The sequence below is a fragment of the Meleagris gallopavo genome, chromosome 4 (genome assembly GCF_905368555.1).
Source record: "Meleagris gallopavo chromosome 4, MGAL_WU_HG_1.1, whole genome shotgun sequence".
Classification (NCBI taxonomy): domain Eukaryota; kingdom Metazoa; phylum Chordata; class Aves; order Galliformes; family Phasianidae; genus Meleagris; species Meleagris gallopavo.
The window spans coordinates 61,707,746-61,851,924 of NC_139407.1; the positions used below are offsets into that span (position 1 = coordinate 61,707,746).

Below are 144,179 nucleotides of genomic sequence, written 5' to 3' on the forward strand. Positions count from 1 at the left end.
GTGCCACAGTGCACCAAAGGTGGAGAGGTACACAGATGCCCTTCAGCAAGGGCTCTTGCTACATACAAAAGCCCCACTACTCACAAACTTCTCTTCTGCTGTAAGACCTCCCTCTGTCACCACGTGTCCATAGCTTCATCCTTTCACACACTGCTGCAGTGCACACTCATTGCCAGAATGGTGAAGGCCAAAAGTGCTCAAACCCAACTGCTTTGGTGGTAGAAAACCCAGCTGTGTTCCACCAGGCATAGGCAGAATGTCAGCAGAAGCAGAAGGTGCCCCTAGGCTTTATGGTACAGAAAGCATGTTCTGAGGGTACAGTAACTTTCTGTGTTTTCATGTTTCTACCCTCAGCATCTCTTGCAATAGAGATTCTGTTCCTGACAAAGCCTAACCAGCCCAAACATAAAGCAGGGAGATGTATGAAATGACAAAACTGGGGTCACTGCCAGTAAGCAGCCCCTTCTGCATAAATCCCAACTTCAGAAAAAATGTGTATACTGCTCACTGCTAGCCCCAAGAATAGGTCTGGGCTAGAGATTGTACAATATGGTTAATGTCTCTGCTGTGTTTCCTCTCTTTTTTTCCCTCATTTCCCTGTAACTTTGTGCCACTCCTTGTAATTGCTGCAGAAGTGTAATTGCTGCTCTGTGTAATTTCTGCAGAAACAATCTGAGCTGTCATTGACTTACATTGTTCACACATCAGGAGAAACTGGCAGATCATACTCACCCCACCATCAGAGACATGCTGCATATGTATCTACATCTGAGGCAGGCACTGAGAATCCCATTACAAGCAGTGGAGATCTAGAAAATACAGAAGAATGAAATTTAAGGTACAAGCCACCCATCCAAATGTATGCATTAATTCTAGGGTAAAACAAATAATGTATTATGTCCAGGGACATGAGCTCCATCAGATCAGCTCTGTCAGGATTACTCTGAATTTAACTGGACTCTTGTTCACACATGGCCCAGTGCTATTAGTCATGCAGGTACCTAGTGAGAAGCATCATGTCTTATGGCAACAAGTGAGACCTGAAGCACTGTGGAGTTTTGAGCACCACAATATAAGGAGGACATAAAACTATTAGAGAGCATCCAAAGGAGGTCTACAAAGATGGAGAAGGGTCTGGAGGGCAAGGTGGAGTGGCTGAGGGCCCACGGTTTGTCAGGCACAGAGTGGGAGGGGAGGCCTCATGGTGGCTGCAGCTCCTTACAGGGAGCGGAGGGCAACGCTGAGCTCTGCTCTGTGTGACAGTGACAGGGCCTGAGGGAATGGCATGGAGCTGTGTCGAGGAGGGGCAGCTGGGGGTTAGGGAAAGGGTCTGCACCAGAGGGTGGTGGGCATGGAATGAGCTGCCCTGGGCAGTGGGCACAGCCCTGAGCTGCTGGAGCTCAAGGAGTGTTTGGACACCGCTCTCAGACATAGGGTTTGGGTTTGGGTGATGTTGTGTGGAGCCAGGAGCTGGACTCAGTGGATGGTTTTTGTGGGTTTCTTCCAGCTTGGGGTATTCTATGACTCTACAGGCTATGACAGATGTTAGTTATGTGTCTGTGTGGCAAATGGCTGCAAAACTTCATATTTTTCTATCTGTGTCTTTATAACAGGAATATAAACAGACAACATGCAGTGGAAGAATCAGCATTCTGTAGGAGGCTGCCATGGTGTCAGTTTTGTGGTAGCCACTTTGGCCATCGAGCACCTCCCAAAGGGAGGATTGGCACAAGCATGCCTGTGCCTTCACCTCCTTCCCAAGAGAGTGCAGCTGTGCCATGTGTTGTGCTGGGTTTTCTAATAAATGCACAGATTTTACTCCGTGCTCAAATCAGCAAGGACAAGATCAAAGATATGCGCCCACTGTCACCAATTATCTCCTGGTTGCAAATAAGTTCCAGCTAACTGCTTTGCATACAGAGGAATTGCTTCATCATAGTCATAGGACTGGTTCTGGAAATTCTAAAGTTGTAGAAGAGGTGGAAGTTATGTGGATATTATTGATATTTGAGTTCATGTCATTCATAAAATAGTATAGCTACTGAAAGGTGTGCTTGTGCAAGTCTATGAATAGAGAATAGTAATTAAAGGGTCGTTTCTCTTATAAAGTATTTTCATCTTTCCAGGAAATGCTCATATCATTAAGAGATACCCTGGTTCTCTCTCAGAGGAATGGGGATAGACATTAGCTTCATTTCTGTGCCCTGATTTAAGATTACTCCATTCCAAGGCATTATCTTAAATTACATGAATTTATAGCTGGCCTTTCATTGCTTTTCAACCTACTTGAGGTTTGAGGCTTGAAGTTGTATAATAACTAAGCCATATACTGTTTTGAGACCATGAGTAGAGAGGAGGGAAATCAAATAAAATCCAGGTTAGTGTGTCCTGGAAAAGCAGACACCAAGTACTTAAGAATACCTGATGTGAACTATAGGCACTTGAAGATGCTCTTGTGTCAACTCTGTGTATATACAGGGGTAGAATTTATCTTCATCACTGAAAACTGGTATGAGATTGTCATGGGGATAATGCAGTGTTGACACAGACTTGGAAGAATTATGTTTCATCCCCATCAGTCATTATTTTCTATTACTGGTACCCACATTTCTGTGCCGCCCCTTGCTCTGGCAGTGTTCAAAGTACAAATGACAAGGGTGACAAATGAGATGGGAACCATTTAAGAATCATTACATCACTGATTCAAGTTAGTGTGCACAGACACTGACAGTTCCACTCTTGCTGCCTGGTAGATAGAGCATTCATTTATTTCATCATTGCCTGCTGCAGGTTCAGAACAATTTAGTGTATCATTCCGTGCAGAAACTGCAGAGCTGGGCAACCCTGGTTCTTGCAAAAGGGCAGCCAGAGAGGGATTAGTCTGTATCTGGAAAACATGCAGCTGCTCCTTTGCCTCAGGATTGCAATCCCTTTGTGTTGTTACAAGAGAGCAAAAGGAATTAATTAAAGGCTAAAAATCTAACCCACTATTATTAAATTCCTAAAGATGAGCTATTTTGAAGGTATATAAATATTTGGCAAAAATTCTTAACAATTCTCTTTAAAGAAATTCTTTTATGTAAGCCAGGTTTAAGTAGACTTTTTTGCAAACTCTAATAAGATGCAGGCTGCTTTCAGGTTGTCTCATACTTTCATTAAAGCTCTGATATGAGTAACTGCTAGGTCCAAATGTCAGGAGGTCCCAGCAGCTGAGCTCAGAGGACAAGAGCTTACTCTACAGCCCTTCATCCTCTGTGCCACTACCTGGTCGAGCCATACTCCACCACAACCACTGATGGGGACAAAATGCAACTACTCTAAAATGCATCAGTGTAAGTTCATATATAGAAATGGTTATAAAGTAGATATTTTTCCCTGTGAGCAACCGGGGAAAAAAATCTCATTTTTCATCTTCACATTGAAATTAGAAGTCAACAAAGCATTATCAGGTTCAGAGATATAAATTATTTATTTACTAATATACAGTAAACATTTTAAATGAGTTTGACACACTTAAGACTCTACAAGCATCATTGTGCGGTCAGAATTTCTCAATACTTTGGAAATACACTGCATGAGAAATTAGTCCAATGTGCATTTTCATATTAGAAAATCATTGTATAGAAGTTTAAAGTCACAAACACAAGTAAAACAAGAATACAAATCAAATTCACATTGATTGTAAATCAAATCACATTGATTTGATCACAAGCTCATTTTTAGTCTGTATGACAGAATCATCACTTAAGATGAGAAAATACGAACAATTTTCTTATCATCCATTGAAGAAATTCAGAAAGCATGTTAGTTCACGTGTAACACATTGGATTTGTTAACATTTTGAGTAATGCAAACAGGCAAGATCTGCTTACACAAAGTCATCCAGTACTTCCCAGCAGGTGATAGAACCATAGAATCATTAAGTTGGAAAAGACCATTAAGGTCATCTAGTCCAACCATCAGCCCATCACCACCAGCCCACTAACACATGCCCCTCAGTGCCACAGATAACAGTCTTCTGAAAAAAGTCCAGAGGAACCTGGCTAAAAATAATGGTGGGTCTTTAGAAAGGAAGTATTTTAGTAAGATTGATGAAAGTTTTTCCTGTGTTTTAATTGGCATTGGCTCAGGGCTCACAAACCCACTGGTTGTTCAGTACCCTGATGCCACACTGCTAATTTTGGGATGCTGCTCCAACAATGACGGAAGTATTTGGATGTGACACTCGTTTTTGCTGCAGGGCAAACACCCACACCATCCACAGAGCAGCCCTGTTGTCACACGGGCTTTCTACATTCCCACAGAGCTTGGAAATCTGCCCAGTGATGCAGAAAATAGAGTGATTTCTAAACCCGGCACAATGAGCTGCAGTGGGGATTGAGGAGTGTCTTGGGCTTGCAACGGTTTTGGCTCCTTGCACCTATTGAAATGGACCTGCCGTTGGGCTGGGGCTTTCTCAAGCTGAGCCTTTGGAAACCTTCCAAAATCTCTGAGAACTTTGGGTGTTTGCACTCCAGATGCTGCAGCCCACTACCACACACGCATCTGGGCTCTCAGTCACAGAGTACCTTAGGAGAGATGATTTCAAAAGGCAATATTCACTTCCAATGCTCTGTTGGAGTTGATATAAGCAGTAGCACCACAGCTGAGAAACAACTACAGCAAGGATTTCAGTTTTGTGGTGAAAATCAAGCTACTTCTAAAAAATAAAATCATAGAATCATAGAATGGTTTGGGTTGGAAGGGACCTCAAAGGTCGTGTAGCTCCAGATCCCTTGGCCAAGGGCAGGGTTGCCAACCACTGAATCAAGCATGAGATGAGGCTGCCCAGGGCCCTATACAACCTGGCCTTGAACACATTTAGGGCTGTGGCAGCCACAGTTTCTCTGGGCAGCCTGTGCCAGAACCTCACCACCCTCACAGCAAAAATCTTCCCCCAACATCTAATGTAAATCTCCCCTCTTTTAACTTAAAACCATTCCTCCTTGTTCTGTCACTGTCTACCAGTGATAAAATAGGTTCACAAATATGTCTGTGCCAAAGAGACAAGGAAGCTACTGGCTGAGCCACTCCTTTTGGCTGCTTTCTGCTAAGAAATTAAATTCTGGCATAAGAAGAGGAGGAATAAAACAATGCACATGGTAGCAAATGCAAGAAACGAGACCAAATCTTTCAGGCAGAGAATTAGTGCAAGAAGAACCTGGCATCCCTGAAGGATGTGAAATAGCCCCCAAAAGACTTTCAGGGCCATGAGAAAGTGCACAGTGCAGTCAGGTACTGGCTCCTTCCCATGGAGCAGTAAATCTTTTGCAAAGTCCCTTTGCAAAGCCTGTTTATGTGCCTTCATAAAACAGCAGTTATTTGTCACGCAGTCCCCAAGAGAGAAATTGCACAGAGGTTTAGTTTGCATGTCTGTTATATCACAAATCACTTGTCAAGGAGCACTGCTATTGTACTGTAGTAATCCTGAGAGGGAAGTCCCTTTTCAAGTTTGCCTATATGTATATTTTCTATTCTTCACAGAGCCTTTAAAACAATAAACAAGATAACTGTCGCTGTTGTGGAGCCTGTGAGGCTGAAACCACTTCAATTTGAAGCCCAGATGCCATGACAACAAGTGAAATATGAGAGAACTGGGATACTCAATAAAATTTAGAATGCTGCAGGATTTTCTAAGTGTATTTTGATATTGCTGGAGCTGGCCTTTTTTATAGTTTCAAGAACTGTTCAAGAACTGATATAGGCCAGTGGATCTCCCAAATCCACATGAAAGAATGGGAACATCAACTTTTTCATGTACGTATCATTGTGGGCTTAAGAGTAACTCTTTAAGTGTGTTTCAACAGGGAAAAACTGGGTGAAAAAAAAAGGGAAATAAAGCCACATAAAAGTTGATTATCTTTAGGAAATAACTGGCAAGAGAACAGATTACACTATCAAGGAGCGCTTCAATTGGCCTACTTCTTTGATTGCGAGTAGATGTCATTAGTAGTGGAAATCACAGGATAACGAGGCAATATAAAATTATATTATTAGATTTGGGTCACTCAGTAATTAATCCTGGCCAACATCCTTAGCAAAATCAAGGACAATATTAGCCAGAGACAGGCCACGCACATCCATTATTGTTATCTCCACAACCTGAAGCAGCTGATTCCTCAGTTTTGCTTTTCTGACAGATATTGAAAAGGAGAGCTAATAAGTCCAAGCAATGAATTTCCATGACCTAGCTGAGAAGTCATTGTTTTAAATAATAGGTCAATAGCTGGCATAGCAGTGCAGTGCAGGGATGAAGGCTTTTCCCATGTTCCCTCATTTATAGGATTTCCAGGCATTGTGCCAATGTTTTTCCGTATGTTAAAGAAAACTCCATTCTTCCACATCCTTCACTTTTCTGCAAGCAGCATTATTATTCCTTGCTGTCAAATTCCCTTTGAATCCTCAATACAGTCAGACCGTTTGCTGCACTCAATATAAAAACAGCCTTTTTGTTTTCCTGCTTTTTCCTCAGCTCAGCAGCTTTCAGAAAGAAAATAGTGACCAATTTTAAAGATCTGCCCTCAAAAGTCTGTGAAACGTATGAAATAAATGTACGCTTTCCTATGGGCAAACATACACTGTCCCCATGCTGTAATTTTGTACCTTTATCTTAACTAGTTCTAGCTGTTAAGTCTGCTCAAAGGTTGGATAACCAAGTGCCCTTAAGCTGTGCCCACTTGAGCTCTGGGTATGCAGCTGCCCACCTCAAGCAGAAGGGATTCACGCTCAAGAGGTCTCTTGGATCCCACATGCTTTGTCTGTTTGGTAGCCCCAGTAGATCTCTTTCAACTACTTGCCCTTGTAAAATTCCTACCTCCCCAGTGCACCTTGGCAAGGTGTTTCACCAGTCTCATATTCAGGGGTGAAGAACCACCTCTTGGAGCTAAACCTCGTTTCTACCAGCAGAAGGCCTCTAGCTCTTGTCTTAGAAGAAAGCAAACAGTCTGTCCCTGTCCATTCTCCTCATGGCACTCAAGTGTTCTGGGACTCCCTTAGATAACCCTTCAGCAGTCTGTTTTTACAGTTGAATTCAGCACTGATCACCAATTGTCACTGAAGTAGGTGCACAGATCGTTTCATCTAAAATACTGATTGGAGATTAACGAAGTGTTGAATTAAAAGAGATTAATTAGTGTGTCTGAGTTTCAAGTTTTTATCTGTATGAGATCAGGATTCGATTTTCCAAAACACACAAAAAGTGCAAAATGTGCCACCTGTCACCAAGCCCTCTCTTGGCTTTCACTGGTTTCACGTTGGTCCTGATTAGAGCAAAGCTCCTGATTTGCTGGGAGATACCTGTCTATGCAAACAAGTGGCCTATATCAATTATTATATTGATATAAGCAATATTAGCAATTATTAGCAACACACTACCAAAAGAGTAAGAAGAAACAAACATGGGAAAAACATTTTTAAAATGCATCATTATTTTAAGCATTTTCTCATAGTCACTGTGCTACCGCTGCTGTGCTACAATATGTCCTGTAAGGATGATAAACAGTACGATAGGATGCAACCTCCCCCACCGACCAACAGGAGCAATCAGTTCAGTAGAGCAGCATTTCTCCTTTACCCTTTTATTCTCAGGTCTCACAAAGCCAACCTGCACTTTCTGCACTGTGGCTCTGCTGGCAGCTCAGCCCATCACACCATGGGATGGCTGCATCAGCTCCCGAGCCTGTTCACCACTCCCACTCCAACTTTGGCTGCTGCCAGCTGTGTTTCCCTGGCACGGATACTTGACCGCAGTGGGAGCTGGGCTCGGGTAACCAGCTCATTTCGTTCACTGCTATGGGAAAGAACATTCAGATACCATCGAGCACTGACAGCCTCACAATGCTATTGCGAATTCCCCAAGTATCCAACATTGTTACACCACCACGATTTTAGCATGGCTCTCAAGCTGGTTTTAATCTTGCAGGTTTTTAAAATAGCAGCTATTCTCACAGCTCACATCATCCTTCAGTCGGCCACACGCTGCACTGAGCCTAACGTTAACGAGGATTTCCCTCAACAATAAGCACAAAATTGCTTTTTAGGGAAAAAAGAATTGAAGTTTGAAAGCTAATGGGTGCTATGTCCATTTATATCACTGGAGTGTTTAGTTTATTTAAAGCTTTAAGAATCATATTTACTGCTGTAAAATTCTACGTAGCTCTTCCTCATATTACAAACAGATTTGAGTTTAAGGATCTGAGTAACAGCCTCCAGTATTCTCTGCTATTCTGAAACTTCACAATCCTTGGTAGATCTTAGCAGGAAGGGGTAAAGAAAAATAATTTAATGAATTGTCACAGTAATGCCTCCTTGTGTGGCTCTGCAGCCCAGGAGCTATGGAATATGACTTTCTGAGTCCCAAAATAATTTCAAAGCAGTGTACCACCAGAAGATCTCAGTATATGCACTCAATATTCTATCAGAGATGAACAGAGATCCAGCACTTTCCATGTACCCTCTTGCTTGTCCAGACTCATAACCTCTTCTCAAGAAACAGGAAAAGAGGAAAAGAAGAATGTGAGAAAGTAACACGCTCAGTAATATCTTTTCTTTCTCAGAACTGCCTAAGGCTAGAAGATGAACTGAAAGTATTACAGACAAGAAGAACGAGTGGCAATTAATTGCCTACTGAAAGAGCAGAAGAGAATCCACCTTTTCCCAAAGCCAAGTCACCAAGAGCATTGCTCAGTAGGGACCTAGATGGCCCTCTCACCGCTGTGTGATCAGTACATACATTCTTGCTATGGGAACACTCCCAGTGTTGGCTACAGGAGCACATGTTATTTATTCCTCAGCACAGGAAATTCAGGCTTCTTTTTTATTTTTTGTGTAACAAATGTCTTAGAGCATATATCCAGTCAGATAATCTACTAGACAAAATCATAGTCTCTTTACACCATTAGCTGATTTTACTTCTACTTCAAAAGTCTCCGAGCACACAAGGAATCCTGTAGACCAGGAAAACGTTAGAACATTAAAGTAAAATCATCTTAAATAAAAAGTTTGGGTAGGGGAATTTATAGTGAGTTTGTCTTTACTAAAGACAAGAAGGGTAGGGGCGGGAAATCATTATTTTAATTGCACTGTGCAACAGAATCATGACAGGGAAAATGATATATAAACAGTATGAGAACAAAAACAAATTGTTCAATACTTTCATTTAAACACCTTTTTCTCATTCTACAGGTTCTAACTCATATCAGAACAGACTGTCTGGTAGGCTCGTTGAAGGCAACGGGTACTGAAAACAGCTTAAAACTTGCAGAAACATGTCCCTAAGGCATATCCCCACTGCTGCTGGTGCCAGGCAAAAATACCAGAGCTCATAATTAAAAGCAGACATTTTAAACAAAAGTAGCTTTATACTGATTCTCAGTGCCCTTACTCTTCTCACTCTTGACAGCAATCAGAGATGGAAGGTCTGATGTCCTATAAACTCCAGTCCTCATCCTCCCTTGGCAGGATCTCAGTTCAGAGATGTAACCTTCAAAGCTGAGGTTCCCTTCAGAGTCATCACAGGAGCGTGTTCCGGTGTCTTCCAGTTTGACCCCATCCACATCAATAATCCTGTTCACAGGCAGTTCTTTACCGAGGCTCTCCCTCACACCTGCAGGATTAACGCTTCTGTTGGCCTTTGGTTTGAGAGACGTCTGCTCACCAGGGTTCCCTGAAGTCCCCTGTGAATCTTTTCTCTTTTTGTGGTTTGCACCTGATAGAAGAATTAGAAACAAATGAAACAAAAACCACAAAACAAAAGAGTTACATATCTTCTGGGTTCGAACAATTTCCATACTGCAACCTCCTCTGAGGTCCTGAAGGTAGATCAGCAGCTGAGATGTTCCTCTGCCCCATCACAAGTTGTGGGTGCCCCATCCCTAGAGGTGTCAAGGCCAGGTTGGGTGAGGCCCTGGTCAAACTGATCCAGTGCCTGACGCATAGGCTGTCAACTTTGTCCATGGCTGGGAGGTTGGAACTGGATCATCTCTGAGGTCCTGTGCAACCCAAGCTGTTCTGTAACTCTGTCTATGAACATGGAGACCTCCCGAAGTACCAAGCAAGAAACTGAACAGATCTCAAAGGCATATGTAATGCCAATATAGATCTGACTTAATTTAGCATTATTTAGCACAACTCCATTAAAAAAAATCTACTCGGTGTAAATTTGTACGCACCTAGAACAAAACTCTCACATAAGCAAAACCAAACGTGAAGGACGAGGATACAGAAATTCCACTGGGGCAGAAAGGGAAATGCTCCTTGTTTGGATTGTCCTTTAACACCAGATTCCTGCTGAGATACCATTTTATTTGGCTAGATGCTAATCTTTCCCTAATAGATTTAGGATGATTTGAAGTTTCAGTTTGCTGTGCTGAACTGCAGAGTATCAACTAGGAGGCTAAATGACAAAGCTAGCTTTAAAATCTTCTGTGCTTGATCTGTATGCAGTTTTTGTTAGAAAAATAATTAACTAACAATTATGAATATAATCATCTTTATTGAGGACTTTTTGATGTGGAGAAAGAGGAAGATGAAAAGGACAAAAAGCAATTTCATACTGTTTAATCAAATCACTGCAGGGCCTTCTCAAGGATTAAGACTTTTTATGTAATGAAAATAAGTTAAAATTCTAAGTAATACAATATTATGATAGTGCTTTAGCTAGTGCAACCCCTTCCACCAGTAATTCATATGTTCCACATCAGTAGTGCTTGCTTTTTTTCCACATCTAGAGGAATTATATCAAATTCCAAACAAATCAGCCAAGAAGCAAATCAGCAGAGAGAAGGCAAAAAGCTTTCTCAGCCCTGTTAGCCCAGCAATTACAGCTAAACTGTAATGGGACTGTATTAACATTTCATGTTTACTTTTCCATACAGCAAATTGAACATCAGGTTAACTCTAACTGCTGTTTGCATGGCTGTGGTGTAAAATGCTATTCTTGTACTCTTGAATGTTTGTCTTACAGAGCTATAATGAATGGTGATCTGGATCTTTTTAATCTACTGCTCCATGCCCTTTGAGGAAATCTCTGACTCTCCTTTCATGTTGTTTAAGAAGGGATATTCATTTCTAAAAAGCTGTACTAATGACAAATCACAACAAACAGTTTGCACTGAGAGAGCATGAGTCATCTCAATCTTATTATTAAGAATACATCCTACAAAATGCAGTGCAGAGCAAGAACTGTGATGGTGTGGTAAGGTACCAAAGCTCTGTAGAACTTCAAGTTCAGTACCAAACTGAAGGTTTCTGCAACGGCCTGTTGGCATTCACAGGGCTCAGCAAACATCTCTGGAAACTCATGCTAAGGAACACTACGGAAGGTGTAAGTGTTCCTGTATTTCTTTGGCTGCTAGGCCTTTCTACATCTGCAGATAAGAAACGCCAACAGAAGGCTTAGAACTGCAGTGTCAGTGGAGCAACCAGGCTTTCAAGCTGCCTATTGGGAACAAAGCAAAAATGAGGCCGCTGTTAGCTCTCGGGTTTCACAAGGCATAAGCTCATCTGATGAGGAACAAGCTTGTATTAGGAGCAGTTTTTTCTACTAATGGCTTTATTAGGAGCAATCCTTTTGAAGAATCTAATAAATCACTACCAGAGATGGGAGGAAAACACAGAGGGCCTTGTCTGAAATACTGGTTCAGAAGAATGCAGAACTACTGAGGGATAATATTGTGAAGATGATTTCTCTTTTCCTGGCAGGGCAGAAAAGACCTTGGCTCATCTATGCCAAGGAGGAAGGTGATTTCAGGAGTAGTGCTACACTGGAAAAGTACTACCTTGCTTTTTTCCCCAGTTTCTCAAAACAAAACATTTACAAAGGAAGCGAGGCCACTTAGCACAAGTAATAAAAGCTCGTCAGGATTTGCATGGCATCTTCCTGAATATAATTTGTCAGACACTCACCTAACTTCAGAACGGATAAAACCCAGCTCTTACAGCTTTAGTTGCACAGACCAGTTTCCAATATGACTGCAATAGCAAAATCCCATCAGTCGGTAATCTTTGGCTCCACTGCTAAGTACTTGTGCATTTGATCCTGGTAATATGTTCCACCTGGTTTAAAGCTGCTAAACTGGAGACCTGCACACAGGCCTGCATTTTTCAAAAGGTAAATGATCAGGCAGCATCTTGGCTGATCTTCCAATGTCCATTACCAATATTTCTCCTTTCCTGACATTTAATTTAAAGCTATCTGATTTTAACATTATGATTATGGAAAACCCGCCTCTGCCTCTATGGATGTAGACAAAGGGAGTTTTTGTTCTTCTGCATAAAATAATCCTCATGATCTAAGTAAAATCTAAGCAAGATACTGGAAGACATTGCCTTCCAAGTAGTTTAACACCAGTAGAGCATCTGGCCAAGTTCCAGGCAAAGATGAGATCACAAGAAAACTGGATATTTCAGCAACAACATTAACCATCAAATGTAGATAATAGGATCAAATAACCATAACTCCAATGGAGGTGTTAGGATTTATAGATTCATCCACAGTTTCCAATGGATGTGATGCAAATGCTGATATTTCTGTGCTGCAGTTATTAGGTCCATTTATATTCAAGGTGCCACCCTAATTATGATGACTCCTTACAGGACGATTTAGATCAGATCTGAAATTCAGCACCTCTAAGTGATCAGTATTAGAACCAGTTCCACTCACATCATTTTTTTAAATAAATATAAGCAGTTGTTTCACATGAGCTCTGTGTACTTCATATTTCAGTCCATACTTAGTGAATTTCATATATGATGGAATGTTAAATACTGTTCCAATCCCATTTCTATATAGACACCTATTCCATATAGATGCATCATTTTACTTCAAATTCCGGCTTTGCTAAAATCCTGTTTTTCTTGTCAAAATCTTTTACTGTATCGATGGCTCTTGGTTTTACTGGAAGATAAAAAGGATATTCTGCTCATTACTATTACCAGACATTCAACTTCTAACAGAGAGAGAGGATTGGATTTTCAGCTAAATATAATGAGCTCATTTAATGATTCTGCAATGACTTAGAACAGATAAGAATCTGTTTGAAGTATTCCATAACACATATAGCTCTTGTGAAAAGAAATCACCAGTGTTTTCAGGAGCTACTATTGAAAGCATACCAACAGGCATACCGCCAACAAATATAATTAGTCATTTTCAAATGACAGATCCAAATGCATAGACTGGTGTGTTCTGTAATTTGGGAGTCTGTGCAGATACTGCTCTCATCCCTCATTCAGTACAATTGTCCTGAGGCCATCAAGTGCTAGCTCAGAGAGATTTTTTTTTCCATAAGACTCATAAGGAGCTTTGTGGTGCTCATTTCAGGAGTGTTCCCCTGGATGAAATATCTCAGTATGAGCATCCCTTTTCCTTGAGCTACGTGCACTCGGGCAGTTTTGTTCTGGGAAACGGCACTCTCTCTTCTTCTTCTGAACCATTGTGAAGTGGTACTTCAAAATGCTAGGCTTCCCAGATGTGGATGGATGAGGAGCTACGAGATATGGTGTAGTGGCTTGTGGTAGCAATGGTAATGGGAGGACGGTTGGACTAGATGATCTTGTAGGTCCTTTCCAACCTTGTGATTCTATGATTCTATGGATTCTTTTAAGTGGTGGAAAAATGACTTCCATGCTGGTTGATGTACTGTTATCACTGTAAGCATGTTTCTTTCAAAGTCTGTCAAGTGATTTGTGATTCTGAGGGGAAGAGAATACTTTACATTTAGAGTTCCGCAGGTTAAATTCCCCTTCAAAAATTTCCTTCCTTTCATCTCTTAACTGCCATATCCCTGCGGAGAAACAGGATCTAATATAAATGTTCCTAACTACAGCTTTTGCTTAATGTTTCCTAAGGAAATTTGACTTAATAAGCTGTATTTCATGATAAAACAACTGCATCATGTGGTTGGTGCCTTGAAACCTGATTCTCAAACAACGATGGTATCAAGCTAGGAAATTGATTATCCTACAAAGTAAGTGCATTCTGCATATTAGTCTTCCATTTGCTTATGCACTGGAAAGTTCTGGAATACATTTGCAGCATTAAGCCTAGAATCATAGGTTGGACAAAAATTCTTTCACTGCTCTCATCTCAAAAGAATTCGCAAGACAAAAGCACAGGGCATTATTTGGAAAGGAAAAACAGAACACAACACAGAAGGAGGAGCTGGTGTGACTGCCACCATGCATAACAATGCATAGAATGAAGAGAACAAACAAGGCAGGCACACGGTGATCTCACATGGCTACAACAGCAGTGGTAGGCACCTCCACACATCACTCCAAGGCCAGGGGCAGTCTGAGATGAAATAAATTGAAAAGCTCTGAATTCTGAACCAGACTGCCCTACAAGCCCTCAGTAACTCTGGGCAATTTGAACTTCCTGCTTCTTCGCTGCTAAAACTGAAATAATTCTCAACTGAATGTTTTCCAAGCGTGACATGGCAAAACATCTCTGCAGCAGTCTACCAATATTCATCCCTCTTTGAGATCTTCCAGTATTTTGCTTTTCCATCAGTTCTTTTTACAAGTCAGTTTAATTGACTGCTGAGAGTAAAATATTGGGAAATAGTGGACTGAATAACACGAATCAGTCAATTTAATCTGCCATTTGCTGTATTATTTTTCAATTAAGAGAGTCTAAGATGTGGTTCAGCAGGGCTACCAGTTAACTTCAAGCAATAACTAAGTTCATTTCACTGTCCAAATGTAAGTCATGCTTTTGAATAGATCTGGTTTTAGCCTGTGTGCCTTTGGTTCAAAGTGAGGTTGCAATTTTTTATCCAATCAGCAAGATAATTTGCTAATTCCTTCTACAATGTGTATTGTGCTGCTTGGCTGAAATCAGCTTGCATTTCAAATAATTATCCCTCAAGGCCTTCCTCACTTCCCAGTTGTCTACTCCTAGCATAATTCTCCTTCTCCTTTGCTTATTATTGATCTCTGTCATGTACTACATGTAATTCTCTCATTTAATCATGCTCTGATTAAAAGGAGATTAACAGATTCTGCCCCTAGTATTGCTGGATCCCTCTGAATACTTCTTTATATTGATCTAAAAATCCAATTACCTTCTATAAAATTACACATAGCTAGTAAGGATATAACTGCTGGACAAGAACCTTTGTTAGAAATTATTAGTTACAATAATTGTACGGTTTTAAATTATAATCCCCTTCTTTTCTTCTTATTTTCTCCTTGCATGCTTTCACTTCTATGCTTATCTTGATTTGCAGAGGAAACATTGCTGGATTTTCTCTAAAAATGCCACATCAATTAAGGAGCTATGTAAAATATCAGTTGCATACACCATTACAGAATTTATTACAAAAATAAGCTTACTTAGCATTCTTCTGGAAGATGTATGTGTGAGTTTTTAATCTCCTTAACTTTCACAAAGTTGATTGCACTTAGGATTTATTACCCTTAAAGCCGAAAAGTTTAGCAGACAAAAAAAGTCCTAGAAATCCAGCTTCTATTATCTGATTCCTTCATTACAATGTCCTGCATCCTTTCTGTGAATAATGAAAAAGAGCAGTGGGGATTTTTTTTTGACACTGGGAACAATAGCCAGCCCCAGGCTGAGTCCACCCAGCATTCTATTTCTGCATCCGCTTTCAAAGAGAAAAATCCCAGCACTGGTAATAACCATCCTGCTTCTCAGAGCTCTTCCCAATAAGAAAGGAAGTGAGTTAATTTTGAAGATGATACTGCTCACCTATTTCAGAAACAAGCAGATTCTTCAGAATAAATTAAATACCTGTTTCCAAGTATATGGCCTAAATTCACACAGAATCACAGAATCACAGAATTGTAGGGGTTGGAAGGGACCTCTAGAGATCATCGAGACCAACCCCCCTGCCAAAGCAGGTTCCCTACACCAGGTCGCACAGGTAGGCGTCCAGGCGAGACTTGAATATCTCCAGAGAAGGAGACTCCACAACCTCCCTGGGCAGCCTGTTCCAGTGCTCCGTCACCCTCACCGTGAAGAAGTTCTTACGCACATTCGTGCGAAACTTCCTGTGCTGCAGCTTATGTCCGTTTCCCCTCGTCCTGTCTCCACGTACCACTGAAAAGAGACTGGCCTCACCACTATGGCCGCCACACCTCAGATATTTATAAACTTGGATCAGGTCCCCTCTCAGTCTTCTTTTCTCAAGGCTGAACAGACCCACTTCACTTAGCCTTTCTTCAGAGGGGAGATGCTCCAGGCCCTTCACCATCTTTGTGGCCCTCCGCTGGACTCTTTCCAAGAGATCCCTGTCTTTTTTGTACTGGGGAGCCCAGAACTGGACACAGTACTCCAGATGAGGCCTTACCAGGGCAGAGTAGAGGGGGAGGATCACCTCCCTCGACCTGCTGGACACGCTCTTCTTAATGCACCCCAGAATGCCATTGGCCTTTTTGGCCATGAGGGCACACTGCTGGCTCATGGCCAACCTGTCGGCCACCAGGATGCCCAGGTCCCTCTCTGCAGAGCTCCTCTCCAGCAGCTCATCCCCCAGCCTGTATTGGTGCATGCAATTATTCCTCCCTAGGTGTAAGACCCTACACTTGCTTTTGTTGAACCTCATCCGGTTTCTTACTGCCCAGCTCTCCAACCTGTCCAGGTCTCGCTGAATGGCAGCACAGCCTTCAGGCGTGTCAGCCAATCCTCGCAACTTCGTATCATCAGCAAACTTGCTGAGGGTGGCCACTATCTCCTCATCAAGGTCATTGATGAAGATGTTGAACAAGACTGGACCCAGCACACAGACCCCTGGGGGACACCGCTGTTTACAGGTCTCACCATTCATCCCTTATCTTACAGATCCATGCTGTGTAAGCATTACTGCAGAAAGCTCATCCTGTTTTTGCTCACCCTGGCTGGCTCTTTATCTTCATATAGTCATGAATTGGAAGAGACCCACTAGGATCACTGAGTCCAACTTCTGGCTCCACACGGGACCACCACCCAAAAATCTGACTGTATGTCTGAGAGCATTGTCCAGATGCTTCTAAATGACGTTACCCCAAAGATGATACCCAACAATCCATTTTGTATCTACACAGAGATTTTTAAATACATTTTTATTTGCTTGAATTGCTCCATTAAGCCCATCACCCACCCAAATAAATACCTTCCTACTCAGAAGGCAATTCTAACTGTAACTTCATCTTAAGCATTTTTCTCACCTGGACAGGGAACGTGCTTAACCATCTGGGAAAAACTGATGGATATGGAGGACTACATTTAAAGTACCTGGACTACACCATGCAATTTAAAAAATTATACCCAGAGAGATTAAATCAGTAGTTTAACACTTTTGGAAACAAATGCATTACTCCAAGCCAATTACACCCAACAATAATTATTTCTTCTGCAGCTAGATATCAGCAACATTATATGTAGAAGCATTAAGTGTATTTCAGAAGTAATCTTCCTATCCAGAAAGCTCCAATTTTTGATGTGGGAAATGTCCCAGAACTATTAGGCTCATTCAAAAGTAAAGAAACACATCTGAGTAACACAACTAGAATTAGGAACAATTCTTGTGCTGCAAACTGATCTGATAATATGTACTTCATAGCTAAATCATACTACAGTAATACTTGTTCTACTTATTTAGCATTAAGATGTGCTTGAAAAATTATTCTCAAAAGCTCTGAGCACTGCAACCCTAAATTGTCTGTTTTTTGTCATTTACTTTGCCTTCTCGATCTTCAAATGAAGATTACTCAAGAGTTCCTCCTTACAGGGAATCGTTCACAGCAACTGGCCTGGCTTTGCACCACCAGTCTGGGGTCAGACAGTTGTCCCCAGCCCAACACTTATGCACAAGGGGCTGCTTTGCACACCCCAGCCCCTTCCCTGCAGATATAAACCCGACATGCGTACTTATAGTACAAGCATCCATGCCATATCAATTTGAAATGAAGCCACTTCAAATTACGTGGTCACCGTTTTTCATTTCCTCCTACCATTTTAATGTAACAAACCAATCAAAAACACATTTTCCATTGAGAGGAGATTATGAATGGATAACCATTAAGGCACTTAAAAAAGCATCCATTATTAAAGATTTTGTCCTTTTAGAAACTGATTATTGACTGGAGATAGCTTCCAGCATTCTTTATTGGGATTACTATACATCATTCAATAGTCTTTCCATGCAAACTCCATGAAATCACAAAAATAGAAAACTTTTCATAAATTCAGGGTTTTTTTGTAGATTACAGTTCCTGTAAAACAGTGAGAATAGTGTAAAACAGAGTTAGTGTATGCACCAAGATTGTAAGAGAGAAGAAAGATGTTTTCCATTATTTAGGTTTTTTTATTCCTCAAAAAAAAAGAAGAAAAAAAAAAAAGTTTGTCACAATACAGAGAAACTGAGATTTTAGTTTTGCAAAACTACTTCATTTGATTACTTAAAAGTCTCAGGTGACTATGACAGAAAAAATAAAACACAATCACCAGAGAAAGTAGAGTATATTGGGTGGAACACATGAAAATTCAAATCTGTAAAGGAAAGCCTAAAATAATTCAGTATGTAGGATATATGTAATTTTCTGTGGAAAAGCCTGCATGATTTTTAAAGGCAAAATGTAAAAGGACATAAACTACTCCATTATATTTCACAGAAGCCCACAGCTATGTGGGAATACAGTGACTTTTAGGAATAGGTTAATCTGTGCCCAGAACACAAGGAGGCCTAGGTAACAGCACTATAAGCTTCTCAGCAGTACATATATATACACAGTTATTTTTTTATTTTAATTAGGCTTCACAGTACTGTTATGTAGGACTCACCTCTCAGAATGAGAAGAACCATTAAATCTCCAGTACCCATTCAACCCTTCATTTTTTACCCACAATTACCAAGTAAAGAGGTTGCTATATTGGTCGTTCCACAACAAATGAACTGAAATCACCAGTTCATTTCTTAAGGACAAGGAAAGAAATGCTTGAGTTTAAAATAAGAAAAGTAATGAATATAAAGTTTAGCCCAAGAACCCAAAGACAGAAGAGACTCTCCTTTCAGGAGTTCTTTCAAGACTCATTTAAAAGAAATCTCCTCTCTTAGCTGCCTTGTGATGCACGTGTAAATGTTCAGGATTTAACGTGACCTCTGTCAGCACCTCAAGACAGTACTTGCCTTTGATATTTAAATTATTAACAAATATTACGTTTGTCTACTTTGTCTCATGGCAATTGCTAGTTCATATAAATTAATCTGTTTTTTGTTATTTTTTTTTATTAGAAGAAAATTTCAATCATAATTCTTAATCCAGAACTAAGAGAACCGTTTTTAAATAATGAAGAAAATCAAAGCTTAAAACCAGTTTGCATAACTAGGTCTATAATTTATTACTCCTGAGAGAACAAAGATACAAAATACATGTGAAAGCTACACAAAGATTTCTACAAAGTAAAAAGTAGAAAGTGGGAAAAGAGAAGGCTACAGTTCAGTGGTTACACAGAAATGTAGGGCATGCATTAAAATACTGTAAATTCATGAAGTTTTTTTTAAGTGCAAATGGGGTTTGTTTTAAACAGTTCTCACTGAAAAATAATGCAAATTGATACCTATGTTGTACACTCATCACATTACCAGAAAGACACCAACACAAATCTATGCATATACACATCAATATGTCTGAAGTACATTTTCTGGTTTTGTATTTGTAGGCACTGTTTACAAGTCTGTTCAATACTCAGTTTCAGAAATTAATTGGTAGCGCTTATAGAACATTTCTCAAATACTACTAACAAAGGAATTTGTTGTTTCAAATATCAAGAGGATGAAATAATTTGCATTGCCATTTATAAGCATCCAACAATCAAAGAAGTATTTACAAATCATCAACCATACAGATAAAGAACAGTATCAAATACTCTGTGTAAAAAGATAAATAATTAAAATGTATATTCCCACATCACAAAGAAATGTGATCATACAAATTATGGCACCATATGTTTGTGAAACATCAAAAATAAATGTAGCACAGATATCTCTTCTTATATTTTACATTAAAATGTACAGTACAATGACTGTAAAATGTCAATGGCAAAACACCCACAGTCTTCAAACTCTTGTTTCTGGTAATGGCAGATATAATTGGAGTCCAAGTTTATAAAGAAATTTCTTTTTCAGCCTTGGGCTAATATTGCTCTGTGATATTGCTAGACCATGAAACTTGCATCCTAAAAAAAGTTACATAATTTCTTTAAAATAATCTAATAGAAAGAGCTATTTCATTGTGACTGTTCTGGGGGAAAGTGTGATAGACATAACCTACTTCCCTGGGTAGCAAAATATGAGTTTAAAAAAAAAAAGTGAAAGTTTTATTTCTGACTAAAAATATCTAATTCTATTAGAGTTGATTTACCATTTATCTATTTCAGATTTTAATCATATACAATCCTGCAATTTCCAAAACATAACCAGGGATCTTTCGGAAGCACATAAAATTCCAAACCCTAATCGTGTATCTCATAATGACAAATGGATCAGAAAATCTGGAATGCAATAGCATAACAGTGTTACACAGCTCAAAATCCTGATAATCTGTTCTGCATCCCTTGGGTAAAGAATAATATAATTATAGCATACGGAGGTATTTTAAAGGTTTGTCTGCACGTGTCAATTTGTGGCCACATGCCAATTCCAAACAAACGCACATTTTTAAAGGCAACAGGAAATACCACAGTTAGGACAGATTAAGGCAAAGAAAATCTTTTTTGGAAAAAAAAAAAAAAAAAAATTAAGGTGCAGAGAGATTTTCTTCCTTGTTTTAATGGGTTCAAATACTGATCAGCAGTGCCAAGGAAAAGTAGTTTTACATAAAACGAAAAAGAAAAACTATTAAAATCTAGAAATACCTGAATTGGATCTTTGATATCCAGATTTTTCCTGATTACCTGCAAAAGGAGTTGGGGGTGGATAGTTGGCTTCTGTGAGCTTACTGACTTCTGACGGCTGTGGTGGTGGCGGCGGTGGTAGCAAAGTGCTGTTTGGGCTACTAATATCTCCTTCAGCAACAAGAGTCAAGTCTGCCACATTTTCATCGTCTATCATCTGTATGCCTTCAGCCTGTAATTCTCTTGACTGCCTTTTCCATATTGCTGCACTGTTCTCATGTGCATGTGGAATCGGAGACAATGTAGTATTAAAAGGAACACTGAAACTCTTCTGACTGTGGAGTGCTGTTAAAGCAGCTTTATGTTTATTTTCTGAATGAGCCATTTTCTTAACTGAATTTTCATTGTAGTTTTGTATGGGCTCCTGTTTTCCACTTGGTGATGTACATCCATCCTTTTCATCATTTTTTGAAACTTGCCTGCTGAGGCCTTTAGGGCCTATTGGAGTAGATGCAGATGGTTCTGGTCCAGTGGGTGGTAAACGAAGAAAGTCAGGAAGAATAAGGTCTTCTTTCCTTAGCAGTCCACGTTGGTCATCTGCTCTGTTACTTTGAGCTTTGGATATGAGTTCAAAAAATTCTATTGGGGAAAAACCCAAAATTGACAAGTTTTTGTCAGAAAGTGCAATGCCATTAAAACGTAAATTTTCAGAACATTTATTTTCCATGAAGATCTTCAATTCTTTCAATGCTGCCTTGAAATAAGATCCCGTGTTAATTAGGAACTTTTTCAATTGCAGCAATGTTCACTAGCATCTCTATAATTAAGACCATCAGGATTGCTATTGTAAGAGTTTCGCAGTTTAGAACAGCTGCAATTCACTGAGCCTTGAACACATCTTCTATTTTTATTTCCTATTTTACGTGTTTAATAAATCTGTACACATACAGGGTTGTTTTTTTTTGTTTTTTTGGGGGTTTTTTTTGTTTTGTTTTGTTTTGTTTTTCCTACTTCTTTATACAAAACAAGGCTCTGTTCATACTAACAATGGGTTCACGTTTTATGTTCTGGATGGTACTTTACCCATCTTAACTCAAAAATAGTCATGCCATTTGAAAGCTCAGATTCAAAATGTTGTAAACTTCTTTGTTATATTGATTTTTTTCTCACTTTAATAATATTTTATCACAGTTCAAATTCAGTTCATGGTGTAGTTTTAATCCAGGATGTTATCATCACAGAGCATGATCAGATGATGATTTAATTAACCCCATTTTACTCTGCAGTGCAATGAATTGGTAGCATTTAGGTAGTCAATAACCATCAAAAGAGCTATTAATAAGAATGATGGGGCAAGGATTTTTATAGAGTTTTTAACACAACTACAAGTGATTTACTGATCATGTCTTTAATGATGCCCAATGCTTTAATGTTTCTATATATAAATAACATCCATTGTAAAACATCATTTTTCTAGAAAGCCTCAAAACTTGGCAACAAGAAACTTATATGTCATAAGCCGAGAATCATAACACTCCTCAAAAAAGAAGCATTGCAACAATAGACAAACTCTTTGGTACCAATTATATAAAAATATGTAACTCTTAATATATAGGGTCTCTGCATATCCTATTTTTTTTTTCCAAGAAAAAAAGCAGTAAGACTATAGAGTATTAAAGATACTTAGAAATGCCATCTCCAACAGATGAATTAAAATCAACAGTTTCAACACAGCTTAGAAGCACTGTTCAAAGCAAGAGCCATTACAAAAAAACAGCACAGACTATTAGTGTTAATCTAGCATAGTACAAAGTCACGCATTTGCATCTGTATGACCTTATTTATAATCTAATCCTATTTGGCAGGCTTTGAAATGTATGTATAAAAATGTTGTTTTTTTTTAAAACATGCTTTGTCAAATGCCATATAATCTGAATGTAGCCAAGATGGAAGCTTCAAAATGCTTCTTATTGCCAAAGTTTTGCAAAATGGCAGTATGCATATTAAAACATGCAACATTTCTGAAAAGTGTCGTACAAAAACATTCCTTTCTTAAAGTTCAAACTTCATAAGACAGGGTTTGGGTTTGTTTGTTTGTTTTTCCATTAAAAAAAACAGTCTACAACATTGTGCAATATTTTCCAAACTTGGACAAATTTCACAACATTCAAAATAAAATGTGAAAGCCTCGAATTCTGAAGTTTTCAAATTATGTTAATGTTTTACTCAGCCCTAGGAAGAAAAATGAAGATATTAAAATACTGAAAACAAATTAACAAAATAGTAAGCAACAGAAAATAATTTAAAATGCACTAATATTTTGTAATAACACTTATGCTAACAAACATCTATTTTACAGTGAAAGTATCAGTCGCAGCATTTTTTTCCATTCCAGTCAGTGGATATTTATTCACAGGTGAACATTCATTTGCTTTATAACTATGCATAACCAGGCTTTGGATATGCATATTAGTTAACATTAGCGTAAATATTAACATATAGGTTAAGTATATCCTCTGATATATATATTTTTTTACTATCCTAGGGCAGAGGGTGGTATGTCAACATTTCTACTGCTATATCATTTCTATTCCTGTCACTCCCATCAACATTTTTCTCTTACAAGTTCATTTCCAATGCCTTCATCAATAACCCCTTTACTTATTTCTGCTTGTAACTATCTTTTCAGAGCAGTTATTGAATGTCAGCTAAGCTTCTGCTCTTACTCCACAGTCATCATCAGATTGTACTGCCCTTACTATAACAGACCTAAGCAAAACATTTCAAAACTGCTACCTGAGTAAGTTAGGGTCCTCACAATTGTGCAGAACACCTTTCACTTCTACAGAATCTTATGTGAAGATGCACAGAAAGACAAGTTTCTACATACCTTGCAAAGTTGCAAGGGGCGTCAAATGGGATATTCAGCTGCAACTGGGTAACCAATTTCTTTTCATTTTATTTGGAATTAGACATCTTTCACTTTTGAAAATCCCACTTGGCATTTATGCCTATCTTCAGGTACTTCATAAACTGGTTTTTACCTTCAGCTTCAAAAACTTTTATAATTCAAACAGTATCAAACAAAAATACAAAGCTCATGACAGGTTTTCAAAATGCAGTATTAAACACACAGTACTTTTTCCTACACAGACATAAAATTCTAATTTTTCCAAGATTATTTATGTCATTACATAAGCTATATAAAATTCACATACCCTCTGCTTCATCCAAATTTATTTTCTGACATTTTTTTTTCCCAATCTTTGCAATAGATTCTTCTCTCTTTGACAGCCGGACTTCCCTAGCATTTTTTCCATTTTCGCCTTTCATTTTGATAGAATTAGACTTTCCTAGAGTTCTTCCCTCTCCCTGCATTAGAAGGAAAGTTAAGGTATACTACTTACATTTAGGCTATATCATTATGTTCATAATACAGTCTAAGCAAACAAAAAGTTATTTTGAAAACACCACCAAAATCAATGTCTTAGTTTAACCTTGATTACTTCAAAAACACATTTGCCTTAACACTGGCCAAAAACATATAAATCATATAACATTGTTTACTTGGAAAAAATCACATTACAAAAAGGACCTTTGAATTTCAGAGCAACTCAATAATTTTTAAATACAGATAAACTTATGATGCCAAAATAAATAAATAATACAAATAGAGAAAGCTATTGGATTCATCATGAAGACAGAAGTTCTCAGAGATAAATGCTATTGACAGTGGAAATATCCCAGATGAATTACAGCTATGCTCTATCTTGTTACACAATTTGGCTGATTCAAAATCATGGATAAATGCAACTTTCAGTATACAGTTCCAGAAGGAAACGAAAGATGAACTGAAGGAGAAAAATCATTGCAGAAGACTTACAGTAGATACTTGATTTCTTGAAGTAGTTACAGTTGCACTCTGTTTTACTGATGCACCTTTTTGTTTATCTGTAAACACTAAACATAAACATTGCTTCTATAACTACAAATTAATAATTTCCCAAAGTAACATTTAAGTGACAATGATGCACAAAACAGACTTCTTGCTTTAAAATTTCACAAAAGTATACTCAGAAAATAGCTATCAGAGCTGATATCCCTTACACTTCCACTCTCAAAGTCTACAAGAACCTCCCTCTCATCTTCAATTTTTCCTTAAACTAGCAGTACTTTCAAAGTATAAGACTCTGAAGTTTCATTTACATTCTCCTAAATTTACTGTTAATTTATATGAAATAGGTTTCAAATCTCCATTTCAAATTCAGTCTCTAATTCTCAAATTTAGAAAATTCAATTGCAACAAGTTTTTAAAAAATCAGAAAAGACCACTGACAGGTCACGTTTCACGTTCTCCAATCACAGCCCTTTGTCACTGTTAAGTGCCACAAAATGAGCCAACTACTAGAATGATCCTATTAAAGCCTATGATTTCAGCTTTAATAATAGCTGACAGCACACAGGATTACAATTTTATTTATAATTCCTAAATTAATTATCCTTGAGAGTATTCAGATATTTTTTTTTTCAAAATGGCAATTGATTTTATATCCTAGAAAAATGACAAACCTGCTGTTCCTCAAAAATACCTTCAAATTTTCTCTCATAAGTCTTCTTCAAAGAGGATCTCTGTGCTAAGTCAATTTAATTTAGCCACATGTAATTTCATTTCTAAAACTACATGTTCTACATCTGTGGAAATGTGTTCTAATGAAACTGAATCTTTATTCTCAAGGCCACTTACATTAAGCTAGCATATTAATTGTGCCAAAAAATTGTCAGCTGCTCTGAAGTTGATTAACATACATTTTTCAAATGCTTCTGTCCACAGAAATAACAAATCATGTAATTATCACCAAATCTAAAAGCTTTAGAACTGAGATGTAGGCTCTGCTACTTCCTTATGCTGAGGAGGGGGCTTATCATAGCAGTACATACAGCTGATGAACAAACTGCATCCGTCTCACTCATACAAAATGATTATTTTTACTTAACTGGCAAATTCACAGAAGTTATTTGGCATTTTATTCTCATTAGTAAGACTATGAACTATAGCCTTAAATGTGTATGTGGAACTACTCAAGTATTACTTGTGCAAAATTTCTTATAGCAATGGTAAAGAATCTGATACAAACAGATTTACTTATACTCCGATGTTTTAAAATGGTGTTCCTTTTTTTCTTAAAAAAGAACACATGCTACATGTTACATGTGTAAATCTAACCACATTTACCTTATCTTTGTGTCAACAGAAGAAACTAAGCAGGTACAGCTTATTGAATGACTTGACATCATAAATAAAAGCTTTATAGCACCTTACCTCTACCCTTTGTTGGCTCTTTTTCATCTAGAATAACCCGCTGACCATCCAGATTAGATATAGGGACACCAAGATCAAGTGGTTCCTGCTCACCATTCTAAAGTCAGATCACAGTTTGTATATAAAAGAGAAAAAGCTGTTTTCAGAGCAAATTTACACAGTTTGACTTTTTTTTTTAAAGAAAATGAGAAGTTTCTGTGTCACTGTAACCTCTGTAAGTCCTCCTCCCATTTTCTAGAAATGTTTATTTCATTTCTGTTCAGTTACTTTGATTACAATCACTCATTTATGGTATTTGGGGAAAAGAAGACACAAAGAGACAAAATAATCCAATTTATGAGCACACACAAAGAATCCAGGACCATTACTGTATATGTTTAGCCAATCATTTTGTAGAGGAACTATGAGATCATTTTCTATTCTAAATTAAACATATTTTTGTAATTTCATAATTTCATTGAATGAAATTATCTTTATACCAAAGTGTTCTACAGATATTTGGAAAACATGGAGTGGTTCAGCCACTCCAGAAATGCCACAAAATGTAATTTCATTTCCTGATATTTCATTGTAACAAAATGCTAGGAAATGCTAGGTCAGTATTTAGAAGTAGACAAGTGAAGTTAGTCTGCTTTTGCAGAAATCTTCTCCATGTGGATTTGAATCCATGATTGCCAGGACAATTGGAATTCACAGAATAATAGCTTCAACCAATCTCAATCAAATTCCACTGGCTAGCAAACGGAAGAGTTGGGCTCTGGAAGAAAAACTATGTTCAAGCTCTGCTATTTCAGATGCTAGATTTACTTGGAAGAAGAATACGAAACAGACTAAAGCTTTGAGGTAGCTGGTATTAAGCATAATGGTTATGACTATCCTTCATTTTCCATATCAATACATAGTTCTAAGTACAGATTGTAATGATGTCTAATTATTAGGGCAGAAAAAAAATTCAGGAACTATCACATACTCTTCTCCAGACAGAAAATATTATAGCTTGAATTACATCAAAAGATACTTACTAGTCTTGCCACAAGCTCATTAAGATTTAAACCATATTTTGCAACCACAGGCCTTAGGACCTCTGTTACCGGTTTGGTGGGTTTAGCCTTCAAACCAACTGATCGATTGATTGGAACCAGATCCAGCCTGAAACACACCAATTGCCACAGTAGGTATGAATTATTCTAATAAAGTGTTAAAAATATATAAAATCCAATAGACAGCAAAGTTGCACTAGTTTACAACTACTAACTGCATATGATGAAACTTCACTAGCACAAAAGCAATACAAATAAAATTTCCACTGTTTCAGTTGCCAAAGCTGAGTGACAGCATGAAGTAACCTAATGGCATGGTGATCCCCAGTCCAACTAAATACACGCCATGGCCCTTCCCTCTGACGTTGCTCCAGCCATTATAGTCCAGTAGTGCTACAGAGTAACTCCATGCCCATGCTGCAGCTTTGGATGGAAGAAAAACATCTCTTCCCACTGTCAGAGTAACTGACAACATACTGTTCCAAGTACCTCAAGTAGTCCATTACTTGAGATGGGCCTGGACAAATTTTGTTCTTGTTGCTGTTCACATCAGCTCCAGCTTGATCAGTTAAGACACCGAGGTCACAAAGTATTTAGATGTCTCTAAACGAGACACAGGCATCTAACTTCTGCTTCCATCTAAGAGAGCACAGCAGACAATTTCCTTTTTCAGCATTTAAAACTCATCTGGTACTGCTCTAGTCAGCTTGAAGTGGTCCTGTACTCATATTTCTCCTCACTGATCCTTACTCTGATTGCCCTTGCCTGAATTACCTCTTAGAGGTATCCTAATCTCACTTGTAGAGAAAGCAGTTAAGTAGCTCAAAAATTATGGAATATCAGGGCTCTCTCCTGCTTAAGTTTCATTACAATTCAAAGTAAAAATGGACTTACACTTTTATTTAAACAGAAACTCATAGTACAAATTAAGACTAAATATTTTTACAAGATTCAGAACAATTCTTTTAGGCATTAACTGCTGTTGCATTGCAAAAGTAGCCAGCAATATACTTTAGTGCACTTACAACAAGTTGGGGTGGAAAATACCAGAAAAGGTATTTTTGACTCTTACCGAAATAAAGTGCGTTTTTCTAAGCGTAGGTCCCGAGACTCCAGGATGCTACTGTCTTGGTGCAATACAAGTGGCTACAGGGCACGGGTCAGGAAAAGAAGAAAGAACAAATTGATTTTTAAATATGCAATATAAAACAGCTATTTCGAAAAAAGTTTAAAAAAAGTTTTCCAGGAAACTCAGAAAATTATCAGTATAGGTTGCATGCATTCTAGTGGATATTAATTTAAAATAAGTTAAAAGATTAATGTATATTGTGAGACCATGATCAAACTTCAGCTTCCACTGCCATCAGCAGGTGCTTGGGAATGCAGTGTTTTAAAACAAGCTAAGATCCTTCAACTTAAACTACTATAAGGGATGATATATTAGAAAATATGGGAAGTTAGCAGTCATTAGAAGATTTAAAAGAATAGGCACCTAACTATGTATATATATCACTCTTCTTCACTGTTATCATCTAGATTGATCATAATCATAAACTTAAAATAATAAGCATTTCAGATCCACAGCTTCTCCTCCTGAATTGCAGACCCTTCTGTTGGAATAAGAGACATCACCCCCATCAAGGTGAACCGCTTCCTTGGAAATTTTCCTCAGTATTAAAATTTGTACCTTAATTCCAGCATGAATTCATCTTCATAAAGCTTTTTTTCTTTCTTTTTTTTTTTTTTTTTTTTTTGGCCTTAATGGAGCTCAATCTATATCACACATCTGTTTTACTATGTGAATACTTCTACACTCCAACCCTTCCCCCTGGACAAACTACATGAACTAGATATCTAAATTAATCTATTACTATGAGGAAATTATTATAAACTCTTTTGCTTTCTCTAGTGTGGATACCACAACCAAAGTTACTCCAACTGCAGTTTCACTAAAATTCTCCTTCTACTAACTAGAATTGTCAATGTAAAGCTCCAGGGAGAATCAGGAAATATATATTACTATTGAGAGAACAGAGCTTCTTATGAATAACTGTGAAAAAAGCAAGCACAAAAATATGCTGTACCTTATCACCTCCAACTAAAAAAAGGTCCACTGCAGCTATGTTAATGCCATGCTTCTCACAGAGCCCAGACAGCACCTCTTTGATAGAGAACCCAGATTTAACAGCCATTTTGCTGGATGAACCATCTGGAAGGTTTACGCAGCAGTACTTGGGGGATTTCTCTTTATCTGGTACAAATGCAGGCAGTCTGGAGGCTTCGGACTTAACAAGAAAAAAAGAAAAGTCAATGACCAATGGAAAAACTGGGAATATGTATAAGCTTTCAGAGTCTCTATAAATCAAACCAACTCAAGTCCATACTTTCAAAAATGTTTTGAAATCCTCCAGAATATCGTAATATCAAATGAATGTACATCGTGAAAGAAAAAAACATCAGATGACAATATCACAGCACAAATCTTAATTTGAGAACAGATGATGCTGTAGACTGTTGAGTGTGTAAAACAGATTACAGGATTCTAGTGGTACAGAGAACAACTACCAATCAAAGAAGTGTAATAACTAAACCAAACCTTATTTAGATTCCTAATAGTTAAGTGTCTATACCCAAGAATCATCCACTGAGGTAATAATTATCACTGGCACATTATGAATCAACACTTAAGTGACAAGAATACCTACAGACATCAGGTTCCTCAAAAAAAAAAAAAAAAAAAAAATCTCCTTTTCCTTCACAATCATCTAAATGCTATATATACAAATGCAGCATATTTAAATATTTTTTTAAAAATCACTTAATGGTCTTTTTTTTTTTTTAATTAAAAAGGGAAGGAAGCACAATGTTACAGGTGAAGGGAAAAGGATACAGCATTAACCATTATTCTACAGCAACAGGAGAACAATAACAGTATCACATAATATCAGAAGTATATCTGAAAATTTAACAAAAAGCTCACTTATATACTTAAAAACACCGAATCACAGAATGGCCAAGGTTGGAAGGGACCTCAAGGATCATGAATCTCCAACCCCTCTGCCACATGCAAGGCCATCAACCTCCACATTCAATACCAGACCAGGCTGCCCAGGGCCCCATCCACCCTGGCCTTGAATACCTAGAGGGATGAGGCATCCACAACCTCTCTGGGCAGCCTGTTCCAGTACCTCACCACTCTCACAGTAAAGAACTTTAAAAAAAACACTACAGAAATACCATTTTCAGTGTTCTCTTAGGCTACTCATTGTGCTTTTTCTGTTTTTTTTCTTGCCTTTTCCCATCCAAATCCCAATAACTTTGTAACTTAATCAGCTGGAGTAGGAAAGAAAAAAAAGGGGGTGTTGTTCCACAGCAGATGGGGCTTTCTGTTTTTTAAACTAGGACTTCTCTGCAATAGAAATAAACATAACTTCGCCATGCATACGCAAAATTACAGTTGCTATAATCCACTCCATATAGCAATTTAGAGTCTATTTATCATGGTTATAAAAAATCTCTCCAAAATCCTTTTTTTTTTTTTTTTAATATTATTTCTCCATCTCAACCTAGCTGGAATAAAATTAAAATTATAAAATAATGTTCTATTGTTAAATGCTGCATTTCATTCCTTTCACATTGTGAACGTAGAATTTAATGGTTAGAAAGCAGTGTCTTCATTGATTATTTCCATACATACTAACACAAAATTGCAAGGTTTAAAATCAAATTCCCTACCTCTTTTCTCACATTAAAGGAGCAGAGTTAAGTCACGATGACAAGAAGAGAAACACACAACTTTAAGAATAAAAATAAAAGAGGAACAACAGACACACTGGTATCACAGAAATCAGCCTAACACAACTTGAACACAGGTTAAGTGAGGAAAATTCTGCATCATTCAAGGATGCTTTCCCTAAGTATTACTTCAAGCAAATTACTTCACACATCTTAGAAAATTAACAGTTCACTGTTTTCCCTGTTTCCCACATTATCGTTAAGAGCCAGCCATTACCAAGTCAAGACTAGCTGTTGAAGACATGGAGCCTTGGGATTCCCGCCTGTATGATAATCCATTGGACTGAATAGAATCTGTTCGTGGGAAGAATAAACAATCGGTAAAAATGTTACAGTACTGAAAAATTGTTGCAGAACATTAGCTTCTTGTATCAGAGAAATCACTTTTTCACTACATGAAAAAAAGTATTCATACTATAAATGAAACAATATTTGGTTGAGTTATGTAATCCCTGAACAATCTGATTTGTTTTTATATTTATTTATTTTTTATTCCTGAGATATTTTCTAAAAGTCTATTATTTTTAAAACTTTAAAATTAGTTTACCTTTTCACATATTTTGAGGAGCTATAAATGAGTTTTTAAACTGTAGGCTTGGTGTCAGAAAACTAAGGTCTTAAGACAGTCGCTTTCAGAAGTCTATAAACTTAGGAAATACCTCTCATAAATTTTTGTATGTGAGTACAATAAGAAAACAACTACTCAAAATTATCTCATGGGACCAGAGCTTTACTAGAAAATAGACAAAAAGAATCCACAAACACCATGTTGTCTAAATCTGGTATTCAATGAAATTTTGAGTTAATCCAGCACATTCAACTCTTCCTCTAGAGGCCATGTACTGGTGCATTCAGAGTAGAAGTCTTCCCTAAACTCTTGAAAACAGTTTAGTAACAACACAACAGATTACAATGGTTTTCACAGCTCTGACTCTTCTTCCTTCATTTTCATCAGGAAAGCACTAAACATGGAAAGTCATTTCCTAATAGGAAACATAAGTAGGGTATTCAAAAGCACACGTGCTTCTGTGGTAATGAAAGAATGAATGCTAGGTCAATGTTGGAGGAATTTTTAAATATCTAGCTATAGCACTTCTTGTATGTACAGCTCCTGAACTTCTCTGCAAAGAGCTGAAATTATCTTACTAAAAAAAATAGTAGCTCTCTGCTTGAAAAAGCAATCAGCAGCACAAAGAAGAGCGGAGTGTACTGCAAAGCAGACAACTGTCTCTTAGAACTAAATAAGATAAGATTAAATATTTTCATACTTTTATCTATTTATTTTTGCACCTGCTTTTTTATAAAGTTCACAGTAGTATTAGCCACCCTTTGGCCTTCTGATTAAACAGTGTCTTTTCCCTCTGTCACACCTACAGATGTGCTAAGTGAACTCACTAAGAGAATTACATCTCCTACTGAAACAACTATGCAAGAATGTAAAACGTGAACACTCACCATTTTGATAATCACCATTTTCCTTCCTCTTTTGTGATTTTCCCAAACTCTTACTTCTTGACCATGAGAAAAATGTCCCCCTTTTTTTCTTCTCAGTATCCTCCTCTCCTGACTCTTCATTTAAGGATCTTCCTGACTTTGATTTACCACTTAGCTATCACCAAAAGACAATTAAATTATTGGCTGGAACACAACTATAAGCATGTCATCTAAAACAACCCTTCCTACATTTCTTCCTAGATGAAAGCATGATGGTCAGGTTAACTATCACCTCTACTGCCTTAATAATTATGAAATAGAAAGAAACACATGATGGGTATGAGCTACTATGCAAGAACTATTATTGACAGTAAGCCATTTAGAGCTCCTGTAAATATGAAAGAATTCTCCACAGCTTACTGTTAGCTGTGGAAACTCCTTTAGCCCTATTTTTATAAGAAAGAATTTCCCTTTAAATATTTCAGAGATTTTTCCTGGATTAAGCTCAAACATGAACTGCACTTAAAAATAACGACAATTTGCTGTTTTATATTTACATGTACAATCAAACTATTTATTAATGTTGAAGAATACAAGAATAATTGCTATTAAGCTAAAACTGTTTTTAGCAAGCTACTACTCTTGTTAGATTATTAGACTACTCCTTAAAGCACTACTTTTAAAGGTTCCTCATAGAACTACATAAAAGCAGATGGGCTAACGTAGTGATTGACATGAAAAATGCTAAGTTATAATTAACCCATACAGTTATGTTATACTATGGTGGTATTATCTTGATGAAGAAGATAAACTCTAATGTTAGGAGATCAGTAAGAGAATGGGTCCAATTTTTAAGCAAATGCATCTGCTCTACACAGAATAATCTTTTGGTATAAGAAATTCAACGACCATCTTCCACAAAAATGAGCTAAATTAGGTTAAGATTTCTCAATTTCTGACAAAATGCCTGATCTCAGCAAAAGCTAAAATATCTTTAATTCCAATAATCTATCAAAATAAGTCTCTCAATTGATGTATGACAATAATCCTAAGTTTTTATTTTTAAGTAGATTTATATAAAGATACAGATTTCAAATTCTAATCAAGAATTCAACAGCTAAAAATCTGAATCAATGTTAAGCATTAAAACAAAGTGTTTTCCTGAGTATGTAAAGATTCTGTAAATTTAATATTTGCCAGCATCATTAGGCAAACATTCTACTTGGTTTTCATGTATTGTCATTCAACTTTTTAAAGAACTTGAAAAACAGTATTTAAGAGCATTTAGTTTTCAGATAACAACAAAATCAAAAGTAACCTTTTTCGGTGTTGAGATATTGGACTTCTCTGAACTAATACTGTGTTTAGAAGTGGGGCTGCTGGGAACACGCTGCGGATCAGGAAGAGTCCGACCTTCAACTTCGGCTAGGATGCATTCTTGGTAAAGGGGGGATTTGAGAAAGCGAGTATAGCTATCAAACTTCATCAAGTTAAAAATCTGAAATTGAAATGCAGTAGATAACAGTTAGGCAAGCTTAAATGGCACATGAAGAAAAGATGCTGTTTCAGCCAACTTCCACAAAGTTCAGTACACGAACAAAGCAGTAGGCATGATTTTGCTTATACGTGGTTAAGTACATTGTCCCAAATTAAAAAAAAGTACAGGTTCAGACAGATGCCTATTTCCTGACAACACCAACCTCATTTCTTATCTGACACTGTATTTATGTCTGCACATTCTGTGCAAAGAACACAAGTAGCAACTTGAAATATTTTCAAGAGATATTACATCAGTTCTATAAATTACTTAGTATTTGTTAAATTATACAAGTGCATTTTAAGGCAGCTATGAATGAGAAAAGTATTTATGGTCTAAGACTCAGAAAAATTATATACTGCAGTATAAAATAGTAACCAATTACAAAATTTACATGTTCACTATTGATACATGAAGGAGCAAAGAACTCTCTATAGGATCCTTAACATAATGTTCATAGGCCAATCATAAGAAACAAAGTATCAGAGATTCTGGAGGATCGAAAAGTCAATGCAGCATAAATAAGACTTCGTAAAAGAACAGGTTACCTAAGATGGCTGTTCTGAGTACAATTAACACACACCTCTATACCAGGAGGAAACATCTGAGGCTAATTTAGCCAAAGCTAAATTTACGCAAGGAAAGGAAAAAAAATTTTTATCAACTGCTAAGCTATTTGGATTTTTTACTCTATTTCTGCAAACCTATAGTTTTAAGTCAATTCATATTCTACCTCTGCATCTTCTCTCATGATTAAACTAAATAACTACACATGATCTGAAAATCCAGTATGAATATCTCCTCTTTGGACATGACTGTTTTCCTACAAGAGAAGAATGGTATGCTGGCTATGGCATTCCCAATAGTCTACTGAGAAGTCCACCATTAAGCCACAATGGGCCTCACTGTAGGCAGAAAGCATTTTTCAGACTGAGAGACAACCTTCTCAACAAGCCTCAGCTCAAAGCTTTACTGGGAAACAGCAAGATAGAGCAGAAAGAATTTGATGCTGCAGTGTCACAGAAACCTAACGCAATCTGTATGCTGGCTTCCAACTTCTGTTCTCACCTTCCCTCACACATTTCCATTCTGCCTTAGGTGTTACCTGTTGTCTCTATTGGACCCTCTAACCAATTGCTTTCACATGGAAAAAATACCCCTGTAGGGTTAGTTTTAACAGTTTAATGTGCTGAAACAGCTCGACACAAAGCCTAATGAGCCCTCAATGCAGTGTCAAAGAGACAACTCAGTGTCAGTAACCCTTCCCAACTGACAAACTGCTCACAGAGGGGAAATCTCTCTATGAAAACACAATCCATAGTTGCACTGGTAAAATGCAAAGAGGCAGCATGTCATCTTCAAGACAAGGCTCAACCAATGGCATGGTACACACAATACACACAGCTGCAGAAACAGTGAGTTCTGTTGAACTCGAAGAATATTACTGCTGTATATTACACAAAATAAAGATAAGTAATTATAAGAATTAAAATGCTTCAATCTCATGGACTCCAGATACACTGCTGATACAAGGTTATCAGGGAAAAATGGAAACAGTCTGCATACTCCATATAAGCAAATAAACATGGGATATTATTTTGCAATGCAGCTAAAATCTTGAACTTTAATAGTCTCAGTAATGACTGTATTAATTCATTTAGAGCTGATCATCATCTGTCCTGTGCTATGTTGCTATACCACATTACGTACCCAATTTCCCACACTTAGCGTTATCACTGTATTGATTTACATACGTTAATGATTTTTGCTTATTTGGAAATGGTAGTAGATATTTTTTCTTCTTGCAAAACTATAAAGAGAATTTTCGGAACTCCACTAGAATCCTACCAGTAACACTCTACTCCACAGCATCACGTAATGCTTGTCAGATCACCACAAATCAACACCTTTACACTTTATGCTCAGGACTGGAATAGGGAGTGGCTGTACATTTCCTTATATGATAGAAGCTGCCAAAGAAGCAGTTAAGACCTACCCTTCTATCTCCACTTTGCAGATGGAGGAACTTAAGACACCTATCTGCTCTTAAATCCAAAAGCATGAAATCCAACGTTGCACTCAGAACAAGATTGTGATTTGCTCAATTTATCCAGTTAAAGCAACCTCCTTGATTCCTACATACCACAATCTCATGATTATTTCTCATGCTAAATTGTTAGGGTAAGGAGTTTGAATTACTTGGAGAAAAGAAAGGGAGAAACTCAAATTCTACAGAAAATGTAAAATATATCCTGTTGTTACGTAACTGTTCTGAACATCAAGAATTATTTAAAATGCATCCACTTCAGAGGTCTTCAGTTTGAACATCAACATTTTAACAAGCTCTTTGACAGTTCTATTAAAGCAAAAGGGAATGACTCCTTCAGTAACACACAGCATATTTTACAAACCGCCTTAAGCAAAATTAGATTCTGTTTCTGTACACAACTGTCCGCTACAGAATAGAATAAGCAACCAGTTGCAAATACAATATGCAATGGTACTTCATCACGTGGCGCTATTTCCTTGTGCTAAATCTTCATTTCAATTTTTCAGACCTAAATAATGGCAATTTCCTATATAATTGCATATGCACAAAGAAGTCAAGAAATGTTCCTTTATGCAGCCTTTTACTATACTGCTAACAGAATGTCTATCATCTTGATCCCTCTGCCTTTTTATAGGTATTAATATTCAGCATGAGAAAATAGTTTTAGACATTTCATAGCATTTCACATGAAAAGATAACAGACATAAGTGTACAGAAGTTATGCTTTCTGTGGTTACCTGAAGTTGCTGTTCCTTGAACATATCTGGATGTGGAGAATTGAGAATATCATCTGCCAGCTGTGCCTGGCTATCAATATTAACAGGGGTTGTAGCTTTGCTACACAAAAATTTACTGAAGATCTCCCGAGCTCTGTAAGAAAGCTGCAGAAAACAAATATTTTCCATATGAATTTACATACAATTTTGCAAATGCTTCTTTATACAGTTGGTTTTTACACTGATATATTCTGCCTTAAAGTACAGAGCCATTCCACTTTCATAAAGTATGTAAACATTTTTCATTTAGCAGCTTTTGTTAGCTTTATTCATATAATCTTTTTTCCTTTAAAATTACAAGTGCTCATCAAGTATTTCTTAAGCAATAAAAGCTGCCAACAAAATAAAATTTAGACTATGAAAATAACAAGAGTGCTATATTAAGAAGAATATGCTATTTTAAGAAGAATATTAAATGTTATTTTAAGAACACGTTATCTGTTCTGAATGTTTCTAGAATTTCTAGAAGTCAGAAAAATGTATATATACATTTAAATATTCACTGCTAAAAAATGTTAATGCTCTATTTTTATCCTATTTACTTTGAAACACATTCTGGAAGTAATGAAAAAAACACATTAATCTGAGCTTAGGAAAAAAATGTTCTAAGACAGAAGAAAGTGGGGGAAAAAAAATTGACAGTGCCCAAACGAAAGCAAAGAGGCACTAGGAAACTGAATCTATTTCCACAGTGTAAACACATTTTAAACACATTCTCTTGGCAAGTAAAGACAGTCCAGCTGAAGGAGCACAACAGAGGCTAAATTTCATTTGTCATCACGTTAACTTAACTTTTTCTGCTCTCCTTTGTACTGGGTTAGCCAGTTTTCAACATCCAAAATATCTCAGCCCATTTTTAGAGCCATCTCTGAACTCTACTGAAGCCTAAATACACCCAACATCTCAAACTTGGGACAGTACTCTTAGGAGACTGAGGCTCCAACACCATTTTAGTGAAATCACAGTGCAAAGACCAAGCATAATTCTAATAATTTTAATAATATTGAAGAAGTATCAGTTTCTAGCAAGTAACACCACATACTGAAACACAGTATTGACTTACCTCTTTTTTATCATGTGCGGGCACATGATTAAAATATTCACAAGCCTGCCAAAATAAAATATTTTCTTCACTAAATTCCTTCCGCAGAAATTCCTAGGGGGAAAAATAAACAAATAATTAAGAGCATCATTAAAAAAAAGAAGTTACTTGCAGTTTTAGACAATGCTAACAATTCAGTATAACAGTCCAGTTATCTTTCAAAGCAAAAAATCACTGCATGTCCTACATATGACTAGCACTTTTCCTCTCTCATTCCTTTCTAAATGTACACAATTGAGAATAACACATCAAGTTACAATCAAGTCATTTCCACGTACAAAGATGAAGTTTGAAATTTCATGTTAAGTAGCATCTACACTAGTGAATAAACTGAATAAACTTCTGAGAACAATTTTAATATTTTAAAACAACTTCTTTAAAATACATTGTAAATCCAGTGCCTGTAACTGTAGTTCTGATAATATAATAGGACAGATAATTATCAAACTGTGTACATAATCAACTCTGTATTCATTACAGCAACTTCATGTATCACATGGTCGCTATAAAAATCTTTCATCACTTATGTGGCCAGATGGGTTCTCCTTAGAAAAGACAGTCTTAGACAGAAAAAAAAAGTCTCCCACTACAAACCCTAATCAGTACATTCATGTTACAGCATCCAAAGGTCCAAATAAGGACTGGGATCCCATTCAATTCAAAAAATGTACAAACACGAGCTGTCCCTGATTCAAACCTGTATAGCTCAATTCTGTGTCAGCATATGTTTCTTGAGACTATTTTACTTGTTAGGAAAAAAAAAAAAGGGTAAAAAAGCTTAAAAAATTAACTTGGCTGTCTGAAAATTACCCAGTTTGTTTATGCATCAAAGATTTAGGCATCAGTGCTGAAATGAAATTTTTAAGTTAGTCCTTTTAAGATTCAGGGAGTCCAACTGTGGGAAAACAACTGAGGCAGACCATAATACAAGGAATCTAAGTCCACTAGCAGCTTATCAGTTTAAACCAGAAGGTCCTGTAATAGCTGATCTGAGACAAAGAAAAAAAAAAAATCCAGAGAGTGTAGTCAGGAGACTTTGCTGCATTTTACATGTAATTACAGATTGGACAAGAAACAAATGAGTGAGCAGGAACTACAACCCAAATGCCTACTTCCCCACTCACTGCCTTCACTACAGATCTTGCAGTGAATCTCCTGCTTGCTTGCTTTTTGGCTACGTAACATTGGCACAGCTGGCTACAAAACAATTAGGAAGACTGAATGGTGCCACACTTGGAACAGTGTGTAGCTGTCAAATGGCTGGGAAGCTGGAGACTTTGGTTTGAACCACTTGAGGAGGGAACTGCAATCAATTCTCTCACTTCCTCGAGGACTGCTCCCATCAACGGACTATTATGCAAAATGTGAGTATTTGCAAAACATGCAAAATCTCTCCTTAGCAGGTAATTCCTGCTCTGTGACAAAGCTGTCCTCAGGAAAGGCATCTAAATGGACCAAGATTCTTACTATGCAATCATAAATTAAATGAGTTTGAGGTTCTTGAGCACAGACATCTTTATCTTTTGGCTAGATATAGGTGATTCCCTTCTCGTCCTGTGGTTTTTCTGAACTTGTGAACTTCCCCTTGAAGGAATGTTAATTTCTTTCAGCCACCATGACACGCCTTCACTTCAGACTTCATGACATCCAGGTTCACAATATCCAGGTTGCACAATATCACTTCACAGTATCCAGGTTGCAGGTAAACAAACCTAAGTAATGGCCCTGGATCTCTCCTGAGGCTCAACAAAATCATGGTGTGCAGAGTAAATATCAGAATTCCCTAATTGTTCTTTAAATTGAGCACTTCTCTGACACATACACTTTTTTAAAGTTAAAAAAAACCCAAAACATATTTTTTATAATTTTTTTATGTTTGAGATTGCCTTTTGCTGAAATGAAATGCAATTTTAACATTTTAATCTGAAAATTTAATAACGCAGCTACATTCAAACTTTTATCTAAAGTTTTCAACATTCACAACACTGAAAAATACTTCAACAATTTCTTATTTTTACATAAGTTTATCTACTGATAAAGCAATGAGAAACAATTACTAAGTTTTCACTACAACCGCACCACTGTTCAGGCAGAACTGTAATATTTCTTTCCATATAAAGAGAATCTCAGTATCTAAGCAGAAATGCTGACAACACTTTGGCTACTTCGCTGAGAAAAATGGAAAGATAGGGATCTTAATGTCTAGGATGTATCATTTTGTTTTTATTTTCTGTTTCCTCAAATGGGTGTTTGCTGTTAATTTGTTTTCCAGCTTCCTTCACCATTTAAGATTCCTTCACTATTACCATATTCAGTAAAGGAGCTATTGCAGATTCCAATAATGTAAATCTCTTATATCAAAGTTTCTTTACACTTTTTTGTTGTTGTTGTTGTTGTTAAAAATGATTTGGACAGCACAAGAATTCCTTCTATAACATACCCAGAATTAACAACAGATCTCCAGTGCAATGATGCAAAACCTTATAGAGCTTGATTACCTCACAGTTAAAATAAAGATGATACAATTCACAACGTTGTAAATGCCCTGTGTAGATACTTATGCTTTGCAAATACTCAACAGTACTCTCCTGCAAGCTGCAACTTTAACCACTGCTCTTAAGCTACCTAATTACTTCCTAAAATACTTCTAAAGAATTTTAGCAGGAAGCTAAGCCTCTGTATCACAAAAAAAAACCCTTCTACATGGCTTCCACTGCTTCAGCAAGGCTTTCAATATTTCAGGCAAATGTGAAAATGTCATTAACTCTTTCATAAGTACTAAAACTTGCCTTTTTCTTATAAAAAGGCTACAGACATAAAAATAAACAAATATCAATGTTATACACAACAGGAAATCTTACTAAAAAATCATATACAATGCAGAATATATCCTTTTACCTGAAGCTTTGCTACTCAGAAATGCAAGGAAATACATCTATTTTCAATGACAAATCAGTTTGAACTTTAAAAATGTTCAGATGATAACGATGTAAGTCTCCTATTGCATGTCCAATGTAAGGACAGCATCATGAAAGTAAAAAGAACACGGAAAAATTACTGATATCAGGACGTTTGAAAAGCCTCACACTATCTTTCAAAGCTTACCGAAAAATACTTAACACCAACAGGATCCTGAAGAAGTCGCTCAAATGAAACTGCCCAGCTTGCAACTCTTCTTTCTCGAAGTCGTCGACAGCTCTGTACGCTGGGAAGACTCGCATTGCTACTGAGACTATTTTCACTGATGCAGTCTTTTAAATCAGCGCTATTCAGCTCTGTTACAAAACAAACAAAAACAAATTTGTCAGATTGGTATTCACTTCTACACTCCTCTACAGCATGGTTTTCTTGATTTAATACACCTCCTTCGAGTTTATAGTTAGACAGTCTTCAAAATACTTCTCCCTGTTTCCGTGTTCCTAAGGATCTAACATTCCTAAGTTCATGGACAGCAATTCTTCCTAATATTATCCAAGGAAGGCAGATATCTAAGAACCCACCATTTACCAGAAAGTGGACAAAAGCCTATCTGATAATAGGACATAGCAACCCTTTCAATGTTTCTCAATCGGTGGCCAAGGTCTCCGTGTTTCATGAAATTAAGAGACTTCTGTTAAAGGCTGAAAATTTAAGAAACAAGTCAGTTGAGGAAATTAATACCAGAGGAGACATCAAACCACAGATCCTACGTAGACTTGTAATAACTTTATGTATTGAACCAAAACAATCTTTGACTCAGTAAACAGAGTACACACAAAAAAACTCTTAGACAAGTGACCACTTGCTCACACAGTAGAAAAGTGAGAGACAGCTCTTCTAAGAAAGAGAGAAAACTGGATACGACAGGATTTTATTCACAGGCTTGCCATTTATATATTGAAGGTCCTTTTGCAAAACACTGCAGCTTCCATCTTTCAGTTTACACGACTGTAAAATCAGTATAGAAGTACTCAGAGTTGCTAACTTCAAAGACGTGGTGTGAGTTTTGATTAATTCTGGAAACACAACTGAACAAAGTCCTGAACAATCCTGTCTGATAGAAAATGGACCCTGCTCTGAGCAGAACATCGTACTAGAGACATGTCAAACAAGCTAATCTGTGATGAAGGGATAGAAAAAAAAGTAGCATTTAATTCTTGAAAAATAAGTAGTAATAGATATGGGAAAATAATATCCCCAAATAAAATAGATAATGTCCTCAATAATTCTATACCAAATGGAAAACAAATCTAAAGCTCACTATAAATTCAAGGGAACTGAATTTGCAAGTGGTGAGAAATGGCCTATTCCTTACAGAGACGTTTTTACTGTAGTTTATTTTCCACAGTTAGTCATTCAGATAAAAGAAAAGGAGTGATTTCACTCAAATTTCTATTTTATAAGATCACTCAGGAGCTCCTTTTCTGCTGTATATTCAAAATGACTTCATATTTCCAAACTCTATGTTAAGAAACACAGTCATTCATAAACACATTTATAAAGACAGAATAAGTTCTGAAACTTCATTTTTGAATGTATTCTGTAGCTAACAAATATGTATTAAGATGTAAAATCTAACTACTACAATTTTCTGCAAGCAAAGTTTTTGTTTAAGAAAAATACAACAAAACGAATTAGATTAGGGGAAATGAAATGGATATATTCAACAAGGGAAATGTTTAAAAACAATAGTAATAATATAAGATCCAGCAAATAATGCTAAGTTTCCTTATAACAAATATTTATTCACTTTTTCCTGTAAGACACATCAAAGAGCATAATAGAGTCAACTGTTGGCCTCATTAGAGAATACCTGTCACCACAGTGAAACTATTGTGAAAGAAGCTAATGTGAATCTGAAGAGAATTACAACTAAATGTATTACCTGGGGTATTTTGCTTTAACTCTGCAGGTGGATGTGTTTTATTTTACAGACCGGGATATAAATAGACACCCACTGCTGGAACAGTTTCAGATGTTACTAAGCCCAGATACCGCCCCACTGCGAGAGGGTTCAATGCCCAGAGATCTCTAGTGATGAATGAGGAACATTTCCTAGGCACTCTCAGGTGAACTCAGAAAGGTAAACTCATCCCACATACCAAAGCGCTTAAATCTGCATGTCTGACTTAGGGAAATTAGGGTGTAGCCACAAGAAGTGCTCAATGGCAAGTCACAGGGCCTCAGGACTAGGAGGGACTGCAAAATGGTAGGCCTGGCAGTCACCAGAAGGTCAGCTTCTCCCTCTTGCAAGGGCAGCTGTTCCACAACCCTACGGCAGGGAAGAAGACCAAATTGCAATTACTGTCTGGGTGTTTACACCCATCCCTGACTGCTAACTACCTCTAACTGCTAGCAGCTGCTCACTCCGATGGGTCAGAGTTATACTTGCTATAAACTCCACTGGCTTCTCACTCCTCTGATATGCTGCCGACTATGGAGATTCCATGAAAACAAACAAATCAAAGAAAGATGGCATTTTCAATAGCTTTGTGAGCTACTAGCACAGGCCCTCCAAAGTGTTAAAGCAGTGTTAAGGGCTTACTCATTCTCAGTAAGCTGTTTCTGTTCGTTGGACTTGATTTAGGTAACTTGGGTTTTTCAAGAAGCACTATTAACCCTGACACTTAAAAAGAAAATGCAGTCAGCTTGCTCTAAACATGCATACAGATTTCTGCTGGAGTACCTGTTAACACCAAAGCTATACAGAACAAGAAAATTTCCCATAAAAAAGGGTGGTTATCCTTGTTTCCTTAACTACATGTATCAATGGCTGGAATATAAACCATCACAGCACAGTGCAAGCATACTGGTGTATAATTTAGAATCAGAAGAAGAAAAAAAAAAAAGGGCTGTTGAGGAAAACATCACCAACTATAACATTGATACGAAATCTATCCAGGAGTGTATAAACTGTACTCCAGTTTCTCTTCCCTTGCAGAGGAATGTTTCCTATGTAAGCCTTCAGCATCAGGTTTCCTGACTCCCAGCTCCTCCATACCTAACTACACAGCCCACCTCGGAACAGAGGAATAGTGACACTTTCTAACTGAGCCCTTTATTTCCCTTAGTGATCCAAAAGCCCCAATTCCTCAAGCTCAAGCACTCTAACCACACAGCTGTGCAAAGCAGCCTGCTCCTCCTTCTAAGGTATCTTAAAAAGGAGGATTAGCTATCGGGAATATCAGGATGACAAAGGAGGGTACTGTGAAAAACTTTATTGAGGAGCATGGAAGGTAGGAGAGAGTTGATAAAACTTCCCAAACACCTGCTTACCACCTTTAAAAGAAGGCTCCTTATTTAGTCATCCTGAACCCAGGGAGCCTAACTTTCTTCCTGTCCTATCTAAGAATGTCTGAATCAAGCACGGAATAACCACTCTCTTTGCAAACTCAGTTTCATTTATTGTCTTCATCAAACACAATATAATCGAGACAGGCTGCTTTCTAAAATCCACACAAAGACTATCTCTAATACCTTTTGTGTTTACACATGCTGTTGTGGTTTTATTTAAGTTAAAAAAAAAAAAGGATTATGTAAGAAAATGCACATATTTCACCAAGAAGATCTTCAAAGTATTCAGGATAAGATGGCTCTGAAAGTTCTGATCTAAGTAATACAAGCACTAAGAAAGAAAGCAGCTGAAGATGTTTTTGTAAGCATTTGTTCATAAGATCCATGTATATTTTAACCTACATGTTTTTTAAATATATAGCTTGTATTGTGAGCAGCTCCACGTACTCCTTGTAATGATCTGAACATATACAGTCACGCAATGAAAATACTCTAGATAACCACTAAGTACATTACCTGGATAAAGCTGATAGGAACCACAGTGGTGCCACTTAATCAAATACTTCAAGGCATTCAGTGCAAGCCATCTTTCTGAATCCATACCAAGTTCAACTGTAATGTCCTGGAACCCATTGGGTGAAAGTTGCTCTCAGTGTCCAGCACATTGTTCCTCTGCAGCTTTGGGATAAGGAAAGCTAACACATTCTCCCCAACAATTCCTGGTAGCTTTTTACACCATTCGAAACAAATCGATTCTTTACCCTCATGGCTCCAAGCAGAGGAAACCAATAGTATACTTAACACTAAGCACTATAAAATGCTGCATAAATAATTAAAAGAAAGGACCTTTTGCCACTGCTGCTAAAGGAACTTGAATTATTTATGCTACTGTGGAACACAGCTACAGCGTGCACTGCCACTGTGACTGAAAAATAAGTCATATACCTATTGGAGGAAATAACACTTCTGTTTACAGTGCAAGCTGTAGTGGTTTATTTTGGATTTTATGGTGGATTTTTTTGTGCTGCCTCCTTTAGTTACTCTTTAAAATACGGTTTTGCATTATTTATTATTCTACTCATCAGGAAACTTTCAAAAAATGCTTCAGAAACACGTCCATGCTAAGATTCTTTCTAGATGATGAATACTGAAAACAAAATTCTGCTGATAATAGAGCAAGTGGTATCTTAGTAAAAAGACATGCCTGTAGTATCTGATATGCTTAGGCATGAGGAAATAATAGACTTCAGCATCATGGAACTGATCTCTGTAGGTAACAGCAGGTAGAAGAACTGACTTAGAGATTCCTAATAGAGCTATTAAGATACCACTTGTCTGTCTGGGAGATGAATGATGAAGTACTTTTATTATAAGTCCTTTGACCTTAAGGTTTGCCTTTGTAAAGTGCTGTGTAGGTATCAATAGAAAACCAGAAATTAGCTGCAGACTAACAACCATCTCTGAGATGACACAATTCTCAAAACATCAGCCGCAGCCTTCATCCTGCGTCACTAGGCTCCTTTCCTACAGCAGCAGCAATGGACAGTTTCCAAGTAGGGAAGTAGGAGAAATGTGCTAATTACATGTGATAATATAAAATAGTTTCTGCTCTTCCTAAAGCATAGACGCTGTAATTGATCTACAGTGGTGATACGGGTGCTGAATTGTCTGTAATTCATTAAGCAAGTCACTTACAATTAAGAGCTGTGGCTTGTCAGCATCTCAGGAAGCACCACAAATTCAAGGAACTGGACCTTTTAAACATTACGTATTTTCACAGCCCAAGTGCTCCGTTTTGGCTAACGACAACATCCCAGCCTTGTACGAGCTGAGTTACCATATAAAATAAATTTTCCAAAAGGTAGATGGTTTCCAGTGTCTGTCTCTAATGTAATAAAATCCATGAGGCTTAACTGCCTTTGGAAAGAAGGCAAAATAAAGAGAGGTGTCATGCCTCCTATTACACCAAAAGGGTGCATATAAACAATGATTAGTATTTTTTAAACATAACTTTTCCTTCCCAGCCTAAAGCTTGACAACAGTATTTATACTATATGGATGTACCAACACTGTTAGTCTAAGAAGGGAAGCATGTGCTGCTATACTCATGGTATGCAAGGTTACACAAGTGAAAAATCCTCCAATCTACATGTGCTCCAAAATGTGTAAATCTGTGCACCTATTAATGAATTTGTAACATTGGAGAAGATGGAAGAACTTTTCAGTGACATTCTCAACAGAAGTGAAGGTCTGAAAATGTAATTCAGATATGAATCAGAGCATTGTAGTCAACAAAATGGATTTGGATTTTATTTCATTTCAGTTTTTTCTGAATAAATTTACTTTGGTTCTTATTTTTCCAACCTGTTTCCTTGGTATTTAAGCATTTACTCAGTATTATTTAGCATAGTTCAACTACTGCATTCTACATAAATTGTCCCCCAGCCCCTTCTTGAGTATCATTTAAGAATGAAGAGCAAGTCCAAGTTAAAACTTCAGACCTAGCTGAAAAAATAGAAAGCACCACAACTTAGTAGAAGAGTGTGTATTACTATCTGTTCTTTCTGCTCTGCAGCCTACAGGGCCCTTCAATTCCACGGCTTCACAAAATTGGACAGAATTAACTGGGAAAACATAGGTACCTATGGAATCAGAATGAAATACGACTGAAAGAATTGAAAATCTTTAGAACAAGTTTTCACCTGGAAACATAAAAGGGTTGAAACAACTATCAGATGAGTACTATTACAGCAATTTCCAAGCTTGGGTAGGTTAAAAAAAGATCAATCAACTTCTTTGTCCCTTAGCACCTAAAATTTCATCCAGATGCATGCAGAAACAAAAATGATGTGCTTTGTAATCCTTGATAACAAGAGGTAACATCTGGGGACAAAAAAACATTTGTCCCACAGAATCAAAGGTTATGTTTCACAAACACCAGAATAGAGAGTTACTATCTGTTTCATTCTGTTGCCACTTTGCAGATAAGACACATTACTGAGTCTATGTTCTCGTCTGGACAGTACATCAGCAGACTTTGTCAATACCAGAGGAGGAAAATACCTGACAAAGTCAGCCAGCCATTGAAAAACAGCTCTACCAAAAAGACAAAACAGTAATATTTCTTAATTGGAATTTTAGTTTTGCAAGAAATCAGAAACTAAGACGCAATGGAATTTTGTGAATATTACTGCTTCTTTTAAAATTAATTTGCATTTAATATAAAAAAATATCCCTACCATTCACAAAATCTCTTCATTTTTACAGAACTAATTAGAGTAATAGTTTGTCCCTTTTATATTTATGAAAATTGTCCTTTTAGCGATGTCAAAGAATTCCAAACATAATCAAACATATGTGAGTTTCCTTGCACAGTCAACTGAACCAACTCCTGCCAAGCAAAAAGCTTCTTGTGCACTCTAAACTACGCATCTTGATTCCATGAAGAAGCATACTTAGACTGTTTCAATTCACTTCAAAGATTCAGAAAGATCATCTACTGTTTAACAAAGAGTGGCCATTCCTTTAAAGCGTTAAAGTCATTTTAAAATCAAAACAAACAAGGTAAGGTGACGCAAAGAGGAGTTTACTTAGAAGTGCTCTAGAACTTCATGCTCTGATCTTAGAAATACCATATTACTTACCCTCTTCTCATAATACATCATACTGCAAAGAAATTTCAGCCTTAATGCATGCACCAGCACAGCTTACAATTTAGTAGCTAGAGCATCTCTCCAACACGCTATGTAAGGGGACAATAAAATATAAAGATTTTATCTAGCGTCCAATTACATGAAAGAATGCTAGCTCTGTCTCTTCATCATTATGAATTAAGAGTCCTAATTATAATAAAAGTGTGCATATATACAGATATGTGCCACAAAGAAAAACTATTCAAATAAATCAGTGAAAGTATGCAACCATAACCTTGCAACATTTTCACTGGCACAGTTCCCAAAGCAGTCACAGAGCTCTGCACCACCTTGGAATCACATCTTGTAATTTATTGCCTTATTTACCACATGCTTTGTAGCTTAATATGGAAAACTTGTTTCATTTTCATTATAAAAGTAAAAACAAGCTTCAGCTTACCTCCATCAGAGACAGTTGCTGACTGTAATAAGAAAGAGAAAAATAAGCGTTACTTAAGTTTCATGATATGTATTAGAAATCTCTGAGTTTCACATATTACGTGAAGTGTTATCATTCTATTAACAGTAGACAATGTGAGAGGATGGAAACCTAAACATACCAGCTGTTACCTTCACACAGACATTTCCTCCTCATCTTGAAAATCACCCAGGCCTTTAAACCACTGTCCTGGAACTTGATCCCACAAATATGTACTTAATAATGTGAATTTCAACCTCCTTTTCAGATGAATCAAGTCCATCAGTCAGTATACAGGAGAAAACAGATACCTTCCAAGTGACCGCAAAGATATCAAATGAAAACTTGACTGTGATATATGGAGATATGTGGGATGAAATTAAAATTTCAGATATTTTGGCAATCAAAAAAGATTGAAAGCTTCCCCTTCTGATAACTTTTGACTTCCAGAGAGCCAAAAGGATGTAAGAATGGTTCCAGTAGGTTCAGACTTAGGTGTTTGTCTACCATAAACTTTCCAGCTTTGATCACAAATTATATCAAGGCAGCAAACATCTGAAAAAACAGATAGGTGAAGGCTTCCCAAACACATAGTCCAGAGCTGCACTTCAGTACTCAGCCAAGTAACAGACAGGAAGGACAGCTGATGTTTACACTGAAGTTTGTATTGATTTTCAATGGTTATTACAACTTATTACTTTAAATTAGAGAATCTTTCCTTGGTTATTGAGAGTGTCCTTGAGCCTTTAAATAACTTCCTAAATGATTATAAATCAACTCTGCTATTTCGTACTGCTGTTTAAAGAGCTAGGAAAGAATGCCCTACATACCTGCAACATTTCCAAGACAGAAAACACACAGAAGAAAAAGGCATATAAACACAGCTGAGGAGAAATGCCATCTATCCATAATCTGTCTGAATTTGCCAATCTCGGAACAAACATTCCCTCTCCCCCTCAGAATACACAGAAACCCTCGGTAATCTTTAGAATAATAGTTTCTTCTTTATCTTTTCTTCTGTATTTCACCTCGGAATTTCATACTGCTGCTGACAGCATCTGAAGAGCACTGCTGTAGCTCCATCATTCCCATAATCAGCAGAGGATCTGATTTAGTTTTTAATACATGTATTCTGGAATTTTCAATGTCCAAACTGATCTGTAACTGGCATCACTGCCAGAGTGTCAGTTCAGATGAAAACAAATGCATTTTAAAAAGACAGTTCTTGTTAAATTACACAGAAATGCTTCTGAATCTGCGAAGCATAATAACATTATAAAGGTATATCCAGATATCAAAAAAGCAGTCATGTTTTGGGTACAGCCTTGCAAACATGTTATACATTCAGAAGCTGTAACTTATTTCATGTAGAAAATTTAACTTACATTACTGAATTCTACTATAAATATGACTGCCTCTATCCACATACTGTACAGAATAGCTGATGAACAAAAAATTCCAGTGTTTTTTCTTGAGTAATGCAGAAAAGGATGACTTAAGGTAAAGCAGTACTATCGCTTTGCAGAAAAGACAGGGAAAAAACCTTTCAAAATACGTATGTTTTAGAAATGGTTATTTACTTTGGCAGCTTCCATGAATGTAGATAAAAACATCAAGTATGATTCTCCCTCGTGTTTGTGAAAGGTAAGAAGTAAAATGTATAGGGTTCTCATTATAGTAAAGAGAATATTTACACTGCTTTTGGAAAAAAATGAGTGATTTAGCACAGAAACTCAAAAATTACTGGAATGGTACCACTTAATTAAGTTCTGTGGACAGTGAGATGACAGAATTTTACCTCAATTCATTTGGCCTAATTTAAGACCCTTAGCCTTCTGCACGCCATGGATTGGCTTTAGTGTTTTGAAATGTTTATTTTAAATGTCATGAATCAATATCTTAAAATCTCTCTCAATAGGGACTTATTAATACTTCAAAAAATTGCTCCTATAGGAATAACAGAATTTCTTCCCTAAACATCAACTACCTTTTTCTGTGCTAATAAGACAGTTTGTATTCCCTTTGGCTTCAATATATTACCAAAAGCATAGCAGTTTTCTTAAGTAATATGCCCTAAGATTATTCAGCATTTCTTAATCATTATCACTTTACATTTTTAGATCACAGAACAAGAATTATTATAAGAACATTTCTTTATATTCATCTATGTTTATGAAATTAATTCAGCTAATTTAATAAAAACAGGTTGAAAACTTCAGACTTACTTTGGAAACTTAGAAATCTTAATTTAAAACTGTCAGTGCATACTGTTCACATTGGACAAAGCAGTTTCTCTTCTAAACTGCTCAGCTGGAACTTGTCTAGATTTGTCCACAGGTGTAAGTTGCAAGACCAGATTTTTTTTTAAATACTATGATGATCTCATTTTAAAAATTCAGTATCTGTTGGGGGTTGGTTTTCATTCTTCAGTGCTCGTGCTTAGCAGGCTCTTCAGGGCAAAATTTCACCTATTATAGATATGAAAGCTAATTTTTGGATGAAACCTAACACTTACCTACTAAGAACTACCTGATAGAAAACACAGCTTTTAAGAAGCTACAAAACTGTATGGTTCATGTACATGACCATTTCTGAAAGATGAGGAAAGACAAGGTGTGTAAAGGGACGTTAGGAAGGTTATAAAAAAAAAAAGTCTTTTGTTTCAAATGACAGGACATTGTATACATTTTGTCAGTGTACTTATGAACTATCACTCAGAGATAAAATCTGAATTGTAATCAACCTTCAAATCTCTCACAACCACATAAGAACTGAAATTAGTTCTTCAAAGTGTCAGACTGGTTCAGGAAAAAGCCCGTGATATATCCTGATGGTATGTGCCAGGAGTATAAATACCAAAATTTTAGAACTAAGTTTAGGAGAAATAAAATATCTTTCAGTATCTCTCCTGCCAGAATCCGTGCTTGCTCCTCCAGCTGGATGAGCTGCTCAGGTGCACAGACACCAAAGGAGGAGGATGTGAACTCTCCCCTCGACTTCAGGGCAAGGTCTTGATCCCTGTGATGCAGCTCTGTGCCAGGGCAACAAGCTGAGCAACAGCTTCCCAAGCAGTTATCATACACCATAAAAGATGCTTTAGGTCTCCGAAACTGGCAAACGTTTCAGCATATGCTAGATAGTATAAACTTCTGATTAAGAAAAAAGCATGTAAAATTTCTCTTTGTATCACCTCTCTTTGGTAGGTGGAAAAACCAGAAGGGCCCATGAGGTTTTTAATGTCATGTTCAGGATCTGCTTGCAATACATCTGAAGGAGGATTAGCTTATAATAATTAGCAGGGAGAAGACTACATGCTATCTGGCACCCACAACAAGGAAGAAATGCAGAGAGGCCGTAAAGAAGCAATTTTAAAGGCTGATGCAGTCTGTAGCTTTCGTGGTCTACAGCCTGCCAGAGGAGTGCATAATTCCAGTTTGATGGCATCTGTCCCTTGGCACAAACTCTCATACAGGAAATCCACAGGGATCCAAGGAACATCCCCTTTTACATGGACTAGGTAATTAACTAATTACCATCGAAGTCTACCGTAAAACCATGGCGCAGAAAAGCAAAACGTTCTTTCCATATCTCAGACGCTACTTAGAACAAATAAACCTGTGTGCAAATATTCTGCAGGTAACTCAACGCCAAATGTCCTTTTTCACCTTCTCAAGATTTGTCACTCAAGTCGACAGTCATGCTCAAGTGCTCCAGGAGAACAAAGGGAACGATGAGGGTACTGGGAGGGTGACACATCCTAGGAAATGCCAGGCCTTAACAATAAAATGGAGCAATATGAAATCATCTCCTTTAATAGAATGTGAGTGTCTTCCTTGTGTATTTCAAACTATTCCTGAGACACATAGAGATGAAATCTACAAACAGAGCAAAAAAATACTGCTCTCTTCTACTACAGCAATGACAAAATCACAAACTGAACAGAAATATCTATTTCTTTCCTGAGTATCCAGAAAAATTCAAAGAAAAGAGGATTAGAAGTGACCTCTTTCTGCCCTTCCTACAGCACTCCTACTTCCAATACAAGCAGTGGCATCTTGCAGCATTTAGAGTTCCCTGCCTGCTGCATTTGGAGTCTGTGAGAGTTGCTGATTACAGTATTACACTCACAATCTTTTCCGAAGCCCCCTCTAATTTAGCCTTTCAGCTCAGAATAGCTTACCTAGCTCTACCAACCTTCTAAACTGATTTTCTCATACGAGTTCAAAACACAAAATAAGTTTGAGAAACTCACTGTGCTCTTTAGGAGATGAAGCACTGAAGGTTTACAGACTCCGTAGGAGCAGCCAACTTTCAAACACTTTGTCACTTAGTTCTGGAGAGCCTATCACTCAGCCAGCTGCCTGCTTGCATCCAGCTTCGTTCAAACCCCTCATTAAATCACCCAAGGCAACTTCTCTTTCTGCCAAGTAAGGAATTACGAGCTGGTTCCTAGATCTCAAGGCATACTACTCCAGGACTTGCACTGCATATATGTATTTTTATCCTTTTAAATGCACTATAGCATTAACATTGTGCAAATGTAATGACCTCTGATGATCTCTGGGAGGGGAATCATGCCTCAAAATATAGTTAATATTGTCCTAATGTTTGAAATCAAAAACAAAGCCATGTTACTTATAGATTGCTCATACATTTTCCATCCAATAAATATCTCACGTTTATATCTTACCTAAACACTGTGTAATATCATTTTTATCCTCAGATGAAAATGTTACTGCAATTAATGTGATGATATAGAATTTTATGAAAATTAAGCCCCTTCACAATGTCTCTCGAAGGAGAACTCTTACATAATTTGTCTTTTCAACTGTCTTTCATGAAAGAAAGGCATTTATAATATCTAATACAAAAGTATTACAGATGTAAGAATTCTCAAGGAAAAAAAACACTATTGCACATTTGGATCTATAGAAATGACATCTGAACAGTAAATGATGTGACATTTGGAATTCCTTTAGGAAAAAGATGTTCAACTTTTCTATCCCAAACAAAGCCAATGTTACTACATATAAACACAGTGGCTTAAATGCCAAGCCATCCTTAAAATTATTTTGATAGAGATATAAACATATATACAGTTTTACCTACACATATAACATTGTGATACTAGCACAGAAAGCATGCACAAAATACACTGCACAGAATTGGAAAGAATAGGCACAGATAATCAACTTATTGTTTTTTAGCTTTATACGTCCTGGGCACGTTCAGAAATACACCTCCAAATGCGACTGTTAGCTGCTACAGTTTTCCCTTTACTCTTCTATGACAATAAAATCAAACGTCTGCATTTAGGAAGGAATTTTAACTCCAATACTTTAAAGTAACGAAGCTGTAAGGCAAAACAAAAAGCATGCTGGAGTTGATAACATTCTTCTCAGTTTTCTTGCCAATAACAATAGCTTCTAATTTCTCACTGCAACGATGCCTTGCCTTAGCTAAATATAATTCATATCACTTACCCGCTCTTCATAAGAAACAGCAGTTATTTTTCCTAACAGTACTCTTCCTAAATTCATCTTCACTTAATATGGAAAAAGCATTTCCTTAGCAAATCGGCTTTGCAAAGATTAAGCTAAAAAATTCAGCCCTATTCCATGCCTGTACACGCCAGTAAAGTTTAAAGGCATTTCATATGAAGTTCTATTTTACTCCCTTTATGTTACCCATAGCAACAGGCCAATGCAGGAAGCTGTGGTTCGTCAGGGATTCAGATTAGATCTCAATTATCTCTCCTGAGAAACACTAGATCGTTTTATATAAATCAGGACAATTGTATTTTAAAGCTCTTCCTCTAAGTTGAACGTGCGATGGTCCTGTGCTCAGTAAAACAGATTTCCAAAGCAGATTCCAGCAAAACATTAGTTAATCGCCATAACATTAGTTATAGAAACATTTACATCGTAAACCCCTATTTTCAGAGGTTTACATCATACGAGCCAGATTAAAGTAAGACCTTGAACGGTCTCTTCTTCTCTTCTGCTCAATTTTTCAGCAGTTAACACTGTAAATCGCAGGTAAAAATCCACAGCACAAGGAAACTTGGCATACTCAGCTAAAGCTAGGTGCAGCCTCCTGTCCCTAAAGACAAAATCCTCCTTGCAGAAACCAACTGATATTCTTCCTTCCCTCTTTGCTACCCCAGCCTGTGCTTCCTGATGTCAAGGCAGCTCTGTGCACAGCGCCCTAGGAACAGAGAGCAAAATCAGCTGCTTGTCATGCAAGAGGGAAGTGCTCTTCACTTGCCTGTGGTAGTAGTGGCTTCAAGAGACTGTATATGGAAAGAGCAGAATGTCATGAAGTTTGTTGCTGTTCTCAAGTAAATAGTGGTAGTACCTGGAGCACTGCGTTTTGTTGCTTTTGAAGCAACCAGAATAGAAGTTTTGCTAAAAACAAAAACCAGAATTACAAATTGAAAATGGTTAGTGAGCATTTTTACTATTTTTACGTTTTGAGGATGTCCTGACAAGATGGACTTACAAGCAGTACTTCAGGAAAGACTGATCTCCTCTCTTTTCAACGCAGCACGTGGAATCCCCCACATCCATCCAGTTACAGTTCCCCTAATCTGTAGCTCGCTCTGAAAGTATTGCCTCCTATTTATTTCCCTGAAAATGGCAGAAGCTATAAAGAGCACAATAACACAATTGGATACAGCAAATTCTCAGCTACAAGAAACACTTTTTCTCAGCACAGTCACCACCATTAGCTAGGAATTTTCACTGGTGATGATAAAGAGCCTGCGTGCTGCACTCATAAAAGTCTGTTTCAGTGGAGCTGACCACTGCAGTCACTGCTGAAGTGCATCACCCACCACCTCACATCCACTGTTTGGTCTCCATAAATGCCCAGCAAGTGCCTATGAGTATCAATGGGTGTCATTTTTCTGCATGGAACAATTCAGTTCCACACCTTTCTCACACTTTCTTACCGCACTTCCACATCAGACATTATTTTGTCAGAGTGCCCCTCTGCTGCTATCTGTCACACAGCAACAACACATCGCTGTGAATATTGGTGGGAAAGTTCAACCTCTACTGCCATCCCATCAACACCCACCTCTGACGTCATGGGCCAATATCATAAAATAGGAGGCATCACTTCTGGAGCAGCCTTAGTATAAATTAAATACGAAGATGGGAAATTTTAGCCTGAACTGATAGAGAGAGAGGCAAAAAGATGTTTCAACAATTCAGCATGGGCACTCTTAGCTAACAGACCAACTCAACCTTACAGACTTAATTCAGAGTGAGCAGGGAAGAAATTCAAGCTAATTATAGATGAAAATGGAGGAATCGTGATTTAACAGGCATTCTTGAGACACAACAGTTTGCTGCCACGGACAAAGTTCATTTTATGAGTGATTATGAGTCTCAATAGGCACACTGCTGCATTTCAAAATGCTGTCTTCCACAAGTGTTTAATACCATGAAGAAATGCAACAGAAACAAATGGAGAGGTTGATAGGAAGGAATACATTTTATAAAATATAACATTATTTTTGGACTTACGAAGCAAATTCCCTAGGAGATTTTCGGTGTAGAACAGTTTTACTGCTTAAATAAGTGTTAAAAATTATAATTTTATAATGAAAACAGGCCAAATTCAGCTGTTTAAATGCTGCATGTTGCTTGACACTAAAGCAAGTAGGCTGAATAGTGTATTTTCATTGTCAATACCTTCAACAACCAGATTGTACTGACATTACACATAGGCAGTGAGCACCTGCTCAGTAATCCTCACCTGAGACAAGTAAAAAGCACAAAGGGATCAGAAAGGCCTGGAGAGCTGTCCTGCGAACATCCCTTTGGGGCATCACAGAACAGGATTTTAATTGACAGTGTTTAGTTAACAATCTACCTAAATCCTATAGGAATCTCCTACAAAAGTAGTTCTTACCCACAAGAACATTAGAATGATGGGGGGGAAAGGAAGACCACATGTGAGCAATTAAATGCAGTATCAAGGTCAGCATGCACCAGGGTCAGCACTGCACCAGAGCCCCATGGTGGCACAGGGCTGGGAGCACCATGTGTGGGCAATGCTCTGTACACCCTACGCTCCTGCACTTGGTGTTACAAAGCCAATAATCCCCCCATTTACAGACCTCTACAGCTGTTGATTTTATTACCCTGAACTGAGTCCTGCATGTCCACATTTTTCCATGCAGCGACTCTACTAACGCTGAAGATAAACTCTGCCAATTAGATGACATCAGTTAATGATAATGGGAATGAAATGCTCGGTGAATCTGAAAGCCCTTGAAAAAAAAAAAAATTCTTTTCCCTCTGTATTTTCATAGATTATTTTTGTAGCTGCCAGATTGAAAACCAGGCAGACAACTCCAAGTTCAAAGGTCCAAAGCAAAAGGAATTCTAATTTGCAAAGCTATTAATGGAAAGTGTTAAATGATGGCACAAGAGCTTTAAAAAACCTATTCAGATATACCAAAGGCGACATTTGTAAACCCACATCCATCTGTTTAGAAACTAAACTGTGGGAAGGGGTAGCAGCCCCAGATATGGCTGATCCGTTCTTCTCTTCCACCCTCCCTCCACTTTCTGCTCTTATTTTCTTTTGTGCTCTTGTTTTCAGAGAAGAAAAGGCTCAAGAGAAAGATAGAATGGCAGGAAGCTGGATAAGTTTTAACTTGTCAAAAGATGAATAGGATTTAATATATCCATTACTTCTAAAAGAAAAAACACACACACAAAAAAAAAATACAAGGCAACTAGAGAGAGGTAATCCTCCGGATGAACTCTTGGTAACACAAATTCCTGAAGTATATCTAACATTGGCAGAATGATCCTCAAAATTCTCAAATCTCATCAAGTATTTCTTTTTTTTTTTTTTTTTTTGTCCAACATTAAATCAACTAGCAACTACCTGTATGAAAAACCAGGCAAAAGAAATGTTAAGAACACAATTTAGCTCACCGAAGTGAGTTTCTGAAAGCAGGAGAATCGCAACCTATCTACAAACTGAGCAAACTGTTCTGTAGAACAGATGTTTTTCTAATTTTCCAAAATTTCTATAATTTGTCCAGATGTATTTTTGCAGAGGATCTGTCAGCTACTCAGCAGTAAACAGACCATATAAGTGCTAATAATTAAAAGCGGGAAGATTCTCATGTTTACAAGAATGTGGTTTCCTTCTATCAGTTTTAAAGATGAAAGTCTTTCGTATTCCAGGATTATATTAAGAAAAAACATTTTCAAACTACTTGGAATGCATTCGTTTATAAATAACTGAAATAGAAGCAAGGCTTCTAATAATACAATAAATTCAGCACAGACTGGATGCAAACGGCTGTCCCGAGTGCCCCCTGCTGTCCAATGCCATTCCGAGCCCAATGTACACATCTCAAGCTGCTAGGGAAGATTTGCCATCCCAAAGATTTGGGATACTCTTTATCCATAAAAATAAAGAGTTGGTTCTGCGAGTTGTATTTTACACTTTGAAATACAATTCTGCAGAGCCTGACTGGAAACAGATAATAAAACATACACTTTTTCACACTCCTTTTTGAAACAAACATCACCATTTCTTTCCTTCCCTTCAACAGCAGTTTAAGACATCTGTATCTCCTCCATTAAAGCAAACATGCAGTAACCGCATGCGTAACTTGTGCATCTAGATGGAAGATGAATTTGCAGCCTAACAGTAAGTTAAAGCTAAATCACATAATTAAGAGGATACGATTAAGTGACAGATCACTAAGACACAAAGTTGCTTCTCAATTTCCTACTACTGCAGATGGAGCCTTGAAGACTCAATACATTTGGGGAAAATCAATGCAAAACCAAACGGGAAAACAACTTATTTTTAATTAAACAGTGCATACGCATCTTTGATATTATATCTAGGGCTGTAACTCACAAAATATGGTTTCTAAGCAATAAAAAGATGAAAACTGAGCTGGAGGGTCAACAACTCAAAAAATCTCTATTCGATATATACTTTTCATTTAGTTTAATAACTCATACCATCTGGATTCTGTTTTATTGGATAAAAATCCAGCTGGAAGAGAAATCAGTTTAGCTGCACACCTTAAAAACCCACCGTAACAATGAGAAGGTAACAAAGCTCTCACACGACATTCTTACTTTCAGGAAACACATGTACAAGCATAGTGAAAATTAAACGACAGATTTATTAAAAACTTAATTAAAGAAATATCTGAATACACAGTATATTCTCTCCACATTGTAAAAGCAACATAATGTCACTCAAAATATAGCTATAAAAATGGTATATTCTTAATTTCATAATAGAGGTTATATAGGAAGTTAACTTAAATACTTATACTTACAAACTTTGTCTCTTTAAAAACTCATTGACTCCTTAGAAGCATAATTTATCGTATTTCACTGCAAGATTTCTTAGCTCAGGCTACTCATTAAACCATATTCCTGTTTTCTGTTCCCTTTAGATAAACAAAACTTCATACTTACAGACACTTGACTATCAGTAAAAGTTTTCTCCATGTATAAATAGTTTAATAGCTCATCGTTAAGAAACAGTCCCTTCAACTTTATTATTTAGCTCTTTCTGAAAACATATTTACTTCTTCCAGAGTCCAGTCATAAAATGAGGCTTCTCTGTGTGTTGCCCTATCAACACCTCTCCCATTCTCCTCCTCCCCAGCACATTCTCCGCCCTCAGCACGAGTTCTGTATCTTCTCATCCAGAGGCACAGGCAGCTTTTAGCTTGTTGTTTAGGCAGGTCCTATGGAACAAGAAAGCTTCTCAAAAGGCAACAGCGTGCTGCTGAGGAGACTGCTAATGCAAAATGCATTCGGAAAAGGCCTAGAGGATTCAGTCCCTAACATTTGCCCAAACTTGTTTAAGCATTGAGTAAACCTCATTTTCGTCTCCAAATTATCTTCGGTTTTAATACACTCCCCTTTGATGAGTAAATTTTCCAAATGAACTGAATGAATCAATCCCTATTAAAAACACTCAAAATATCATCTAAAATTATTTTTTCTCTTAAAGAAGAACAGTTAAACTTGTAAGACGTGCAGCAATTTTCTTCCAGTTGCCGGCATGTAAGTGCATGTCTCTGTATGATTACAATCACATGTATGCACGTTTCGCAATCTATCTCATCCTACCCAAATGCTCCATGTTCCTCTGAGTAAGCAGGGCACTGCCAGTTACACAGCTCTCCTTCTGAACAAAACCCAGTTCTCATCCTCTTCAATACCACACCTACTCTCCAGAAACACCAGCAATAACTGTGTGCCTTCAAAAAGAACTGCACAAACTTTCTGGCCAACAAATCGTGCTTAGTACCATGCTTTTAGAATACTCTGAACTAAACAGAAGTAGAAACTGGGATTTTTGTTTCTTTTCTCTTTTTTTTTCTTTTTTGAATTTCAAAAGAACAGATTAAATGTTTTGATGAACTAATATTAAGTAAAGATCAGCAGCTCATCTGGAAGGAGCTCCACAGGTGATTCCTCTCCTTTAAACTTCACTGGACTGATGAATCCATGAGGACAGTGAAAATTAGCCAAAATCCCAGCAGTTTAAGCAGTAAATGCAGTCAGAATCAATTCACAGAAGGGTACAGTACTCTCATTGGCACCGTATCTATTCTGTGACTATATTCTGGAAATGCCAATTCAGTTCATTCCATAAGACTTTAACTCATTCAATAACACTAACCAAACGTCACTGACAAAAATCCTTCCTCATCCCCATTAGCACATGACATGACATGACACAGCAGGTGACAAAGTGCAGCAGAGGAAGGGCAGTAACACGAATCAAAGCAGTCACCTGGCTCCTCATTCTCTCCAGAAATTACATGAGCAATCCATTCTGCAGCAGGAAAGCTGTTAGAGCTCTCTCCCTCAGAAAGCAGATGCTGCAAAGAGTTGTAATACAGCAGTGTGTGCTCCCAGAGCCCACTGCAGTTATGCTGCACTGACAAACAGCGCTCCAGCAGTGAGTCCTTCCCTTCAACCTCTCAGGGTTGCATCACCTGAAAGGGGACACAGCTTTCTGTACCTCAAGAACAGTCCACAATCCCAGACATAAAGAAGCGATGTCCATTCCTGAACCTGGCAATCTAGAAATGGCCCCCTCAGTTCCAAGCATGTGTTTACCAAACCCAATACTCAGTTTCCAAGAACAGCCACAGATGGATGCACAGTGACAAGCAGCACAGGCCAAGAGATTTCTTGACTACATTCTCCCAGACTTCAGGTATTTTTAGTTCATATTTCCTGAATCCGGTGTGGCTTGTCTCCTTCATAATCCCCAGCAGATCTCTCTTCCAAATATTTGTCCATTTTCCCCAAAGACATGCAAATTTCTTGCATCCACAGCACTCAGTGGATGCCTGCTGCATGAACAGTTCCTTGTTTTGCTCCTGGCTTTAGCTACCCTCAATTAATGGTGCTGAAGGAGGCTGCAAGCAGTCAATCCCAGTTGTTTTTTGTATGCCACCCACAATTCCGTACTCATTACACCTTCCTGAAACTTTTCCACTTCTAATTCATTATAACATTTTGAAATAAGGAAACCAGAACACAATTTTTAAATTGGCAAAAAAGTGTGAGCAAATCACAGTATTTACACCGTAGAGAGTATGATTTGTGTGTATGGAACATGTGGTTCATTCTCCTCTGATACTTCCCCAATAATTCACAACACTGGATTTTCTGGTTTATTGACTGTGTACAGAGCCGATATTTTCATACAACTGTCCCTTATAATGCAAAGACCACACTTCTGAAGCAGCTCAGAGACATAGATGCCATTTGATATATGAAGCTAGGGTGATTTTACCTCATTTGCATTGTTTTACATTTATCTACATACATTTTCATCTGCCATTTTGTTGTTCAGGCATGCAGTCTTATAAATGCAGTCTGCTCACATCTTCAGAGACTGTTCTTGTCCTTATTAATTTGATTAACTTCACCTCACTGCTGACCTTCTTAGGAGGAGTCTTAGAAGATGTTCTTGAATCAACAAATGTAACATTAGAAACTGAAGCAAAGGTTATCCTTAAGCAATAAATCATTCTAGATTTCAATAACAGACCTCAGTGCTGAAAGCTGTTTTTCTGCCTTAATATCATAAATTAGAGCCAGGAGAGTAAACATATTCACAGAATCATACCATCACCAAGGTTGGAAAAGACCTCCAAGATCATCCAGTTCTACTATCCAGTTACCATCAACATTTCTCCACTAAACCACTTAAAAGAAGGCCAGGTACCAGAGGTGATGGCAAAAGACACCCCCAAGAGCCTGCCCATCTGCTGCTGATTGCTATGTTGCTACTCAGAGAAACTGGAACCAAGCAGATGGAGCCAAAATAAATTCTGATACCTTATGTGGTTGAGCTAAGGCAGTTACCTTAAATTGTTTATCCATGCTGAACCTCACAGTGAGTGCATTAGAGATATTGACAGCTTATGAATTCACCAGCATCCACTCAATAAAAAATCTTAAGAATGGTGGTACTGGCTACTGGCAAGAAGTGAGGCCTGACATCAGAGGATGCAAGCAGAATACAAACTCTACTCTAGTCCCTGAAAGCACATACTGCCTATGGTTCTGTGACAGAAATGGGCTGGGGAGCCAAGCCCAGAGGTAATATGGCTCAGCATTGCTTGAGTGGTAGGGTCAGACAATTGAATCCTGCAGGAGAAATTTCTGCGTGCAGTGCCAACTCTCTATCCACATTCTCTATGGAATCCATCCCAGACAACTCTGTTCATTTCTTGTCAGGCAGCAGAGTGCAGGATGAGCACTGCTGCATGCACATCACAGTGCAAACACAGATGAGATTCAGCTCTCATCACACTCTCTGACTACTCATTTTCTTATGTGCAATTCAAGACAAATTTCTCCAAGATCTGAAATAAAGAAATTAACTCAAAACTGTAGAAAAGAGAAAAACGTAGAATTACCAAAGTATGGTCACTTTATCAACAGAAAACAAGTCTCAATATTCTCAGTGTCTGCAAAATCAGTTTCACATTCTGGAATGTATTTAGAAATAAGCACCTTCAATTCACAAGAAACAAGAGGATACACACAGCTTTACTCATCTGTTGACAAAGCCACCTCAGTCAGATATTTCACAAACATGTATAAAGTGTGAAGAACATAAGAATTTTCCATGATAAATTTTATACATGTAAGAAAAACTTACAGCAAATGTTCCAAAATTATTATATACTATAAAACGTCCTGAAAGGTTTAACATAAATGCCAGTGCACAATCTGTGAGGGGAAAAAAGTGTACTGCTATTATTATTTTGTCCTCCTTTGGGGACTAGTAATGAATGTAACTAACATACCTTATAAGAAATTGTAAAGTCTGAAGCAGACGCTCCAGAGTATGCTGAAAAGAGTCTGAAGTACTTAACAGAGAAGCCCAGAGAAATAAACGTTAAAATTCATATTCTTGGAAATCTTTAACAAGATGAGAATGATGTTAAAACAAATTCTAAAGGATAATACGTGCACCAGAATGAGATGATGGTAACCTAGAGCCATGCTGGCTATATCTGTAGCAGTCAAATAAATAGTGCCGTGAGCTCTTCTGTAGTTCCAAAGATAGCTGGTGCTTTCTACCACACCACCAAGCTCTCCCAGCCTCCTATCAATCAGGTTGGTTACATCCAAACTGTATATTAGGAAAAGTGATGCTAACCATGGGGGCAACATCTAAACCGTATCCAGAAATCATTTGAAAAAACACACTAACTGGCTCAGGACAAAGCGGCATAAATGACAACTTCGATGGCACAATAGGACAAGCATTACACTCCATTGCCTATCTCTATGTCCTGGTCCTGTTTCATTTTACAGCACAGCTGTACAGCCATTGAGCAGCACAGTTAGTAAGAAACTTCAGCCAACAAGCTTGGAATTCCTGTCTGAAATGCTAAATGCTTTAAAAGCCTTAAAGAGCATCTCCATGACCACATATACTACAGTAATTCAAGGTAAAGAAATGAATTTATAATTTCATCACAACATGACACTATTTAAAGATATATATGTTACAGTTCAGCCAGAGGGTTTGGACTTCTATAGCAAGTGACTGTAAAATCACCAAGCAGACAGCTTCCGCTTAGCACTGTTTGAAAAGCTGACACCTAGTGGCACATTCCAAGAAACAGGCTCAAAGGGATGTTAAAAGTCCTCTTGAACCACCTGCCTCGCTCTGTTGACCACACTGCTTTTGATGGAGCCCAGGATACAGTTTGCTCTCTGGAGACTTTTTTCTTGCAGGCAGTTTTGTTCCACAACTGGCTTGTTTTCTGTCTTCATGAAGGCAGACTGAGGACAAGAATGTCCATCAGTCAGCTACATCTTAGGTAAGAATTAGGAAAAAATCCATGCAAAATGCAATACTTCAAGTAATAGAGGGTGGAAGCCGAGTATACCAGCAGCACACAGTAAGTTATCACAGCTTAACGTAATTGGTAAAACTTAAGACAAAGATATACATTATTTTCAAATTTTAAGTGCACATATCTAAGCTGGGAATGAAGAGGCCTCGGTTTAAACCACATTATTATAGTAGACATAGTGGTGGTATTGAGGCCACAGCTATGATCTAAGATTGTTGGTGGGGAAAGCTTTGAAGAGAGTATTACTGCTTTTTATTAGATGGACTTACAGGGTGGGAAAAGTTTGGGGCATGTTTAACTCTTCTTGTCTGATTTTCCCAGTACACTGGCTAGTCTAACACAAGCTATTATCTCCCTGTGTAAGCTTTGTCTGATTATTTAAATCAGTTAAACAAAGACAGGTACCCACTTAAAAACTCATTATTAAGTCAAATGAGCGTTTAGGGTTTTTTGCCACCCACAGATGCCAAAGCTAATATCCAGCAGAGGCATGTCATTCATTAGTATAAAAACCTCATACTGAGGAGATGTGTTGCTTTCAATTAGCAGATGAAATGCAAAAGAAGTTGCTTCACTGGAATTAACAAAACAGAAAAAGAATCGAGCATTATTATCTATAATAACAGCTAATAATACTAGATTATTAACGGTTATAATTAAGATAGAACATTCTAACAAAAATTCCTAACACTAACTATTAAAAGGAATGTATGATACATTCCAACTTTAAAAACATCACTGGAATCTAGAAATTTGATACAATAAATGTTCTCTTTCACATAGGATTTAGCTTTAAGGATGCCAAAATGAGATGAAGTCAAGAAGAAAAGAAGAAACAGCTATCTTTTTTGTTCTAATATTTAGTTAAAAGAATTAATATTCTTTAATTTTAAAGCAACCTCTAAATTAAAAGATTGTTTAACAATATCCAAAAAGTAATAATATTCTTATTCATTTGCATAAGACATGATGTCTATATTATTCTGCCCTATTTTTAACCACAGAGGAATACCAAAGGAAAATGTTTCAGAAGTTTTCAGGAAACTCACCAGCTTTGAGTTGTTCTCCTTGGCTACATAGAAACCCAAATTTGTTGACTTTGAGGGAAAGCCATTTTAACAGATTTCAAGACAAGTTAAAATACGAATGTAACAGGTTACAGTTGAAGATGTTATGGAATCTGGTGCTAATATTGATGCTGGAAAAAAAAAGATCATTCTGTTTGATGCAACTTTTTTAAAAGACAGTGCTCTACTTTCTGCAGTTTCACAGAATCATCTTTGATGTACTTGTAAGTCTACAAGCAGTGACACTGCCAGGACAGTATCCTGCAAGACAGAAAATGAAACCAATGGTACTTGCCTACAGGGAAGAAATAGGAAGATAGAATCATGTCCACTCATTAAATAGCTTTAACATATTCACTTAAGCTTATACCTATGAACCAGCAGTACTTGCTGAAGTATGATTGGTGGAAATCACAGACTAGCATAGTTGTGAACAGGTACTATTTCATAACAACAAATTATTCACATGGAAAAATTAAAAATTACATACATAGTAGTAGGTATTTTCTTAATGGAAAAAGGTTTCTTGTAATTTAGTAAAGAAAAAGCTCTGAATACAACTATGTGGTTGACACACTAATTTTCTGAATTCAGTTCTAACAGAAGATAATATTCAGCTTTGGTGTAAACAAGCACAATTTCCACAATTCTGAACTAAAAGTGCATTCTTTTGTGTTTCACAAGCCATTTTCCTTACCATACTCCTAGCATTATCACGGAATCATAGAATCACTCAGGTTGGAAAAGACCTTAAAGATCACAGAGTCACAACCTAACCATACTACCCTAACTAACAACCCTCTGCTAAATCACGTCCCTGAGCACCACATCCAAACGGTTTTTAAACACATCCAGGGATGGTGACTCAACCATCTCCCTGGGGAGCCTATTCCAGTTCTTAACCACCCTTTCTGTAAAGAAATTTTTCCTGATATCCAACCTAAATTTACCCTGGCACAACTTGAGGCCATTTCCCCACATCCTGCCCCCTGTCACCAGTGAGAAGAGACCAGCCCTGCTCTCACTGCAATCACCTTTCAGGTATTTGAAGAGAGCAAATAATGTTATTCATTAAATTTGTACTATTCATTATTTTAATAAATTCATTAAATTTATTCTATTTTGATCTCCACAGATTTAGAATGATCTTGTATACAGATCCTAACAGTAAAAACAATATCTACAGGTTAATCCTACATATCTGTATATTTTTTTAATGTGCGTACAGCTTCTACAGGTAAGGGGAAACGCTCAAGCAGGGCAGTGTATCATTACAGTTAGTTCCACTTTCATATGAATATTGTCTGTGTGCATACAGCCAGTCATAATATAACTATTAGAAAGAAAAAGTGAAATACTCTCTTGCCATCACTGGTTCGTTTTAAGCTTGGATAGTTGGCAAAAAAATAAATAAAAGAAAAACAACTGTAAGGAAACCACGCCACCTTATGGCAGAAGACAGCAAAACTGACAGCTGGTATTCCACGCAGCTCCAAAGCCAAGAGGAGTTAAGTTCATCCTTTCAAATTAAGTACAAATCCAACGTTCTTCAGACACATAAGAAATGCACCATGTTCAGTGTATGCCCATAAAAGAAACAGCATGGAACCAATTGGAAAAGTAACCTGGACCTCAGCAGGAATCAAACCCACAAAATTAGAAAAGCAAATTCATTTACAAATGTCACGTTTGGGTCAGTACCTTATCCATTCTGCTGAAACAGCCGGAAAGAATACAACTGAGTAATCTATGTAGTATGTTCTAAACATTACTCCAAAGGTGGAGTCTCTAAGAATTTCCGGCTATTGTTATTTCCTCTTCCAGTGACTCTAAATAGATGGTCTGAAATAATCTAAATGTGTACCAAGAGCATTGTTTTCTACTACACTTAGCACTACCATGGTCAGGAATAATGCTGCAGCAGCAACTTTAAAGCAAGATCCAAAAATCAAAGCATTTTGATGCTATTTTACTTTGACTTGTGAACTGCTATTATTCTCGAGGTTGGTATTTCTCCCAGTGGCAAAATTCTCCTGTGGCAAGCAGAGACAAAATGAAGTTTCAAAGTAAAACGAAGGAATTGACAACAGTCCAGACCCAAGCAGCTACATGTAATAAGGACATTAACCTAAATGTAGTTTTTAATACAGATTGTTTCTAGTTTTCCAATTCATACCTTAGCCTAAGACGCTCAGCTGAAGTAACAGCTTTAGTTATTAGGACTCTGCATAGCACAGAGAGTCTTCTCAGTCCCTCCAGTTGGTGCTGTTCCATTAATTTATACACACTGGTGAATCCCAACTGGGACACAAAGAGAGAAAAATAAGCTTTTCAGGCAAGTGATATCTTTCTGAAATTAACAGGCAGTAAGCACCAAGTCCCTACTTTAATGAATATTTACACAATATAAAACTGCTCCTACCACAGAAATTAAATTACATCCTGAGTCTTTAAAATCCTTTCAGAATATGAAATATGCACATAAATCTCAAAGAAATCTGAATATGGAAGAATGTGGTGTGAACCCTGCTTTTCCTATCTATCATATGCGAGTTACTAGAGCTCTCAGATATTCTGAGAAGGTTCTCTCTTACTGCAACCAGAAATTCTGTCAAAACTAGCAGCAAGGTTTTTAATTTAGAAAAGTCACTATTTTCTAATGAAGAAAGATATACCTAGACAGTTACCAAATGGCTGTATCCACAGGATCTTGCTCTGCTTATTAAAAAAAGCTTTGCAATAACCACATTAAAAGCTAGGAGCGTAAAGAAATGAAAAAGTATTTTCTGTAATTGGTTTTAAAAATAAATAAATAAATAAAAAGCAAGGCACTTAAAAGCTCTGGACAAGATAGAAATAGACCGCAATGGAAAAAGGATACGTTCTTTTCCTTTACAATATCTGAAGAATAAGGAATGACAGATCTTACCTGCATTCCCTAAGCACACCAGAAGCTCCTTCCATATACTGTTCCCTAAAAGTCCAGTGCACCAAGCTCTCCACTCCTTTAGTTCACAGTTAGCGAAATGCCTTTCTTCCTACATTTTGCCACAACGGGAAGCCCAAAATATCTCCTTCTTTCCTCCTCCCATCTCAAATGCTTTTTATACACCTCCTTCCCATTTAGAAGAATCTGCGTGCCATATTCCCTCCCATGCCAAAGAACAGTATAATCTGTATTTCATGGCTCCTATGCCAATAGTTCTGCACACATTCGTGTTTCTGTCCAACAACAAGCCTTCCACAGAAGCATGATAAAGGAACAAGGGAACCCAAAGCATGAATCGGGTTTTCAGGAAGAAGCACTCCAGAAGAGAAGATATCACGAAGACATATTCTCTCAGCTTGAGGGAGACATACAGCAGAGCAGGAGCAGCTGTTCAAATTCAGGCTTCCACCAAAATCAGTAAAGTTAGGCCACTGAGTCCCATGCATCAGCTGATGCTATATACCAGATGTGAAATAGTGTTACTATGTCACACTCAGAAAGACCGAAAATCACCACATCAATCACAAGCACCAAGGTGATTAGGTATTCCTTTTTCTTACTGCTGACACAAAAGGAGGAAAAGTATATTTTTGTCTTTTTCAAACAGGAATTTTTCCATACTCTTAAAGCTGCATTCCATAGGGAGCTACGTAAAGAGCCTGTTCTTCATACACAACCCTCACAACAAATTTAATCCCCCAAAATGTTCTCAATGCAATGACTATCAGCTAAATGAAACAAAAAGAATGCAATGAACGTGAGGGTTTTTTTCCTCATTGTTAACCCTAATGAATTAAAACCACTGTTTTGCTCAGTATGACCAGCTGTGATGGATAAAATGAAGTCAAAATTTCCCATAGAAGGAACAGCTATTGCTAGCATCAATGCAAGCTATTACAGAAAACTCAGAAATTCAGGTTAATACCTGAAATCTACATTTCCCTCACAAAAACGTCATATTGTCATTAATAACTTTATTACACTACAGGTATTGCTACTTTTCTTCATTTACCATCAAAATTAATCACTGTATACTCCCCTCCAGGACTCATTTCGAAGTTTTAAGTGGAAGTCAATTACCTCCAGGTCATCCAGTGAACGAGTAATGCTGAATCGCTTCGATCTCCCAAATGATCTCCGAACAGAAGAACGCTGTGGAGGAGCCTGATTTAATCCCATTGGACGTCCAAATTTTGCACCCTAAACAAAATAGAAAACATACATGATCTTTCTTTCATTTTAGTACTTTACTGATCACAGCAGCAGCATCTGAAATTTAAACAATCCAACTTTTGTCCAGCTTAATGGGTACAGAATTCCAAGAAGACAAATTTGCAAACCACTAACAGGTTAACTAAAATCATTAAAATTATGGAAGTACTTTTCCAGACTCAGGTCAGATATGAATATTCAGCATTACATTACTGCAACAAAATGAGTCAGGTTGCTACAGTGTACTCATGCTACCTGTAAGTATTAGTAAGTAGGCTACATGTAATTATTAGTAGATTGAGCTTAATTAAGGGCCAGATAGGCATAGCTCCTCACTGCTTAACCAGAAGGTTCTTACAATGACAAAGCATTTGTCTTCTCCATTAGAAATTAAAATCCTAGAAGCCATCTCACACAGTTTCTGTTGGAATCTTTCTCCACAATAAATACATGTTTTTTATTTTACTCCATTTTAAATAGTTTCACTACTTTACCATTTTGATAAAATCCAGCTTTTTTAAAATCACATAATGCAAAGCAGGAAGTACATTAATCTTTTGTTCCAAGGAAAGAGATTACCTCACTGTGATGACTAGAACTGTGGCTGCAATAGTTAAATCTAACAGTTAGCAGTTTCCCCCCCAGTCATTCTCTTTCTCCTTAAAAAGTCACCAAAAGTCAGTTAAATTGCAATAACTCAGCTGGTACATATCTAGTTTATGCCAAATGGAAAATTTAAGCCTCAACTTAACAGTCGGCACACAGTCAATGACTGGTGCTAAGCAGATGTACATAAACTCACTACATTATAGAAACTTGTGATTTTGTGCATGAAATTTTGGATTTTTTTCACAGTAACATTCAGTGCGGGAAAAAGTCCTTCTCTTCTGATGTTCTCTTTGTAGAAAATAATGGAGTTTAATTCCGAGTAAATTTTCTTCAGTTTCATTTCAGCATCTTTCTTCATCACAGTTAGCTTAAAAATATTTGTTAGCACTTTTAGAGCTGCTTATTGGAAACTCTGCAGTATTAAAGTATATTTTTCTATTTGTTTCTTCCCTTGGGCTACTTTCTGTGCCTTCAGTCCTGAAATACATTGGTATCCCTTCAATTCTATGACTCAGTATCTCTATGTCACTGAAAGAACAATCACAAATTTCACACTTCCAGTCTCACACCAACCACCGCTCCATGAAGTAATGAAGAACACTGAGAAATGTTACACCACCTCCTTAGTGCAAAAAACTCTGCAATCCAACAGTAGATGTCTATTTAATTCTTCCTACAGAGTCAATACTATCCTTTAGCAACAGATCTCCAAGAGTCACCAATAGTCACAACAGGCAGCTTAAAAGCCCATAGAAATGTCAAGACATAACACAGTATACACAAATCTGAAGCATGCAGCAGGATTCATCTCCAGCTTCTTCATTCAGTATGAGGAGCAATCTATTTTTATGTGAAACCTCTTTCCCTCCTTATTTCTGATTTTGTAAGGTATTTTATTGGCTGAGAAGAAATGGGGCAGCTTCTGCCAATGAAAACTGGAAAGCTGGCAACTAGAGATTAGCTCCTAAGGATTCTAAGAGAACATTTAGAAGTGCAATATGAAGAGCTTTTGCTAACACAATTGACCGAATGTGAATTGTGAAGACAAGAAAGTCGCTAGCTGTAATTTGTCACAGAAGCACTCGCTGGCATGAGGACAGCTCCTGCCTTTCTGAACTCATCTTCAGCACTCATCTGCTCACCCAGGCAGGTACCACTGCAGTGGCCATGCCTGGCTCACATCAGTCGCAGTCCTTCCTGCTTAAAGTGAAAGCTTACACCTAATGCAAGAATTTGTGTCAAACAGCGAACTCCACTCCATTCTGCAGTATCCACAGCGCAGCAAAACACTAACATGGCTGCTCCAGTGTGAGGATGTTCCTGTTGAAGCAGCACAGATAGATGTGCACAGCTCTCAGGTCTCCCCACTAGCCAAGTATGACCATTCCGCTCTGGGAATTTTTTACTTTTTAATCTGTAAATTACTGATAAAACAATCAGGCTATGAACACCTCAGTAAATTTTAGGGCTAACGAGACTAATGTCATCAATAACATGAGTGCAACTGGTATTTTGAAACTAGGAAATTTTTTAAACAATATGGATTCTACTTAATGGACTCTCAAGTATTTCCCAATATGAGATGCATCTCCTGGAGGACTTCATCTTTCAGGAAAGAAAACTGGTGAAAAGCAGCAAAGAAAAAAAAGGAAAAAAAAAACTATTAATAGCAATCATACTTATTTTGAATAAAAAAATGCATATTCACTTTTCTTTCTGCTTCAAACTAAAAAAAAAAGCATATGATTAAATAGCAGAGATCACCACGTGTAGTGCTGGGACATTAAGGTATACAATCTGAAAACACAGAAAAATAATCAGCAAGAGTGATGATACAAACTGGAGGAAGAGGAACAAACTGCCTGAAGACAAAGCTAATACTATTCCACTGAGAAGCAGATTCTAGATAACATTAATTCTCAGCAGATGACCCATTTTAGAAGGAAATGCAGCTTCCCCAGCTATGCTCAGAAAAATAACAGAGAAAAAGGGACAGTGGACAAAAACACTTGAATACTGTGCAGTAGTAGAAGACAGAAAATCAACGCTGCATCAAAATTCTTCTTTACATTTCTTTACTCTTTTATACAAAACTCACTGAGCACTGACGGAACACTAAGGATAAGAGCAGGGAAAAAAAAAAAAGAGCTTGAGAATAACACAGTGCTTAATCATTAGAAAATAGACAAATTCACTGAGTTAATGACTTCCTCAACTCATTTGGATGGTAATTGCAATTAGAAAAATGTTTTCAACTGACAAAAATCTCTCCCTTACTCTGAAGAATCAAATTAATAATCTAGGAAATTAAGGAAGACGTTGCTAAAAAAAATAAAGACTACCGTTCACAGAATATTTAATTTCCTGGCAATGCATTTCAGACATCTCCCTTTTCATGCTTTCTCAATTCCTTTCTAGATATTCAGACTATGAAAATATAACTCCTTCTGCAGATAATTTATTTTAAATTACCTTCCATACATATCTGCATTATAAAAAATCATGTAGCTTATGTGCACAGCAGCAACATCTTGGCAAATATGTTCAATGGCACTCTGAAAAGCTGGAAATAAAAATATCAATGACTTGAAAAGAGAACAGACTTTGCAACTAGAATGTATTAGCCAATTCAGCTGAAGAAATTCGCAGTATTTACTCAAAGAGAGACTGCTAGTGCAATGACTAATTAATGGAAATTTTGCAGGCTATTATCCATAAAGAAATTATCATCATTCTAAAAATCTTTACTACAATCCTACAGCGAATATTTAGAAAGATTAAATGAATCTTCAAAAAATCAAAACAGTGTCTGTAGCTCTGACTCCTCTGTAGCTTATGAAATGAAATGAAATGAAATGAAATGAAATGAAATGAAATGAAATGAATGAAGCTCTGTAACATATGAAAGGATGTAAACCTGTTTGCTAGGCAGGTCCACAGCCAGCTGTGTCAGTGCAACTGATGCTGCACCCTGCCAACTCTGGATTGTGAAGGAGAGGAGCTGTCAGAGTTGGAAGCACTGAAGAGATGCAACATGAAACCTTGGTTTTCAATGTAACACCATGATCTGAAAGGGAGCACACAGAAGCAAGCTGATGAAACCTTATCAATAATTCAGAATGCAATGAAACCAAACACTTCAGAAAACAGTTTCAATTAGCTTCAAGAAAATCCCAGCTACAGAATGACCTGTATCTCACTCTTATTGTACCAAATGCAATTAGAAAATATTCTAACTTTTTAACAAATTCCCATACAAACAACTTGAAATTTCCATTTTGTACTACATGGCCTTTGTGTCTCTCAACATATATTGCCTTCTCATCCAAATACCTGTATGTAAGTAAGAGAATCCTGTCCCGCAATACTTCAGTTTTAAAGCTAGGAGGAGCAGGAGGGAAGCAGCAGGAATAAACAGCAGCTCCTGGGTAGGAGCTGAAATAGGAGATTTGTGCTAGGAAATCACAATTCAGTGCAACAGCACATAAAGAGCTCAGAGCAGGAATCCAGAAAGTGGAAAAAAGGAGAAAGGAAAACTGTGCAGGCTAATGCCAGCTTTACGAGATCTTGCCAATTTAATCATTTAAAGCACAACACACTGTAATTTGTGACCTGGAGGAGAAACTAAAGGGATGAATTTTACGGGACAGAGATTTTGGATGTCATACGGAAGAGCAGGAAGAGAGGGAGAGGCATGCTATAAGAGGAGCCAACTTAAAACGTTACAAGAACAGCTACTCTAGAAAGTCTGATCATCAACCTATTGATGCTTTCAAATGCATTCAATGCATGTTTCACAGTGGAAGTTTATCTCACAAGACTCACATGTACGAGAGTAAAATCATTTTCAAAAATGTGTAAGTAAAAAAAAAATCATAACGTAATTGCATGTAATGAAAAAGTTTACAAGCTATAAAGCAGAAACGCAGTCATTGCTAAGCAATCATTTAGATAGAAACAGTTTTCTCCTTCTGTTCAGGTGGAACAGGTAGGCTACCCACTGTCCTGACTGCTTAAGACAAGTGCCAGGAAATGATTGTGCACATGCCCAAACAGCTTCATTAAATACCTCTGAAAAGCACATAACAAAGGGAGGATGCAGATACTCATTGATTGTACTGTGAAAGGAAAAGGGACACCACCACTACAAAGGCTTCAATTTAAGAAGCTCAGCTAATACAGCATTTACTACATTCTGTGTGTCACAAAGCATAATTATAGTCCCTATTAAATCATCTCATTTGGATCTGCCCAACTCCTATTTCCAGCTATTGAAGCTTTTTAAAACTCTCTCTGCTTTTAGATTTGACTCTTTGACTTTGTATGGTAAAGTGCATAATAAGCATTTTAGTGCAAAACCCAGATGCACACAGATCACATAATTTGAAACTTCTGCGGATATTCAAAACATGCCAAGTTTACTCTCAGATATTAAGCAGCAGAAGGGTCAGGCTGAAGCAGGAGTTCATCTTTACAAAAACATGCAGTTTTAAGACTTCAGGAGGAGAGATCCTAATTTAGACCCTTCTAAAAAGTGACAGGAAACACAGATGCCAAAGTAATTCCTTACAGTCGGTGCAAAGCTATCAAATAAAACTGCAAGTCTTGGGGAATAACAGAAAAAGAAGCTGATAGAAATATTTTTCTGTTATCAATATCAGTCTCAAATCCTGCTCTGTAGAGGCTTCACCTTCCCCTGTGGTTCTCTGTCATCCCCAAGCTGCCATTTTCCTGACTGCGGGTGCTGTCAGCTGAGTGCCCCTATGCTACAGAGATGCAGAGAATGTTGAGTGCGAGCCCCCTTCATCCATCTTCCCATCCTCCAGCATCAAACACAACTCAGCCTAAAAACTGACAGGGCAGAGTTAGGGAGCGTATAAAAGGAGGGTCTCTGGGGCCTGAGAAGACATTGAAAAATGGGGTACATTGAGCTCAGATCTCTCTCTAGTACCCTGAATGATATAAAAGAATCTGGGAGGAAATAGGGAATAGAGCTCACCATGGTCCAATCCTCTGGATCAAAGCAGAGAATCCTGGGGGCAAAGGCAGGCATGATCAGAGAATATCAAACTCCTTATAATGCAGGATAGAAAGAATAACACCCCTCTGCTGCCCTGCACAGCTGCCGGCAGGGGACTCAAACTGAACTTCACAAAATCAGATCAAGCAGGGACAGGCTAATTAAAAAAGGCCAAGCATCATTCAAGCTTTACAGCTTTTCTACAAGCTGTAGCACCACAATGCCTGTAATTAATTAATTAATTAATTTGGCAGCACTGTGACAAAAGATTCAACTGGTATTACTCAACATCACTGGTCAATTAAAACATTTTTTAAGAACACCTCTTCAATAACCAGTTCATAATGATACGTTTCACTACCCTGTAACCATTACGGCAGCACTTAGAAGGGCAATTAGGGCCATAATTTAATCAAGAACCAGGTAAGATTTCATACAAGATGAAGACGCAAAAGGAGCCATCTCTGGACATCCAAGTAAAGGAAATCTGCTTCTTGTCTCCTGCAGTAAGGATACCAGGCACAGGACAATGATCATCCAAATTTCAGTACTATCCTAATCCCTTCTCAAAGATACACGTGTTGATGGAATTAAAGCAGACAAAATAGCAAGCTCATTCTTTTCAGTATAGGTAACAGTTTCTCACATGAGTTGGGACTCTATCTGTAGGAGATCCAAAGGAGCCAAAACACCCAAGTATGCTAATGGATAACATAAAGGAAATTACAAGCACATGCATAACAACTGGCTCCACTTTATCATAAACAAAAGCAAGGAAAACCAAGGAACCATGGACCAATGCACAGTAACCATCAAAAAGGCAAATGAGGAAACATCAGAAAAGAAATCAAGAAATTAGCTTTACAAATACATAGCCATGAAAAAGTAGGAAAAGGGAAGAAGACTACAATTATGTAAAACTGGAAGAGACTAAGATGACTTCCACTTGAAAATGTGCAATTGGTGAAAGAGTTTTAAAACAAAATTAAATGACTAGGAGAAAATAAATAGGGAATGAGATTGATCAGTGTTTCTCTTGACAAATATGACTAGATAGCAAATGAAACTGTATGGAAAACACAACTACGTATGGTGTGATTTCCACTCTGTGGAATATGTCAGGTGATATCAGGAAACCCAAAGGTAAAACTGACTATAAGAAACAACAGATTCAAGGAAAAAAAAAAAAAAAAAAAAAAAAAAAAGGTTCACAGAGATCGTTAGGCACAATTAATAGGATATCGATCTCAATATTGCATATCTCATTTCATATATATGATTGTTCTTACCAACTGATTAGAAAACAAATATTAACCATCAATGAGGTGGAAAAGGTAAATAATAGATGAAGAGGTATTATACAATGTATTTACAACAGAGATAAGAAAATGTACACTACAGTTACACAAAACCTTATCACTGAATCACTGAATTCTATGTGCTGGAAGGGAGTGCTGGGGATCATTTAGTCAGCCCCTCCTGCAAAAGCAGGTTCCCTACAACAGGTTGCACAGGAAAGCGTCAAGGTGGGTCTTGAATAACTCCAGAGAAGGAGACTCCACAACCTCCCTGGGCAGATTGTTCCAGTGCTCTGTCACCCTCATAGTTCTTATTCATGTTTTATGGAACTTCCCGTGCTCCAGTTCGTGCCCACTGCCCCTTGTCCAGTTGCTGCACACCACTGAAAAAGGCCTGGCCTCATCCTTTTGACTTCCACACTTCAGATATTCATAAACAGTGATGAGATCTCCTCTCAGCCTTCTCTTCCTCATGCTGAACAGACTTTCCTCATAAGGGACATGCTCCAGGCCTCCCATCATACTTGTGGCCCTCCACTGAAGTCTTTCCTGTCTTTTTTGAACTGAAGAGCCCGGAAGTGAACGCAGTATTCCTCAGCAGGTCAGAGTAGAGGGAGAAGATCACTTCCCTTGGCCTGCTGGCCATGCTCTTTCTAATGCACCCCAGGATACCACTGGCCTTCTTGGCCAAAAGGGCACAATGCTGGGTCATGGCCAACCTGTTGTCCGCCAGGGCACCCAAGTCCTTCTCTGCAGAGCTCATCTCCAGCAGGACAGCCCCTAACCTGAAGATTGGTGTGAAATTTCAGTCACCTATCTCCCAGAAAGAATTTAAACTATAAAAGGTTCAGAAAAGGACTACTGAAGTTATCAGGAGAATGAAATCTTTACTTGCCAGAACGCTGAGAGACTATGCATTTCACATCAAACAAAATGAAGGCCAAAAGAGAACATGATTTCTGTGCATAAGCAAAAAAAGTAAACCCTGAAGAAAGAGTGCCTTGCACTAACAGAGACACCAGCAGCAGAAGAAATGGGTAGAAGATGATCATGACTAGAGTTCAGTCTGGAGAATAAAGAAAAGTTTCTAACATCATAATAGCTTTGTCCTGGAACAATTCTCCTGCAGAAATTGGAGTGCAAACATTTTTTTCAAAGGTACATATGCTACGTGTATGGAAGGAATGACGACTACCTAGAATAGTTAGAATTTGGCTTGGTGATGCAGAGTATCTTCTCCAGTAGCGTCTTTGCAAATTTATTGATGTCTTAATGGCTATTTTATTGACAGAATGAATTTTGAAGCCTTTTCCTTGAACCGTAATTTCTTCATGTTTCTATTTAAACCCTTCAGGTGAGTTTTATGGATTTCATATTTATTTTTGTTGCTTTATTCTGTATTGATCTATTTCTTCTCCCATGAAGAACTGCTATTTCGCAGCTCGCTTTCTTCTTTCCTTTGTATCTTTTCCGCTGCAAGGAACCAGGATCCGTTCTCCTACAACTGAAAACTTTCATGTTTAGAATTTGAGATATAGCCATTTTTTTCATAATTTTCAATTAATTCTGTGCCAATTATTTTTCTCCATCTATTTTCCCCTTGTTTCTCACGTTGCTGCCTTTTCCTGTGGCTTGGCAACTCAATGCTAGCTCGGAAATATTAAGACATCTCATAGTCCCTCGATTTGAAATGAGATTTCCACAAAATAAACACTGCTTTAAATATATTTATTCTCCAGAATTTATATGATTTCCTTTTCACAGAAAAGCATTATTTCAGATTTTCATACATTTTTAAGGATCCTAAGGATGAGCATTTTTAAAAGTCATTATTTTGAAAGATTATAAGGCATATGAAAAGCTGCCTGAAATGACTAAACATTTAATTGCTTTTCATTTTCTCAAGCAAAATATCATATTCATATTTCACACGAATGTTGCTTTGCAGAGTAATTTGCATTAGCTCATCCTGAGTTCCAGCTTGGTGTTTGGGATTTCAGTTGTGTTCTCTTTAAGATATAGAAGTACATCTCAAATGAGATCAAAGCCTGCAATTCCAAATGTTAACATTAAATTGTACTGTACAAGAATAGCAATCCAGCTGCCATTAATTCTGCTTTACAAACAGCTGGGACGGAACAATTTAAACTAGTGAGCAAACAGAATTGTAGAGGAAAGGGGAAAAAAAAAACATGTAATTATACAACAAAAAAACAAATATGGGAACCACACAGCTTTGCCAACATTGTCTCTGCATCTAAAATATCTGCCTTTCAGTTGGTTCACCACCCAGTTACCAACAATAAAAACTGCAGTTCTTGCACTTGAAGCAAATTAAAAAATTTCACTAAAAAGAGAAATCCATTCTTAAAGCATCTTTTTAAATACTACTTGCTTTGAAAATGAAGATCTAAAGTAGTTACAGTTAAACTTCTGATCAAAACATATATACACATGTAACCCAGAATACATACTAATAAGCAAATAGGCATTAGGAAACCCCACAGTGCCATTTATCTGTCTTCTAAATTTTTACAAATCATGAAGGTCACAAAGCAGCTGATAAATTCTTTGGTTTAAAAAAAGAATTTTAATACTGTTCAGTGAGCATCATACAATGAGTTTATTTTTTCCTCCCCTAAGATCTACAGATGCTGTCCATTCACAAATTCACTCTCTTCATGAGCACAAACTGCAGTGTGGTCAAGGTAAAAGTCTTGTAACAAATGCAAAGCAGAAGAAGGTATCTAAAAAGCAATACTCAATTTTAAAATGCTGCAGTAGATTTGCCATACTCACTTGGAACAGAACTCATACCCAAATATCAGTTATTAAGCTCTGGTTGTAAAGCCACCTGTGATCTGAAATGTTCTGTATTCCTCCACAATATTAAAACAAACTAGGTCAGCACCTAGGTTACTGTCTTTGTGGAAAGAAAACTCAGAGTCTATTCTGACTGTTATAAAGCTCTCCAGTAGAAAAATGACTATTTTCCCTGTAAGACTTAATTTAAAACAGTGACAGTTGGATTTTTTGGCCAGGCCCTAGCCTGAAATCAGAGAGTGAGAGTTGAACAAAATCAAATGTACTAGATTAATTTAGTCTACAGGGAAAAGAATGCTTCCTTGTTCAGCAATTCCTCAAGTCCCTTGCCAATCCTAACATCCCCTGATGTTTTCACATTTCTTACAGTTCTTTGCTTTTTTGTAACCGAAATTATGTAAAAGGATCAGTAGGCGGGATGCTGAAGGTGGAAATAACAAGGCAATAGCAAAGGAGTAACAAACAAAAGAGCAGGAATTATTCTATTCCCACTGAAACCATCTGCTAGTCTCAAAGACCTCATTAAACCACACACCCCTATCCAGTATCAGTTTTGCAGCAATTCAGAAGCTTCTCACTACCAGAAATCTTTCTTAGTCATGCTGAGACTCATAGCCTCCCACTTCTTGTTTTCAACTAAGAGTCAAGGAGAGCCTCCTAAAAAGTCTCATTAGATGCCTCAGCAGAAAGCTGTTCAAGTGAAACTTTTCAGGAACTCAGGAAACATGGAGTTCAGTGCAGGAAACAACTGTAGGAGTGCACAGGACCAAGTACACCTTTCAGTAAATCTAAGTCAGAAGAGGTAGAATAGAACCAGTATTTCCTGGATGAACTCACATTTCTCCTCCTCTCCATATGATAAGGATCAAAAGACAAAAAATACAGCCATTGTGAATGTACACAAGTTCAAAAAGAATAATTCTTTCAATAACATTTTAAAGCAAAAGGAAAAAAAAAAAGCCCAATCTATCCAATTTCACTTAGTCAAATTAGACAATTTTAATTACTTTCAACTTCTTGTACTTACATTAAAATTTAAAATGCTTAGTGGCAATGCAAAGAAGAGTAATGTAAAAAACATGCAATTTTACCAATTATTACAAAATTAATTTCAATTCTAATTCATAAAATGAAAAAAAAAATCATCACTAAGGAGCTACAACACTAAAGGGAAAACAAAGCCCAGAAAACAAGCCTAAGATGCCATATATATATTTCCTACCCACAAGAGGTACTTCCCACATCCAGTTCTGCATATATGGAGCTTTCTCACATCTACACTTGTGCTCTGTACAATTCACAAATATTTTATAGGTGCAGCTATAAAATCAGGAGTTTATGCCCTTCTCATTCCCATTAACACTGTACAACAGAGTACATTTTGCTGCATTTCATGCCATGACCATTCCCCCTGACATCCAACCTAAAGCTTCCCTCCCTCAACTTAAAACCATTTCCCCTTGTCCTGCAGTTGTCAACCCTTTCAAAGAGTTCATTCCCCTCCTGTTTGTAGGCTCCCCTTAGGTATTGAAAGGCTGCAATGAGGTCACCCTGCAGCCTTCTTTTCTCCAGGTTGAACAAGCCCAGCTCCCTCAGCCTGTCTTCATAGGGGAGGTGCTCCAGTCCGCTGATCATCTTCGTGGCTCTCCTCTGGACACTCTCTAGCAGCTGTCTTTCTTGTTCTGGGGGCTCCAGACCTGGACACAGTACTACAGATAGGGCCTCACAAGAGCAGAGTTGAGGGGGAAAATCACCTCCCTGTCCCTGCTGGCCACCCCTCTTCTAATGCCACAGACAAGAAAAAAATAATAATAAAGAAATTTAAGGGCTGGTCTGACAAATTAAACATTAGAATCAGATTAGATTCAGCCACTAAGTTGTAAAAATATGGATAGAATCCCAGGTGGACAGCTTATATACTTTATTCCATGACTGGAAGGTGTTTGAGCATGCTATTAAAAAAAAAAAAAAAAAATCAGTCCTGCCCCTTTAAAAGGTCAAAGAAAGCCCAGGAGTTTCCTACAGCACAGCATCTAGCCAACACATCTACACAATGTTATGGAACGGGCATTGTTCTCTCCACACACAGCAAGAAAGAAAGTCTGAATATCACTTCATTGTGAAAGCAAATTAGTGCTCTAAAATACAAAACTAGGGGCTTTCCCTATTTCCACAGTACCTACAGAAAAACAGAGGTAGGTTCACCCATAATATGACATCTCCTGACTATTTTCATCAAAGACATAAAATGAAAACACATCATTACCTCATCACTATGAATTACTCTGAATAATACTAAAAGCTTGCAACTTATGCTTGCAAATGATTTCAAGACTTTCATGAGCATTCCTCATCTGTTTCAACAGCCTTCAATAGAACTGGAAAAAAAATAAAACACAAAAAAGGTTCTGTTGCCTTAATGACGAGAATAAAGGCTAAAGCCACGTAGGAACATTTAAAATGTCTCTTTTGCAAGCAAAATTACTATTAATCAGACAACAGGATACTTATTTTATTAGCAAATGCACTTAAAAGAGAAGAGTAATTGTAATGTTTTGTGTTGTAATATATATTGTGGTAAATGTTGATGTGAGTGATACAGTAGGCGTATTACTGCTGTTTAAACACATACAGAACATCTTTTCTTTTAAAGTGCAAAATTTTCAATGTGATTCTTATTAGTATATTCCATGAAATGCATTTCAAACATAAAACTGTTGTGTTTAAACCTGTGAAAAAGTCCAAACTGTATTACAATCATGGACAACACTGCAGACACAAAGGTGTAGCAGAGACCTTCAAGAAATTTCAACAGCATCCCGTGATATCTGGAGCAGAAACTGCAGCTGGAGCTCTCCAGTTTCCAAAGGACCAGCATCCTCAGCTCACCAGGGGCTTCATGGAAGGAAGCTTTTTCCCTGGCCCATCAGGGAAAGCAGATCACAAACTGTGTGGTCTTGAGGGTAACAAACAGAATGGGACAATAGGTATCTTGCATCGTAGGCACCAAAATATCTATCCCTTGAGTGTCACAACAACACAAAGATTTTGTCTATAAAGGTTTGAAACAACCAACGAATGCCTGCAGTCATTCACTTTATACAGTGAGAAACAGTTGGATATTTTAAACCAGGTGAACTTTGTTTCCCAGAAGTAGACTGGGATAGTGTGATGGAGACTTAAATCAGTTCTGAAAGAACAATGCTTCTTGAAGACTCATTTGGAGCATGAGGTTTGGTATTTCTCTGGTTTTAAATATAATTCCTTGCCATTAACTTTTTAGTGCAACACTGGTGATCTCCACTCTACTGGAATCCCAGTCATCAGCAAAATCTCCCTGACTTCCCTCAACAGGAAAACACGTACATGGCAAAGGGAGCAGTATATAATAATACTGGATACTCCTTCCATACATTTATTTTTAATTCTTCTTGCTTTGGTTTACAGAAATTCAATGGTAACAAAAGGAGCAGATGAAAGACTAATTTGGAATAAAATCTGAACCACAGCTTGCTGACAGTATATTAGATCTGTGACCTAATAAGGGACACTAAGATTAACAGCTATCCTTTAACGTAGGTTTAACACTGCTTCTATTGAGAGGTTTGCTGGAATTAACTTCTGTGATAATGAAATTGTCTCATTTCATTAAAGTTAACAGTTTATAACATGTTTTTGACTAATGATTAGATTACAAATGTATAAAAACAGATATCACTAAAATAATGACATTTGCAGGCCAGCCTTCTAAAAAGAAGAAACCAGACTGGAGATCCAGACTGTTTCCATTCTTTTGCTGCTGGAAGTCAGAAAGAACTGCAGTTGCTAGAATGTCATGTCTCCTTTCATTACAGTGCCACTACAACATTTGGAAACAATGAAGACAAGAAGCAATGTGAGAAAGCTCTCACAGACAACACTCCCAGCAGAAGTACAATTCCAGAGCTGCACTCAATTATACAGGAATATGAAAAACCTCTGCAAAGGAGAAAGAGCCATAAGATTTTCTTCATCTGAAATGCTGTAAATGTTAATAATCCACATTTTCTTCATCTGAAATGTTGTAAATGCTAATACTACACATGTAAATTTTAACATGCAGGTATCATGGAGTTCAAATAACATAGGCTGTTGGGTTAGGGTGGCTTTTGGGGGTTTTTCTAGGAGTCAATACCAAAACTTCCTTACCTTTTTATCTTCTTTAGACTTCCTAACGCTGTGCGGAAGGCCAAACTTGTTTTGCATGCAAAACATCTTCTTAGACCATTCATTTTTATGAGATTTTAACTGCGGCTGACCAAAGCTGCCATCGACTCTGTATCTGTCAGCTGGGATCTTACTCATTGGAGGGGGAAGGGTACCACAGTTAACGCTTGACCAGCCATCCGTAGAATCAGTGTAAGACTCCTGGTCACTAGCATTCCCATGCTGCCACTCTTGTAAAACATGCACAGGCAACCACCTCTGACTGCCTACGCCTGCACTGCTTTTCTTTGATGGGGGCACTGAATTTCGAGAGGAAACCAGTGGAACTTCAATACGAGCAGAAGGACCTAAGTGCTTGTTTAGGTTTTGGGACTTATCGTTCTGAATCACTTCTAAAGGAATGTTTCCTTCCTGTTCATGACAGAAGCCATTCCAATGTGCAGCAGGCTGATTTTGTCCCCTTCCGACTGGATTTTCCCATACACTGCTAGGAATATGTTTACTTGGATTGCTCCCTAAATCAACCACTAGGACTCTATTATTTTTTTCTTCTTGATTAAAGTTTCCAATTCCACTGTCACTGTTGCTGCTTGTACTATTATTCTGATGAACATCTGCATCACCATCAAGAAAAGCCCTTGCACGCATTCCCTCAATCAGTTCCCCCATATCCCTATACAGGACAGAAATAAACTGAAGAACAGGCAAAGATGATGTTGGAAACTCTAGACAGCCATTTGTGTCTGGATCCGCTGTACATTCCAATCCAAAACGTCTTGCTATGCCCTGGTGAATTTTATGATGAAATAATTCAGGATCCACCATAAAAACATGGCAAGATGTCCTCAGAACCCCTTCATCTTCCTGAGCCAAGCTTGCATCATCATTTGTTTGCATTGTAACTAGTCCAAAGAATCTTCTGTCATCCGGGCAAACAGCACTGAATGCCAGTTTCTCTGCAGGATATTCTGCCACTACACCTGATTTGTCACTGCACAGCTGAATACAGTCATGCATTATCTTCATCATCACTAATGAATGAATTTTCTGTTCTGCCCGCAGACGTCTCATGCATCCACGAATAGCCTGCAGGCTCTCATTTTCCAAATTCGAGGTTGTTGAAGGAAGTTCAATTGAGCCTAGGTAACCTACAATCATGGCAACATTCAAAATGCTTGCATCTAATCCAAAGTCTTCCACACTCTCCAATCCAACTCTAAAAACCGAATCATCATTCAGAACTTTGGATATTTCATCCTTTGACAGTAGGTTTGGATTACTTAAACTTTCATTTCCAGTTTCAAATTTAATAGCAGCAGAATCTGAAAACGATCTCTGTTTCGGAGCAGAATTATCTGAGTTCCCAGCACACAGGTTAGGACTTTCAAAGATCATGTTGAAAATGCCACCAGACTGCATTTCTTCAACAACTTTCTCCGCTCTGTTTATACCTAGAGCTTTAGAGTCAGGTTTGGGCTTCAGCCATCCCTTTCCATCATAAAAGCCAACTTCTTCATCACTTGAACATGAATCCATATGACTAATCCCTTCAGCAATGACCATGTGGAGAACTCCAGAACATTTTCCTATAAGTTTCACCACATCTTCATGAGATGCCTTTTTCACATTAATTTCATTAATGGCAAATATCTGATCTCCTGCTTTAAGTCCAACATAATCCGCAGGGCTTCCTTTCATAACACAACTAAGAATACAAGGAGCTTGTCCAGAAAGGGTAAACCCGTAACCTGCTCTTCCTCTAGCAACTTCCACACTCCTTATCCGAGGAGGTGCATGCATATTGAGTCGACGTTTGACTGTCTCCCCAGGTCTATACATGTTGCTGTTAGTTTTTTTTCCTGAAACAGGAAAACTTTTAATTAGTCCGAGGTTGTGCCATGTTTCACAGTATCAGGCCTTCATCTGACGAAGCTCTAAAGAAAGAAAGGAAAAAAAGGCATTTTTATTCTGAGTGATATTTCATTCTTTTTTTAGTACCCAGCATTCCCCTTACTATTCAGAAATCAGTGGGTTCTAACAAAAACTACTGCAAGAGAATTAACACAGCATTCAAAAGCTTGAAAAGAATGGGCATCAAAGTTGACATTTTACTAACGATAAAGCAGTAGCAAATGCAAATAAAGTGGCTGTCCAAAATGACAAAGTAATTTAATGGCAAAGCTAAGAAGAGGATCTAAGTCTCCTGCTGTACAGCCCAGTGTTTTTATACTGTGTCACATCACATCTTCCCCAGGACCCCATCATTTTACCCACTATTCAGTTAACTTCTGGTTTAGCACACCACTGCGATACCACAAGATTTCACAGTAAAATGAAAATTCTGCCCTTTCCCAGGCATCTTAAAATTGTTTCTGCGCAGGTACTGCCCACTCCTTTATATTCAATGTACGGAAACAAGCACCAAATGTATCCATCTAGAAGAGGTTCAATAAATAACCCCTAGAGTTGCCTGACTGATTTTAAAGGCAACTTAAAATAAGCATCTCAGATTTCAACTTTTGCACACACATTTCATTTACATACAGAGCAACAAACAGACATTCAATCATGTATCAGAACATAGATTCAAAACCGGAAAACGAACTCAACTTCTCAGAAAGCAAACACTATAAAAATTGCCCTTCAGTCATTCCAACATGCACACATTTTAGCTCAGATAAAAACTTCCAGAAAAAGAAGAACAAAGAAGGAGCTCCGCAACTTGCCAGTATTAATCAAGTAGATTTATAAGTAAGGTAAAGCAGCTTTATGTGAACAGCAATGGTAGTTTTCATTGAATTTTGGTGGTTATGCTGAAGGCTCAGTGTCTTGTCCAAATTACACTCGGGTAAGTGCCACCGTTTCAGAAAGGCTGCACCAAGAGTTTTGGTTTTACTTTGGACAGTTAGGTTTGTTTGCTTTTGTTTTTAAACATAGGCACATTCATTTTTTCACATTCTCTGCTGCAGTTCTTAATGTAGCATGGTTTCTGCAAATTGTTATAATATACCAATTATCCAGTTTCAATGACCATGGTTCCTCTGTAATTTAAGAAAATAGCTTTAAAAAGCAATGAAACTTCACACTTAACCTTCAGACAGAAATCATAACATACGAAATGCTTCGAAAACATTTTGGTGGGCTCAAACATTAGGAGAGCCCTCTCAACTCACATCCAGTCTCATGTCTTAAAAAATAGGTTCACTTCTTCCTGTTGAAGCAAAACTTTGGACCTCAGAGACCACCGTGCATATAGCTGTCTGCACTTAGCTCTGGCACATTGAGTGTAATCATTCAACACCAATGCACCTTTGCAAGAAATATTTCTTCAACAACAACAAAAATAACCAACGACAACAACAAATGCCCAGCCATAAATACGTATCAGCTAGCAAGAGGCATGAATATAAACATGTTCTCATTTGTCTTTCTATGAAAATCTCTGTTCCTGATTGTCTGGAAAATACCCTCGTGTTTCCCTTGGGTACAACACAGCACTGGGCTGCTACACTGGTTAACAGAAAGCACTGTAATTTCTGGCACCTAGACGTGTGTACTGGTCTGAAGAGGAAAGGAAAGAATTAAAAGAAAATTAGATTATAGATAATCTGATCAAAAATGTAATAAAAAGCAGGAGCTGCAACAAAAAAATCAGTCCTGTAATACTGAAGCAACTGATTTCATCTGTCTTTCTAATAAATAAAAAAGTATTGTAAGTATGACTAAAAAAAAGACAATGTAGTTAGTCCTCCACTTGCTATGCGAGGACTTCGTTTAACTCTACTCACAAGTCAGTCTGTCTGCCCTCCTAATCTGTGCCATTTAAACATCAGGTTTTTATTCCAGATGATACATGCTGATAGGGAAGATCATTCCAAAATCCATGATCACTGTAAGAACAAAACAGCAGGCTGCTTTTACTATGCCACTTTTCTCTAATGATGATGGTCCAGAGCTGGGAACAACTACACATTTAACTGTGTGATTTTGCATGTGTAAAGTTGAAAATTCAACATTAAAGGACTTTTCACTCCTGATATATATAGATATCTATACATACACACACACACACACACTAAAAGGCATTGATAGATTGTGTTACATCACTGGAAAAACCATCATCTCCTTATCTCAGAAGCTGAACATTATTGAGTATTAAATATTTTTGCCTATCACATCCACAGAAAAAGCAGCTCACCAAATTTATCTAGGAAACTTCAGGACAAATGTGGTTCTCCTGCAAGAACCCACAGCACTGAAATATGCTCTTCTACAACAATGGCATGACAGGCAAATGGATAAATTACAAAACTAATGTTTTTCATAACCAGATTCTAAGAGAGATTATTAACAAAGGAGTTATAAAAACATACACATCTTACAGCCTGATTTCAAACCTAAATTACCTAATTATCTCATTGCCTAAGCTTTCTTTTTAGTCCTTCACAGACTTGAAACCTGGTGCTAAGGAGGTATGGCATAAAAATGGCACAGACTGCCACAGTTTCAAAGCAGTTACATCTGAGTATTATTTTACTAGAATAACTTATAAAATGTGTAGCATATCCAGTGAAATAGACACTTTTTTCTGGCCCTGGCAGAAAACTTTGTATATCTGCATGTTTACTAAAACATGAAATTGGTAGTGAATGACATAATCTGTGATAATCGTCATGAGCAACCAAAGATAAAATGGTCTGAGCTGTTGATTTTCAGTACAAACCAAACACTGGATCTTAACAAGCCTATCAGCAATACACTGCTGTAATTACTATGAATTTTATTAATTTGATAGCATAGCTACATTCTGTGATTCAGTCAAATACAGTAGGTCTGAAAAAAAGATTTACACCATGACACAACATGTGGGCAGGCTTACTTTGACCTTCTATTGCTAAGGATGATAAAGTCTTCTTAAAGAAGAAAAGAACATCTGTGCAATGGCAAAATACATTAGCAAATATCAGCCAGGAAGATATATGCAATTTAAATGAGAAATAGGCAAAAAAAAAAAAAAAAAACCAGAATAATACACAATAACTAAGACTTAAGCAAATAACACAGCTTTGTGAAACACTGAGTGTACAGAATTACTGCTATCATTTGAAAAACACTGAAAACAAAATTACTACAATTTGAGAAAGTCTAGCAAAGTTTGCACCACACCAACACAGAACAAAGAGTTTAGTAACTATAAAAGATTTCAAAGGACATTTCAGACAGAAACACCAACCCATACTAATTAAGAGTTGTTCACGTATGTGAAATGACATAATCTGCCCACATACCTCATCTTTATCACACAAAACAAAAAGAAACATCTGAGCTTTCTGCCAGCATCGCTCCAGTCTTCCATTTCAATCAATTGTTTTCAAGGTAGAAAACACCAAAAATACCAATTACTGAGTTATATTTTATCCCACGAATGTAGCATTTCTTTATGCCGTGTTTTCACATACCCACACCAGCTTTTCATGTCATTTCTGAAACCCTCTATCACAGAGAAAGCAGTACTTATTTGCTTATTTTCAAAGCAGAGGCAGTTGGCTTCCTGTTCTTGTTAATTCATGGCAACAAAAAGTGCAAACAGAAAGAGGAGATACGCTCCTAGGTTAGACTTTAACCTTAACAGAGGGCATGTGAAAGCAGCAGCATGAGGGAACGTGTGGCAGTGACACAACACTGCTGACCATCAACCCATGTAGGAAAGCCGTGGGCAATGAGCTAATACTCAGCACCATGGTACCCATGTTAATATGCTTTCTGTGGTCAGGGGTTTTGGAAAGGCAGAGAACTGGTTGGCTCCATTCTGTTTTCCAGTGTGAGGGCTGCTGGACGATAAACCATGGAAAGCACAAATGGAGGAGAGAGGCTACACAAGTCCTAAAGTAATGCAAAAGACTCCTCAGCACCTTCCTCCGCTCACTGCCACTCATTAGGGCAGCGCTGACTTTGACAAATGATGCCACCGCAAAGATCAAATGGAGTTATACCATTTGAATGCCACTCACTATTAAAATGGGGTAGGTGCTTATAGACAAGTTACACAAGAAATGTAACAGGACAAGCTGTGGAAGACGGCTACCAGTCGTGCGGGAACTTGGGTGGGACGGTGTTTTGATAGAACAAAACCACCAGCGTTCCAGATTTGACCAAACACACCATTATGTCTCCTATACAGACAGCAACTGCGGGGTACGAAATATTTCTCAATAAGAGCAGCAGGGTACGAAATATTTGTTCGTAGAAACTCTCTGCAGCGTAGGGAGCATAAAGAACACAATGGAACATTTGCTGCTCTGTTTGACAACATTCACACCATCGACGACAAAGTTTGCTAAAGCTGTAGTATAAACAGCCGCGTATTTACAATCTGGACCCATTTGTTGTATGGAAGGAGGCAAAAAGCTGCCGTCGGTAGCCGGGCTTCTTATTCTTAATTCTTTTCAACAAAACACGTTCCAGAAGCGGTGGGGAGCGCTGTGCTCCAGCCTGAGGCAGCTGCGTTCCGCCACAAAACGCCCGGCACAACTTCGCCTCAGGGCACTTCGCCTCCGGGCGGATCCCAGCGGGGCGCCGCTCGAGCCCCGTCCCGCCGCGCGCTCCAGGTGCTGCCCTCAGCCCCCGGCCGGGCCCCGCCGCCCCGCGGAGGCCGCTCGAAGACCCGAGCAACGGTCCCGGAGGGGCGGAGCAGCACCTGAGCCCGCACGGATGGGTCGAAGCACGGCGAGCGGTAACGGGACCCTCCCCCTCCGCCGCGCCCCCCCCACGCTCCGTTCGCCGCCCAGCGCCCGTCCGTCGCCCCTCCGCCCGCCGCAACCCCAGCGGGGTCCCGGGCGCTGAGGGGGAGGGGAGAGGCGGGCGGCGGCGACGGTTCCCCCCGCCCAGAGCCACTCACCTCCGTCCCCCAGGACTCCGGCTACTCTGCTGAGGCACCGGCTCCCCCGGTCACCGAGGAGACGAGCGCCGGGCTCCGCCACACGCGCGGCGGCCACTGGCTGCGTGGAGCTGTCACTCAGCGCACTCACCCGGCAGGGGTGGCGGTCGGGTTCCCGGACAGAGAAAGGGGAGAGACAATACCCAGCGCCGAAGAACTACAGCTTCCGACGTGCTCCGCGTGCGGCCGGCTCCCTGCGGCCGTACGGAGCGGACCGCGCGGGGCATGCCGGGAGTGGTAGTTCTTCCCCTTCCCGAGCCATCTCGCCTCCAGAGAAGGAGCGCAGTGCGCAGGCGCGGACTGCCGGCGCCCTTTCGAACGGAGCTGAGGCGTTCTGCCCAGAATGGAGCGTCCCAAGTGCAGAACTATGGATGGTCTTGTACGTTAGTTGTAGTTTTCTACCGTACGGGAGGCTGCGCCATCCAGACAGAACGTGGCACGAGTGACAAGATCTCAGAATAGGGGATTTACTCATTTCCATGTCTATCTCTAGGCAAAGGAAGCCTAACATGGAACTGAACCTGTCAGTCAAAAGCTGAAGGACAGCACTAATCTTTCCTTCCAGTATTTTTCCCCAGAGCAGCACATATATATCCTACAGCTTGCTGCTGGCTTCTCAGTAAGAAAAATTTACTGTTTAAAACTGGCTTGATGGTTTCACTTCAGTATTTCCTCTAATTTTCCTCTAAGCTTTCACGGTATCTCCTGCCCCTACTCAAACATTCACTACATGCTGCAGTGGAGGCTTTAGGGGTTAAAATTAAATAAATATATTTAAAAAACAGGCCAAGAGAAAAACCTCACTAGAAAAATAAAGGAATCTGCCCTTCCACTCCCGCCTCTGTCACTTCATTGTGCTGTTATTTTCTTCTTAACTCCATCTCAAGCTGACTTCTACCAACACAAAACATTTCAGAGCAATAGATTCCAGTTGTATTCCATCTCTCACCAGTATTTATAAGAAAAGCTTCCAGGAGGAAAAATAATTGAATAAAACAAGCATTATTTCTTTTCATCAACCTCACAGATGTTGTGGCAGATGAGTGTAAAATTACAGATGACAGACCTGCTACCAGACACACTATTTTCTATATAAGCAATTACTCATCCTTTAAAGATAGTAAAAATTCAACACATTAAAAAATGATTTTACACCTCAGATAAAGGTACAAAACTCATTAAACTCTTTACTCAAAATGTTCTTTAGAGATGTTTGGATTTGCTCCAAAAATATTTATCAGAGAATAGGACCATAGAATGACCAAAGTTGGAAAAGACCTCCAAGAACATCTAATCCAACTGTCCACTAACCCGCAATATTTCACCACTAAACCAAGTCCCTTAGTACAGCATATAAACATATCTTGAACACCTCCAGGGATGCTGACTCAATCACCTCCCTGGGCACCTTGTTCTAGCACATGACCACTCTTTCAGAGAAGAAGTATTTCCTAATATCCAACCTGAACCTTCCCCGGCACAACTTGATGCCATTCCCTCTAGTTTATCACTAGTTAAATGGGAGAAAAGGCCAAGCCCCCCACCTTTCCACACCTTTCTCCAGACACACTCCAGGACCTCGTGCCTCTTGTTAGAGGGGGGTCCAAAACTGAACAGGGTACTCGAGTACTCAACCTTACCAGAATTGAGAACATGAAGACAATCACCTCCCTTCTCTTGCTGGCAATGCTGTTTATGATAAAAGCCAGGATGCCATTGGCCTTCTTGGCTACCTGGGCACACTGCTGGCTCCTGTTCAGCCAAGAGTCAACCAACAGTCCCAGGTCCATTTCCTCCATACAGTCCTCCAGCCACTCTGCTCCAAGCCTGTAATGTTGCCTGGGGTTGTTGAGGCCAAAGCGAAGGACCCAGCACTTGGTCTTGTTGAACTTCATCCTTGTCTAGATCCCTCCGAAGGGCCTTCCTACTCCCAGGCAGATCAACATTTCCTAGCATCTTGATATTATCTGAGGGTGCACACAATTCCCTCATCCAAGTCATTAATAAAGATATCAAATAGGCCAGGCCCCACTGCTGACCTCTGGGGAACACCACTCATGACTACTCATCAGCTGGATTTAATTCAATTTGCCACCACTCTCCTGGCTTGGACTTCCAGCCAGTTCTTTACTAGTAAGATTTCACAAGGTAAAGAATTGCCTTCCAATTCTCTTCTAAAAGGACAGCTTGGAGCTGTTGGAACAGTTTCAGAGGAGATCCATGTGGATGCTCAGAGGGCTGGAGTGCCCCTCTTATGAAGAAAGGTTGAGGGAGTTAGGCTTGTTCACCTAGGAGAAGAGAAGGCTCTGGGACCTTACAGTACTTGAAGGAAGCTTATAAACATGAAAGGGACTGACTTTTCCCATGGGCAGATAGTGATAAGACAAGGAGGAATGATTTTGAACTAAAAGAGGTGAAATTTAGATTAGATATTAGGAGGGATTTTTTTTACTAAGAAGTTGGTGAGGCACTGGCACAGGCTGCCTGGAGAGGTTGTGGCTGCCCCATCCCTGGAGGTGCTTAAGACCAGATTAGATGGAGCTCTGGGCAGCCTGATCCGGTGGGGGGGAACCAGCCCACAGCAAGGCAATGGAATAGGTGATGGTTAAGAAGAGTTGGAAGGGATTCCAACCGAAGCCATTCTATGATTCTATAATAGTTATTCTGTGGCAGCGTCAGATTACCTCTCTGGTAGAAAGATGCTGAACCTTGTCTATTCATAATAGCCAACAGAATTGATAGGTCTTCTGTAGCAGCACAGAAGAATGTAATTATCTTCACAGAAGGTCTCTGTAGCAGCATTTCCTGCACATTGTTCAGCAACAGGAGAACAGCCACACTGACATGGAAACAGGTGTGCTCTCGCAGCCTGCCTGTAGTCAGAAACACTCAACTAGCTCATGAACAAATATTGTGCTTTTATTCAGCATGTGTGGAAATGATGACTATGCTGACAGCAAGACAAGTGAAAAAGGTGACTAATGGCCCTTCAAAAATCCACACAAAGTTTCAGCTATAATTTCCTTACTGCTTTGAAGACAATACAGAAAGGAGTGTGAAACAAAATAATAAGGATTTGTGCATTTTGGGCTTTAAAAGCTTTAGCATGTAAGCCTAAGTAGCTTACTGTTAAGTGTAGAGACATCTCTATCTTAACTGACGGTGACTGTCACAATACTGTGTGTCAGACTTGATTTGGAGTGATTGACAACACATACTTTAACGAAGTATGGTTATTGCTGTTACAGACACCAGATGAGCAGTCAGAAAATAAAACTAAGTCCAGCATCTTATCCAAAGTCTCTGGTTCTAATTACCATTGTGTAATTGTTCATTTAACAAAGGTAATGATTGCACCAAAAATGATTTATGTTAGACATACAGAAATATCCTTGCACAACTGTCATATTTTTTTTCATTTGATGCTTTCAACATATTCAAAATAATAAAACAATATGTAAATGTCATTGCTAAGTGTTCCTTCATTATATAAACTTCAGACTGATTTTCCTAGCTTAATTTTGTTCTTAACAACAGGGAAGATTATATATAAAATCCAGTTATAGTTAGCTTCGTGTTGACAATTTCATGTGCAGTTCAGAGCTAAATTTTCACTAAATATCTTATTTTCTAAATCAGAAAATCTTGTCCTTTTTCAATCAAGAATCAGAGTCCAATCCAGAGGATCACTGAAGGTCATGTTCCCCACACTGAGGACTGCAAAATGAGCACATTACCATCAACATCTCCCTTGTTTTACTAGTTAATCCAATCTTCTAATGTGCCTTTTTCTTTCTTCTAAATACAGTTTTCTCCCCAGTAGGAGATGCTTTTGCTAGTAAGGAAATGGTGAAAATATTTTTATACAAAAACAAAATGATTTGGATGATTGTGTTTCCCATCCTAGCACAATGGTGTAAATAAGTCTGTACAAAGAGGTGTGAAGTAGTAGAGCTAAATAGGGATACTGATCTTGTTAAATCTTGATGGGACAGTAGGGGCTCTATCCTCTCAAATCCTATTTATACATAAAAGGATTGATTTATATACCACTTACTTGGCTTTGTGACTGTGTCCTTATCTACAATGTAATTTAATTAAAGATTATAACATAGTTTTTTTTTCTTAAAAATGGTTTTGGTTGAAAGATTCTTGTGTGCGCTTAGATGTGTGAATAATACTACTTGCAAAACAGAAGGTTTACAATGTTAACAGGCTGGAGCATCTATGTGGAAACAGGCACAACTAGACCAAGATATTGACTGAATGCTCCTTTGGATAGCATTGAAATGTAAATGAAACAACAGTATTTTAAGTCATCCAGTATTGTAATGTCATTACAATAGAATGTGCTCTATTTGTTTTTCCAAATTCGTGAATATAGAATAAACATTTGTTGTACACAAAAATGGAAAACACAAATCATTTCTCATTGAGCTCCAGTTTTCTCCCGTTACTGATGACTAGATATGAGTAAAGTTGGTGTCTTTTTATATATACAACCAAAAAACATCTACTTCAAGCAAACATACATCACATACCTTTGCCAAGTACTGGAGACCCAAGAAATGGTTTGGGTGTTCCTGGGGTCACTGCAAACATACAAACCTCTACCCCAGCATTTCTCGAAGACAATCGGGAAGCACGTACCCTGCATTCCTCAGGTATTGAGGAATACCATGCTGAGCCAGGGTATCATGTAATGGCTGACATTTGTTCTGAAGAAGCACTGTATGTTTTTGTTATTATAAGGAAAAGAGAAGCATTCCTTGTGATTTTAAGTACCTTGCCAAAAAGTCATCATCTCATACAGCAACAACTTCTGCAAAAAGTGAGCAAGCGTTGTACACTGGTGATCTATCAGAACTCTGCTGGCTAAATTTATTATTAAGCACATTTTCTAAGCAAAGAGGCAGCACAAATCTCAGTATAAATGTGTCACATTTATCCCTAAACCCAGGATAAACACGCTTGGAGCTCCTACATGCTTCCAATGAAAAGAAACCAAAAAGAAAACAAGAGCCTGAAGCACTATTTAATATGTCCCCTGATAAAAGACCTTGACTCCAGGAAAAATGATGCAGGATGCAGCATTAAAGTGAGGAGGGATCCTCTCCTCTCTGTTATTAACCCTGGAGTCAGAGAACATGTTTTATTAGCCCCTCCCCAGTTAGGATGTGGCAGAGTCAAATCCAAGGGCTTTCCTCATACGATCTCTTAATCACCAAACTTTGGGAACCAACTGGGTTGGGGTTCGTTTAAACCAAGTTCACATTGCCTTTAGGATCCCCAATAGAGATACTCCCCTGCCCATGGTGATCTCCTGAGGTTCAGACAGAAAGGCATAACATTATCAGTAACACTTAGGTCCACCCTGCTGAGGCTTTCTTAGTGCTAAGACTTTCCATGCAGAATTATAGGATTGTGCTCTGGCTCTCAAATCTGACTTAAGCCAGGCTGACTTCAGCTTTTTCTGCTTCATAACTATATTCTGAATGGCTTTTAAAAGTACAAGACAACCCTCATTCTGAGTAAAAATCATGATTATTAGCATTAAAAAAAAACCATTAAGATATATATGCATAAAGTCAAATATTTTTTATGCTTCACCAAAACTTTGGTTTCGTTTTATATTATCCTGCCATTTACTACAAATGATCTTTAGGAATGCAAAGAGACCATTAAATGCATTTTTGAGAGTTGTTTTGGCCAGATTAATTCTTTGAATCTGTGGCAGACAACTTCCTCCTTTTTGTTTTAAGTGTACAGCATCTCTGGTGGTCACTGCACGAGCCAGCTGATCCAGGTGGATCCTGCTGTAATCCAGAAATCCTCTGTATAGCCATATAGAAGCAGATGACTGTCAGAGAGGAATTTTCTTCACGCACAGAACAGTGTACCTGTGTTCAAGAAGCTTAACACTGGGCACCATGCCACTCATGCTGAAACATTGGCTGCCTGTCTTCATGTAAAGACCTTCAGTAAAAAAAGCCTACTACGTATATGGGAAGTTGCATGGAGCAGCCTACTCACACAAGAATGTGCACGCCAGAAGTTCTTGCCATTAAGGAGACATGAAAGAAACACTGAGTTGGTGCAATCTGTTTTATGCTGTTTCAACTGTGGTGAAATTCTGTTGGCCAAAATGAACCAGCTCTAAAAAGGCTGAAATTCTTGCATACAGGTGAGATGTACAGATAAAGCTCTATGTGGATAGCTTTATTTTTTGAGAAAGACTTAGTAGCAATGCACTTCATTTTCATCTGGTGACGTAACAAGCTAAGTTAACTGAAAAAGAAGTATTTAAAATCTTATTCATAACAGTTTAAAGAAAGCATGCTGCTAATGTTAGCGCTGCCCAAGTTCATGCGGACAAGGTTTTATGTGGCTATAAAGCAGAATGAATTTGATCTAATTATATTGAATGAAAGATAAATTACAGCTAAGTCTGTGGGGCTGATAAACGAGGCTCATGGAGAGTTTTTTAAGTAGTTTTAATTACTTTTCTAAATATATTTGCTTTGCAGTTCATAAAAAATTGATATTCTTGTAGCTTCCCTCACTGACACAAGCCTACTTCAAGCTGTGATAAATACTCCTCCATGTTTAAGTAAGTAGAAAATGTTATAGCTTCAATTCTATGCACCAGTTCACTTCTTACAACTCACAGCATTGCAGAACTTATCTCTAAGATCACAACATCTGACTGGGATATAATCCAAATTTGGATTCTTATTCTTAACATTTTAAATACTTCAAGAATCATTTGCCAAATTCTTAGAAGATAGTTGAATAAACATATTTCAAGAAAACAGAATTTGTATAGTTAAAATAATGATTGATTTTCAGACGACTTTCCTTTGAAAGATACTTCTGCATGAGCTATTTTCTGTTTCTTTAGAAAAATGTTTCAATACTGGATAAAAGATTTTGAATACAAGCAGCACTTTTCACTACATAGCAGATATTTTACAAAGACACCGCCTTCAGCTGGGATCAAACTAAAATCTAATTTGTAATAATTAGCCAACTCTAGATAACCGGGTGTTGTTCACTGCAGACGACTGGGCTGTTGCTCAAAGAGAACACAAGAAAGTGTTCATCCTCATTTAAAACGTGCTTCAAAAATATGCTTTAAAACAAGATAACCTGTAGGAGAATTAAATGTTTCTACTAAGCATACAAACAACATTTCACCCCAAATTGCCAAAGAATTTGTTTTTTGTTAAAACACTAGAAAAGAGCAATTCAAAAGTTTGATGATGCAGTCTAAAGCATGCACACACAGGAAGCACGCTACCCGTAGAATGACGAGGAAAAGATTAGCAATCTAGAGACCAGATGGTTGGTATTTACTTGCTGACATAACACTGCCAAATGTTCTGAAGTTTCTTTTTCAAATTTGCCTTTCACATTACATTATCAGCATAGGAGCTGATCCTTGAAATACATACATACACAGATCATTACACTTTCTCATCCAAGTGGTCCCATTGATGCTACTACTGCTAGACTTCATTCACAGTAGCAGGGTGTCAGTTTAGAGTAAGGCTACAGAGAGCTGTAAGCTCTTTTTGCCCACACTGAATTAGGCAGGCAGTCTGGAAAAGAAATAAAACCTCTGGGTGCGTTTTCCTGCTGGTTTTGTACTTTGCAAAAGATATGATAGCCACTTATGGAGAAAACACGAAAGAGATTCCACATCCATAAATACATTGCCTGCTTTTGTGGATAACGAAGTTGGCAAGGCCTGAAATAAACTGAAATCTTAAGCTGATAGGAAATCAAGGAGAAAAAAGAATACAATTAATTACAAACTGTATTAAATAGCAAATGGTTACTACCAACATATGAAAATGTTGTTCAGTTATAACAGAATCCTCTTACAAACTATTTAACCTCTCCGGTTTGTGAATAATATATTTGCTTCCAAATACTTGTCCAGAGACTTATTTATCTTTCATGAGAAAAAAAAGTCACTCCTTACCATACGCTGTTTTTCACTTGACTAACTTATCTGTAGATGCCTACTCAAACACACAGAATTTCACTGTTAGCTCTTACAATTTTCTTCAACATTGTTTTTCCTTTCATTTTCCTGTTTTTCCCGTAATTACTACTCTTGTTTTGAGATATTTACTTTGCCCCTCTATCCAACATATATTTTCCATACTTCATCACCATCCCCTTCTACTCATTCCCCACTGCCTCCCCAGGTTCCTTTTCATTCTATTTTTATATCTCTTACAAAGTCACCTGCCTCAGGCAGTGTTTTTCCTCCCATATTTATATTTTATATCTGCACCACCTGTAGGCGTATATGTAATACATGCGCTTCACTTTGTGAAAATGATATATCATACTGTGTTGACCCCATTACTGCCCTAAAAATAACAGATTTGTTTTCCTGCGCTACAGTTTATTTGTTGACTACACTTCTAGAAATCATGAGGGAGTTCCTTTAATGTCACAGTCGCAATGCTAAACTCAAGTAGCCCCTCACGTGCTCTCCTTCAGTACTTATTCCTCTCTCAGCTCCCTACTCATACAGATCCAGAAAAAATGTCTCAGTTTTGCAAAACTCGGAATTCCAACAAGCATTTCAATCCTAGGCAAGTCTTTCAAGTTATAATTGGTTTGAATATCTCAAATATTCAATTGTCTTTACCTGCAGCAAACTGTCCCATCTAGATGACAAATCTGTGCATATCTTCAAAAAAAGGACCATAAAAATCACCCAGCCTAATTTTTCCAGTTAATGTTCAGTCATTCCTAAAACAAAAGAAACAGCAGCAAAAAATAAACAGTGTACATAGGGAACTTTTAACTTGTTAATTTATAACAGAAAGAGCATGAGAAAAAGAAATTACATGGAACTATTCATACTAGTCTGCAGCACTGCCATGTTCAATCTCTGGATAAAATTGGGGAGAATTTGGATAATCTGAAAGGATGAAAATAAAGCATTTTGCTAAGAAATGGTTAAAAAAGAAAAAGGAGCCACTTTAAAAATGATGCTTTATACAAAATCTTTCCAATAAGCACTATTTCCTTCAATACATTTATATAAGAAAAGTTTGAGAGTTTCATCTTGAATTCTCTATGTCATTCAGCTCATTCATTTTAAAAAGGATGAACTCAAAAAAAAAAAAAAAAAAAAAGGAAAACAGTCATCAAAATAATCCTTACTTTATAAAAGAAAAGAGCATTATACTTCTGGAGGACCACACGTGATTCGACCACTGGCTTTCAGGAGTCATTACTGAAGCTGCAGCAAAATCACAGCATCAATACAAGAAGAAATACATTCCCGGACCAGAAATAATCTTAGAAACAATCTTCTAAATTGCAGCTCGCCAATCAGTTATGTGGTTCTTTTATAACTCTAGAGGCAAGACACCAAACTCACTTTAAGATACAGCTCCATGCATTTACAGAAAGGATTATGTGACATGGTTGCTCATGGTAGCAGGCAAGGAATCAGATTTCCTTCATTCCTGTGTTCCTACGGTTCTGGAATTATAATTCTGGTAGCCTGCAGCTGAGTACTCCAGGGTGCAAAGTTCAAATATGCTGCCACTGGCATGGCTGATTAATTGGATTTAATTACTATATGGTTTGTCCAAATAATACCAGTAAATACATTAACTCCCTTGGAGTCAAGGGAGAGTTTCTTTAAATCTTACTGTAAACAAGTGTCGGAAAGCACTACAGCACAGATACATCAGCCTATGTGAATCTGTAATGCATCTATGTTTGGAATGTGCAAAAGCATGACAAAGCACAAAGTACATTTTCCTTGGCATATATACATGTAGGGCAACACACTTGCAAGTGTTCTAAGCACCTATACAGCAATAGGAATAGCCCCGATTTAAAACTGGCTGTGCAGGCAGACACATTATAAGGTTTCATGATTCTCTTTCAGAGCAAACCAGTTCAGGGACTCCAAAATATTTGGTGTCTTACTTTTGCTGTGTAATTTCACCCTGTGAGAAATTCACCCTGAAGAATCCAGCCAGACATTTGTTCTTTTTCCAGTCATCCAATCACTGTAGCAGAGGTGTGAAGGAAAGTTGCTTCATTTGTCCTTGGAGAGCCAACATTTGCTGCAGGTGTGGTCATTTACTGTGGTGTTTGCATTATCCTGTTACAAATTAAGCTCCATAGGAATAGGCCACATTTACATATGGTAATCATATTTTAGAGCTGCATCATCCTTAATTGTCACACCTACTGGATCCTTTAAGAACTACTTCCGTATATTATTAATTTTTTGGTGAGTGTAACCTTTATCCTGTCCACCAGGCGTAGTTACAGAGTCATTGGTTGGGTCTGGGTCTTGAAATAGTTTAGATAATATTAGTATAGCTAAAAATATGTTAAATTCTATAGCAAAACGCAAACAACTTCAAAAACAAAATTTCAACAGAAGACATTATTTAATACTGGGAATGGAAGGTGGCCTTGGTTTCCACTACTGACATTAATTCTGTACCTGTATATCTGAATCTGACCTTGGATACTGATTCTTGCAAATACCGTGAAAGCAGAAGAATGCTTTTCAAGAAGAAAACAGAAAGAAATGTACAAAGGAATTCATCTGAGGAACTTCTGAACACATTTTAAAGGTTACTTCAATGTTACATTTCATTAAAGAATCAAACGCTAGGCTTCACCTCAAGGGCTTAAACGCAATCCCTCATGCCTTCGGCTCCCTCTTGTGGTGTGTCGATGCCGATCTGCCTTACATCTGCTTGCATATAATTAAAGTAGTGCCACCAGCAAATACTGAATATTCTTTAGGAGTTCCATGAATATATGCACCAGCAGAGGAGATCTTTACCCAGTAGTTAAGAATTAAAAGCTTTTGACTGTGATTGCCTTTTCACCAACGGAAAGCGTATTATCTATCCAGCAAGAAGTATGTTTCTTCTTTTCCTTTATTTCATTTGATAGATATATATTTGTATATACACACAGTACAATATTTTTCTTTTGTGATAGAGAAGAAATGATAGTTTTCATTGCTGGTCGCTCATTAAGTCAACAGATTCCAGTTAATAATGAAAAAAATTAAACATTTAATATCAAAAGCAACTTCAAGTATCGTCTATACATTTTAGTATTCAGTATATAGTAAGGATTTGTTTGTATTTTATGAAAAGTGTATTTGAATAGACTATTTTTACTCTCATACATTAGAGTATTATTCATATCAGGCATGGAGTTTAAAATGACATCTTGTGGTCCCTAGTAGCTCTTCAGAAGAACCATGCATAGGTCACTTGTACAATCACTGTGTATGTTTCAAACCAGGGCTTAATCATCAGCAAAGTCAAGATGCAATTAGCATGTTTAAGAACACATTACTTTGTTCTTCAACAACAGGTCAGGGTATGGTCCTTGATGTGAAGAAACACGTAACATCTTTGTAAAACAATATCTGACCTAGGCATAACAGTATTGAAATTCCCAGAGCTATTCATCCCTTAATCTATCTGTATAAAAATAATTCAGTTTAGGCATATATTGCACTATTTTTTCTCATGCCAGACAGCTCTCACCCTGCATTATCTGTTCTCTTTGCTTATCTAAGAATACACTAAGATTTTAATTTCCATGGAAAACCTGGGAATAGGGCAACAAACACACATAAGGTGTGCAGTAAGGGGATGTCTATAATATCAATGATAATCTCAGAGGCATTCACAAGGGAAACTACACATTGGATTTGGAAATCATTTTCTCCAGTAGATTCATCATTCTCTCCTGTAGCTGTAAGCTTTGAACTTGAATGATGTTTTGCTGATCCAGAATCCTGCGTACTTCTCTACAGGTTTCTTCCATAGCTCTGCTCAACTTCTTTTGTTCTTCCAACATAGCCTCCATTAATTTTAGCTTCTTCTTTTGAAAGCTGCAGCTTTGCATTTTCCTTTTCTTAACTGGTCTTTCTTCAGTTCTGAATCAGGAAGATTTGTTTACAATTAAAATCACATTTATGGAAAAGAAAAAAAGAAAAAAGCAGCTAAGTTAGGACCTAGATTTGTATACTGCATTCTCGGACAAGCTATAGCTAGGTTCAATTAATAAAAAATGTTCTCCAGTAAATTCCCTCTCAGAATTGTGCTGAAACAAAAGCATTTATTCCATTGTTTTATAACATTACTGACTGTAAAAATAGGTTTTAAAATCTCATCATCTTTAACAAGATTTTTTCCCCACAGAATCCTAGGTATAACATTTTCTTTTTATCTTGATTTTTACATGCTGAGTTTCTAAACTGTGCTGGAAGAGTCTTTTTGCTTACATGGTCATTATATCTATTGTAGTTCAAGCTGTGAGTGAACTACTCATCTGAAAAACTTCCAGTTACAGATGGGCAACTTCCTTTCAATCTTAGCATGACAGTCCATGTATCTTGAGTCCCCAGCATCAAAATTATCCAATGATGGGTCTCAAAGTCCCTTAACACAAACAGCAATCTCAGTTGCATTCTGCCAAACACTGCATTCTTTCTAGGGGAAATCCAGTAAAAGCACAGTTTTGAGCAGAATGCCATGTCAACAACTTGTAGATTTCAAGACAACCTTGAATGAGGACATCAACCTAGCACTAGAGAAACATTTTCATTGATGTTAAGAAGGAGAGTGGGGAGGGAGGTCACTCAGCTGTGACAGCTCTGTATTACATTTCCATATATGTTTTTATCCTACTTGACATTCAGATCTCTCTGCAAGAAAAATAAACAGATCTAAGAACCTGGAAGATTTGCTGCAAATATAACAAAAAGACACAATTCCCTTGTCATTTCAAGGTGTAGTAAAACACGGAGGGTGAGGTCTATGAAAAGAAATAAGTGGATTGTGTTAAATGCTATTAAAATCTTAGAGGAAGAAGAATAGACTAGGTCTTGAAAGAAGCTGCTTCACTACTGCTTAGTCATACATCCTCCCATGCACAGGTAAGAAACTATGACAGCTTTTCTTTATAAATGTACACTGATGTGGTGACCAGAGACTGCTGGCTTTCAGATTATCCAGATATTCACAGTTACTTGCATAACTCAAAGGATTTTTTCACCAAAATTATTATTATTTTAGCCAAAATCACCTTATGAATTTTAAATTCTCTGTGAAGTTTATTACTGAAATTTGATGGATCTTTCTACTTGCTTCCCTATACAGTATTAGGAAATAGTGCCGGTAAACCAATCCAACTGAAACAAGTCAGAACTGGCTCCCAGAGCCACGAAAGGGCTTGCATCTTTGTCACTGTAGGTCATGAAGAGAATGGTCCTTAATAAGGAATGAAAGGGAATATATAGGGCACGTAGTTGGTACTGAGCTGCTCTGAGTATTGCATCATCTTTCTTGGTGGTTGTCTGTCATTTCATTTTTTATTTTTTTTTTTTAATTTTCATTAGGATCAAAAAGACTCCAAAAAAGTGGGGGGGAGGGAGGAGAGGAAGGAGATGAAGTGATTTGCATTGAAAGATCTAAAGCAATGAAGAGAAATAATGATTCCCCCCTCATTTAGGGGGCTGAACAGAAACAACAACGTGTGTTGAAGGCCAGGAAGAACAAAGCAAAACTTCCAGATACAGTTAGGCAAGATGTTTCCAGTCTCAAATGCATTTGCTGTCTGTGTAAAATTGAATTAACTCTCTGTTTAAATTAAAAGATTATTTGATCGCCTATACTCACTCAATAAGGCTCATTTCAGTGCTATGTTAGAATAATTAATGAAGCAGAAGTTAAATACAAAGAATAATCTGTCTACCAAATGCGTTCCACAAATCCACAGTAACAACTCCTCCTTTTTAACTACTTCATGGCAAATGGGTCTCCAGTATTATTGGTTTCTGGGATTTATAGATCTCAAGAGCTAACTACCACTTCTGACTTGATTGTGTTACTTTATTTTTCTGTGTACCAATCTGAATAATAACCCATTTTTAGTGAAAAAGAACTAGCAATGACCTGAAAATAAATATTAGTATTAGAAATGGAAGATCTTCATTGTTTGAGGACTGAGAATCAGAACAACCTATGTCTTCTGATAAACCTAGGCTCATTCAAATACAGTCAAATGCATTAATGAATTAATGAGACTCATCCTTGAATTGAAGAGTACAACCACAAAAAGGTCTAATCTTACTCTTTTAGTGTGTAAGCCTTGTGTACCAGTCAATTTACCTTTCAAAAATTGAAGAACAGCAAAGATGGAATGACCTCAATATACAACTACTTCAAGGAAACAAGCAAAAAATACTGGGAGGGCCTCAAAAACGAAGTTCAACTCACTATTTTCCAACTAGAACCAAGACACTGGTTTAAACAAGGGATAATCACTGGAACAGATTATTACAGTGAAGAGTGAATTCTCCATATTCTGCATATATCAGTACTAGGCTGGGTGTGTAGTGAAAAATTTCTAAGACTAAAATCATAAGAACAAAGAAATGAAGGCAATAGAGATATGAAGCTCTGAAACAGAAGTTACTGCTGTGGGAAACCATGCCACAGAATACTCTCCATAACACCTTCAGGCTCCACATCAGAATAACTGAATTTAAATACATGGATGGTGTTTTTTAACAGGCAGCCATTCCAGCTGGCACTGAGATTTTATTATAGTCTATTAATCTATGAAAGTAAATTATTTTCAGCATGGTAGAAATGGCAAAACTGGTAAGGTCTGAACCCCAGTCACAACCTGTATAATTATATTTTGTCATTATTTCAACAATAAAGAAACAAAGCTGTAAGTTAGACCATGGGATGAAAAAATACTGTTTTCAATTAGATAAAAAGTCATTCGTAAGTGTTGTTAGAAATTCTGATTTTAGAAGCTTAACCTGCAGTACAAGACTCCATCGCTTTGAATTATCCAACAATAACTCTATTATTGTCAGATAATAAAGTTTTTATTGACATTGCAATACAATATAAGCTTGTAAAAACTGAGCAAATACCAGGCATCCCATTAAAATAAAATAGAAATTTCAAAGATTTTTCTCACCTTTGAATTGCAACAAAAACAGGAATTAATATGATCCCACGATTAGGGAATCACCCCTGATAGGAATAAATCTAACATCTTGCGACAAAAAATACACCTTGATGTTATCAAATAGTCTAGTGTATGAAATACACCTCATTGTTTTGGATAAACAACCTCTTAACTATTAAAAAAATATTATTAGAAACCAATTTAAGAATTGGTGAAGGAGTTCTTGCATGAGAGATGTCTTTGCATTCACAGATACTAAACCATGAGAGGTTGTTTATCAGGGGATATCAAGCCATTACAATGAACTATGATGTAAAAAAGTTATTGCCTGAGAACAAGATGACTGTTACAGTTCAGGATTTATATACTAGTTTTTAAAATTGTCAGCTATTCAAGGACCATTTGCTTGAATGATTGAGTGGACTTATCCTAGTTTTACCCATCCAAGAGTAGGCCTGGAAACAATAATCGAAACTTGTTAGGTTGATTCTTCTTCCAGCTTTACACCCTCTCAGTTGTGTGACTGACAGATAATTTTATTGTTACAGTTAAAGCCTCACAGACTTGTGATAAGATCTTCAGGACCAACTTTTTCCTGCCAGAAAACTGTAATCAACTCTTATTTCACACCACTCTGAATGAAAAATGAAACCGGTGAAGTCTGAAGTACATAGCCTGCCTTCTGCTAAAATGCTGCCTTCCAGACAACTCCAGTCTTATCAGAAAAGGAAACGTATTTGCATTCTCAACCAAGCATTTACTTTGAAAAAATGACATTCTTCATTTTATATAATGTATGCAATGTTCTTTCAAAGTGCATGAACAGCATTTCAGTGTCCATGGCAATATTTAGTTTGCAACTTTTCACCATTTTAATAATAGCTGAAGCCAGGGAAATCTCATACCATTACTCCTACCAAAAAAAAAAAAACCAGAACAACAAAAACCTAAAGCAAGCCAAAAATCATCTAAGCAAAATGTGGTAAGAGATACAACACTGCAGTACTATCATGAACATGCCTGTACTCCTGTCACAAACACACTACCTCTTGTGAGCAGAGGCATACATGCTGAATTTTGGCAATACTAAATGACCTTTTGCCCAGTCCTCCTACTCCCTTCCAATCTCTCGTGAAAGAAGAAGGAAATTGCCCAAATTCAGCAGAATGGGAAACATAACTCAATTTGTTATTCACAGGAAAGCTGCAAGAGCCATTAGAGAATAACGTTCCAGGATTTCCCTTTTGAGATAGCAGATCCCATTCATTCTGTGAAATACTAGAAAGTGAGGAAAAAAAAAATTAGATGCTACCTTAGCTTGTAAGACAGTAAGCTTGATGAGCTCTCTGAATGTTCATCTTCAAAGCACTCTTCCCTTCCTTCATATGTAAACTGATTATATGGCAAATACAGAGGCGTAGACTTAGCTGATGGTGACTGCGAGGCCTCTGTCTGTGACGTAGAAGGACCTGGTTGCTGATTTTCGTGCATTTTCACATCACTGTGGTCTGTCACTTTGGATAAGATCCTATCAATGGTTTTGTAGTAAGGCCAGTCAGGTGCAACAGTTTCACTGTCAGTCATGCATTTTAATTTCCTGCAAGAAAAGGCATACAACATTAGAGCTTGTTTTCTTTTTCAAGTACTCTTCATACAGATCTTCTATACGAATATTTCCCATTATGAATATCAATGTCTACAAATATCATATTCTCCTCCTCACTTTGCCTAAAAGGTCAACATCACCCTTTAGAACATTCCAGTAACAACAATAAGATATAGATGCCTGCTTATCTGTTACAGGGTAAAGATCAGTATGGGAAGAAATATAGCTTCATTTATTTAAAATAATAATAATAATAATAAAGCAGTTAATAATGCATTATAAACAGTAAACAAAAAGATCACAGTTGAAGAACTGTAAGCGATGACTTTGTCCCTCACGTAAGTTTTGTTAGAAGATTTATCATTGAGTCCTAATGTGAAGTTCACCCATTCAACATCCACTATTATTTTATTCACTTTTTTTTTTAATATATTTTATTGAGAAATAAAAAAACTGAGGTGAACACATACATGTCAAAGACTAATATCTCAAAATCTCCTCCTGTTTGCCTTTTGCTTTTCCCAGATGGGATCTTTAAGTTAGTCTAACCAAAAGTTCATCAAAGGAAGAAAACAGGGAACGCAAGATTGATGACAGAAGCTCCATTTTTATGAACCAGGTTTCATTTACATTAAAAAAAAAAAAAAAAGAAGAAGAAGAAGGAAAAAAAAGAAACAAGTCCAAATCCAATTCTCCCAGCTATGAAGAGGTTTCAATTTGCAGGAGAAAAAAAGAAAAAAAAAAAGATGAAAACGATTCCTGGACACCTGGCCCAGCCTTTTTTCTTGAAGCCTTCCACATTTTCCCTCCTCTTAATCCATCCTGCCCACATCAGTCCCGGAAAGGATAGAATTAAATAACATGTAAACACGATAAAAATGCTGCCAAACTTAAAAGTGGGAACTTGAGGTTCTTCCTTTTAGACACCACTGAGCTTAGGTTAAGGGGAAATCCACCAGTGAGAAAAGAAGGCAGAAAGATTTGCTTAGATTTTGCAGACATTTAAGGATTCTTCTTTTTTTTCTTGTCTTGCAAGGTCTGATGAGCTTTCCCAGCTTTTTGGGAAAGTCTTTCATAGCAAAGCCTCCACAGCTGTCTGTTTTTTCATGCCCTCTATGCATTCAAAATTTTAATTTCATACATGTTTCACAACCTGCTGCTGCAATTTCATAGTCAGAGAATATCTAGCACAACCTACAAACACATCTATATCCATCAAGTACAGATACAGAATAGCAAAATACGGGGCTCATAGCAACCAGCATTTGATATTGATTATTTTTGTCTAATTGTTCAGGCTATTTGTATGCCAAACATATTATGCCACCGTAAGCTTCTAGCTGGGTCTACATTTCCCATTTTCTTGTCCATGTTAAAACCTTCAGTCCATTTAAGCATTTTACAGTATCATCCTCAGCTACTCATTGAATGCATTCACCATGGTCTGTCATCCTCATGGGTAAGACAGCAAAAAGCCATGCATGAGCACATCCCTGCCATGTCAGAGCAAAGTCTAGCAGCTGGATTAAGACACGGTTTGAGCCTTCAGAATGGCAAAACATTCTTCCAAAAAAGACAAGAAAGCTCAGATGTGTATTCTGCCAACTTTGCTCTGGGGCAGAAGATGACTCGTGTTAAGCCTCGTGTCAGCCAGCTCCCCGTGCCCATGTGCAGAACTGCTGCCCAGTCAGTCCACCTTCAATCTGTGCAGAGGATTCAGTTGTCCCAGGGACAGGATTTGGGACACCACAATATAAAAAGGACATAAAACTACTACAGAGCATCCAAAGGAGGGCCATGAGGATGGTTATGGGTCTAGAGGGTAAGATGTATGAGGAGCAGTGAGGTTCCCTAGCTCGCTCAGCTCACAGCAGAAAAGGCTGAGGGAAGGCCTCTATTTGGTCTAAGCTCAAAGAAGGCAGCTCCATTCAGCATAATTTTGCCTTGAATCAGTGTCCTGATGACTATTCTGAATACATTAGCTTCCAAGCATTATTATGTTTATCACTAGAATGAGATTCAAATTATTCTTCCTTTATTTTTATTATATCATCCTGAACTAAAGGTTAATTTCCTTACTTCAGCAAAACTTTTCAGGAGCAGGTATTTTGCCCAGTTATATCAGTAGTTTTGTTTCTTGTGTTTGAGCTCAGCTATGTGCCTAGACCCCATTTTCACTAATACTTAGGATTTCGAAGGAGAGCTGTAGTTTGTTATCTGCCCACACAGTTCTAGGACTGCAGCTATACAAAACTAGCTATTTCTATGGCTCTGACTGCACTGGATGGATACAGATTCTTCTACTTCTGTCTATTTAACATAGCTCTCAGCTAAAAGAAATAAGAAAGTTATCATTGCCAGAAGGTTGACATGAGAATTTCATTAGCTTAAAAGCAGCACCAGCAGCAACCATCCACCTGTATGGAGTCTGGCTCATATACAAAGGAGAAAAGATGAAACAGATAAAAGATGAGAAGATAATGGGAAAGGGAGCGTCTACTCTAGAAAAGAGGTAGGAACACTGTGAGCGGTGGAGGAAAACAGGGAGAACAAATCAAATAGATAACTTGGCAACATTAAGATCAAGCTTCAGGATTCACTGATTATTTTGAAACAAACCAGAAAACCAAGAGTGACAGCTGAAAGCTTCTTCCTGCACCAAGATAAGTAACCCTGGCAGAACTGAAGTCTAAGGCAAAGATGAATTTACTGCTCCCAGTCAATCATTATCATAAATAATCACAACAGGTTGTAGTTGCATCCAAAATGTAAAGCTGCTTTTCTCTTTGTTTTGCTTTTGTGTGGCTTCGTTTCAAGTTTCTTGCTGGTTTTGTTTTTTTCTTGAGAAGTGAAGAAGTTAGAAAGAAATAGGACAACATTTTTCAACTCTTTGAAAAGGTAGATAATAACAGAACAAGGAGAAAAGGTTTTACGTTGAGGGAGGGAAGATTGAGGTTGGGTATCAGGGGGAAGTTCTTTATTATGAGAGTGGTGAGGTGCTGGAACAGGCTGTGGATGCCCCGTCCCTAGAGGTGTTCAAGGCCAGGTTGTGTGGGGCTCTGGGCAGCCTGGTCTAGTATTAAATGTGGAGGTTGACTGCCCTGCATGCAGCAGGGGGTTGGAGCTTGACGATCCTTGAGGTCCTTCTAACCTAAACCATTCTATGATTCTGTGATTTACACTGGGATGCAGCAGTTTGGAAAACAGAGGAAGACAAGCCAAACATTCAACACTTTGAAAACATATATTGGGCAAATCATTGCCTGAGTGAGTGAGCAAGGCAGAAAAATAAGGTAGGAATAAGTGAGAAAGTCAACAGAGTTTGCAAAATAAATTCCTGCTGAGTTTATCTGGACCTGTCACAGTTTCAGGAGGCTCTATTAAAATCCAGCTGAGAGCAGAGGCAACGGAGAGCTCTCTCCAAAAACTGGCATCAAAGTTGAGGTTCCTAGGGGACAAATTTCTGAAGTATGAAAAATACTGTTACCCAGTTAATCTGAAAGATGGCTGTGAGTCTTATTGGAGGGAAGTGAACAAATTAATGGGTTTTGAGGTCCTACTGCCAAAACATTCCTCAGAACGGACTGCATCACCAAAGTAATTTATGCTGCCGTTGACCTTTCTTCAGACTTTGTTCTCTGTGCCTATTATCTGCCTTCTAAAGTAAAATTATTACAATATTATTACAATATTACATTCTAGACAGTTTTTAAAAATCATTATGTCATCAGTAAAGACATCGACAATTTCTTGGTTTTTTTTTTGTTTTGTTTTGTTTTTTGCTTTTTTTCACTCTCTGCTCAACACACTATTGCTTTTTTATTATTACAGTATTTCAGTATTTGATATTACTGCTTGCCTTAAGGAATGGATACAAGATTCATCTCCTGGGGTTTCTGTGAAAAGCTTTCGAAATAAATAATAAATAGCAACTGTTCATGAGCTAGTCAATGGGGGAGGGAAAGAAAGATGTATGAAAGTACAGTACTTAAGTTGTGCATCTGCTATAAATTATTGAAATTAAAGAGAAAGCTGGTAAAATATTCAAATTTAACTTTCTGCATTAAATTTGATACACTTACATTTCATCATTTGCTGTAGCACAGGTCAAATATTCCACTTGCTTAATGTCACAGAGGACAGCAATGAATTACACAAGCAACAATAATTAATTGCTATCATGTACACATGAAAACAAAAGAATAAACTGATCGCATATTCAAACCATGAAGCTAATTCAAATTTACCAATCGCTAACATTAATTGACTGTGATTTAAATCAAATAGCAACAGCTGCATCCTATTTCCTAGGCTTTGGGAGGGTGATGTTACTGAAAACAATAAATTTGCATTCACACAGCTCTTATTTTTAAACATCAGAGAGAATCAGTCAAAACTGAGAATGACTGTACAAGCTTTCCAAACCCTGTTTTATTTCTATAAGCCAGAGCATACTATGCCAGTAGTAGTACAAGAGCAGATACAGTGCATTAAGCGCAGTATATTAGCATCGATGAGGAAGTGCTTTCTTTCAGAAGGACTAATTACAGGGTTATATGTGCTGAATGCCCCAAGTAGCCTATATAATGGAAAGAATTCAGCAAACTCTCTAAGTGATGCTGAAGTGCAAGTAATACTAATCCCAGCAAAACTTCTGATACTCAGCTCATCAGAAAGATAACTTGAATTCCAGCAGGCCTGGCTCAGCCCCTTGTCCCTCCTGACAGACACAGTGGGACGTTCGTGCAGCTTGCTCCCCAGGTGATTTTAAAAATCAAGTTTAAAAATCTGTTGGTTGCTCTGCCCACAAGAAGCATTTCAGCTTCAGGTGCAATTCCTAAAAGCAGAATTTTACCCAAATGTACCTGCAAAAGTTTTCCTTCCGGATGTGCAAAATTTTCCACCTAGACAAGCTAACTATACATTAAATCCCACAGTGGATTTAATTGTTCCTTAATATACGGAAACTACAGCAAGGATTACTTCAGGATAAGGTGATTTAACCTTGAAAGGTTCCTCCAAATGCACGTGGGCTACCATAATGCAGAGGAGTGCAGATCATCAGCGTACTGCCTCCATTCTGACAAAGGTCCATATGAAATACTTGAAGAAACATGTTGATAGTTTTTTGGGGGGGAAATTCAACTGTAACTTGTTTCCTTTTCCACTGACAGCAATATCCTGACATCCACTATCTTTTATGACTCTAATTAGAAAACAAATTATGCTGTATTTTTATTTAATAAATCTGATCTTTCATGAGAATAATAAAACAACCTACCACTCCGTTGGTCTCGGTGAGTGTCAGTGGTAATGAGTTCCACATGCTCATTATGCAGCATAATACAAACTTGTACGGCTTTTCAACTAGTTTTACATTTCTTACCTTGCAGTTTCAACAACTTCTTGTATTATGGTAAAAGAAGTGCCTGCTTTGTATTCTCAAAAACAGTGCAGTATGTTTTCACACACCTCTACAACTCGTTTCTGATTTTGGGGTTTTTTTTCCAAGCAAATCACAGACTTTCCCATTTCTCTTAATAAAGAAAGCTTTCCACATCTTATCCTAACCATGTTTTCTAAACAGCTTTCCATTCACTTCTCACCTTGTTGAAATGTAGGGCATTCAGAAATAAGCATAATTCCAGGAGGAAATAATGAATATGATAGGTTTATATAATGGCATTGTAACATTTGCACTATGTTTTTACTACAGATTTCAAGGAATGGGATACAATCACCCTAAAATTGTGTTAGTGCTCAGAAGGCTCACATACTCTGAGGTACCCCTGAACTAACTTTGTCTGGCAGTACAACATTCCACATGGGATAAAAAGATGCAGCCAGGAACCTGGGCGAACACCTGGGCTGTTAGCTCAGCCCAAGCTCCAGGCCACCATTGGCACTGATGTATTTCCATTAGCTGCAGCTTGTGCAATACCTGCTGGATAAGTGCTCCTCCCCTACTCCCGTTTATGTTTGGCTCACTTTGGCTTCTTCAGCACTGTGAGTAATGGCTTTCATTGGGCAAAACAAGCAAAACAATATAGAACTGGATCAAAAGTCTAGGGGATCCTCAGTTTGGAAAGCACCGTTTTGTCTTCACCATTATAAATGTGTTTACTATTTAAGATCCTTTAATATTTCAGATAATTAATCATTGTTTCAGAGAGATCCCAAGATGTGACTTGGCAGCAAGAACACTTACCACTGAACTTTGCTAACAGAGCTATGAAAAATATTCAAGTATTTCTATTCCTGCTAAAGGAAAAATATACATAGATGTGTATATTCTTACATATATGTAAGTGCTCATAAGTAGTTTGTAGGGCAAAAAAATATTTGCCTTTATGAAATTATGTCACAACACTAAGTAACACTATTTTCTGATTAATTATTCTACTCTTGTTCATTTCTGGTTATCAAAGTAAAGACAGTAGCAACTTTGTGACTTTTTTGACAACTAGAGTTGGTCAATCTGCCTGATGCAATGGAAAGAAATCACCACTCGTTGTAGGACAAAGCTGAGGCTTTGCTATTGGTGCTACATTCCCACATTGTGCTTGCTAACTCTACGTCATCATTACAGACTGTCTCAGATGATTTTACCCACTTTCAGGATATTTTTTCTTCATTGCAGAGTACAGCCGTGATGTGTGGAAATACACGAAGGTAAAGCACCTTTAAGCACACTTCTGTAAGTATTCTCCAGACACCAAAATGTAGATTAAAACTCAGGTGCCTGAAAGCAAAGCCAGCAGTCAATGGCAACTAACATCATCTGGTTTCACCACAATGTTTCCTATTCTCACACGCCAACAAAAAGCCTCCAGAAAACGATGAATTTTAAGTCATATCTTGTATTTGTTCCTGGATTTTCTATCACTTCCCCTTGAAAGCAAAGCAAACAAGCCTGCATTGGATAGAAACAAACAATATAGGAGATGCATTTCAAATCCAAGAGCCCCGTGATGGTGCAAGGCAGTATTCTAACTCTCATAAATTAGCATCTTAATCAATGAGCAGGGAGCCGCAATGCACTGCACAGCAGAGCAGCAGCACAACACACAGCAGAAGCAATCTCAGAAGTTCATAGAGACATAAGAATTTTTTTAAGCACTGCGTTTCCACACACGCACGCACACACACACACACAGACTGCACAGGTGTGAGGGGTTCATTTCTTCCCTTCCCCCGCTGCAACTTTAAAGAAAAACATTAATTAGAAAAGCTGAGACGGTCTGACTGATGACAACACTGAAAATTTAGAACAAAGGCTGACAGAGATAGCCTATTGTGCTTGGCAATTACGGCACTTCAATATTGCGCGGTGTTGCTAGCTGGACACCTGTAAAATCCTGGTGCTGCGAGCTGTGCTGCTCAGAAGGAAGGCTGCAGATCTAGCAGGCTAAGCAGGGGCCTGGGAGCCAGCAGCTCCCAGCTCTGCAGCTGAGTGGCAACTGCTGGGCGATGCAGGGCAAAAATGGATCGTGCTTCCAGCCTTTTCACTCAGTCTGGGAGAAGAAAATTACAAGGATTACGGCAGGGTTAGTCAAACATTTTGGAGGCATTAGCATCTGCTGGAAAACGTGGATTTAATATTATGGAAAATGATGTTAAACATTATGCTCGTGGGTCTTACAAATGCAGGAGGACATTCAAAGTTAAGGGGTTTACAGGATTCTCCCTAGTTTTCTATGTGATGAGCAGTCTCTGCATTAAGTACAGGAGGATGCCTTACAGAGAAGCAAGCAGTTTTAACATGGTTGCCTGCTGTAATAACCTTTTTTATTATTAATATGAGCTTTGAGGAGAGATTAAATAAAAGAGTCACATATTTGATTTTCTTGCATTACAAGCACACGGCTGAAATCACCACTCAGGATTTCCAGTATGAGGCAGTTTGTGCCTCGCAGAGATAAGAATTTTAGAAAAAGAAAAAAAGAAGGGAAAAAAAAAAAAGAGAGAAAGAGAAGCATTTGTTTCTGCTAAGTTCCAATTCCTTTTCCCCTCAAAGCAAAACGTCTCTCGTTTTCCAAGGCAACTTCCCCTCCTGCTCCATCTCATCTCCTCTCAGCCACCTCCGCCCTCCCCCAGCTCCTCGGGAGCGGTATTGACGGTGCACATCGATCCCCTCCCTGCAGATATAGCAGCGCTGCTTATAATTACAGCAATGTGTGTCACTCAGCAATAAGGCATTCCATTATTCCCGGCCCCTTGAAGTGTAACCCTTCAACTCACACGAATAAAAACCCAGGAGCTTCGTTCCCCAAAAGCATTATTCGGTATTTATTATAAAGCAAGCAAAACTTTGTCTTGTCACACCGACCCTCTCTGGCCACTTCCAACTGCAGGAGTTTCCCTGCAAGCAGCTGCTGCCAGGCTGACACAATCAGCAAAAGAGAAAAAAAAATCTGCTTTCCCACTAACTGCATTTCCATCCCTCTACATCATAACACCGCGAGTTAATTACGACGCGACAAAGTTGTCCCGGAGTTTGCAATGAAATGGGGGAAAAATGAAGAATGACGTAACAGCGATGGCGAGAGAGAATTTTAAAAGCGATACGAACAATCTTTAATCTCTTATCTACACATTTGCTGAAGGATACTTCTTTCTGAAAGGCAAACAGCGCAGCCTGGCCCCTGCTAACATCTCTTAAAATAAAAAGAATTAACTGAAGCTTACCTGTACTGGAATGTCATATTTGTAATTTTTATCTTTATTTCCTCTCCGTGGCGAATTTCTCCCGTCATTTCAAAGAGTTTGTTAGCCATTTTCTCATAAACTTTGGCATTCCTTTTAGTTTGTTTCAGTTCATCAAAAAATTCTTCCCAGACCAGCATTAAACCTCTCATTTCTGCATCAGTCCAGTTTCTGGCCCTCCTGTGTTTCTCAGTCTGAGAAGAGACAATGTAACTGGGAATTTCTGCTGCAGCCATTGCTGACTGACCTAAAAGGGTTTTAAAAGAGGACACTTAATATAGATTGAGTTTTTAGCTTAGGTTTTTGTAGTGCAAGACATGCATATGTGGATAAAGAATTTGAATGACAACAGAACATATGAAACCTTTTTGCAACAGCTTGAAGCTTGAGTGCACAAAATGGGGCCTACATCTGACAGGCAGGAATTTAGTTAAAAGCTTTTAAACAGAGAAACGTCATTTTGATGTCACGTTTCCATAGCAACAGAGCAACTGCATAAGCTACAACAACAAAAACCTTTTAACTGAAAGCCAAAGAATCAGGACAAAGTTGACAGGCCATCAATATTAAAGCTTTTAAACACTTTAGGTTTAACAAAAAAAAAAAAAGAGAGAGAGAGAGAGAGATCTATGCAGCCTTTGAGAAGCTACTTTTAAGTTTCTACTTCTTTTTCAGCTTTCCCTTACCTTTTAGGCAGACAATCTGCTGGCGGGGGGTCATGGTCGCCTGAACGAGCTTTTAAGTTGCGCCTTGACAGCCTCTCTGGGAGGCTGCAAGGACTGAGGCCATGTACACACACACACACACACACCAAAAAAAAAAAAAAAAAAAAAAAAAAGAGCTTTTTTCTTTTTTGCAAAGACACTCTGCAAAAAGAAAAAAAAAAAAAAAAAGCATCAGCCAGCTTCATGGCAACTATACATCTCCCAGCTAATCAATGTTGGAGCGGGCAGCCTCATTAAAAGGGTGCCTGCGTCTGTTTTTAAGCACATGCACAAAATACCGTTTAAGTGTTTAAATATAGAGAGAAATGCATATGCAATTTTAATACAAAGCCACTTTTTTTTTTTTTTCTTTTTCTCCCTGAGATGTTGTGCTGCTGATAAGCATGTACTGCAGTCCTGTCAGGATGAATTTGCCTTTGTAGGTATGTATTACTCTGTGTATTTTGTATTCCTGGCAATTTAGATGCTATTTATGCAGCCTGTGTTCTGCCTTAGGACTGCAGCAGAAGCATTTCACCTGCTTTATGGGGAACCTAAAAGGATTATTCAACGAGTTAAAAAAAAAAAAAAAAAAAAAGGCTGCAAGATCCTTAGAACTGTGAATAAATTGCTTTGCTGTAAAACAAGCATTCTGAGCTGGGTTTTATATAAGGCTGAATTCTGCCAGCAGTTATACTGGAAAAGCACCACCTATTCATCGTATTAAACAGAGTGCAACACGAGCAGAGGGCCACATCCTGCCCCACGTACATCTGTGCAGGCAGTGCCTTTCCCAAAGCAGTGAGATGCATGAAACGCGTTAATTGGAGCAGTACGAGCAGCTAGAGAGAAAGATGTTAATTCCCTGCAGTCCAAATACTGCTGCGTTACGTAAAATATAAATAAATAAAGCACGGACCTTTCTTCTTATTATTCTCTCTTTCAGCATATAACAGCAATAGGGACCTCACTGCAGGGCACTTCCTGAAGATTAATGGCAGGCAGGGGTTAATGGCCTGAGGCTCACCCAGTCAGTCGTTAATCCCCAGGAAATGTTCTGTGCCTCAATCCTTAATGCTTAAGTATCCTATAAATTGTAAGTCTTCTCATAACCACATCCTTGATCTTAACAATAGTTTAAAAATGCACGGCTTGGTTTGCATCCTGGGCATGGCAAGGAAAGCACATCATGTTCCTAAAAGGTACACTATTAAAATCTGTGATGTTTTTTTTTCCTTCTTTGCATTTCACGTTTTCTGCTGTTTATCAAAAACCATGGAATAAAGTGGGAGATCACACATACTGTACACAGGAAAACTTCTACTGATCCAGCCCTCAGTAATCTCTGTTAGAAATATACCTGCTGAGTCATTGCCTTCCTCAAAGAAAAAAAAAGGGGAAAAAACCACCTAACTTCCAAATAACTCCTTTTAAATAGTGATAGGACAGCCTAGCAACTATTACCTTTAAAATGTGTAAATAGCAGCATATGTTGTTGATCTTGCATGGTTTGTCTTTTGGGTGGCCAGCTGGGAGACATCACATGATCAGGGGACAGATGGTGGTCAGAAGAGGATCAGCTGGTGACACAATCATTTTATTAATTTATTGTTTTGTTTTGAAATTCCCATCACTTAACCTTGGGCTCCATGCAGCTCTATCAGTTCAATCGTACCAAATTCTGTTGACTACATCCATAGCCAGGACAAGTTTAAGAAATAAATATGGTGTTGAAGAGGAAAACACCGTGTGTCTCTTTTAAGAGAGACTGGGGCTGTTCAGGGGCCGATGTACACCACTAAGAAAAGGTTACTTTTCAGCCTTTAATATTCTATTCTCCTCCAGCTTTTAATCCACCTGGACTGTGAAAACAGTGATAAACACTGCTGTGGGGGGAAAGTTATGCATCGTCTCTGCTTTAAAGATTTTTTTAATCCAGTTTCTAGCTCAACCATCAGAACGCGGTGGGACAGAAAGCCTGTCCAGCTGCAGCCAGTTCATTCTGTGTTGGTCCACAGACATTCCTCTTCTCATCCACATGTGCTGGGCACATGTGGGACTGTTCCTTCCACATAGCCCTGCCTGCGGGGCTGTGCCCCCATGGAAGGGAGGCCACAATTTGCCCTGAATACACATCTCTTCTCTCTATGCTGTTTCCTATTAGGGTTAATTGACAGATTGATATAGTGGCATAGCGCTATTTAACATCTGTTAAATAAAAGAAATGCTTTCGAATAATGCCTCCCTTATTCCCCTCCCTTCAGCACCAGAAGGGAATCTAAGTTTCCAAGACTCAAGTTTTTAACCCGTCCTCTGAGAAAGTCATCACTATTAATAATAGAGACTCTGACTCCTCTGCATTGCTGAAGGGCACATGCCCAGTGGTTGGTGTAGTGCCTGTTTGCCAGTCTGGACCTGAAAACAAGAAAAGGGATTCTTTTACCCCAGAAATCCTCCCTAAAGTTCTCCCCAGAGCCAAGGAAAGAAAAAAACACCTCTCTATAAAATACGCCTCTCTGCTAACAGCTCTGCAGATCTGCTGCTAACCCCTTATCCTGGACACTGAGTCTAGAGGAACAAACCTGAGAGGAAGGAGATCCTGTAATGGGAGAGTTCTCAGTCCCCAGAGTTGGGGGACTTGGGGAAGGAGCTCTAATAGTAACTTTAATCCACCAGCCAGATAAGACTGGTCATCTACCTCAGGACAGGTTGGTCACCAATCCAAGCATAACTGCTAGCCAGATGAGCTGCTCCTTTGCCAAACCGAATGCACTGATGCACATCACTCACATGCACCACCTGGCTATCTCCAATGACCCCACAGCCCTCCAGCACCAGCCTGAGGACCAGCCTGGCACCAAGTACCCCACAAGCATCTGAAGCGGTTACTGTTCTCATAGTGAGGATGCTGTTCCTCTTAGAAGCCAATGAAATAAATACCAGAGCTACTGAGAACACCTCTGTAAATAACCTCCCTCTGTAGCTGAATGCTTTCTCCATTCTCCTCTTCACAGTCCCTCCCTGTGTGCAGTGACAAGTCCAGAAGAACATTCACCTCAGTGTACCTGAAGATCTCATTCATGCCCTTCCTTTCAGCACACTTCTGTTTCTAAGAGCTCAAGAAATCATGAACCTAATGATCTTTTCCACTAACTGTCTAAACATGCTGTCTTTTTTGCAATCATATATTAGCTTGAGTAACATCTCCCACAGCTTTCATGGTAATCTTAAAGATAATGTCAGCCAATATCAGGACACCAAGAGTGTGACAATACAGGAATAATTTAAGACAGGTCAGAGATAAGCTTTATTAACTATGATCATAATAAGAGAGCATACGGACAGCATCTCCCCTTGGTTCTCTACCTAGTAATCACAGAGACCCAATTGCTTCAGAAGTAAAAAAAAGAAGTGAAGGAAAACAACAATTCCAAAGTTACCAAAGCCATCCCTGGGAGAGATGGACTCAGGTGGCTTGCTAACTGCCACAATTCTAAGAATGAACCAAACAGTAAGTGTGGGATGATTTGAAGAGATGGATGTTGGAGGAGTCTGTAGGAGTGGTACACCCAGTATTATCTGAGCTCAGAGGTAAGAGCTGGAAACAACCAGAGACTGCTACCTTCTGGTACAAAGGTTTGTTCTTTTAGCTGGGATTGATTTCTTAGCCAGACATCCCAAATCTTAAACAATTTTGCCACCACATTAACAAAACCCAAGTGCACAAAAGAGCAGATGGGGATCTAATGAAATTCACCTATAGATGTTTCTACCACAGAGTTCAGCTTCTCAAATCCTCACATATCTGTTGACAATACTTCAGTGATCTGCACTGACTGCATACACAGCCTTCAGCTTTGCAAGTGTGGGATAATGCATGCCAAATAAAAATTCCTTTCACCAAACTTTGGGGTAAGGATTTTTTCCTGGCATTTGCAAGAAGATAACAGTTATAGTCAACCATCAGAGCTCAGCCCACAAACCCTCAGTCATTAAACAGTGACTACACAAGAGCATGTCTGATCCTGATGTTAAGGACTGTGGTAGAAGTTGGGCAGCACCTCCATGGCAAGATAGAATTTATTCCGTGACAGTCTAAGATATTTCTGCAATTTATTTCTGATATCCAGAAGGATGGCTGCCTCTACAGAGGTGCTGACACAGGCAGCTGCCTATTTGGATTTCAGAAATGAAAGTACATTACTTTGGGTTATTTTTAAGTCAGCCAAGACTTTAAGATCTGAACCCAGTTTTAGCAACACTGTCAGCAAACGCCATTTTAGGCTGTTCAGGCTCAAAGCCTCTGAGCAGTGCTGTTGAGAGGAAAAGGTCCCTGCTGGAGGGTGCATGGGTGTTTCAGTAGAGTGTCCTGTAGTGTCATATATAAATCAAATAGCAAGCTTGTTTGCACTCTTTTGTGTTTTGGGCAAGACGTAGAAAGCAAGGTTGCTTAAGGCACAGGACTGTCAATGCTTCATGAGCATGCATGGCTCATGAGAGAGTAACACAAGCGAGCAATAACTAAACCTTGAAACAGGATTGTCACTGCAGAGCATACAGTCATCCTCTGGTTACTTCAGTGCAGACACATTTCAAAAAGTATAAAAGTATTCACCTGTTTAAAAACAAAAGCAGTTGGTGCTTACATTGCAGTGAGATACTGAGTTTTAAGCTCAAAAAAAAGCTCTCTGCACATTTTAGGATGCTCCTGGAGAGACCTCATTGTGTCCTTCCAGTACTTGAAGGGAGGTTATAAACAGGAAAGGGAGCAACCAGACCATGGCAGGAGGTCAGATCTTGATGATCTTTAAGGTCTTGTTGCAAAGACAGAAAGGATTTATTCAAACTGAGGAACTACAGTATGCATCTCACAGTACATTAAAAGGACAGCCCACTTTGTCAGAAGGTCTACAAACTAACAAGGACAAACAACAAGGGAAACAATAGAGTGAGAACAGCATAGACCTGGATGGACAAGTCACCGCAATACATTACAGAGCAAAGGTCACTGAATGGTTGAAGAGCTTTTATGTACATCTAAAATAAATGTTTTATGCCTGCAAAGAAGTCTGACAACAGCAGTGAGTGCTCTGAAAGAAGCTGGCTGAGGGGAAGATACACAGGGCTGAGAAAAAGCAAGCCTTCTTTGCAGAGAAGATCTTGATGATTTAAAACTTAGACCAAAAGAATAGGAAAAATGAACATTTCCACACAAACACTCTGCTACTGGGCTTTGGGGCAGGTTTCCCTGCTGTCAAAGCAGGCAGCCCAGAAGGACAGTTATCTATGTGTCGGAAGAAGCTGGAAAGGTCTTTGATTTCATTTTGATAGGCCACATCCTGCTTGAATTTCACTTTAATCAGAATCATTTCCCAAAAACAATTTGATCTTGCTGAACTGACAGATTCTGACCAAAATAATCTCCTTTGCCTATTTTAGTAGTAACCATGGAAGCCAGCTTTGCACAGATATTCAGTCAGAGAGAAGGATAGAGAGAGGTAGCAGGGCGAACACAAGGTGGGAAATGGGGCTTCAGCGTTTTCATGGTGAGACCAGTCAGACCAGGAATCATTAGCAACAGACAGGGGGGAATCAGAAATATGTGGAACTTTAGAAGAAAAATCTCATGGGATGAAGGGAACCCAGGGAATTCACTGCTTGGAGAAACCAGGTATAGATTGGAATGCTGTTAGTAATTAGATCAAAAGTTATGGTACTAAGTTTTTGTTTTGTCTTACAGTTTTGCAGGGACTTGTGTTTCAGACCCCAGTCTCTTCTGTGGGCTGAAGAAACCAAGGGAGATCAGCCACTCCTCATACACCTTGCCCTCCTCACCTTTCCCCATCTCCACAGCCCTCCTTTGGATTCTAATAGTTTTATGCCCTTCCTACACTGTGGTGCTCAAAATAGCATGCAGTGCTTGAGGTGAGGCCACACAGCAGAAAGCAGAGGGGGCAGAATCTAGCACTTACTCTTGGTAAACTTCATCTGATTGGTAATTGCTCAGCTCCTTAGTACAGGGAGCAAAGACCGGCTCTATGTCCCACACTCCCAGTTCAACTGATGGCAAGCTGAGTGTTTCTGAGATTTGCTTGCCCTTCAGAAACCATTTGCAGTTTCTTAGCACATGGAGCAACCCTGCAATATGTAGTAACAGACATGCTCCTTTTCTGAAAGGGAAGCAACAAATCAGATTACAAAGAAAAATCACTCTGCTCCCAATGAATGGTTTCCTGAATCCCACTGAAAAGAAATTATTTTGGTCCTGCTTACATACTGGGGTTAGTCAATAAGCTTTCTTACCCATGTTTGGTCGCTAGCACGCAGCACAATAAAATGTGCTAGAAAGCATCTCGTTCATTAAAAACTGCTCGTAAAACACTATGCAAATATTTCTCTTTCAGAAGTAAATTCCTCTGAGAACTTATTCTAAACAGTGCATTTCAGATGTAGCCTTTAATCTGCTGCAGTTTAGATCTGACATGTTTTGCAGAGGAAAAATAAAAAAATCCTTGTTGCACAGAAGTCTGTCCTTTGCTTTGCGCTGAGCAACTTTTCTGCAGCTCAGCAGAAAAGCAGCCAAGCCATGAAAAAGCAGATGATAGCAGTGGGTTTTGTCCATGATTCTGCTGCCCACGGTCTCCTTTCTTCCCCAGAGCAAGAATTAATACCGCCGTTGTAATCCCTTTCTAACAGAAGCACAAAGGCAGCAATTGTGAAAAATAAATACTTCAGGAGGTTATCAATCCATTAGAGAGATGCTCAGCCCCCATGCTTAAACAGATGAGATCTGGCCAAGTGTAAAGCGTTTGGGATTCACACAGGATTCCTGCTAAGCAAGTTTTTACTTCGTTTTGGTAGCTAGCATCACAGATGTGTTGAATAAATGGGTTCTAGCCTGCTGCTCTTCCAGAAAAGAGAGTGGTTTGGGCCCTTTTCCAGTAACCACCGGCCTTGGAGAATCTGCAGAGCAAGTCACTGGCAATCCCCTGCCAGAAGCTCAGCCTCACTGCTCAGGGCTTGCTACCGGCTTGGCAGCCCGCTGCATCCACCTAGCAGCTGTCTGCATCCCCTCGCCGTCCTCCTGACTCCCTGCCAAAGCCCTCAATGGGAGCAGAGTATGGGGAGACTCTCAGCCCCAAGTTTTGAAAAAGAACATACAATCAAAGACATCAGCCAAGCTGAGGAACGCAGGAGCATCTCCAGCTCTCCTAGGTTTCTGCTCGACGTACTCAGGCTATCCCTGCTCTTTTCCCCTTGCTAAGTTTTGCTCAGCTATGCAGACCCGCAGAGGAAGGTTTACAGGATTAAAAAAATACTTCAGATAAAATATTTAGGGCACAGGAGATTTTCCATATCAAGTCATAAAAGATTTAAATACTAAAATGTAAATGGTGTTTAGAGTATTATTGCAAGGCAGCTTCAGGAATGGAAATCTTAGAAAAGTGTTTAAATCCATGAAGTTCAAATGATACTTGTAAAAGACTGGCCTGATCCGAGAGCTGCCAAAAACGTAAGTAAAACCAAATTCACACACAACACTAAGCTTATCAGCTGAGGTAGTTGCTAGTAGAAGTTGAGGTCTTGCAAGAGGTAGTTGCAATTCCTGGGACAGACTGCCAAGCACTGCCAGTCATCCCTAAAGGGTTTTGGTGTCCTTTTATGAAAAATGCTCATGGTTTTCAAAGGGATTCAACTGCTCAACTGGAATCATCATAGCAAGTAGTGCTTGGTCTTGACTTTATTCCCAATGCTGTGCTCTGAGTGTTTCAGGAAAGTTTAGTTCCTCAATAAGAAACTCTGTGGGAAAGCCAAAAACACTCTGAGTTTCCAGCAGAAGCACGTGTTTCCATGTCACCCAACAGAGGCCATGCAGCCATGTGGCCGGTGAAGTCCCGTACTGTCTGCATTTGCAAATGCTTCCCCCAGGGATGATTCTGCCTGGGTTCAGATGATCTACACAAATTCTTCAGCTACCAACGCAGTGGATCACATCTCCAAGATGAACACAACTGGCAACTTAAGTGCTAGCTCTCACGTCTTGTGAAATGCAGGATAAGGAGCCATCTCAACATAAAAGGTGTATTGTGATACACATATAACACTGCTTCTTTTAAGTGGCTTGCCAGTATTTGGAGTCTTGTGAGCTTCTCCATTAGAAGAATGCATAAGAGCCACTCATTTTCTCTGGGATGTTCCAGTTTTGCTCTGGACATTCTGGTTTGGCCTCTTCCATCTTTTGCATCCATCTTTTGCCCCTCCAGCCTGGCTTCTGCCTGGAGACACCACATCTCCTCTTGCTGCTTTCTTCATAAGCCTGGATTGAAATTGCTTGCGTGTTTCCCATTGACTCCTGGCTTTTTCCAGCTGTTTTCCCTCTCTGTGGCTATCCTCTGTTTATCACACACGGCTCCATTCCAGTCACTCTCCAGCCACCAGGGTTCAGTTTATATTCCAGCTTTAACACACTCCTCTGATTTGTGTATCAGCTTCTATTGTTTCAGCTATCACTAAACCAAGGAGAGTGTACTCACTTCCTTCCATGGCCCCAGTGAAAGACAAGAAACCCATCAGTCTGTGGATGAAAGAAATACTTTCTAGCAGTTGCACCCAGAAGTATTCCTGCCAGCCTTACAGCTTAGAAGCCAAGGACATCACTCTGCCTCCTTTCATAAATTCTCCTGAACAAATGCAAACCCACAAACCGCTTGTGGATGCAAATTCCTCTACCTCCAACACTAGCTGTCCACTGCCACCAGTGATTTTAAATCCTCCCCGGAGTTTTTCATTCAACACAGCATTTGGTTTTGTAAGCCAGAGGATATGCCTTGAATAAATATACATTTACACAGTGAAAAGAAACATGATTTGCGTGCATATAAATATCCACTGCAATTTGAGTATTCAGATGCAGAGGCATGCAATGCTGATACTATACCAAAACCAGCAGCTTTTGTATACTGGTACCTACCACCAGCCATTCCCCAGCTGAGCAGACCATGCAAGCGAGTCACAGAATATCTCTAGTTGCAAGGGACCCACAAGGATCACTGAGTTCAATAAGACTATTTTAAATGTGGCAGAGTCATCATCCCTGGAGGTTTTTGAGAAAAGGGTGGACGTCACACTGAGTGATGTGGTCACTCTGATGGTTGGACTAGATGATCTTGTTGGTCATTCCAACCTTGATGATTCTATTGGTACTATGACCCTGATTGCTGATAGATTAGTGAGCACTCAATGTTTTTTTGCAGCAAAGTTACTCCAGTAGGTGAGAAAATAAGAAAACTGAGGGGCTACAGATCCAGTTTTCAGTAGTGCAGAGCCTACCTATTTCCTGCCAAATTCCACAAGAGTTGTTCACACGCAGCATAAATAAGAAACCTAACCCACATGTTTCAAGGTGTGTGTGGAGGGGAACCTTAAAACATATGGAACCTAAAACAACACAGATGTAAGGAACATCCACTCTGAAGATGTAAATAGGGAGAGGAGAGTGTGGCAGATGTGAATGGCACGAGAGAATTCTTATCGTTTCATTCCTAAACATTAAATTGACAGACTTCTGCATAGCCAGAAGGAGCTTTTTGGATCCCCATCTTCTAAGCAAATCTTCAATTGCTCAGGAATTTGGGATTATTTGATTATAAAAAATAGCTTTAATGACTGTAGGGCCAGAGATACTTTTAACCAAAGTAGTAACAAACCACTATCTGATAGCAGAGAGATCAAGACTAAACAATTTAGATAAAACCAAGTCAGCTCACAAGGCATTATCTCATTCTCTTAAATTATAGAAGTGGTCAGAGTTTTTCATTTGCTGTGCAAACAGAAAGTAATAGTGCATTTCCCACGGGAGGCAGTCTTGTGCAACTATTTACTAGAAGCAATCAGGCTGCTCAAAAGGACTTACGGAGGTCAGTTCTCTTCACCTCCTACTTCACCGTAAAAGAGTAAAAACTACCTGGCTGTAACTTCCGTTTTTCTGAGGGTTTCCAAAGAGCTCAACAGCCTGATCAGCAAACCTTCTCATCCAAGAGCATACCAAGTATGACTGTTTTTTGTCAGACTCTCATAAGCCACATAAATGAAAATATTCTTCTTTTTTAATATACAGCAGCTTTAACCTAATAGCAATAGTTTTCTGGTTTGTGCAACATATTTGGGCTCTTTCCCCCAAACTGACTATAATGCCCTGTACCCATATTCCAGTGGCTGAAGCCACAAGGAGACCAACAATGCATTAACAGTCATCAGTCTAAAATATTCAATCCTAATGTCATGATTTTCTTCACTTGCAACATCTTTCCTCTCTGCACACTTTGCTTCATGACAACTGTAAAGGCAGATTATATTAAAGCTCATGTCTACCTTTTCAAATGATTTCTCATCAAGTCTCAGTGGGAAATAATTGAAGATTAAGCTAATCATTCCTTGAGGCCTCTTATGGAGTATTTCATCACTTCTTGTGAATACATTACAAGGAACTTCAGTGAAGTGCTCATCTGCCAGGACCACTGAACACATGAGCTGTGACGGCTGGATGGCCCAGCACACACCTGGGAAATGAGGACTTGGGTCAACTCTAGTACATGGGACAAGACAAAACCCTATTCATTTCTTTTGGCAACACTAAGCATTTCCAAAATATCATCCCATCTTTCTGAAAGCAAAACAGCAAGTCTGATGTGCGCTGTTCAACATGACATCACTAACTAACTTTCTGATCTTCACTGTCACCTAAAACCTGTACGATACCACATGGCCATGCCAAAATGCAGCTACCATAACTTTTGATCCCTGCTGTAACCAGCTGCCACAATAAGCAAAAGTTCTTTCAACAAATCAATCTGCAGATCCTTTCTTGATCTCAGTGCCTCTCTGGGCATTGTACGCAGTTATCAGATAACTACAGCTGACATCCACACTCCCACCAGACACTGGGTAAAAGCCAAAACACTGGGTCATAACGGATCCCAAGACAAAAATTAATATGCTTTTTCTGTCTTGCAGGAGTCAATTAACCAGAAATGAAAGCCAAAAGAGAGATCCAAAAAGGTTTTGAAGCAATACAAAATACCCCCTTGAAATGCGGGAACAAGATAATTCTTTCAGTAACGAAGGTCCTTAAAGCAGAATCAGACACAACCTTACTAATGTTTGCTTTGATAGAAATAAACATTTTCAGTTTCCTTCTGCAGATTCTTCTGCTAAGAAGCAGAAGAGAATCCATTAGAATGGTCACCACTAATATAGGGAATATTTTACACAGCTCTTTACTTTAAATATATTAGAAACTCTATTCTACTCTGCCTCCATGTGAGGTTTTTATCTTACAAACAAGAACTCCTTCAGGCAGGCAAGTTCCTGCCTCAGCATTTAAAATACTGCTGGCATTACCAGTTATCAGTCTTAAAGCTACTGGAGTCACTTTCACTTTTAAGATCATTTAGATTTTTCCCACTGCTTTTGACATGCTACAGTAAAGGAAGCAAGATCAACCTTAGTTCAGATTATGAACATGATGTAATATTGATATTATTGGGCATCCAAAAATGTTCCATTCAATTCTCTTTCATTCCCAAATGCTCAATGCGTATGAAACAATAGTAAAACAGTAAGTAGATCTTTTGACTGAGATTTCTGTTTATATTTGACTAGTGTTAATTGTCTTCAGAGAACCAATATCTGTGCTGCATCATACAGCACAATACATATGCATACATCTATAACTTTACTTGGCTCTTTGCTAACAGGAACAGTGCTAGCACAAGTAATGGCTGAGGAAATGAGGGGATAACTGAAGAGGGAATAAGCCACTGCCTTGCAGCAGAACCCCGCAGAAGGCAAAAGAGTTTTATGTTCCCTCCAAAATCCAGAAACATTTTGCATGTCCCTCCAGACTCTGCACCATCTTGGGACAAAACTGAGATTGTTAAAAATCAAAACCATTTTTGGATGCTGTAAGCTGATTTTCTACATGCTATTATTTTGCATAAGAAACAATAAAAAGAGAAAATATTTTGTCTTTCTTTAAGCAATGTTCTTATAGCAGGTAGGAGCTTGGGGAAACAATGAAATTACATTTCACTACATGATCATAAGAAGACATGTCCACCACAGGACACCAAAATGTTGGAATCTCAAGGCCGTGAAAAAAAAATGTTAAAAGCCCACAGCTCTAAAATACATCCCTCACTCTGTCGGTTAATATCTCTGATACATCCACTCACACAGCAATGTCTGAGCCGGTGCATCAAAGGAAAGCAAACAGGTTTCAAGGATAAAACATCAGTCAATTAAAGCCTATAAAAACCCAAATCAGCAATCACCACAAAAAGCAGGTATTATAATGTGAACTCCCCTAGTCACAACGTACAAACCTGTGAAGCAAATCTTTGCAAGGGTCTGCAACAGCGATGGCCTTGACCTCCTCCAGCTGAAGAGGAGACAACACAGCAACTTCTCCACGCACAGAAATTGCTGCCCCAAAACACTCTTCTGCGTTCCTTTGCCCTGATTTTCAGAGGTGGAGCAGTACGGAGGCACGGGCTTGGGAAACAGGAGTGCACACACCTGCACATTTATAGCTTTGGGGTTTTTTACGTTGTGGAAGAAAATCTTTGGTACCTGCTGTCCTGGGAATAGAAGATCCTCCATGAGCCTTGAAGTCAATGCAGGACTCGTCACAGCAGATCAACGGCCCACAGCAGAATTTCGGATCTGGGGGGGAGAGAGTTCCACACGAAAAGATATTACGCAGGGAGGGAAATGAAGAGGAAAGCAAGAGGATTTCGAGCAATCAAGGAGAAAGGTCAGCTGTACTTTGGCATGGTTGTCTTATAAAGGTCTATATGAAGAGGGTTCAGTTTGCAAACATCAGCCTTTGAAACAGCATGGAGGCATACATTCCCTATGCAGTGCAGTCCCACCATCAACAACTTGAATAGGTCCATAAGCTTTCAACAACATAATTGCTCCATGAAAACTACTCAATCTTAAGCCAAACAATATGAGAGACATTTTCATCTGGGTATCTTTGCTGCCAGTAGCAGTTCTCTCTCTTAAAAGAGATCCCAACATCATCCAGTCAACCAAAGGACACATTTTTTCCTGCTTTTCTCTCATCTGTCAAGTACTTCCATTACCACTCAGTGCTCAGTGCTTTGTCCTTCAAAGGATCATAAATGATTTTGTAAAACACTGTGGGTCCTGAGGGTATCGTTTGACTTACACAAGGAGAACCCACAGATAACAAGAAAAAAAATTCAAAACTTTCTAAATTACAGTGAAACTGAAGTAATTTTAAACAGACAACTGGACCTTCTAAAGCTGAAGTCAAACCAGTGTGTCCTTCAGTCATGTCTCAAAGTAAAACTGCTCTTAATTCACTCTGAGACAAGGTCAGAGCCATAGTAGTACCTACAATATTATAATGGGGAAAATTTTCCAAGTCTAAGACTCCAAATTAACCACAACTTCTCCCCTCCTCCAAGAAAATAACTGACTAGGTGCCTGAGAGTTCACAGGTACCCAGATTTTTCACCAAAAGAAGGTATTTGTGTACCTCAGGTTTTTCTTACTCCATGCTGAGATCTCACCATTTTGGCTGAGCTGAACATCTTACCACTTAGGTACACGAAAGCCCACTTGAGACTGAGAAGTCCTGAGCACAGCTAAGACTCCTCAACATGGCTCTGGAGTCAGTTTGAGAGAGCAGCCACCCCAGCTTTCATTTAAAGACATGGCTGGAGGAGGAGGGAGTGGTTGGGGTGGCATGAAAACAGCACCTGCCGCCAGCGTAACGTGGTTTCAACTTCTCCCTGCTCAGATAGGTGCTGGGTTTGGACTCTGCCTCCAGGGCTAGTTTTGATTTTTATCCAGAGATGTTTTAACACAAAATGTTTAGTAAGCAGGTTTAGGAATGGTGCCAGATACCTGCTCCCCACCTCCGTTCAGGGGAGGTCCCTACCGGTAAGCTGCAGTCAGGCTCCCACTTGCTTCTCCTCTCTGGCTCTATGAATCCTCTCAGCACAACTGAAGTGGCACAACTTCAATAGGAAGGGCTGAGAGGTTGCCTACAGCCTGGGAAGGGACAGGTGGATTTGAATATCCCTCAGGAGAAAGAGAACCCAAACCCAAATTCAGCCACTTCTGAGAGAAGTATTACAACCGCTACGTTATTATACAAAAACCACCACACCAATCATTTGTATCTTAAGCAGCGAGCACATGGCTGTGAGCTGAGGCTTTGGCAACAGGGCAGGTTTGACTCCCCGGGCTGGGTTTAGAGCTTGTAAGTGTGGGACCTGCTCGTGGGATGCAGCAAGAAAGCTGGAACAGGGAATGGGTGGGAGAAAGACACCCAGGAACAACAGTAGATACCAGTACAGCAAGTTCAGTGGACAAGTTTCACGGAGGGAACAAGATCTGGAAGCAAGCACAGAAGGAACTGCAGGCATTACTGTCTGGAGGGTGGAAGCTGTTAGCTGGCAGCAGACACAAAAATAGATATACTGGCTCAAATGCTAAGAGAGCCTGGCAAATGATAATCGATGACCAAGGCAGTCACTTTCATCTCTACAGTTCCTGCAGGAGCTCAGGAAATCTTCCATGTCAGTGCAAGAACCGGGCAGATTTGGGTATGTTAAAAAGGCAAAACTGGAATTTTGGTCAAAGGAAAGGAGTGGGCCCACTATTGTAGCCTAAGACATATAACCAAGTTTTTAGGGTTGCATGGCAAGTCAGTGCTCTTAAGACAAGGAAACACAGCTGTGCAGTTAAGCTGAACACCTCGTTTTTTTACTCTGAATTAAACTCAGGCTTTTCTTTTGCATAACCTGATGGGACAGTTGTTCATCAGATATAAGTCAGTGTTATTCTCCTGAAATCATCAGGGGCACATCAGTTCTGATCACTTGAAGTTTTAACTCCTTATATTTAGGTTAAAAATTCAAACCAAATCTCTAATATCATCATCAAGGTCCTTTTACCTTGAATTTTTCTTTGTTTAAACTGAGACTGAAAACAGGCTGGACTCCTCAACTGTTAATCAGATTAAGACTCCATAATGCAACAGGCTGTTGAAAATTTCTGCAGTTTTACAAACCATTCTGTCCTCAGTCTAGCTTCCTGCACCCCCTTCATCCTCAAACAAAAAGCGTTTAGCTGCAAAAACATAATTAAGAGATTTCTTACAGGAATTTTTAAAGTAGCTGTTGGCCAACATGTTTTCATCACAAACCAACACAGTTTAAGTAACAGCTCCTTCTAAGACTAATTGGTACAAAAGAGCACATTTATTATTAAAGAGCATGTATACACATGTGTTTTTAAATACTCTGAGCCTGATTTTCTTCAATTTTGTTGTTTCTTCCAATTCTTTAAATATGTGTTTGAGAAAAGCAGAAGAACAAGAAGCATTTATTTGGAAATGGCAGAGTAGCCATTTAAGAAAATGTACACATTTTAATCTTATCAAAATATACTAACCTTAAAAATAGAAGCTATGTGGTAGAAAAGCGACACTTTTGATGAAATAGGAGAGTATTTGGCTCTAAAATATGAGCAGGCTGGGTAAATGGAAATATTTGCAATTCATTTTAGATATTTGTCAAGATAATCTTGTAGTTAGGTTTGCATAAGAACTGCAGAATTTGTTTCAGGCCCATTCAGGAAAAAAAAAAAAAAAAAAAAGGCCAACACAAGATTTTGATTTAAATTTCAGGCTAATCTCAGCGACACAGTTATTAGCTTATCCAACAGCATTAAAAGTGAGCAACAAGTTCCACTAAACCTCCTTCCACAAAAGAAGAAAGTGACAGCTAACATTCAGCACTGTTCCACACCAATGACTTTTAGACAGTTTCCACTCACCTTAAGAAAGTGATAATTTAGAAATCTCTGCCAATGAACACAACCTCCTCACTGGACTCCCACAGCTCTGCAGACACCTACTGGTGGAGTTTAATATCCTATAATCTAGAGCATCAGAAAATGGCTGGGAAACTTGTATTAGGAAGAAGTACACAGCTGAACAGAAATTAAATCCCTTGGACTCCTCTTTTATTTTAAGAAAACAGAAGAATGTATCCTACATTTTGATAACACTGAGCACAAGGAGCCAAACAGCATGTGTCCTTTTAGCCAAGCACCTGTTCCAGATAGACTATATCTTCACTGACTTGCTGCAGCCATTTTTTTCTATATTTGCTGTGGTTTGTGAGCCTTACAAAGTTTAGCATTGCTTTTGCCAATTGGAAAACAACTCTGACCAATCCTGCTTGCACAACACACATTATTTAATTAAGTATCCAGAAATTAATTATGCCATATGCCAATAGACAGTGTGTTCTTCCAGCAATGCCTGCTACCCAATCCCAAAACTGGTACGGTACCACCACCCTCACTCCTTTGTTCAGTGGCAAACAAGCTAGCATTGTCCTGTATCCCTCCTGTTTAAGCTCAGCATTAAGTCTTAACCTTTGTTGTAATATGTTTTCTCAGACCCATGGCTGTCATTTAAAACAAACAAACAATGAAGCAAAGATCCGTAAGAAAATCTATCCTCCTGTATAGCATTCCTACAACCACCATCCTGTACCTTCATGCCATCCTACATCCTCAAACACTCAGGCCCCAGCTCTTAGGGGATATTTTCTTGGTGAGACATCCATTCACATCAGCAATGAGAACTCCTTCATCAGTGAGCCAGTCACGTCTGTGGTGGCAGGTTACAAGTAAAATCTGAAGAAATACCCCCTCTAGTTTACAATTCTATCCAGATCAGTAATCAAAGGTGCTCCACACATGCTAGAGATCAGGTGTTGGCTGCAGATCTCAAAAAGCTGACAGTCCCTAGTCAGGAAATAGACTCAGGATATGAGCCCAGCCTCTGAAACTAATGCATCAAATTAAACAATTGCTTTGATTCAAATAGGTATCTTTTCTGGGACTGGGAATCTCAAAGATAAATGTGTGCTTCAACAAAGAACCATCAGAGCTGACAGTGTTTTCTCCATGGGTCACGGCAGTATCTCTGTAAGAAAAACTAATCCAACAAAAGAAGAACACTTAACTATCATTATAAGAGGGCTTTTTTGTTGGTGGTGGTTTTTGTTTTTTGTTGTTGTTGTTGTTTTTGTTTTTTGCATAGTTATTCTATGACAGAAAATAACTATGAATCATTTAATTCCTCTCTCCCAACAATTATAGGTCATAGAAACAATAGAAGAGCAGCTATCTACTGAAGATTTAGCAGAACTGGACAAGTTTGTTGCATTCAAATCAGAATCCTACTGCAGCATTTCATAAAGATATAGAAATATATAGAAATATATAGAAATATATAATATATATATATATATATATATATATATGACAGTGCCAGTGGTAGACAGGACTGGACACTATGACCACATAGGTCCTTTCCAACTCTGTGTTGAAGTTCTCCAGACAAGAAGCCACTCTGTATCTATGACCATTCTTGCAGTTTTCCTGTGTACCATTTCTATTTCTACTGTATTCATAATAGTTGTCACACTGTGCCAATGCTTGGGCTTATCATGGATTTACACAATCTGATTTTTTGTATGCGTGTGAAGTCCTTAACATTCCATGTATCTTCATGATCACTACTAATGATTGAGTTGATACTTTCAAAGAACAATTCACAGTAACACCAAAGTATTTTCCAAGTGCCTCCATCTCCATGGATGCATAGGTTCAGTTTCCCTCGTGCATTACTTCGCAGTTTTCTAGCTTGGGTGAGAAAATGGAGAATATTCAGCCATTTTTACTTCTAACTACCTTAAATAATTCTTGCAGGTAACATTTTTCTCTCTCCTTTCTTTTCTAAAGCATGGGTAGATAATGTAATGGTAAAGGTACCAACAAGGACTTTTGTAGCTAGAGACTTCCCTGCATTTGGAAAACTGATGATTAATTTCCTGCCCTCTGGGCTTGTTTATTTCACTTCTAGCTAATTAGAACCATAACCAGTTCAAAACTGCACGAGAGCTTTCCCTTTTACTTTTTGAGAACTTAGCAGGTTTGATGGTCATTGGTAAGGAACTTTGCAAGTGCAATTATACCTTACCAACCAAATTACCTCTACCCATGTGCTGCTGGGCACCAAAATACACAGATCTGTGACAGCTTCCTTCTACAAAATCTATTTTGACATTTATCCAATATATCATAGTTACTCTGCAAATTCAAGACTTCGTTTAAGCTTCCATAAGTTTGCCCAAGGAAGGTTAGATTTACCAGTGTACAGAGCTCCTTAACCATCACATCTGCCATCATCACTTGCCACAAAAATTATTTAAAAAAACTGTTTGACAGCTCTTCATTTGGGAGCCTTGGGTGGCAACCATGGATACCACCTATTTTTATCAATAGCGTTATGCATTTTGCAGTTTGTTCTAAGCTTGTCCTGTTGCCACTGCGATTTAAAACAGTTCTTTAGACTCTTCCAGATACAAAAGCACTTCAGAAAGGCTCTGTGAGTTCCTTCATAATGATCAGTAAAGCAAAGATTTATTTAGCCTTTACGTAACAGCCCAATGTTCTTTGAGTGTTCTTATTACACTGCAATCATTTACCAAGCCAACAGACTGACAGGTTTCTACTCTTTGTGTGTTTGAAGAAGTTTTGTATTTGACTATGGCAAGTTGTTCCTCAAAATTGATTTTACCTGCCTTGTTTAACTTGCCTTATTTGACTTGCCAGAACGTATGCTCTCTTCTGTTTTTGCTGTTCAGACTTGATCTCCGCTTTCCGAAAATATCTTTTTACTCCTAACATCTCTCTGCTCTTCCATTTAACAACACCAGCTCAAGCCTTTTAACAGAAGCAAAATAATTATTTGAGCTCCTATAATAATGTCCTCATGTTCTCTGCAAGTACCTCACTCTTTCAGCCTTTTAACTACAGTTAACTTCAGTTCCTTTTAACTACAAAACCATAAGAATCATTTCTGTACATTCTGCAATCATTTCATTGAGCGGATTTTTTTCTTAGCATGAGAAAACTCTGTTGGTCCCGATCACCACACATTGGTCTTGGTTAAAATGGATGTTGTCATTTTCCTGCTAAACAATCTGTTTCACGCTCATCCATCACTGTCTCTGCTGCCCCTTACGTCAAATTCAGTCCCCTCCTCTTATGACCCTACCATTACTGTCATTGCCATTTCTCCTTCTGTTATGCAGGCAAAGGTCCTTTCTTCCCTTGGACTTCACTGAATAAAGTCCTGATAGCAAAATGTCTCAGACAAATACAAACCTCTCTTCCAAATAAAACCGTTGCACTTGCCAAGAAAAGAAGAATCCATATTTCCAAAACAGAGTCCTCTGTTTTGATATAGAGAATTTTCCAGATGGCTTTAAACTACGTTTCAGTCATCACTCTGCAATAATACTAATTATGAATTAATTCACCACCAATATCAACACACCCACCTCCACATCTCTTAGAGATAAGAAATGGATTCTCTTAACTGTATTCTTTGTTTCCCAAACAGGAGTTCCCTGGAAGGACAATTTCCTGACACCTCTGATGCACTTTGGATGACAAGTGTAAGCAGCTTAGCTTCTGTCACAGTTCTTAAAACCACTGTAAGAAGAATCAGTGACACAGATGACTGATTTTCATCCAGGTGATTCTAGCATTGTTCCAGTATCTCATGCATTTATTAGGAATTCATTTCCTTCTGGAGCCTCAAGGGAAATTTCTTAATCAGCACACCTGGTATGTGTAGTATAAATAATTAAGGGGATGCCCTCTCTAACAATCTATGCAGAAAGGCAGTTCTGCTGTAAGAAATGGCCTGGATCACAGACTCACTAGAAGAAGATATTAGGGTTTTGAAATCCTCTCAGTTTTCAGATTCAAAAATCTCATGAACATTTACTTAACTGGGGGGGAGTCAGGGCTCTATCTGATCCATATAGGAACCTACTCAACCAGTTTGTTTATGAGTTATTTCAACATTATTCTTTCTACACTGTCAGCATAAATGGTGCTTTATCACCATTTTTCTATGCCAGAATATAATTTATTGCTTGCCTTAACAAAAAGTTCATGACACCAATTAAGCTAACAATCACATTAAGAAAAATACTGTCGATTTTGGCAATAGGCAAGTGACATATAAGCTGCTTTGATGACACAAAATACTTAAGGCAAACCATGTTCAAAAGGACAGAGATCATGAGAAATCCTACATGCTCAGTTTTACAAATTAAAAATTTTTGAGGACAGTAGAGCAGCTACAGCACAATCTCAAGTCTTCTGAGGAGTCTTTATCTGGGACGTGAAGAATGCTGAAACACTCACAAACTGGGGGCTCTGAAAGTAATGCCTCCTATTAATTTCCATGGAAACTACAAAGATGAAGAGCACAATAATACTATCTGATAGAGCAAATTCTCAGCTACAAAACTATTATTCAGCATAGTCACCACCATTAGCTGTGCATTTTCACCAGCAATGAAAAAGAGTCTGCATGCCACACTCATAAAAATCTGCACCAGTGGAGGTGACACACAGTTTCACAGCTTCTGTGTCAGTGCCATTGCTGGGAAATTGTTGGCCACACACTCCTTTCATTGGTTTGAACCGATAGAAGTCAGAAGGCACCAAATCCAGACTATATGGTGGTTGTTGTAGGACAGTCCAGCCAAGATGGGCACTGTGCTCCACACTGTTTGAGCATTCATGGGACTGACATTGTGAGCCAGCAGAATAAAATAGGAGGCTTTATTTTTGGAGCAGCCCTTATATGTGTTCTGCAGTAATATATATTGATTGTCTGATAACTCACAGGAACACACTGGCAGCATGTGCAGAATTTTGATCTAAAATAGGGGGTTTGGTCCTTTTTTTGAGGGCAGAGTCGACAACCATGCGTCCACCAGCTTTATCTTAAATGCTTTGCATCTTTCTCTCCTTTACCATTAGAACACGTCGTTCTGATTTCTTTCTGCTGCCTTTGATTAATTCCCTGCCTTAATCTGTATTTAATACATAAACTATAGATTCCTCTCTTGAAATCTCTTTTTTTCTCCAGTACTCAAGTTCTACTTTAAAGCTTCTAAAACAAGCTCAGTCAAGGGAGGGTGCTTCACTTGAGGCCGCCATCTGCAAGTAGCAATGTTGAAGAACTGCGCAGCAAATGGCATACTTGTGATTTAGAATTCAGTCTGGCAGATAAAAGAGGTTAGACAGTTCATTTAAATATGCTTCTTTAGTAAGTAACTGAAATTAATTCAAACACTGAGATTTGCTCACCATCATTTCTTCTATTTCCCAACACATTAGCTGGATGTAAGCAGCTGGATCAAGGAAATCAGCTTCTCATAAAGGGTTTTTTCCTAAATTCTGGTCCCTTTTTTCAGCTAGAAAAAAATCTAATGAGTAATTTATGGCCAGAAGTTTGAATCTTAAATGAACAAAAGCAGATGAACATGCAACTGCCATTATGTAAACATATTCCCATCCCTTTGACTTGCTCAGTTACCTTAGGCCCATCAAAGTGCTTGCACTTTTTTCTAAAACAATTAAATTTGAAAGACCCAGGTCTAATTAAATCTATTGCTATTAATGTCAGCAATGCGTTTCAATGGGTTATAAAGCAAAGCACTGTAATTAGCAGAATTTCCCCCTAAAGTCCTGGGCACCTCTTATGTCAGTGCACCGCTTTAAAAGGACTCTGTTGGGCTGCAAGGATGCTCTCACACAGGTCCTCTAGAACCAGAGCTTACTGAAACATCACAGGGTTACATGAGTTCTCTTAAAAATACTAAAAAAAAGAACACAGAGACCTTATTTCTCAGTTTAGAAAACAAAAAGCAGGAAACAGTTACCAAGACAGATGGATCCACAGACCCTACACTAAAATTGAGATTTATTTCAGTGCTGCCCTCCTGTCCTACTTGGATCAGATTCATAGAAACATTAAGGCTGGAAAGACGAATAAGATCATACAGTTCAACTGCCAGCCTGTGCCTGTGAACACTCTAGGCCACATCCCTCAGTGCCACATCTCCACATTTCTTGAACACCTTCAGGGATGGTGACCCCAGTCACGTCCCTGGGCAACCTATTCCAATACTTCACCGCTCTTCCTGAGGAGAAATTTTTCCTATTATCCAGTTCAAACCTCCCCTGGCACAACTTCAGGCCATTATCTCATGTTTTATCACTTACTTAAACCAAATTTAGAATCCTGAAAAAAAAAAAGCAGGTTTCCATTGAGAAAAAGTGGTAACAGAAAGTCTCTGAAAATGCCTGAAGGAGAAGCCCACTGGCAAAGATTCACAAACTGAGCAATACTTTCTCCCCTATTTGGGAAGCTAAAGTGTGATTTGGAAGCCTGCAGAGAGCAGATATATTTTGTGGGACTGCGAATGGATAACTTCAGGTATTTGGTGAAACTTGTAGGACTTATCTCTCCTCATCTGCATGCTTCATCCTGCTCTAGTGGAAACCTGTGCCACCACACCCTGCTGAGCACATCAGCCTGCTACAGAGTGCTGCTTCCACCCAGCGTGCTCTTGGTATTCCCCAGCAGCAGGCACTGAGGGGTTAATGCAACCCACGGCATACATTAGACCGTGCTAAGAGCATTTCACAGAAATACCATCCTGAAGCCAGCAGCCAGAAGGAATAGCTAACCTTACACGTGCTCTGTCAGGGCAATACACAAATATGCTTGCTTTCTAAGCTCAGCATCAACGAGGCACTTTGCAGGGCACTGGCAAATGCATGGAAACCCACAGACATGGAAATTCAGCACTTGTGTGGACAGCTGCACCAGAAATCTGCAAGCGATTCCCACAGTGTTAGCTGTGAAAGTTGTGCTCTGCTTTAAGCAGACTCATTTGAGATCGCACCACCTGTCTAAGAGAAGACATTTCCTATTTCATTTTAAAAGCTCTGCCCTCTCCTGTTTGCGTGATCATACCATGTAGGCACACACTTACAGGCAGATAACAAATCCACAGCTGCAACCACCCTGGGTACCGATCTGTATCGGGCTGTATAAAACAGCACTGCAAGTGGTCTCTTGGGATTTTGCTGTAAAAGCAGTTGGAACTACAATTAACAACAGCACATCTCGGGATAGGGAAAGATGCATAACTAAAAGCTAATTAGGAGGGCAAACACTGAAGCTTGTTAGCTGAGATGCTAATGAGAATTATACTTGAGTGGCAGCAGCCTAGCTATTCAGAGTTAATTAGAAACCTCAGCTGATAGTATACTGCTCTTAAGAGCTTTCAATACAAACAACTTGGAAAAACTGTCCTGCAGCTGAGGATCCTGCACGCCACATTGGGTGAGTCGTGGGCACGGGGAACAACACTCAGCCCTCACGGTAAGTCAGCAGCACATGGGAAGGGAAAGGCTTTGGTGGGAGGTGTGTGTCCCCATGGCTTTGCTGCCCGGTGCTGCAGGACGCGTTGCCATGAGCACTGCCACTGCCAGAGCTGCTCAGCCTGTGCTGCTGCCCCCAGGCACTGAGCAGAGTGTTGGGCTCTGCTCCGCTTTGTGCAGCGAGGAGGCAAAATATATATATATATATATATAAAAATCAAGGCACTTTGAGGGAATAATCTTTCAGACATGGCAACCTGGCAGCAATGCAGATCATGAAACGGGGCCTTACCTGGGCTGAGCTGCATGGCTGAATCCTGCTCTGAGCAGAGACAGGGAGGCAAGGCAGAGGGGCTGCGTGTTTAAATGTTTCCTCTGTGCCTGATTGGAAGAGCATGAGCCATTCAGGGACAGGGGAGAGGCTGCTAAACTCAAAGGAGGTTGATTGTTTCAGGAAAAGAGTGGATACTGGAGAACCTGCAGACGGGTTCATTGTGAGTTGAAATACAGGAAAAGGTTCAAGTGTTGCACAGGAGGGAAATGCAGAGGAACTGAGGGAATTTGCAGGCTTGCCGAGGCCTTGTTTGCATTAAAATTTGCTGCAATTTCAGCAAAATCTGGTTTTAATTCCATTTATTGAAACCAATTGCAAACCTATGTGGATACCTTTTAACAGACTCAGCTTTGCAAAAGATTATCAGAGTAATTGGATCTCAGTTAAAACAGAGAGAAGAGTCTCCAATAATGATTTTAAAGCAATGTAATTAAACAGATTTCAAAGTATAATTTCAGCCAAAGAAATGCAACTTTAAATGCAGATGTGACCCAGCAGCCAGTAGCTGATAGTGAGAGAGGATGGGGAACTGCATGTGCTAAAGTCTTCAGTATTTGTAATACAGCCCCATGTGAGGTTCCCATTGCAGCAGAAGGGTGTGAGTACAGAACAGCAAGAGCAGACACTAGGAACTACAGCCCACAAATCCATCCTCTTCTAAAGCCAAAAATCTGTGTAAGCATATTCTGAAGAGACAAATCTATCACGTATCAGCTTTGGGAACCATTCTTTTTTCCTGATGCTTTCGAAGCAGAGTCAGGGATTGCAGTTATTCAGGTCTAACAGGACTTGTGAACACTGGTTGAAGCCAGAGGCAAAATTCCCCAAACTCCAAAGCAGTGTTGCTCTGGGTTTGACCGCACAGCTCACACGAGGACTGTCCCGACCACAAGTAGCATGCCTCAGCTCAGCCGGCAGCAGCCCACCAGTGACTCAGAACCTGAGAGAGATCAGACTTTTGCAAACCCAGCCCTTTTACAAACCCAGCCCTTTTGCAAACCCAACCCAACCCCACCTGTGATTTGTGCCCCAGTCCCTGGGTCACCACCTGGGGGTCTCGCTGCTCAGCAGCAAGGTTAGCTGCTCCGAGCACAGAGTACTGAAAGCCACTTGGCAACTCAAACCAGGCTAAATAAAAGAAAACAGAATGTAAATGGGAGAAACTTGAATTAATCCTGTGGGCAAGATTCGCCTGTGGGGAACTAAGAATATAGATAGCAATACCTGGCATTCAACCCTTGCAAACTGGCTCAGGTCCTAGAAAGAAGTCAGCCGGCACAGAGATCAAAGGGAGCTGCCTTCCTCTCATTCTCGGGGCTTATTCCCTCCGCCATCTCTCTCCCACCACTTAGTACTCCTGGTAGGTTTTCCCCATATCAAAGAGTACTCGTATCAAAGAATTTTACAATAGTAGCCTTCCCAGAGCTGCAGTGCCAGCTGGAAACAAGCGGGGGCAAGGCCCAAGGCATTGCCAGGGCTAGCTTTGCTGACAGCAAGCAGAGGAGGCCATGGGCCTGAGACAGGGTTTGGTCATACATTTATATCTTCTCTGTGACTGCCCCAGAGCCTGCGGTGGATGAGGGTGTGCAAAGCACTGGTGTCAGACAGTGTGGTTTGCAGGGACCGGCATCTCCAAGGAGTGCTGCGTGGTAATTCCATTGCATGAAATGATAAAGCACTTAACCATATTTTCATCACCAAAAAAGCCAGAAGAGATTCTGCAACTTGCACAGCAGCTCAATTGGAAGGGACCCACGAAGATCATTGAGTCCAACTCTTGGCTCCATACAGGACTAACCAAAACATGTGTCTGAAAGCATTGTTCAAATGTTCCTTGAGCTCCAACAGCTCGGGGCTGTGTCCACTGCCCTGGGCAGCCTGTTCCATGCCCACTGCCCTCTGGTACAGACCCTTTCCCTAACCCCCATTCATCTGTCTGGAGCCAAACCCTGACGCTGTATCTTCCCCCACGTGCTCAGTTCTAAGCACTTTGTTTCCCAGAGCAGCAAGTCTACTCACTGTGTCTTTTAGCCTCTGGGAAAAATACAGCAAAGCTGGGTTCTCTGGATGCATTACTGAGTGATCTCCTTTTCCTCCTAATGCAGCAGTCACTTCACTTCCCCCATCAGTTCAGGAGGGCAACATATAGCCTTTTAATATCTTAACAACTGTATGCTATTCTCAACTTGTTACATATACGTAGTTCACATCTTCCCTCTGCAGGGATAAGCGTACAGCTCCAACTCTGAATTTAATCTGTTTATCTTCTCCTGACTGCATTTCTCTTTCAGTGTTTCTAGCTTCACGCTGACTTACGCACAGCATCCAACTCAACAGGAGCTCAGTTCCCCTTTCAGGCTGACGATTCCCTGCTGCAGCAGTAGCAGCTCCCTCTGTGAAGGATTCCTGTGAGCTGTCCCTCCTCTCCTGGCCCACGCTGCACACCTGCCTGCAAAATGGCATCATCTGCTACGTATTTTACCTGCATCCCCCCCAGAACAAGGCTGCTGCTTCGTTTTCAATGCCAATTGATCTCCCTGGGGATGATTGTTTAGCTCTGCAGGACACACTGCCCCAGGTCTCTGGCTTGTAACAAGTTTAATTTTTTATCATGCTCAGAGCACTGCCTGCTGTCTCTATGTTATAATACACACTGGGAATTTCCTTTGCTTGGCAAATGTTCATGGTTTTATCAAGGATTATATCTGGGTTTTCTATTAATGGCTTTTCTAGTAATGCCTCTGAGCTCACTTTTTTCTAATTTATAGGCTGATCTCTCGCAACTGACATAATGCCCCCAAACTGCAATGCTGCATCTTTAATCTTAGATCACTCACCAGTCCTCTGTTCTTCCAGAAGGAAAAAGAAAAAAGAAGAAAACAGTATCAGGAGCAGAAGTCTCTCCTTTGCTGAAGACTTAGGCCTTGGCTCAAGGAGGCTTTCATGGGAAGTCCCGTGGTTCCCTGGAGGACTTACCTCCATCCTCACTCGCTGCCACCTTTACTCTGCCCTCCAAAAGCAGTGACCACAGCTCAACTTCTCTGCGCTTCGTCCTCCCATGTTTAATTTCTTGGTAACCAAGTATAGCATCTCATGGGTGTTGAGTAAAGAAACTTTTAGTCTGAAGGAACTATTGTGCCTATGATGCTGTTTTCCCTATTCTATGGGTTATTTGGGTTTGTTTTGTTTGTATATCTACTATCTAAGCAATCTGTACATTTTATTGGGAGGGCTCAGCTTGCACGTGCACTAAGTAGTTCTGTGTTTAACATGTGATCTGCAATACAAGCATGCTTGCTTTTCCAGGACCCCTGTGTACCATTTACTTTGTCCTTGCCATATGACAGTCACACCTTCATTCAGCTTCTGTTTGGCATGACTTGCAGGGAGCTTGTTCTCTTCTCTCACATCACGGGGAGGATACCTCCATAGCCCTACTTGGACATTGTCTTAGTGCAGCACTGAACACCTCCATACACATCCCTGCCTGCTGATTTTGCTATGATTCTGGTACTACACTTATGCAGATCATGAATCTTCTTGTTGCATTTTGTCTTCTCTTTGCATTTTAGTTTTGCACAAACATAGGAGGATTTTTCAGTGTGCTTTGCATTACACCTCAGATTTTCTTCGCCTGGGTTTGGTGCTATAGAGGCTCCCATCTCTTGGGGATGGTTACTCTTGTACAAATGCAGCCTGAGTCTGCCAGGGAGCAGGACAAAGGCTGGTGAGCCAGCACCACGCTCAGGTATCCTTCAGCATCTTCACTCCACTTCTCTTTTTTTCTGTTTCTCAACGTTTTCTGTTCTCAACGTTCTTCATCTCTGAAGATTTCCAACCATCAGCCATTTTGCACAGTTTGGCCATGAAACCAGCTGATTTTTTTATTGTTTCCTGGTAACGCTTGTCTGTAGTTTTCCTATCAATCCTATTACTAATTCTGCTAGATAATGTGCATTGCTCATTAGTCTCAATAACACATCTACCTTTTCCTTTTTATCCACGACTGGCAGTTTCGTAGTTTTCCTCTTGTAAGCTAAATAAAGCCCAGATTCTGTACCTGTTTCCTTCTGCACCCACCTCTTTCCAGCAAGGGAGAAAGCCCAGGGGCTTCCCCATCCCTCTGCTCACAGAACAGTTCTTAATTTCAGGTGGCCTTGACCTGCCACAGCCAGCTCACGTCTGCCTCTGGGCGCAAACACAGAAAGATGTCTGCTGCAGGACAGCTCTGCAGTTTTCTTCTTTTGACTCAGTGTGCTCATCTCCTCAACCATGCCCTGAAAGCAGAGTGCTCCCTCCCCACTACGTAGTCCTGTTGCAGCCTCTCAGAGCAGACTCATAAAAACTTCTGCCTTTCACTTGCAAGATATCCCATGTTGGGAAAACAAACAAACCAAAAAACCACGTGCAGAATGTACATGGGCACTCATAAGTACAAAAGGCTCTGTATACACTTAATAACAAATTACCCATTTCACATTCAAACCCAGACCAAAGGACAGAAAACAAGAGCTGATAACAGCTCGGATATTGCTGCTACAGCCTGTTAAGAT

General features: G+C 38.7%; 2 protein-coding genes across 6 annotated transcripts; both read right to left on the bottom strand.

Annotated features, from left to right (window-relative positions):
* Window positions 1–547: 547 nt before the first annotated feature.
* Window positions 548–90,002, bottom strand: RGS12 (regulator of G protein signaling 12). 3 transcript variants are annotated; one of them, XM_085223548.1, is made up of 19 exons: window positions 89,844–90,002; window positions 82,928–84,879; window positions 68,858–68,977; window positions 48,295–48,316; window positions 41,035–41,204; window positions 37,891–37,983; window positions 36,789–36,932; window positions 33,783–33,962; window positions 32,486–32,639; window positions 31,248–31,324; window positions 29,320–29,520; window positions 28,308–28,381; window positions 27,218–27,344; window positions 26,196–26,292; window positions 24,759–24,835; window positions 24,094–24,247; window positions 20,897–21,514; window positions 9,422–9,745; window positions 548–809 (listed from the first exon to the last, which is right to left on the bottom strand). In XM_085223548.1, the coding sequence occupies exons 2-19, from the start codon at window positions 84,782–84,784 to the stop codon at window positions 793–795; spliced, it is 4,506 nt and encodes a 1,501-aa protein (XP_085079674.1). In that variant the 5' UTR covers window positions 84,785–84,879; window positions 89,844–90,002; the 3' UTR covers window positions 548–792. The 3 variants fall into 3 exon arrangements, with proteins under 3 accessions (XP_085079674.1, XP_085079675.1, XP_085079673.1); XM_085223549.1 differs by lacking the exon at window positions 548–809 and having other exon boundaries at window positions 3,443–9,745; window positions 20,936–21,514; XM_085223547.1 differs by lacking the exon at window positions 548–809 and having other exon boundaries at window positions 3,443–9,745.
* A 10,359-nt stretch (window positions 90,003–100,361) lies between these two features.
* Window positions 100,362–128,794, bottom strand: MSANTD1 (Myb/SANT DNA binding domain containing 1). 3 transcript variants are annotated; one of them, XM_085221929.1, is made up of 4 exons: window positions 128,544–128,794; window positions 115,192–115,456; window positions 106,210–106,494; window positions 100,362–101,844 (listed from the first exon to the last, which is right to left on the bottom strand). In XM_085221929.1, the coding sequence occupies exons 2-4, from the start codon at window positions 115,443–115,445 to the stop codon at window positions 101,604–101,606; spliced, it is 780 nt and encodes a 259-aa protein (XP_085078055.1). In that variant the 5' UTR covers window positions 115,446–115,456; window positions 128,544–128,794; the 3' UTR covers window positions 100,362–101,603. The 3 variants fall into 3 exon arrangements, with proteins under 3 accessions (XP_085078055.1, XP_085078054.1, XP_085078053.1); XM_085221928.1 differs by lacking the exon at window positions 128,544–128,794 and adding an exon at window positions 115,574–116,229; XM_085221927.1 differs by lacking the exon at window positions 128,544–128,794 and having other exon boundaries at window positions 115,192–116,229.
* Window positions 128,795–144,179: the final 15,385 nt, after the last annotated feature.

Coding starts and splice junctions, on each gene's coding strand:
- RGS12 (XM_085223547.1), bottom strand. CDS start 84,784: ATGTATAGACCTGGGGAGACAGTCAAACGTCGACTCAATATGCATGCA. Junction 68,978..82,927: donor AGTCTAAAGAAGATAAAAAG/GTAAGGAAGTTT, acceptor TATTTTGTTTAG/GGTGCAAAATTTGGACGTCC. Junction 24,836..26,195: donor AGAGCCAACAAAGGGTAGAG/GTAAGGTGCTAT, acceptor GTTTATGTTTAG/TGTTTACAGATAAACAAAAA.
- MSANTD1 (XM_085221929.1), bottom strand. CDS start 115,445: ATGGCTGCAGCAGAAATTCCCAGTTACATTGTCTCTTCTCAGACTGAG. Junction 106,495..115,191: donor AATATGACATTCCAGTACAG/GTAAGCTTCAGT, acceptor CTTTTCTTGCAG/GAAATTAAAATGCATGACTG. Junction 101,845..106,209: donor TTACTGTCTTACAAGCTAAG/GTAGCATCTAAT, acceptor TTCCTGATTCAG/AACTGAAGAAAGACCAGTTA.